General features: G+C 49.1%; 1 protein-coding gene and 1 long non-coding RNA gene across 4 annotated transcripts; one reads left to right on the top strand and one right to left on the bottom strand.

The window, feature by feature from the left end:
• Positions 1–48,648: 48,648 nt before the first annotated feature.
• LOC132382899 (uncharacterized) lies at positions 48,649–68,466 on the bottom strand. The gene is made up of 3 exons (XR_009508495.1): positions 68,208–68,466; positions 55,383–55,509; positions 48,649–49,477 (listed from the first exon to the last, which is right to left on the bottom strand). It is a non-coding gene; the product is annotated as an uncharacterized LOC132382899 (long non-coding RNA).
• A 4,038-nt stretch (positions 68,467–72,504) lies between these two features.
• Positions 72,505–134,447, top strand: LOC132382897 (caspase recruitment domain-containing protein 11-like). Of its 3 annotated transcripts, none has more exons than XM_059953435.1 (22): positions 72,505–72,616; positions 81,718–81,935; positions 85,880–86,017; positions 89,704–90,029; positions 92,100–92,279; positions 92,500–92,649; positions 93,247–93,372; positions 96,073–96,282; positions 99,695–99,820; positions 103,970–104,009; positions 107,951–107,982; positions 108,600–108,718; positions 109,084–109,136; positions 110,787–110,904; positions 111,647–111,785; positions 115,305–115,419; positions 117,903–118,143; positions 122,038–122,110; positions 124,710–124,821; positions 128,642–128,797; positions 132,863–132,978; positions 134,100–134,447. In XM_059953435.1, exons 2-22 carry the CDS (start codon positions 81,731–81,733, stop codon positions 134,217–134,219), a joined length of 2,895 nt encoding a protein of 964 aa, XP_059809418.1. In that variant the 5' UTR covers positions 72,505–72,616; positions 81,718–81,730; the 3' UTR covers positions 134,220–134,447. The 3 variants fall into 3 exon arrangements, 2 of the variants coding, with proteins under 2 accessions (XP_059809418.1, XP_059809417.1); XM_059953434.1 differs by lacking the exon at positions 72,505–72,616 and adding an exon at positions 74,226–74,603; XR_009508489.1 differs by lacking the exons at positions 72,505–72,616; positions 132,863–132,978; positions 134,100–134,447 and adding an exon at positions 74,224–74,603 and having other exon boundaries at positions 117,903–118,015; positions 128,642–128,677.
• Positions 134,448–144,179: the final 9,732 nt, after the last annotated feature.

The following is a 144,179-nucleotide window of genomic DNA, read 5'->3' as shown; positions in this document are numbered from 1 at the left end:
GTAAAGTGTCGCGCTAACTGCGATGTGACAGTGCTAACGAAACTTGAGGTGATGCAAATAAGTGACAATATAAAATAAAGGATAAAAGGGTGCAGAAGCTGGCAGACACAAGGGCATGGTTACACAAAGTACTGGAAGTGCCAGGGATCTGGGAAATTCATTAATAAGGTGTACTCAATTTTGAGCATCCAGATATGGTGAGGTAGAGCTTTAAATCAGAGACTAATGCTGAATATTAACAAAACGTGGGTATGGCCTCGTCCAGAGTATTGCGTTCAATGCTAGCTTACACATTCCAGGAAGGATGTGGAGTTATAGAGGGGGTTCAGTGGAGACTCACCAGGATGTGGGGCGGGATAGTTACAAGGGGTCATTTCGAGAAGTTCCTTATGGTCATCATCGTCAGGGCTGATGTTGGGGTTATGCTCCCACTATTTGATCCTCCCACTACTTCATGCTCCCAACAGCGTGCCCCTCAGGTGGTCCCTGACAACCAGGTTCAGTTCCTGGCCTTCACGTGTGGCTCAGCTGCTAAGTCCGGCAGAACGTTTTCTACTGACAGGAGAAAGAACAAAGGCAGATTATTGGCTTCACACCAGTCGCTTCGAGCAGACGGGGCTCGTCAGACAGGGTCGGCAGCTCATCCAGGAGAAGGCAATCTCTGATCTCAAAGCTCCGCTGCTCTGTGGCCGTACCCACTCATGGGGAAGGCTTCAGGAGCAAATCTGGAGCTGGGCTCCCTAAGGCAGTTCAACTGCTGTGTGAGTCTCTTGGATTGCGAAGGGGAGCTGCTTGCTCTCCATACCGTACCATCCTGGCCTGTGTATCGCAGCTGGGCCACACCATCCATGATGGGCCCTGACCAATGGAGGGCCTCGTTTCAAGAGGGTGAGACTGTTTTCTTTGGAGAGGAGAAGATTGAGGGGAGATCCAATAGACGGATATAAAACAATTAGACATTCAACTAGTGTGCCATTCTCCTGCCTTCATGGGGCAGTGGAAGCCTGTTGCAATTGGTGGAGGGATCGGGGTCACAGGTAGAGAATTAAGAATGATATGACAGAAAAAATACTTCCCCAGAACTGTGTGATTGGAATTTGCAATCCGCAACCCACAGATATGTTGGAGATACTTTCAACCGTGGCCTTCAAGGGGACTTGGATAACAATTGTAAGGCTGCGATGACAATGCCATGGTGTAGGAGTCACAACTTGCTGTGGCAGGGGGCTGGCTTGGAGAGGATGGGCCAAATGGTTCTACATTGCAATGTGTTGTGGGGATGATGGGCTGCATTCTTGGCCTTTCCAGATTCAGATTGGGATTCAGATTTGTGACTACAGTGCAGTGAAATGCATTGTTTGAGTTAACACTCAAGGGTGTGCTGGGCAGGCAGTCTGGTGCCAACATAGCTTGCCCACCATGTTCACAGAACAACACAAGTAGCAACAGCACCAAACAAGCACCTGCCCCACCCCTCCTACCCTCCACCCAACATAGCACAAAGCTACCGCAACACGGAAGATGGGCGACAACTTATTGGTGGTTCACAAAGCAAGAAATACAACAGAATACCTTATTGATAACGCTGTTTCTGTAAAACGTTATGGCAAACAATCATCGTGAGCAATGACAGAGGTGAGACTGGGTCAAGGGGGCAAAGCGTACGGATGCAAGACAGAGTCGGGGGAAGGTTTGAGGAGGGGTCGGAGTAAGGTGAGGGCATAGTTGAGATGGAGTAGGAGCACTGTTGAGGTATGTTCAAGACTTGAGTTGGGTGTACGAAGCAGAGAACAGTTGGAGTGGAGGGAACCGGGAGGCTGTGGAATCGGGTCCGAGGTTCACACGTATCAAAGCGACAGGGTCCGGGTCTCAGACTGAGGAGTGACCCAGCGTTCGGATGATTTAAACACCAGGCCAAATGGATTGTAGTGGGAGGGTGGGGAAGACCCTAACATTATATGATTTTACATAGGGTGCTTTTTCCTTATTGTTATGAATTATATATTAGACATGATTGTTTTGCACTGTATAAATCTCCATTCTGTTGATGGATCTTTTTGTTGTTGTATTGTAGAAACTCATAAGGATATTAATAATAAAAAAAAAAGAAAAGGCTGGGTGTCAGGACCAGGGCGAGGGTCAATGAGACCCTCTCAGATATATCTCAAATTCTTTGGAAGAGGCATGTTAATTCTGCAAGGGCAAAGTTGTTAGACCAGCACCAGCAGGCTCCTCCCAGTTTCCATTCAGCTAATAAGAGTCACTTGCCACTCGTTTCCAACGCATCACCTGCAGCCTATTTAAACCCAGCTCTCATCCACAGTCCTTGTTCACTCATTGAACCAGCCAGCCTCAACCAGCTGCTCCTAGTTACCTTGTTGTGTCAAGCATCTGTTCTCGTTGGCTTTGTGGCCCCCTAATGGCTTGTTATTTTGCAGTTTATTAGTAGAATATCATGTACTGCTAAATTGATTATCTGAACAGCTGCAATGTGCCTTCATTGGGGTTTTGAGTGTGCCATTGGCCTACTTTGTTTTGTTCATTGGCCTCAAAGGAACAACTTTTCATTCAGCTGTAAATGTGTATATGGTTGCATAGTGATATACTTGAACTGAACTGAACAGAAGCTTGATGGGGCCCTTCTATTGTTGGCTGGTGACTCCTTCACAAGGCTGTGGTTTGCTGAGTCAGAGGACAGAACCTCTGAATAGAGGGTTGTCCATTTAGAACAGAAATGAGGAGAATTTTCTTTAGCCAGAGTGCAGTGGATCTGTGGAATTCATTCCCACGGACAGCTGTGGAGGTCAATTCATTGACTGTATCTAAAGTGGAGATTGAAAGGTTCTTGACTAGTCAGTGTGTCAAAGCTTATGGGGAGAAGGTAGGAGAATGGGATTGAGAAGGATAATATATCGGCCATGATGCCGAGCAGACTCAATGGATGAATGCCCTGCATGGTCTTGTGGAGCAATGGACATCAGGTGGCAGTGCAACTGTAAGTAATCGTCTCTGTCGCTTTTCTTGTGATCGCAAGACCCTGCTGAAGATTGTTGGTGTGGAATGCTGCAGGTCTGATTCACTGATGTATTGGTGGATGGCAGGGGGCGCGGGGTCGGGGAGCTGTGTGGCCTCGGTCGTGGCGAGGACTAGGCCTCAAGCCGTGCTGTCTCCTGTTTACAGCCAATCAGGAAAGAGCTGCCAGAGACGGTGTGCTCCACTGGGGGCAGCGTGGAGCAGCACCCACGCTGGAGTCGGTGCTGCCCTCCACTGTTTGCTCAGCAGAAGACGAGCTGTACTGTGTTTGACAGCAGACTGCTGCACCAGTCAGCGTCTTGGACTACATGTGTGACTGTATTTTACTGATATCTTGTATGTGCTCGCACTGTCCATGACTATTAGTACTGTGCTTTGCACCTTGGCACTGGAATAACACTTTCATTTCACTGTATTCATGTGTGGTCAAATGACAATTAAGCTTGAACTTCAACTCGAAGGAGCAGTTCTTCCAGTTTCAGCTGAACATTGAAATCTGAGATTGGAGAGATTTTTCATTCTCTCTCCCTGTGGCTATAGTATTAGGTATCAGGTGTTGACGGGGAGTGTCTGTGCTATGGCGGACTGTCGGTGAATTCAAGGGGGAATGGGTACTGTTCCAGCAGTGGCCACACTCATTCCAAAAAGAGCAGGAAGACTGGAGACTCCTCCTTGCTGCTGATACTTGGGTGGTTGTGACAGTCAGTGAACCAGGACCTGGCTGACTCCCACTCCATCTGCATCAGGGTCTGGAATATGCTCGTTAAATCAAATAGCTAATCAGCCAATCGTGTGGGAGCTTCTCAATGCATAAAAGCATGCAGACATGGTCAAGAGGTTCAGTTGTTGTTCAGACCAAACATCAGAATGGGAAAGAAACGTGATCCAAGTGACTTTGACTATGGAATGCTTGTGGTGTCAGATGGGGAGGTTTGAGTATCTCAAAAACTGCCGATCTCCTGGGATTTTCATGCACAACAGCCTCTGGAGTTTACAGAGAATGGTGCAAGAAGCAAAAAACATCCACTGAGCAGCAGCTGTGCGGGTGAAAACGCTTTGTTAATGAGAGAGGTCAGAGGAGAATGGCCAGACTGGTTCAAGCTGACAGGAAGGCGACAGTAACTCGAATAACCACAGGTTACAACAGTGATGTGCAGAAGAGCATCTCTGAATGCACAACCAATCAGACTTTGAAGTGGATGGGCTACAGCACACACACAGTGACCGCTTTAGTTACAAGAGGTACCTAATAAAGTGGCCACTGTGTGTAATCTTTTGTCTCCTGTCTTTGTTTAAATCCTATAAGCTGTCTAACTTTTCCCCATTGTGATGATTGGCAATTGACTTAAATTGTTAACTCTGTTTCCTTCAAGATAGCCTTTATTTCCAGAACCACTCTCCACCACACTTCCTTACATTCTCCCAAGCCAAAGAAAAATAATTAGTAAACTGGCTGCTCATTGTCACAAGTATTGAAGCCCAGCAGCTATCCTGGGCCTTGGTAAATTGTTGAATCAGAAGTCAAGATACATTGTCATTGATGCACCATCAATAACTCTCTCTGAGACGTGAAGGCGAGATGTCGGCTTTTATTAACTGGAAGTAAGAACAAGCAGTAGCTGACCACCATACTACATCCTGGAGACTGAGGGCCGGGCTCAAGCTTTATACCGGGGTCTGTGGGAGGAGCCACAGGAGCAGTCAGCGGGGGGGAGGGGTGTCCAGACAGGTGTATGTAGTTCACCACATTTACCCCCCCCCCCTTTGTTTTAAAAGAGAGTCCCCATGTGGCGAAGTTTCTTACAGGTTAAGTCTATCAGGTGGTCGAATCTGTCGCTGCGATCTATGTAGCACCGGCTGTGATTGCACAGGAGCCGGTGGTGGTGATTGCACAGGTGCCGGTGGTGGTGATTGCACAGGAGCCGGTGGTGGTGATTGCACAGGAGCCGGTGGTGATTGCACAGATGCCGGTGGTGGTGATTGCACAGGAGCCGGTGGTGATTGCACAGGTGCCGGTGGTGGTGATTGCACAGGTGCCGGTGGTGGTGATTGCACAGGTGCCGGTGGTGGTGATTGCACAGGAGCCGGTGGTGATTGCACAGATGCCGGTGGTGGTGATTGCACAGGTGCCGGTGGTGGTGATTGCACAGGTGCCGGTGGTGGTGATTGCACAGATGCCGGTGGTGGTGATTGCACAGGAGCCGCTGGTGGTGATTGCACAGGTGCCGGTGGTGGTGATTGCACAGGAGCCGGTGGTGGTGATTGCACAGATGCCGGTGGTGGTGATTGCACAGGAGCCGGTGGTGATTGCACAGGAGCCGGTGGTGGTGATTGCACAGGTGCCGGTGGTGGTGATTGCACAGATGCCGGTGGTGGTGATTGCACAGGAGCCGCTGGTGGTGATTGCACAGGAGCCGCTGGTGGTGATTGCACAGGAGCCGGTGGTGGTGATTGCACAGGTGCCGGTGGTGGTTGCCCCGGAGACCGAGGTTGTGCTGGTTCCGGCCTAACTGGAGGTGTCAGCCCACGAGGTGTCAGTGATCCCTCATGCGTGTGCGAGACGCCCGGTATATGCGTGTACGAGACGCCCGGTATATGAGTGTCGTGAGGGGTCAGTGTAGGGCTCGGTGTGCGCGGTGTCACCTCGGGTACAGGGTTCATAGTTACCGGGGAGTGTTTGGGGTAGTGGTCTGCTGCTCCTGCGGGCGCCAGGTCGTGGATGGAGACCGTGTCCTCCCGCCCATCAGGTAAGACCACGTAAGCATACTGGGGGTTCGCATGTAGAAGGTGAACCCTCTCGACCAGCGGGGAGTATTTATTGCTCCTCACATGTTTCCGGAGCAGCACTGGCCCTGGGGACGTCAGCCAAACTGGTAGGGTGGTCCCAGTGGCAGACTTCCTGGGAAAAGAGAATAGGCGCTCGTGAGGGATGGCATTGGTGGACGTGCATAACAGGGAACGGATAGAGTGGAGTGCCTCAGGGAGGACCTCTTGCCATCGAGAGACCGGCAACCCTTTTGACTTAAGGGCTAAAAGTGTGGCCTTCCACACTGTGGCATTCTCCCTCTCCACCTGTCCATATCCCCGGGGATTATAACTCGTGGTCCGACTCGTAGCAATGCCCCTAGCCAGCAGGTACCGGCGCAGCTCGTCACTCATAAAGGAGGACCCTCTATCACTGTGGATATAGCAGGGATATCCGAACAGAGTGAAGAGCTGGCGCAGGGCTTTTATGACGGAGGTGGTAGTGGTGTCGGGGCAGGGGATGGCAAAGGGGAACCGCGAGTACTCGTCGATAATGTTGAGAAAGTAGACATTGCGGTCGGTGGAGGGAAGGGGGCCCTTAAGGTCAACACTCAGTCGCTCAAAAGGGCAGGTGGCCTTGACAAGTTGCGCCTTTTCAGAACGGTAGAAGTGCAGTTTGCACTCAGCGCAGATTTGGCAGTCCCTGGTCATTGTCCTGATGTCCTCAAGGAAGTATGGCAGGTTCCAGGCTTTCACGAAATGGTAAAATCGGGTGACCCCCGGGTGGCAAAGATGTGCATGAAGGGTGTATAGCTGGTCGAGCTGTGCGCTGGCACATGCTCCCCAGGATAGGGCATCAGGGGGCTCATTGAGTCTGCCAGGCCGGTACAGGATATCATAGCTGTAGGTGGAGAGTTCTATTCTCCACCGCAAAATCTTATCATTTTTGATTTTGCCCCACTGTTGGTTGCTGAACATGAACGCAACTGAGTGCTGGTCGGTCAGCAAGGTGAACCTTTTGCCGGCGAGATAGTGCCTCCAGTGCCTAATAGCTTCCACTATGGCCTGGGCTTCTTTCTCCACCGCGGAGTGCCGAATTTCAGGGCCTTGGGGGGTACGAGAAAAGAATGCTACTGGCCTGCCTGCCTGATTGAGGGTAGTAGCAAGCGCGAAATCGGAGGCGTCACTCTCTACTTGGAAGGGAATGGTCTCGTCCACCGCATGCATCGTTGCTTTGGCAATGTCCCCTTTAATGCGGCTGAAGGCCCCGCAGGCCTCGGCAGAGAGGGGAAAGGTGGTAGACTTGACCAGGGGGCGGGCCTTGTCTGCGTAATGAGGGACCCATTGGGCGTAATAGGAAAAGAAGCCCAGGCACCGTCTGAGGGCTTTGAGGGTGGTGGGAAGAGGGAGTTCTAACGGGATCAGGGCCAATGACCCCATTCTCCACGACATACTCAAGGATAGCGAGTCGGGTGGTACCAAACACAATCATTTGTCCCTATTATAAGTAAGGTTCAGGGCTTTGGCCACTTGGAGAAATCGTTGGAGGTTGGCATTGTGATCCAGCCAGTCATGACCACAGATGGTGATATTATCCAGATAGGGAAATGTGGTCTTCAGTTGGCACTGGTCCACCATCCGGTCCATTTCCCTCTGGAAGACAGAGACACCATTTGTGACACCAAAGGGGATGCACAGGAAGTGATAGAGCCTGCCGCCCGCCTCGAAGGCGGTGTAGGGACGGTCCTCTGGGCGGATGGGGAGCTGTGATAAGCGTATTTCAGATCTATTGTCGAGTACACCTTGTACTGAGCTATCTGGTTGACCATATCCGCGATGCGAGGTAGGGGGTACGCGTCAAGCTGCGTGAACCTATTGATGGTTTGACTATAGTCCACCACCATCCTATTTTTCTGCCCTGTCCGAACAACGACCAACTGGGCCCTCCAAGGGCTTGTGCTTGGCTCAATGATCCCCTCCCTGAGCAGCCGCTGCACCTCTGACTGAATGAAGGCCCTGTCCCCCACGCTGTACCTCCTGCTTTTAGTTGCCACAGGTTTACAGTCGGGTGTTAGGCTGGCGAACAGCGGTGGGAGAGGAATCTTGAGGGTGGAGAGGCTGCAAGTGGTGTTGGTAGCGCAGCTGTCGGCATGGTGCTGGGTGGGATGTGTGGGTCGGTGTGTGTGTGGTCAGTAGCGGGGTATATGGCGAAGTCCCACAAAACTGAGAATTCCTGACAGTGAGTGGTGGGAGGGGCCCATCATATGCCATAGTCACACTTTCGAGGTGGCTCTGGAAGTCCAGCCCCAATAGCACAGGCGTGCACAGTTGAGGCATGACCAGTAGCGCAAAGTTCCGATATTCCGTGCCCTGCACCACCAATGTCGCTACACAACCCACCCGGATGTCTGTGGAATGCAACCCAGAAGCCAAGGTGACCCTCTGGCTTACCGGCCATGTCACGAGTCCACAGCATTGCAATGTGTCCGGGTGAATAAAACTCTCCGTGTTGCCCGTGTCAAACAGGCAGCTAGTCCTGTGCCCCTCCACCAGGATGTCCATCATTGACCTTGCAAGCTGGTGTGGGGCGCTTTGGTCGAGGGTTACAGTGGCCAGAGTTGAACCGTCTTGGTGCCCGGTAAACACCGGTGGGATGGGGCATGTTGGTGCCGACAAAGATGGCCGCCCCCAAGCGGGCATACAAGATGGTGGCCCCCATGTCTCGCACGCAGCGCTGCCCGACCCCGCTCGTGGTTTAGATTTACAGATTTTGGTGAAATGGTCCTTCTTCCTGCAGCTGGAGCAGGTCGCTTCTCAGGCCGGGCAGCGTTTTCGGGGGTGCTTCTCGAGTCCGCAGAAGTAACACTGTGTAGGCTTGTGACTGGCCGCAGCTGTGGTCGGGTTCGGGGAGTTCGTGGAATCACGACTGGCAGCGGCGTTGGCGAATTCGCTCATGGGAACCGGCGGCGGCGGGGTCTGAGATGTCCATGGAACCGGCGGGGGATCGCAGGGCTGGACAGCATCAATGTTGTGCAGAGCAGCCTCCAGCGTGTTGGCCATCTCAATCGCCGAGCGTAAGGTAAGATCGGCATTTTCCAGCAGTAGCTGGCGCACGTACACTGACCTGATTCTTGTAACAAAGGCGTCTCGTACTAGCAGCTCCGCATGTTGTTCCGCTGTGAGAGTTTTGCAGTCACAAGTTCGCACGAGTGTCCGTAGGGCTCAGAGAAACACAGTGCTCGACTTGTCGGGTCGCTGTCGCCGTGTCACTAAGCGATGTCTTGCGTAGACGGAACTTACCGGCCACAGGTACTGTCTTTTGAGGGCGTCCAGTGCCCCTTCGTAGGACGGCAGGCCTCTGATAAGTGAGTAAACTTTCGGTGTGACCCTCAAGAGGAGAATTCGGTGCATAACAGCGGGTTCAGTTGCACGAACCTCCTCCAAGTATGAGTGGAAGCATGCAAACCAGAGTTCAAAGGCAAGAGCTGCTTCAGGGTCTTGGGGGTCCAAATCCAATCTTTCCGGACGTAAAACGCTTTCCATGTTTTAAAACTTCCAGTCAATAAAATTGATGCACCATCAATAACTCACTCAGAGACGTGAAGGCGAGATATCGGCTTTTATTGGCTGGAAGAAAGGACAAGCAGTAGTTGACCACCATACTACATCCTGGAGACTGAGGGCCGGGCTCAGGCCTCGATTGCCTTTATACCGGGGTCTGTGGGAGGAGTCACAGGAGCAATCAGCGGGGGGACGTGTCCAGACAGGTATATGTAGTTCACCACAGTCATCTAACAACCAGCTACCACTAAAGAGTAGATCATTTGCAGTACCCAGTTTTGGGTTTGAACACAAGGCTTTGGCTACAGTACACAGCCAGTAGGCCCTGGTGTATTTAGGCACTGAGCATCAAATAACTGCAAGTTTTTAAAGATATACCATGGAGAGCATTTGACCTGGCTGCAGGGTGGGGGAAGCACTGCACAGGATTGAAATGAACTGCAGAAAGTTGTGAACTCAGACAGCTCCATCGTGGGCACTGGCCTCCCCGGCATCCAGGACATCTTCAAAAGGTGATGCCTCAAAGCCGGTGTCCAGCATCACCCAGGACAGGCCCTCTTCTCATTGCTACCACCAGGAAGGAGGTACAGGAGCTGGAAGCCACACACAATGATTCAGGAACAGCTTCTTCCCCTCTGCCATTCGATTTCTGAATGGACACTGAACCCATGAACACTACCTCGCTACTTTTTAAACTATTTAATATATTCAAAGTACATTTATTATCGAAGTATACAACCCCGAAATTTGCCTTCCCCACTGACAGTCACGAAACAAAGAAGCTGATTCGGTGTTGATAGAGTGAGGAATATTGGTTTGCGCACCACCCATACAGATCATTGTATCACTTTAGTGAACGTACTTGCCCAGGGGAAAATAATCACAGCATCAGAATCTGGTTTGTTATCACTGACATATGTCATGTTTTGCAGCAGGAGTATATTACAAAACATAAAAAATACTGTAAGTTACAATTAGAAATATTAAAAAGTAGTGCAAAAAGGGAGGGATATAGTGAGGTGGTGTTCATGGATTGATGGACTGTTCAGAATATTATGATAGAGGGAAGAGGAATAGAGGAGTTACAGGGAAAGGTGGCTGCAGGTATTCAGTAAGGTGGAAGGTCATAATGAGGTAGATTGTGAAGTCAAGAGTCCATTTTATCTGACCAAGGGTCAGTTCGGCAGCAGGACAGAAGCTGTCCTTGAGACCTTTCAGGCCTTTGTGTCTTCTTGCTGAGGGGAGAAGTGGGCAGAGTCTTTGATTATGTTGGATGGTTTAGCAAGATGTGTGGGCAGAGAAGTGGGAGTAGGCCATTTGACTCATCATGACTACTCTAAAGATGAAAGATCTTTACCTCAGTGCCTCTTTCCTGCACTATCTCCATATGCCTTTCCTCCCTGTAATCCTTACAGGTCTCTGCCTTGAACCTCAGCCTCTCAGGCAGAGAGTTCCACATGCCCTCCAATGTTCAAAGTCCAAAGTAATTATCAAAGTACATATTTATCACCATATACAACCCATTTTCTTGTGAGCATACTCAACAAATCTATGGACTAGTAACTATAACAGAATCAATGTAAGACCACCCAGCTGGGGCATTCAACCAGAGTGCAGAAGACAACAAACTGTGCAAATGCAAAGAGAAGAAACAATAAAATAAATAACTAAGCAATAGATATCAAGAACATGAGATGAAGAGTCCTTGAAAGTGAGACCATTGATTGTGGGAATGTTTCAATGATGGGGTGAGGAGTCCATTGATCATGGGAATGTTTCAATGATGGGATGCGGAGTCCATTGATCGTGGGAATGTTTCAATGATGGGGTGAGGAGTCCATTGATCATGGGAATGTTTCAATGATGGGATGCGGAGTCCATTGATCGTGGGAATGTTTCAATGATGGGATGCGGAGTCCATTGATCATGGGAATGTTTCAATGATGGGGTGCTGAGTCCATTGGTTGTGGGAATGTTTCAATGATGGGGAGCTGAGTCCATTGATCATGGGAATGTTTCAATGATGGGGTGCTGAGTCCATTGGTTGTGGGAATGTTTCAATGATGGGGAGCTGAGTCCATTGATCATGGGAATGTTTCAATGATGGGGTGCTGAGTCCATTGGTTGTGGGAATGTTTCAATGATGGGGTGCTGAGTCCATTGGTTGTGGGAATGTTTCAATGATGGGGTGCTGAGTCCATTGGTTGTGGGAATGTTTCAATGATGGGGTGCGGAGTCCATTGATCATGGGAATGTTTCAATGATGGGGTGCGGAGTCCATTGGTTGTGGGAATGTTTCAATGATGGGGTGCTGAGTCCATTGGTTGTGGGAATGTTTCAATGATGGGGTGCGGAGTCCATTGATCATGGGAATGTTTCAATGATGGGGTGCGGAGTCCATTGGTTGTGGGAATGTTTCAATGATGGGGAGCTGAGTCCATTGATCATGGGAATGTTTCAATGATGGGGTGCTGAGTCCATTGGTTGTGGGAATGTTTCAATGATGGGGAGCTGAGTCCATTGATCATGGGAATGTTTCAATGATGGGGTGCTGAGTCCATTGGTTGTGGGAATGTTTCAATGATGGGGTGCTGAGTCCATTGGTTGTGGGAATGTTTCAATGATGGGGTGCGGAGTCCATTGATCATGGGAATGTTTCAATGATGGGGTGCGGAGTCCATTGGTTGTGGGAATGTTTCAATGATGGGGTGCGGAGTCCATTGGTTGTGGGAATGTTTCAATGATGGGGTGCGGAGTCCATTGGTTGTGGGAATGTTTCAATGATGGTGTGCGGAGTCCATTGGTTGTGGGAATGTTTCAATGATGGGGTGCGGAGTCCATTGGTTGTGGGAATGTTTCAATGATGGGGAGCTGAGTCCATTGGTTGTGGGAATGTTTCAATGATGGGGTGCTGAGTCCATTGGTTGTGGGAATGTTTCAATGATGGGGTGCGGAGTCCATTGGTTGTGGGAATGTTTCAATGATGGGGTGCTGAGTCCATTGGTTGTGGGAATGTTTCAATGGTGGGGTGCTGAGTCCATTGATGGTGGGAATGTTTCAATGATGGGGTGCTGAGTCCATTGGTTGTGGGAATGTTTCAATGATGAGGAGCTGAGTCCATTGGTTGTGGGAATGTTTCAATGATGAGGAGCTGAGTCCATTGGTTGTGGGAATGTTTCAATGATGGGGTGCTGAGTCCATTGATCGTGGGAATGTTTCAATGATGGGGAGCTGAGTCCATTGGTCGTGGGAATGTTTCAATGATGGGGCGCTGAGTGAAGAAATTTCTTTCCACCTGCCTTGAACCCCTGACCTTCAGACTCAGAGGCAGTTGCCCGATCACCACTGATTCGTGAGACCGAGTCAGGGATAATCCGTGTCCAAATTATTTCAATATTTCAATATTTGGAAAGCCCTGCATGGCTGACCTTTCATTTTGAGACTGTTGCCTTTGTTCTTGACTCTGGAGTCAGGAGAAAGGTCAACCCTATATCTGCCTTGTCAATTCCCAGCAAAATTTTGGTGTTTCAATGAGATCGCTGTTTTCTCCAAGCGTAGGATTAATATCATGCAATGAAAGATATTTTGCACTCTTCCATCTGTGTGCTCCTGCAGCTATTTTAACACCCTACTCACGCTGATGTCTGAATGACTCACACGTCCTCCTTCACCCTGTCTTGTGACTGGCCTACCATATCTTCACTGAATGGTTGCCATGGTTGCTACAATATTTTGTGAGAGGCTTTGTATTCCCACTAGGTGTGGCAGGTGAAGGGCGTCTGTTTGTAGCTAACTTGTAATGACCAGCGTGTGCAAGAATCTTGTGCTGTGCAATCTTTTGCTCAGTGATAACATGTGTACTGAATAATTTCTTCAGTAAAACTAGTATAAATAAGCCAGTTCTAAAACCTGCAGACAAATCACTGCAAACTCCACCTTCCAAATCAGTAATCAGGAAAGGAAATGTGATTGTGTACAATTATGAAATATGCTTAACATCTCGACGAGGTAGAGGGTGACAAACTTTGGTGCACAGTTTAAATTCCTTTGTGCGCTCATAACAAAAGTTGTGTGTGCACGCACACAGGAGCACAGCTTAGAGGGAGTGTTGTTTGCAGCATATTTCAAAGACAAAAGAGATTCTGCTGATACTGGAAATCTGGAACAGCATGCACAAGATGCTGAAGGAACTCAGTCGGTTGAGCAGGGAATTGTAAAGACAACATCTTGGGCTTTCCTCAGGACTGGGAAGGATGAGGGCAGATGCCAGAATAGAAAGTTGAGGATTGGGAGGGAAGGGGGAAGAGCACAAGATGACCAGGTGGAAAGAGAGAATAACATGATACCTCCAAGAAGACCACAATCTAGTCGTGGTTTGGAGGTTTGCGTGCCTCAATGACCTGGAGAGCCATGTTGGCTGGAGTCAGGGCTTTGTGCTTTGACTCTTGGTTGGGTCACCCATGCCAAACAGGTCATAGGACCGAGGCCAGACTAAGAGTGATCCTCCAGTTTCTGAGGTTCAGCTCAGGATGAACAACCCTGACTGGTCAAACAAAACTGTTATGGAAGCAGCAATGAAGAATCCTTCTACATCTGAGTGTGACAGATGTCCCACCTGGGACTTGCACGGCTGACAGGTTTTTGTGAAAACCAAGAGGAAACAACCAGCACGATGAAGGAAGGGCTGGACACCAAGATCAAAACTGGGCCAAGGACAGAGAGAGATAGAGTCCTTCATTGCTGCCCTAAATGTCAGAGGTGTAGCAGGTTGTAAGCAAGTGGAAAGTGATGGGTGGAAGAAGGAAAGGGCTGACCTTTTTCAACTCTCCCTAAACCCTTATGGTGACAATCTTAATCACTGCTTACGTATATTTAACGATTTAATTCTCCAAAATGCACTTTTGTTACATTTTTGGCTGCTACTCAGTGATCAGCTTGATCCTGAACATTAAATTCCTTTTGAACTAAGCCCTCTTCTCATTGCTACCATCAAGGAGGAGGTTCAGGAGCCCGAAAATGACTGTGGAAGCCAAGTTATTGAGCATATTTAAAGCAGAGGTTGATAGGTTCTTGGTTAGTCAGGACGTCAAAAGCTACGGGGAGAAGCAGGGGAATGGGGTTGAGGGGGACAATAATTGGAATGGCGGAGCAGACTCGATGGGCCGAATGGCCTTATGATCTTATAGTCTTAAAACACACACTCAACGCTTCAGGAACTTCTTATCGCAATTTATAGTCTTTATCATCAATTGCAATGTACGGCTGCCGCAAAGCAACAAATTTCACAGCGTAGGCCCGTGATATTAAAAATGATTCTGATTTTGAACCCAAGCATCAGGGTTCAAGGGTCATGATGCATGTAAGGATCCCAGGTTTATACTCCCGAGCTTTGGTGACGATGTGTGTCACTGTACCCTCAGATCAGTAGTAGACTACACCTTCTTTAGAGGCTTAGGAGCAGGTTACCGGTACATTTTCCCTTTGGTGAGAAGTGGGGTCGTCAGGTGGAGAGTGCTGCTCATGATAAAATGGTTCAAAGTTCAAAGTTAAAAGTAAAGTTTTGTCAAAGTGCATACATGTTTGCACATATTGCCTTGAGGTTCATTTTCTTGCAGGCATTTACAAGAAAATGTTTGGTGTCTCTGGGCCTGAACTCCCTGGAGTTTAGAAGAATGAGGGCAGATCTCATTGAAACTTATTGAATATTGAAAGGCCTAGAAAGAGTGGATGTGTAGAGGATGTTTCATATAGTAGAGGAGTCTAGGACCAGAGAGCACAGCCTCAGAATGCAAGGAACAGAGATGAGGAGGAATTCCTTTATTCAGATGAGTGAATCTGTTGAATTCATTGACAGCTGTTAAGGCCAAGTCATTGGGTATAATTAAAGTGGAAATTGATGTAATCCTGATTAGTCAGGGTGCTGAAGGTTATGGGAGAGTCCTTGAACCAGTCTGGGAAATGATGATGGCCGCTGCTTTCTTGTGTCAGCAGTGGGAAGGGCTTTTTCTGTAATGGACTGGGCCGTATCCACCTGCAGCCTTTTCCGGTCCTGCCCACTGGTGGCTCCATTTCATACCGAGATGCAACCAGTTAGGATATTCTCCACTGCAGAGTTTTCACTATATCAGTATGTGTGGCAACAATAAAGCAATTTCAATGTCAAACCATTATACGACTGTTGAATGATGCCTCAGTAGGGAAACTGATATTTATTTATTTAGAGATACAGTACAGAACAGGCCCTTCAAGCTGTGCCACCAGTAACCCCCGGTTTAACCCTAGCCTATTCACAGGACAAGTTACAATGATCTACCTGGATGTCTTTGACTGTGGGAGGAAACTATAGGACCATGTAACGGGTGACAGATGTCACATAATATTGTTCAGGTTGAATTCCAAGCTCTGACACACTGAGCTCTGATAGCACTGTGCTAACCGCTGTACTACCATGGCTCCTGGCATGAAGGAAGGTTGGAGATGAGCCCCTCTCTAACCCCTCCCCCTCCCCTCCACCCTACCTCTCTCTCTGTCTGTCTCTCTCTCCCCCTCTCCCTCTTTCCCTCCTGCAAGAAGGTTTGATTGGTCTCTCTCTCTCTCTCTCTCTCTCTCCCCCTCTCCCTCCCTCTCCCTCATTACTCCCAGAGGAAAGTTTGATTGGTCTCTCCTCTTCACCCCCTCTCCCTCTCTTGTTACTCCCAAGGGAAGGTTTGATTGGTCGGTCTCTATCTCTCTCTCTCTCTTCCCCTCACCCCCTCTCCCTCTCTTGTTACTGCCAGAGGAAAGTTTGATTGGTCTCTCTCCCCCCCCCTCCCCCTCTCTCGTTACTCCCAGGGGAAAGTTTGATTGGTCGGTCTCTCCCCCTCTCTCCCTCTCTCATTACTCCCAGGGGTAGGTTTGATTGGTCGGTCTCTCTCTCTCTCCCCCTCACCCCCGTTCCCTCTCTCGTTACTCCCAGGGGAAAGTTTGATTGGTCGGTCTCTCTCTCTCTCCCCCTCACCCCCGTTCCCTCTCTCGTTACTCCCAGGGGAAAGTTTGATTGGTCGGTCTCTCCCCCTCTCTCCCTCTCTCGTTACTCCCAGGGGAAAGTTTGATTGGTCGGTCTCTCCCCCTCTCTCCCTCTCTCGTTACTCCCAGGGGAAAGTTTGATTGGTCGGTCTCTCTCTCTCTCTCTCTCTCTCTCACCCCCCCTCTCCCCCTCACCCCCGTTCCCTCTCTCGTTACTCCCAGGGGAAAGTTTGATTGGTCGGTCTCTCCCCCTCTCTCCCTCTCTCGTTACTCCCAGGGGAAAGTTTGATTGGTCGGTCTCTCCCCCTCTCTCCCTCTCTCGTTAGTCCCAGGGGTAGGTTTGATTGGTCGGTCTCTCTCTCTCTCTCACCCCCCCTCTCCCCCTATCACTTGTTGATGGAGGATGCTGCTGAAGTGTTGGGTCTTTGAGCAAGGTGTAATCGACGCGATTTGACTGTAGTTCACGAGATGTGCTCCTTTTTTTTGTTGCTACTTTGTGCGATTTTGATCGGAGCGGACTGGCTCTGCGGTAACACAACCCAAGACTGAACATTCCTGGACTGTTGTGCTGGAGAAGGCCCGGAGGTTCTTGGAAATTATTCCCGTCATTAAAGGGTTAATGAATGAGGAGTGTTTGCTGACTCTGGGCCTGTGCTTGCTGGAGTTTAGTAAAATGAGGAAGAGACCTCTCTGAAACCTACTAAATATTAAAAGCCTTATTAAAGAATATAACGCAGAGGATGTTGCAATAGTGTCTCAGGACACCCCTTTAGAACAGAAATGGTGAGGCATTTCTTCAGCGAGAGGGTGGTGAATCTGTGGAATTCATTGCCACAGACAGCTGAGGAGGCCGAGTCGCTGGAAATGCTTAAAACAGGTTGATAGATTCCTGATGAGTCAGGATGTCAAAGGTTGCGGGGAGAAGGCTAGAGAATGGGGTTGAGAGGGAGAATAAAGCGGCCATGATGGAATGGCAGAGCAGGCTCGATGGGCCGAATGGCTTAAGTCTGCTCTTTTGTTTAATGATCCTATGGTCGTTTTTACACCTGGGGTCGCCGACAAGTCGGTGGGAAGATGAGCTTCCTGGGGAAGAGGCAGCGTTGTACAGGGGGCGGAGGAAGACCGATTGCAGGGAGTGGTCTGATAACCTCGAAGTGGGCACAGTTCCCAGCGTGTCAGCCTTTTTACAGTAAAGTGCTCTCAGCAGGCCAACAGAATAGAACAGAAGCCAGTGAATGTTTCCTGACTGACTCATAGCTGAGCTGACGCAGCTGTTGTCGGAACAATCTGCCCGTCGTGTAAGCAGGCTGTGAGCATGGCTTGGATGTTTCCTGTAGTGGGGGAGTCTAGGACCAGAGGACACAGATAGAGTGGATGTGGAGAGGATGTTTCCTATAGTGGGGGAGTCTAGGACCAGAGGACACAGATAGAGTGCATGTGGAGAGGATGTTTCCTATAGTGGGGGAGTCTAGGACCAGAGGACACAGATAGAGTGGATGTGGAGAGGATGTTTCCTATAGTGGGGGAGTCTAGGACCAGAGGACACAGATAGAGTGGATGTGGAGAGGATGTTTCCTTATAGTGGGGGAGTCTAGGACCAGAGGACACAGATAGAGTGGATGTGGAGAGGATGTTTCCTGTAGTGGGGGAGTCTAGGACCAGAGGACACAGATAGAGTGGATGCAGAGAGGATGTTTCCTATAGTGGGGGGAGTCTAGGACCAGAGGACACAGATAGAGCGGATGCGGAAAGGACGTTTCCTATAGTGGGGGAGTCTCGGACCAGAGGACACAGATAGAGTGGATGTGGAGAGGATGTTTCCTGTAGTGGGGGAGTCTAGGACCAGAGGACACAGATAGAGTGGATGTGGAGAGGATGTTTCCTTATAGTGGGGGAGTCTAGGACCAGAGGACACAGAGTGGATGTGGAGAGGATGTTTCCTATAGTGCGGGAGTCTGGGACCAGAGGACACAGATAGAGTGGATGTGGAGAGGATGTTTCCTATAGTGGGGGAGTCTGGGACCAGAGGACACAGATAGAGTGGATGTGGAGAGGATGTTTCCTGTAGTGGGGGAGTCTGGGACCAGAAGACACAGATAGAGTGGATGTGGAGAGGATGTTTCCTATAGTGGGGGAGTCGAGGACCAGAGGACACAGATAGAGTGGATGTGGAGAGGATGTTTCCTATAGTGGGGGAGTCTAGGACCAGAGGGCACAGATAGAGTGGATGTGGAGAGGATGTTTCCTATAGTGGGGGAGTCTGGGACCACAGATAGAGTGGATGTGGAGAGGATGTTTCCTATAGTGGGGGAGTCTGGGACCACAGATAGAGTGGATGTGGAGAGGATGTTTCCTATAGTGGGGGAGTCTGGGACCAGAGGACACAGATAGAGTGGATGTGGAGAGGATGTTTCCTATAGTGGGGGAGTCTAGGACCAGAGGACACAGATAGAGTGGATGTGGAGAGGATGTTTCCTATAGTGGGGGAGTCTAGGACCAGCTTCAGAAGAGAAGGGGCATTACTTTAAAACAGAGGTGAGGAGGGATTTCTTTAGCCAGAGGGTGGTGAATCTGTGGAATTCAGGAATCAGAATCAGGTTTGGTATCACCAGCATATGTCGTAAAATTTGTTAATTTTGCGGCAGCAGAACAATGCAATGCATATAATAAGGAAGAAAAAATGTGAATTACAGTAAGAATATATATAGTTACATTAAATAAGTGATGCAAAAATAGAATAAAAGACTTCAATGTCCATGCGTAAATCGGATGGCAGAGGGGAAGAAGCTGTTTCTGAATTGCTGAGTGTGTGTCTTCAGGCCCCTGTACCTCCTCCCTGATGAGAACTGGGCATGACCTGGGTGCTGAGGGTCCTTAATGATGGTTGCCACTTTTTTTTTGAGGCATCACTCCTTGAGGGTGTCCTGGATACCATGAAAGCTGACCTAAGTTTATAACTCTCCGCAGCTTATTTCGATCCTGCGCAGAAGCCACCGCCCCCCCCCCCCACACCAGACGGTGATGCAGACAGTTAGGATGCTCTCCACGGTACACCTGTCGAAATTTGTGAGCATCTTTGGCCACAGGGGTTGATGGATTCTTGATTAGCAAGGCAATCAAAGGTTACAGGGAGAAACACACACAAAATGCTGGCGGAACGCAGCATCCATAGGGAGAGGCACTTCCGTCCTTTCGGGAAGAGACCCTTCGTCAGGGAGAAGGCAGGTCGAGAGGGATAATAAATCAGACAGGTGGTGCAGACTCAATGGGCTGAATGGCCTAAATCTTTTCCTATACCTCCTGGATGTTTTGGTCTAAGTTCCACAACAGGAATGGCTACTTTTCTACAACCTTCAGGTTCTTGATCCTACACAACCAGATCCCTGGTTCCATAACAGAACTCTAACAACAGCCCCTTACACCTGCCATAGACTTCTCTCTGATTACACCTTGGCTTTCGCACTAATGTCTTGTCTTGTACAATCATTTTTCTTGTCACCGCCTTGTGTAATTTATGATCTGTGTGTTATCTGCACCAAGGTGCCTGTGATGTTGCTTCAAGCAAGTTGCTCACCGTACCTGGGCACATGACAAGCAACTCAGACTTGACCTTGACCGCCCCTCCTCGGGCAGAGAATTTCCCCGCATCCCAGCCACGGTAGCGTAGCTGACGGCGTGACGCTATGGCAGCGCCGGAGGTCGGTCCCGGCGAATCTGTTTGCCTCCCCCGTGGAATATGTGGGGTTTCTTCGGGTGCCCCAGTTCCCTCCCACAGTCCATAGACGTACCGGTTCATAGCTTAATCGGTTGTTGTAAATTGTCCTGCAATCGGGTGAGGGTTAAATCAGGGTTGTTGGGATACTGCTCAAAAGGCTGGAAGAGCCCGTTCTGTGCGGTATCTCTCGAAAGATAAATAAATGGTCCAATCCTCTCATTCTCAAACTGTGACCCCTCTTCCTAGACCATGCTCTAGGGCAGCCAACGTATCGAGTATACTGGCTTCAACAAGATCTCTAACACCCCCTCCCCCCCACACAGGAAAGATGTCTATAAGATTGAACGAGTACAGAGAAGGACTTTCTCAGAACCTGAGTTACAGGAAAGGTTGGATAGGTTCGGACTTCGTTCCCTGGAGCGTAGGAGATTGAGTGGAGACTTGATAGAGGTGTACAAAATTATGAGGGGTATAGGTAGGGTAAATGCAGGCAGGCTTTTTCCCACTGAGGGTGAGTGGAACTACAACCAGAGGCCATGGGTTAAAGGTGGAAGGTGAAATGTTGAAGGGGAACGTGAAGTGGAATTCGGCCACTCAGAGAGTGGGATAGATGGGAGGGTTACAGTCCCACTGCAGGTTTGGGCAGAATAGGCTAGGTGGCCTGTTTCAGTGCTGGAGTGCATTATGACTCTAAACCCCAATGAGTCAACTCCACCTGGCCTGGCTCATCTCCAAAAATTAGTCCAGAAATTTCACTTTCTTTGCAAAGCAAGTAATTTACTCATCAAGAAAGTCCTCCTGATGTCAGATACCAGTTTAATATCACGAGCATATGTTGTGAATTCTTTTGTTATAAAGCAGCAGTACATTACAATAGACAACAACAAAATCTGAAAATTACTCTCAGTAGTGTGTGTGTGTGTGTATATATATACATATGTACATATATACACACACACGTGTATATATTATACTTACTGTAATTTGCAGATTTTATTGACCTGCACTACTTACATAATTTAACTTTATATATATATATATAAAAAGTTTTAAAAAATTAAGTGTGTACTGCAGATCAATGGGTCAAGACAGTTTAATAGTTTGGTATAGGCTAGATAGGCCGAAAGGTCTGTTTCTGTGCTGTAGTGTTCTATGACTCTATGAATCTAGAAAATAAATTCACTGCCTGGTATGGTGGTTGAGGCAAGTACATTTGAGGCTTTTAAGAGATGCCTAGATAGGCACATGAACGTGAGGAAGATGGAGGGATATGGGCATTGTGGAGGTAGGAGGGATCAGTTTTGGGGTTTTTAAAAGTTACTTTTTAGCCGGTCAGCACAGCATTGTTGGGCCGAAGGGCCTGTTCCTTTGTGGTACTGTTCTGTGTTCTACGTAAGGCTCGTCTTCTCAATCTCTCCTTAAACAGCAAAACGTTGTTCCTGGAAGAGGGTTGAGGACTCTAAGCTTTTTTTGTACCAAAACCCATATAAGGAGTGGGAAAACTAAAGCCGTTTCAGATGTTAGTCTTTATTTAGCAGAGCGTTTCAACACTCGGGCTTATCTCTCGGCCACCCAACTGAAATATCTCCCAAGCAGATGATGTGAAATTATAAACTGAGGACATCATGGACACTGGGGGGGGGGGGGGGTGTAGTGACAACAAGGGAAGCTCTCAAAGCTAGCAGCAGGATCTGAACTAGCTGGGAAAATGGGCCGAGAATAGGAGATGAAATGCAGTGCAGACAAGGGCGAGCTTTTGCACTTTGACAGGACAAACCCAGGTAGAATCTACACTGTGAACAGTAGGGCACTGGGGAATGCGGTGGGACAGAGGGATCTGGGAATACAGATCCGTAATTGCATGACAGTAGCGTCACAGGCTCATAATGAGAGCTTTGGGCACTTTGGCCTTAATAAGCCAGAGTATTGAGTACAGGGATTGAGACGTTAAGCTGATGATTTATCAGAAGTTGGTGAGGCCAGATTGGAGTCTTGGTCACCGAACTAAAGTAGCAATATCAATAAGATTGAAAAGCACAGAGAAAGTTTAACAAGGATGCTGCCGGGAATCGAGATAAAGGAAAAGGTTAGGATGACTTTCCCTTGAGTGCGGTAGAATGAGGGCAGATTTGGCAGCTACAGGCCAAGGGTGGAAGGTGAAATAGATAAGGAGAACTTGAGGGTGGAGCTTCCTCACACCGGACAGAGGCGGGAGTGTGGGAAGAGCTGCCGGAGGAGGTGGTGATCACAAAGTACGCTGCAGATGCTGGGGTCCAGTCATCACGTACGAACACGCTGGAGGAACTCAGCAGGTTGGGCAGCATCTGTGGAAACGGGCAGTCGACGTTCCGGGCCGAGTCCTGACGAAACGTTGGCTGCTCGTTTCAGCAGAAGTGGTGGATGTGGGTTCGATGGCAACCCTTAAGGGAAGTCTGGATAAGTGATTGGATGGGTGGGGTACGGAAGGTGTGGGTTGGTGGAACTCATCAGAATAATAGTGAAGTATGGAGTAGATGGACTGAAGGGCCTGCTTCTGTAATGTAGTGCTCCATGACTCTATGACTCCAAATTGAAAGCTGCTCAGAGGGACTGTGTATAGACGCTGAAAACTCTCTCAGAGGGTCAAAGTACCAACTCCTACTTTAAACAATGCCCCCCCCCCCCCAGTGGCAATAGACACTGTAAACCCCGCCCAGGGATAATGGACATTTCACAAGCCCTGGTTATGCGACCACTGACGCCAGGCAGGCAGTCTCTGAACGAGAATGCATAATGGCTGAGGTCACCCATCTTGTAAAGACACTGCCCAGAAGAAGGCAATGGCAAACCATTCTGAGTCCTATCAGAGAGTCTCGACCCGAAACATCGACTGTACTCTTTTCCCTAGGCGCTGCCTGGCCTGCTGAGTCCCTCCAGCTTTTATTGTGCGTTGCTTGGATTTCCAGCGTCTGCCGATTTTCTCTGCAGAAACATTTGCCAAGAACAATCATGGTCACGGAAAGATCGTGATTACCCACGTCATACAACACGGCGCATAATGGTGATGTCATACAACATGGCGCATACTGATGATGCTGCTTATTGTAATTTATAGTTTTTATTATTAGTTACTTCTGCTGCTTGTCAACAAATTTTACGACATGTGCCGGTGATATTAAACCTGATTCTGATTGTTGGTGAGATGCCGTGTTGAGACTAACAGCAACCTGTGTGGCCCAATTAAATTCCTATGTGACCGATCAACGTACTAACCTGTGCTTGTTTGTAAAGTGTGAGGAACCCAGAGGGACGCCATGCCCTCTCAGGGTAAACGTACAAACAGTCAGCGGCGGAACTGAAACCGGGCAGCTGGGGCGGTAATGGCGCTATTCGGGCCGCGAAGCTACTGCGCGGTGGTTACGGTCCAATTTGCCCCACATCACAGGAGCCGGCCTTCCCTGCCGCGGATTCTGCCTGTACCTCCCGTTGCCTCAGTGAAGAGGACAGCCCTCCCCAACCACACCAGACATTCTCTCTTCTTACCCTCTCCCATTCCACCTGGCTCAAGCAAAGCTTCTGCCCCGCCGTAGAAAATGCTCCCGAGTACGGTCAGATGGTCTCCTGGTCTCCTGATCTACCTCGCTGTGATCTTGCGCTTTATTGTTTCCTTGCACTGCCCTTTCCCTGCAGCTGTTACACTCTATTCTGCATCGATACTGGTCTCCCTTGACCGACCTCAGCGCTCTGTGTAATGACCTGATCTGTATGAACTCTGTGCAAGATGAGCTTTTCACCGAATCAGAATCAGGTTTAATATCTCCGGCATATGTTGTGAAACTTCTTGTTATGAGGCACCAGTACATTGCAAAACATATTAGTAAAAACTGTGAATATATATTTAAAAGTTAAATTAAATAATTAGTGCAAAAAAAGTAGTGAGGCAGTGTCCAAAGATTCAATGCCCATTTAGGAATCTGATGGTGGAGGGGAAGAAGCTGTTCCTGAACCGTTGAGTGTGGGTCTTCCTCCTCTTCCTCCTTCCTGACGGTAGCAATGGGAAGAGGGTGTGTCCTGGATGGCGGGGTCCTTAGTGGTGGGCGCTGCCTTTCTGAGGCATCGCTCCTTGAAGGTGTCCTAGACGCTGAGGAGGCTGGTGTCCATGGTGGGGCTGACAAGTTTACAACTTTCTGCAGCTTGTCTCGATCCTGTGCCCCTTGTACCAGTAGCGACAGGGACAGTCCTGCTGGCTCTGCCTTGGTCCAGGGGAACATTGCTTCATTTGGTGCTAGACAAGTGTATAGCTGACCGACAAGAAACGGGAACTGGAATGTACTCCTCAATTCGGAACTATACAGGAAGTCAGTAATACAAGTGGACCATGAGTAAGTGACTCAGCCCTTCGAATCTGCTCCACCGTCTAGTTTCAGAATCAGAATCGGGTTTATTATCACTGGAGTTTGTTGTTCATGATAGTCCAGAGCAACCTCCAGGACACCACAACCTTTTCGTTGGGTCTGGGGGCTTGCAAGTCTCATTGACCCAGAGAGCTACGTTGGCCGGAGTCGGGGCTTTACGCTTTGGCTCCTGGTAGGGTCACGAATGCCAAACAGGTCAAAGGGTAGAGGCCAAAATAATAATGGTCCACCAGTCCTCCAGGTTCAAAGACTGGGCTCAGGGCTAACTGACGGGACAAACATAAACTGTTACAGAATGAGCAGTGAAGAATCCATCTACATCAGAGTGTGACGGTATTCCCGAGTCTCCACCTGGGACACATAACTGCCAGTAGTGAAAACCGAGAGGAAGCTACTGACATGATGAAGGAAGCCCATCAGAGATGGGGGACCTTCACTGCTGCCCCAAACGCCAACGGTGCAACGGAGATAGAGAGTCCAATGCAAGGGAAAAACAAGCTGAAAAATACGATTAATTGCTCATCTGACCCTGATGTCAATTTCTGATAACTCTTCCCCTCTCACTTGCTAGGACTTCTGCCTTAAAGATCACCCACAGCCCTGTGAGCAGGAGAATCCCAATTACACAGATCATCTCAGTACCGTCTTAAGTTGGAAATCCCTGATATTAGAACAGTATCCTTAGTTCATGGTTCTCCCAGAACCGGAAACGTCCTCTTCACGTCCACCTTACCGAGGTCCTGAGGGTCTCACACATTTCAGTCACTCTGCCCATAAGTCAATGATCACCTTCATTTGGAATATAACATGTGACAGGAATTGACTGTGGCGTGAAGACACAACTTGCAACTAAAAACAACAATATCCCCCACCTCCACACCATTCACCGCAAGCAGGACTTCCCGTTGACCAAACAGTTTAATTTCAGTTCCCATTCCCGTTCCATGGCCCCCTCTTGTGCTACGATGAGGCCAGCCTCAGGGTCGAGGAGCGACACCTTATATTCCGTTTGGGTAGCCTCCAATCTGTTGGCGTGAACATCGAGTTCTCCTTCTGGTGAACAAATTTCACTCCCCCTTCCTCTCTTCTTCTCACCTGCCTATCGCCTCTCCCTGGCTCCCCTCCTCCTGCCCTTTCTCCTATGGCCCACTCTCCTCTCCTTTTAAATCCTGTCTTCTTCGGTCCCTCACCGTTCCCACCCATCTGGCCATACCTATCTCCTTTTAGCTAGCCTCCTTCCCCACCCCCCACTTTTTTATTTTGACATCCCCCCCCCCACTTCTCAGTGCTGGTAAAGGGTCTCGGCCCGAAATATCGACTGTTTACTCTTTTCCGTAGATGCTGCCTGACCTGCTGAGTTCCTCCGCCATTTCGTGTGTGTTGCTTTAGATTTCCAGTGTCTCAATATTTTCTCATATTGACATTCAACGATTATAAAGAAGAAAGAAACATATAAAAATAAAGTTAAAAGTACAGATATGGAATAAAATGTGCACAAATACTTAAAAACTAGAATGCATTTACAGTGTAAACAGCTTGATAAACAGTGGGTTGAAGTATTTACCGTGCAGTGTGGAGGGCTGACCGGATTGGTTGATCATATTAACTGTGTGGACAAAGATACTTTTAAGATGGTGTAACACATACAAAATGCTGGTGGAACACAGCAGGCCAGGCAGCATCTATAAGGAGAAGCACTGTCGACGTTTCGGGCCGAGACCCTTCATCTCGTTCCTCCAGCATTTTGTGTGTGTTGCTTGAATTTCCAGCATCTGCAGATTTCCTCGTGTTGGCTTTTAAGATGGTGTGAAGTTTTTGCTTTAACATCCTTCCAGTCTGCTCCGGGCTGCGAGCTTCATGACGTTTTGCTCCACTGTGTGATAACCTGAGGCTGCGGGCCTGCTCTGTCTGCTCCGGGCTGCGAGCTTCATGACGTTTTGCTCCACTGTGTGATAAACTGAGGCTGCGGGTCTGCTCTGTCTGCTCCGGGCTGCGAGCTTCATGACGTTTTGCTCCACTGTGTGATAAACTGAGGCTGCGGGTCTGCTCTGTCTGCTCCGGGCTGCGAGCTTCATGACGTTTTGCTCCACTGTGTGATAAACTGAGGCTGCGGGTCTGCTCTGTCTGCTCCGGGCTGCGAGCTTCATGACGTTTTGCTCCACTGTGTGATAACCTGAGGCTGCGGGCCTGCTCTGTCTGCTCCGGGCTGCGAGCTTCATGACGTTTTGCTCCACTGTGTGATAAACTGAGGCTGCGGGTCTGCTCTGTCTGCTCCGGGCTGCGAGCTTCATGACGTTTTGCTCCACTGTGTGATAAACTGAGGCTGCGGGTCTGCTCTGTCTGCTCCGGGCTGCGAGCTTCATGACGTTTTGCTCCACTGTGTGATAAACTGAGGCTGCGGGTCTGCTCTGTCTGCTCCGGGCTGCGAGCTTCATGACGTTTTGCTCCATTGTGTGATAACCTGAGGCTGCGGGCCTGCTCTGTCTGCTCCGGGCTGCGAGCTTCATGACGTTTTGCTCCACTGTGTGATAAACTGAGGCTGCGGGTCTGCTCTGTCTGCTCCGGGCTGCGAGCTTCATGACGTTTTGCTCCACTGTGTGATAAACTGAGGCTGCGGGTCTGCTCTGTCTGCTCCGGGCTGCGAGCTTCATGACGTTTTGCTCCACTGTGTGATAAACTGAGGCTGCGGGTCTGCTCTGTCTGCTCCGGGCTGCGAGCTTCATGACGTTTTGCTCCACTGTGTGATAAACTGAGGCTGCGGGCCTGCTCTGTCTGCTCCGGGCTTTGGTCAACGGACGCACTGTCGTTCTGAATGTCGGTGCTTACGCTTTGTTCGCACGGTTTGTCTTTTTATTCTCCCTCTCTGCACATCGGCTGTTTGTTGGTTTTTTTGGATGGGTTCTTGTTCTGTGGCTGCCTGTGTGGAGACAAATCTCAAGGGTGTATAATTTATACAGACTTTGATAATAAATTGAACTCTGAAGTAGTACTTTCCAGAAGGGAAGTTTTGAAAAATCCGGTTTGCTGGGAGGTTAATGTCTGCAGTGACTCGTCCTGCCTGTCTCCCTGTTACCAGACTGAACTGGTACCAGCTTCACTTGCTTCCAAAATCTGCAGATCTCTGGCAACAAAGACCAAGGACTATACATGCCCCAGCCTGTGAGGAGGAGCCCACTTTAACAGCTTAACCTAACCAACTTGTTCAACCAGTTCTAAAACACACAAAACGCTGGAGGAACGTTGGCCGCCTCTGTGAAGAGAAATAAACAGTCGAAGTTTCAGGCCGAGAGCCTTCACCAGGCCTAGTTTTTAACCGGTTGTACACAGTCAGCTAACATGGGGTGAATGAATTACAGGGGGAAGTAGTGGGGGTAGCATTGGTTCAATAGGATGAATGGCCTCTTCTACGTCATTAGGAAATTAACTTATATTTCAAAAATATTCCTAACTGATAAAATTATGCACAGGAAGTGCAATCGGTACACGTCTTCCACTGCAGAGTGCAGAAAAGATTGCCTTGGATTTCCGGCATCTGCAGAATCTCTTGTTTTGATGGTTTGCTGCTCCTCTGCAAAGTCTCTTTGAGGGTCGGCTACCCTGAAGAAGTTTAAATCTTCTCTTCGATGGGAGTTCAGTGAGACCCTCCCCCTCTGTGATCTCCGCTGCCCTCTGACTCTTTGACCATGTGACCTGGCTTCACCTATCACATTCTAGCTAGCCTCTTTCTTCTCTTCCCACCTTTTTTTAATTCTGCCATCTTTCCCCCTTCCTCCTCAAGCTTGATGAAAGGTCTTGGCCCAAAACGTTGACTGTTGACTCTTTCCCATAGACGCTGCCTGACCTGCTGAGTTCCTCCAGCATTTTGTGTGTGTTGCTCTGGATTTCCAGCATCTCACGTATAGAACTTTATTCCTTGGAGTGCAGGAGGGGCATAGATAGGGTTAATGCACCTAGATTTTTCTCCCCAGGGTTGAGGAATCAAGAATCAGAGGGCACAGGTTGAAGGTGAGAGGGGAAAGGTTTACTTACTGCCTGTTATGCAGCTGATGTTTCGGGCAACATTGAAGGTCCTCCATCTCTGACAGTGTTCAGGGTTTCCTTCATCATGTCAGTTTTCACTAATGCCAGCCGCCCGAATCCCGGGTGGAGACTCAGGAATGCCATCACACTCAGATGTAGAAGGATTCTTTACTGATGTTTCTGTAACTGTTTTATTTTATATGTCAGGGTTGTGAGCCCTGAGCTGAACTCCTGAACCTGGAGGACAACTCTTAGTCTGGCCTCTACCCTTTGACCTCTTGACATGGGGACCCCACCAATAGCCAAAGCATAGAGCCCTGCCTCCAGCCAACAAAGCTCTCCAGGTCTTTCAGGCACTTGGGCCTCCAAACCCTAGGATATGGTCATGTCCCTCTTGGAGGAATAGAACCTGAGGGACAATGTGTTGGCAAGAGCAAGCCCACTACGGTCTGTAGCTGAACACAATCCAGCTTATGGTCCACTCAGCAAACACCGGAGAGTAGCACAGATGCCAGAATGGAGGCCGCCCAACACCGACCCTGACACCATGGCTCAAGGCCTAGTTCTCGCTTCAACCGAGGCCACGCAGCTTCCCCGCCATCAGTTCCCCCAACAAACCAATGAAACGCAGCATTCCACATCACCATTGTCCACCACGGTCTTGCGATCATGAGAGAAAGGACTAAGACAATCGCTCGTGGCTAGGCTGCACTCTGCCTTTGTGCGCCAACTCCAACACCTCCCTGTAGCAGGCAGCAACAAGTCCGGCTCCTCCGCCTACGGGCGACTCACTGATGGGTAGACCTGCAGTACTTGTAGTTCTTAATTGAAGGCTATGGATGTACATTGTCCCGATAGTAATATCTACAACTGGTATCATCCCAAAGGCACAATAGCATTAAACAATTACACCTACAAAGCAACGTTTATCTAAATCTTCAGAAAGCCACGATACAAAACACCACTAGAATAGTCCAGACGTTTCTAGCAATTGAGAAATGAGTGTGCTTGGCTCTGCCCCTACCTCAGGTTTTACCAGATTAAGCTGAGAAAAAAATAAAAACAACAATAATAAATAAATAAGCAATAAGTATCAAGAAGCGTTTTTGACAGTGAGTCTCTCAGTCGTGAGAACAGTTCAGTACTGGGGCGAGTGAAGTTGAGTGAAGCTATCCCCTCTGGTTCAAGAGCCTGATGGTGGAGATGAGACAGCTCCGTTCAGAATCAGAATCACTGGCGTATGTTGTGAAATTTGTTACCGTTAATACATCGAAGTAGTAGAAGGGAGAAGCAATTATAGAAAGCAGAGGGTCTCTCCGTTACAGTTACAGGGGGAGCATCTCAGGGACCCTTACAAAGGCAGACCCTTGGATCATACATCATGGATATAGATTACAGCGTATAAATATAATTGCAAAGAAAGCACAACGGCACCTCTGTTTCCTCAGGAGTCCATGGAGATTCAGCCCAACGTCAAAAACTTTGATAAGCTTCTACATTGGGAGTGTGATGGAAAGTGTGCTGACTGGCTACATTGCAGCCTAGTATAGGAACACGGATGCCTTTGAGCAGAAAATCTTACAAAGGTAGTGGATTTGGCCCAGTACATCAGGGGTAAAGACCTCCCAACCACTGAGCACATCTACATGAAACATTGCCATCGAAAAGCAGCATCCATCATCAGAGATCCCCACCACCCAGGCCAGGCTCTCTTCTCACTGCTGCCATCAGATAGAAGGTACAGGAGCCTCAGGACTCGCAGCACCAGGTTCAGGAACAGTTACTACCCCTCAGCCGTCAGCCTCTTGAACAAGGGGGGATAATTAGACTCCTCTATTGAGATGTTCCCACAACCAATGATCTCACTTTATGGACTGTTTGTCTTGCTATTTTATTATTATTTATATTTGCACTTCAACAGTTTGTCGTCTTCCATGCTCCACTTGCTCTTTTATTGATCCTGTTTACAGTTGTTATTCTATCGATTTGCTGAGTACGTCCACAGGAAAACGGATGTCAGGTGGAGTGTGTGCACTCTGTAATAAGTTTTACTTTGGACCTTGTTGATGTGGTTCTTTCCTGAATGTGTGGCTGGGACTTGGGGAAGGTGCTGGTCCAACAGCGACCTCTACAGGTCCAGCTCCGAACTGCGCCGGCTGGAGGCTCTTGTACATGATTAGCTTTACTTAAACTTCAAGTTCAGGTTTGTCATCCGACTGTACAGGTATACAACCAAACGTTCCTCCAGACCACGGCGCACCAGAAAATCATATATCATACAGAGCACGTAAAACAAAATGTTCCCACAAATAAGTTAATGAACTATAATTCATACATAGTCCATATAGTGGGCAGCTCACTGTCCTAACAGCGAAACCACGGTAGTGGCAGGGTATTCATTAGTCTCCCAGCCTGAGGAAGAAGCTGTTACCCAGTCTGGCAGTCCCAGTCCTGATACTCCTGTCCTTCCTTCCTGACGGTAGTGGGTCAAAGAGATTGTGGGGTGGATGATGGGGATCCTCAACAATGCTTCAGGCCCTTCGTCTGCAATTCTGCTGGAAAATGTCATAAGTAGCAGAGGGAGAGACCTGGTGATCCTCATGGCTGTTTTTGCTACCCTCTGTAGGGTTTTGAGCTTCTGTACCACACAATGATGCAGCCAGGCAGGACACTGTCAATGGTGCTCCTCTAGAAGGTTGTTTGAATAGACTCTTCAGTCTCCTCCGCAGGTGTCGATGCTGTGCCTTCCTGGGTAGTGAGGAGTCATTCTGGACCCAGGTTAGATTGTTCGTTATGTGCACACCAAGGAACTTTGTTCTCTTACTCTCTTCACTCTCCCCGCAGTAAATTTTACTATCAGAGTACATGCACGTCACCAGATACAACCCTGAGATTAATTTTCCTGCGGGCATACTCAGCAAATCTACGGAACAGTAACTATAACAGGATCAATGAGAGATCAAATAGAGCATAGGAGACAACAAACTGTACAAATCCCACTATTCAGGACATTTACAGAGACAGGTGTGTAAAAAAGGGCCCAAAGAATCATTGGGGACCCAAGTCACCCCAACCACAAACTGTTCCAGCTGCTACCATCTGGGAAACGGTACCACAGCATAAAAGCCAGGACCACCAGGCTCCGGGACAGCTTCTTCCACCAGGTCATCGGACTGATTAATTCACGCTGATACAATTGTGTTTCTAAGTTATATTGACTGTCCTGTTGTATATCTTACTGTACATACTATTTATTACAAATTACTATGATTCCACATTCAGACAGAGACGTAACGTAAAGATTTTTACTCCTCATTTATGTGAAGGATGTAAGAAAGAAAGTCAATTCAATTCAAACACAAATACATATAAATAGCTATAAATAACAAGAGCATAAAATAGCAAGATGAAGGGTCCTTAAAGTGAGATCATTGGTTGTGAGAACATCCCAATAGATGAGTATAGTTATCCTTTTTAGTAACTGTTCCTGAACCTGGTGGTGTGAGTCCTGAGGCTCTTGTACCTTCTCCCTGATGGCAGCAGCGAGAAGAGAGCCTGGCCTGGGTGGAGGGGATCTCTGACGATGGATGCTGCTTTCCTATGACAATGTTTCATGTAGATGTGTTCAGGGGTTGTGAGGGCTTTACCTGTGATGTACTGGGCCGAATCCACGACCTTTTGTAGGTTTTTCATTCAGGCATTGGTGTTCCCATACCAGGCCGTGATGCAGCCAGTCAGTACACTCTACACTACACATCTATAGAAGTTTGTCAAAGTTTTTGATATCCTGCTAAATATCTGTAGACTCCTGAGGAAGTAGAGGTGCTTTCTATGCAATATCCTCCTCTGAGACAGTGACACACAGGAATTTAAAGTCTCTGACCCTCTCCACCTCTGATCCTCCGATGAGGACTGGCTCGTGGACGTCTGCTTTCCCTCCCCTGAAGTCGACAATCAGTTCTTTTGTCTTGCTGACATTGGTTATTGTTATGACACCACTTGGCTAAATTTGTAATCTCCTTCCTGCGTGCTGGCTTATCACACCTTTGGCACAGCCCACGGCAGTGGTGTCATCTGCAAACTCGTACAGGGTGTTGGAGGTGTGTAAAGCGAGCCGAGCGGGGGCTAAGCACATGTCCCTGCGGTGCTCCTGTTCCGATGGAGACTGTGGAGGAGATGTTGCTGCCAATCTGAACTAACTGGGGTCTACAAGTGAATAAGTCCAGGATCCAGGAGGAGGTATTGAGGCCCAGGTCTTGGAGTTTACTGATTAAACTCCCTGAACAATGTTAATGCACAACTTTACAATATTTCAATTACGTGACAGGTGGTCAAATATATACAAGTGGCCTAAATTTTATTTGGACTTATTTATTTACTTATTTAGAAATACAGTGAGGAACAGACCCTTCGGCCCAATGAGACACGCCACCTTGGCAACACACTGATTTTAACCTTGGGGCAGTTTACAGTGACTAGTTAATCTACTAACCAGTATGGCTTTTAAGTGCGGGGAAGATTCTGAGCGCCCGGCGGAAACCCACGTACACATAGGACTGAGCGTACAAACTTGCTTACAGAGGAGGGCGGAATTGAACTCTGAACTCCGACAGTGAGCTGTACCAGCATTGCGCTAACCTCCGTGCTACCATGGTGCCCCAAAGAAAGTGAAGAAATCTTCCCTACACCTGGTCTCTGCTGTTGACCCAAGTAAGACTCAAGGCTTGTGTTTGGAGCAAACCATAAAGACAAGAAATTGTACAAAATACTGGAGGAGCTCTGCAGGTCAAGACTGTGGTATTATAGGTTACTACAGAACATAACAGCGCAATACAGGCCCTTTGGCCCATCATGTGGTGCTGACCTTTCAACCTACTCTGAGATCAAGCTAACCCTTCCCTCCTACGTAGCTTTCTTAGAGCTTCCAAGGGCAATAATCACAGGAAGATTCAGAGACCTGCGCAGGTGAGGCTTGCATTCATTCTCCAAACTCACCTCCAGCATCTGCTGCTCTTGAAGTGGCCTCCTCTACGCTGGTGAGACCAGACTCAGGCAAGGTGACCATTTTACCAAAAGCCTGTGCTCCGTCCGCCGTGGTCAGCTGGAGTACCCAGTTACCAGCCGTTCTAATACCCCTCCTACTCTGACCTGTCTGTCCTTGGCTTCCTCCATTACCAGCGTAACGCCAAACAGAAGTTAAAGGGAATGGCCCCCCCCATATTCCCCCCTACAACCCGATGGGATGAAAATTTAGTTCTCACTTTCCCTTTTGCCCCTTTCTCTCTCCTTCTGATCTACACAGGTCCTGTCGCTCAATGTCAAACCACACCCCCTCCCACTCCACACCTACACACGCTGTGTGTCTCGGAGTGGAGGAGATCCCTCGCACTGTGTGAGCAGAGGGTGCACGAGAAGCCATGAGAACGATCTTTGGCCTCCGACAAGCATGAAAGATCCAAGAGGTCTCCAGTCCCCAAGGGGTTAATCTGTGGTGCTTTTCTCTGTGGTTTTCTGCTTTTGGCTGTGGGTGTTGTTTTTCCTCTCCCACTGCAGTTTGCTACGTGCTCTTGCTTTCTCGTTCATCTTGCTGAATTCTCACAAGCCAGTAGGGCTCCATCAGTTACTGGGAAATAAGTTGGGCGTCAAAGACAAGGTCAAAGTTCAGCATCAGAAACAGATATAATATCATTGGTATATCTTGTGAAGTTTATTGTCTTTGCGGCAGCGGTACATTACAATGCATAATAATAGCGAAAAACCAAATTACTGTAAGTATATGTATAGTAAATGGTTACACTAAATAAGTATTGCAAAAATAGAAATGAAAAACGTAGTGAGATAGTGTACATGGGTTCAATGTCCATTCAGAAATCTGATGGTGGAGGGGAAGAAGCTGTTCCTGAATCATTGAGTGGGTGCCTTTAGGCTCCTGTACCTCCTCCCTGATGGTAGCGATGAGAAGAGGGCATGTCCTGGGTGATGGAGGCCCTTAATGATGGACGCTGCCTTTCTGAGGCGTTGCTCCTTGAAGATGTCCTGGACACTCAGGAGGCCAGTGCCCATGATGGAGCTGACTCAGTTTACAACTCTCTGCAGCTTGTTTGAGTCCTGTGCCCTCCCCCTCCCCATCCCCCCCATACCAGGTGGCGATGCAGCCGGTTAGAATCCTCCCCACAGTGCATCTGTAGAGTTTTGCAAGTGTCTTTGGTGACGTGCCAAATCTCTGAAGTACAGCCACTGTTGTGCCTTCATTGTAACTGCATCGATATGTTGGGTCCAGGACAGATCCTCAGAGATATTGACCCAGGAGCTTGAAGCTGCTCACTCTTCTCAGTTCTAATTCCTCATTGAGGACTGGTGTGTGTTGTTTCCTCCTGCCCTTTCTGAAGTTCTCTAGTCTGACCAGCTGAGTTTATACGTACAAGTGCCCTACGTGGACAGGTTTGTACAAGGACCACTACCACACCATCTTATAAGCACAAATTAAACCTAAGTTGTACAGAATTATACAAGAAAGAACACAATTAGAGCAAAAAAAAAACCATCAAAAATAACACAATCAAGGTGCTGGAGGAACTCAGCTGGTCAGGCAGCATCTTTGAAAGTGAATAAATGGTCAATGTTTCTTCAGCACTGGAAAGGAAGGGGGAAGATGCCAGGTTAACAAGTTGGTGGAGGGGGGGGGGGGGAGGAGGACAAGCTAGAAGGTGATTGGTGAAGCCAGGTGGGTGAGGGAGGGGGGATGAAGTAACAAGCTGTGAGATGATAGGAGGAAAAGGCAAAGGGCTGGAGAAGAAGGAATCTGATAAGAGAGGAGAGTGGACCATGGGGGAAAGGGAAGGAGGAGGAACATTAGGAGGAGGTGATGAGCAGGCGAGAAGAGGCAAAAGGTCAGAATGGAGATTATAAGAAGTGGGAAGAGAAGGAAGAACAAAAGAGAAAATAATTACCAGAAGGAGAAATCAGTGTTCATGCCATCAGATTGGAGGCTACCCAGACATATTATCAGGTGTTTGAAAAGCATTGAAGTTCATTGTAATGTAAAGTTGTCAAAGTGGCCATTTTGTTGCTATACTGAGATAATGGTTGGGTTTGTGCAGGTTGGTTCAGGAAGTGAATCACTGAAAGGAAGCAGCCAGTGGTGTGAGAATGCGGGTTTCCGTACCCCCTGCCTGGTGGTAGGCGTAAGAACGTGACGTGGCCCGGACGGGTTTTTGAGGAAGCACATCAGGTCAGATCTCTCGGTAGGAGCGTGTCCAAGTATCTCGACTGTGACCATTACATCTTCTTACGTTCCTGATCACTTGTTGTTTACACGTGCTAAAGGCACTATGAGGTAAGGTGACGAACCTTGACAGATTTCTATAGATGTGTAGTGGAGACTACACTGACTTGGCCTGGTACAGAAGCACGAATGGCTTTGAGTGGAAAACTCTACAAAAGGCAGTGGATATGGCCCAGTCCATCACGGGTAAAGCCCTCCCACCATTGAGCACACCTACATAAAACTCTGCCGGAGGAAAGCAGCATCCATCATCAGGGATCCCCACCATTCAGGCCATGCTTCCTTCCTGCTACCACTATCAGGTAGAAGGTACAAGAGCCTCAGGACCCACACCACCAGGTTCAGGAACAGTTACTACCCCTCAACCATCAGGCTCCTGAACAAAAAGAGATAACAACACTCACTTGCCCATCCACAGCCAATGATCTCACTTTAAGGACTCTTTATCTCATTATCTCATGTTCTCGTTATTTATTGCTATTTATTTATATTTGCACTTGCACAGTTTGTTGTCTTCTGCACTCTGGTTGATCTTTCATTGATCCTGTTGTAGTTTCTACTCTACAGATCTGCTGAGTTTGCCCGCAGGAAAATTAATCTCGGGGTTGTATGTGGTGACATATACATACTTTATAATGAAATTTCCTTTTAACTTCGAACTTTGAGGTGTGCTTTGTGACACTTTCTTCTGAAATTCAGTTCCACCAAATAGTAACTCCAGAGGGCCAGACTAATGGTGTAGAGCTGAATTCAAATCCCATCTACTGCGAAGCAATCAGATTTAAATAATCTGGAGTTCTTTAAGATTTAGTCTCATTAAAGAAGTCTTATTGAATAATTCCTTGTAACAGCAACTGCGCTGCCCATGAAACTGCGGAGAGTTGTGATCACAGATCAGACAGAAAGCAGTCACCCCTCTGTCTGCACTCCCACTGTTTCAGAAGACCCCTCTACCCCAGGCGTTCTCTCTTCCCCCCAACCCCACTGGAGATGATACCAGAGTCTGAAAACAAGCACCACCAGGCTCAAGGACAGCGTCTACCCCGCTGTCGTGTGAATCCTGAAAGTGCAAGACGAACTCTCGGCCTGACAATCGCCCTCATTATGATCTTGTACATTACTGTCGACCTGCACTGCTCTTTCCCTGGAAGGTCGGGTACAAGGGGAAACGTGGCAGCAGGGACCAGGCCCAGAGCGTATCAACGCAAGAAGACACGGGTCTCAGAGCAAGGAACGACCCGATGTTCGGACGATTTAAACGCCGGGCCAGAAGGGTTGGAAGGATACGGTCTTGGGACCAGAGGCAATGATCGGGCTGGTTCTCCTCGTTGATCTGTATTGAACTGAGGCCGAGGCTGTGGCCTGCTCTGTCTGCTCCAGGCTTCACGTCTGAGGACTCACTTTCATTCTAAATGCTATTTGCTACCTTTCATTGTTTGTATGATCTGGGGTTTTGAGGTCCTGTCGGTACTTCTGGTGTCTTTGCACATGCTTATAAGGAGAAGAATCTTAAGGTTGTATAATGTATACATACTTTGATCATAAACGTACTTTGAACTTTGAGATTAAATAAGTCGTGCAAAAAAGAGCGAAAGTACTGAAATAGTGTTCATGGGTCCGTTCAGAAATTGGATGGCAGAGGGGAAGAAGCTGTTCCTGAAATGTTGAATCTGTGCCTTCAGGCTTCTGTACCTCCTCCCAGATGGTGGCAATGAGGAGAGGGCATGTCCTGGGTGATGGGGGACCTTAGTGATGGATGCTGCCCTTTTGAGGCATCACCTTTTGAAGGTGTCCTCGATGATGGAGCTGGCAAGGTGCTGTGCAATGAACAGTATGCGAGATAAGATTCTCCCGGTACCTCAGTGCATGCGACAATAATTGAAGTGATTTAATTTCCAATTCCGGTGGTCAGCCTGGAATGTTATTCAACCCTGTAGAAGAAAGACATGGAGACTGTTGTTCGTGCAGATGGTCAAAACCATAGAGAATGACTCATCACCAAAACTCACAGGCAAAGAGCAAAACCTCACTTGGCTGGCAATGAAAGAGGCGCTCCCTGTCAGATCGTTGCTGTACTGTCAGAGACCCATTTGCAAAACATGCCAGATCAAGACCATGATGAGAGTTGTGCCTCTGTGAAGGAGGCCAGCAAAAGGAAACCAGAGCGCTCGCTGGTCAAGGGTCATGCCAAGCAGCGACATAACAGAAGACTTGCTAATCTGCCAGCAATCGTATCAAAGTAATAAAGGAAAAAAGATTAGCTTTATTTATCACTTGTCCAGCACGGTTCAGCAGCATTCTACTTTGCAAAAATTCAGCACATCACCTGAAACTTTGACAGATCTCTTTAGATGCTCACTAGAGAGTATCATGACTGATATGGAAACACCAATAACCTTTCATTCTGATGGCTGTGAATTATCGGTGGATCAAAGTCAGAATCAGAGTCACGTTTAATATCACTAGCATATGTCATGAAATTAGTTGTTTTGCAGCAGCAGTACATTGTAATTCGCAATAATGGAAAAGATAATTAAAATGAGTATGAGGCCCCCATTGTTCAGTGCAGAACGATATGGGGAGCAAGTTGTTCCCCTTGCAGCCGGAAGCCCCTCTCTACACAGCCAATGAATCCAAAGAAACGGCAGTGACCGATACAGTTTGGCACCAGCAGCATCACTGTTGAACTCAACTCCCTGAGGGACTCCAGCTCCAGATTTTACTTTGAGATTTACTTCTGAAGCACCCCCCCCCCCCCCCACCCCATTAGCGGGTGTAGCCACAAGGCTGCAGAGGCTTGAGGTCAGAGATTTCCTTTCTCCTTGATGAGCTGCCAACCAGCTGTCCAAAACTGATTTTAAGGCACCAGAAATCTGCCTTTGCCCCTTCTCCTGTTAGTAGAAACAGTATATATAAATTTAAGTTAAATAGTGCAAAAATAGAGGAGAAAAATAGCAAGGTAGTATTCATGGGTTCATTGTCCAGAAATCTGCTGGCAGAGGGTAAGATGCTGTTCCTGAATTGTAAAGTGTGTTTCTTCGACCTCCTGTTGACCTCCATCTTCTCCATGATGGTAGCAAAGAGAAATGTCGCAGCCTTGGATTCAGCAACTGCGCTCGTGAATGTGCACGTGTCAGCTAATTATTATTTCACTGTGATACTATTTAACTCCATTCATTCTATCATAGCTTTTGTCACAACTTGGACACAGCAACACTTTGCTTCTCGCGTTCCACCTCGCCTGAGAAATTGGACTGTTGAGTCAACTGACTCTGAAGACTTGCAGTCTTCGCTTAATCCTTAGATACTCCTTTCGGCCGCAGTGTCGGCTTCGTTTTCCATTTGAGGGTTTTAGTTAGTGGCCCAGTTTGGCCTGGCATTCATTGTTTTCTTTCCCTTTAACACCGTTCGCACTAAAGTCTGTGACCTATCGACCCTGCTTCAGTGTCCTTCACTCTGCACTTGGGCCATATTCGAACCCGGGTGACAAGAACTGTCCTCGGTGGTGGGGGTCCATAAAAACGATTGCTGCCTTTTTGAGGCATTGCCTTTTGAAGATGTTCTTGATACTGGGGCAACTAGTGCCCATGACAAAGGTGACTGAGCTTGCACCTTCCTGCAGCTTTGCCCAATATTGTGCTAGCACCCCCCCCAATACCAGACCGTGGTGCAACCAGTTGGAATGCTCTCCACGGGACAGCTGTTGAAATTTGTGAGTGTCTTCAGTGACATATCAAATCTCCTCAAACTCCCAATGAAATATAGCCGGCATCATGCCTTCTTTGTAACACAATCAATATCAGTATAGATCTTCAGGGATGTTGACGGCAGGAACTTGTGACTCATTCTTCCCACTGCTGACCCCTTGATGAAGATGGACGTGTGCTCCATCAACTTCCCCTTTCTAAAGTCTACAATCATTCCTTGGTCTTACTAACATTGAGTGCAAGGTTGTTGTTATCATTTACTCAAACAGCTGATCTATCTCACTCCTGTACATCTCCTCGTCAGCATCTGAAATTCTGCCAACAATAGTTTTGCCTTTGGCAAATTTATAGATGGCGTTTGAGCTGTGCCTGGTCACACAATCATGGGTGTAGAGAGAGTGGAGCAGAGGGCTGAGCACACATCCATGGGGTGAGCCGGTATTGATCGTCAGTGAGGAAAGATGTTATTTCCCATCCGCACAGACTATTGCCTCCCGATGAGCAGGTCAGAGACGTAGTTGAAGAAGGAGGTACAGAGACCCATGTTTTGGAGCTTGTTGATCAGGACTGAGGGTATGATTGTGTTGAATGCTGAGCTGTGATCAATAGACAGCAGCCTGGAGGTATCACAATTGTCCGGGAGACTGGAGAGCCGGTGACGGTGCCTCTGCTGTGGGTTTATTGAGGCGATAGACAGATTGCAGCAGGTCCAGCTCCCTGCTCAGGCAGGAGACGATTCTGGCCATGACCAACCTCTCAAAGCACTTCATCACAGTAGATGTGAGTGCTGCTGGACGATGGTCTTTGAGGCAGCTGTCCTTGGGCACTGGTATGACTGTCAGCATATTGAAGCAGGTGGGAAACTCCGACTGCAGCAGTGAGGGATTGACGATGTCCTTGGACACTCCACCAGTTGGTTGGCACAGGTTTTCAGATCCCTACCAGGTACACCATCAGGCTTGATGCCATGCAAGGGTTCGCCCTCTTGAAAGACGTTCCAACGTCCAACTCCGAGACAGATATCACAGGGTCACCAGATGCTGCAGGGATTAACATAGGTTATATTCCTCCTTTCAAAGCATAAAAGACATTGAGTTCATCTGAGACTGAAACATCACAGTCATTCATGACGTTGGGTTTTGTGTTGTGATTTTTATTTAGAGATACAGTAGGACCTTCAGCTCCCTCGAGCCACGCTTCCCCAACAGGCCAACAACCCTAACCCAATCATGGGATATTTTACGATGACCAATTAACCTACCCAGTACGTCTGGACTGTGGGAGGAAACCAGAGCCCCCGGAGGAAACCTATGCAATCCACACTACTGTATCGCCCCACCTTGTGGGAAGTAATGGCCTGCAGACTCTGCCAGAGCTGATGTGCAACCAGTTTCCTGGAGGCAATTGAGCTGTTCCTAGCCATCCGGTCATGGGTGTAGAGAGAGTCTGGTCTCCTCTAGGTGACGAGGTGTGTTGGAAATCTACCCAGTGAGTAATTGAGCAGTGTTGAACGATGATGGACACAGGACTTCATGCTTGATATAACTGATACTTTCTTTGCAGTGAGTCACCATTACACCACCTGTTCCCTTTCTGTCCATCACTGGGTCCATCTAACAGAGACGCCAAACTGAATATAACACTTGCCCACACTGAAGTGCGTCTGATTTTCTCTCTAACCTCAATCGAGGGGAGTCTGTGCCAGTCTCTGCCCCTCTCTCGGTGACTGGGTGTGTCGGGTATTTACCCAGTGAGTAATCGAGAATGGTTGAATGATGAGGAAAGTGTCTCCAACAAAATCTTTCTATGACAAAGGATTCAGCATTTGATATAGTTGGTATTTCATCTGTAGTGAGTCACTATCTGTCCATTTGTTCCTCTTTAAATTTCCGTTCGAGAGGTGTCTGGATTTGTGGGGAATTACCATCATGTTCCAGATGACTGACAACAGCTTTTCAAATGCCATGCAGACTGATGTGAACTCAGAAATTCCAAGCTCAGGTGGACCTGTTTCTTAGCGTTCCAACGCCAGACAACCGACGGGCAAGTTGTGACCGCTCTCCATCCTGCGGCCAGAACATGGTTTTGTTGGAGGTGCTTCCCTCGTTATTCAACCCTTCCTGATTACTCACCGGGTAGATATCTGACACACCCAGTCACCGAGAGGAGACCGGGGACTCTTGTCCCGGCAGACCGGCTTGTACAGACTTTGCTCGATTGAGGTTAGAGGCAACGCACATCAGCTCTGGCAGAGTCTGCAAGCCATTACTTCCTACACATAGGGGTGCCACGGTCAAACGCAACGCGTGGGTTTCCTCCAGTTGCACTGTCCAAAGGCGTCACGGTTAATCAGGTTGTGGGCATGGCTCGAAGGACCTATTCTGTACCGAATCTCTAAATAAAAATCTCAGCACAAAACCCAGCATCATGAATGGCTGTGATGTTTCACTCCCAGATGAGCTTAATGTCTTTTATGCTTTGAACAGGAGAATAAAACTACACCTGTGTTAATCCCTGCAGCATCTGGTGACCCTGGGTTATCTGTCTCCAGAGGCAGCATTGGAATGTCTTCAAGATGGTGAACACTTGCAAGATATCAGACCCTGATGGTGTACCTGGTAGGGCTCTGAAAACCTGCGCCAACCAACTGGTGGGAATGTGCAAAGTCACCTTCAATCTCTCACCGCTGTAGTCAGAGATTCCCACCCATTTCAAAAGGGCAATTATCGTACCAGTGCCCAAGAAGGTCAGGGTGAGCTGCCTCGAAGACTATCGTCCAGCGGCACTCACATCTACTGTGATGAAGTTCTTTGAGAGGTTGGTCACAGCCAAAGTCAACTCCTGCATCAGCGGGTAAATACCCAACACACCCAGTCACCGAGAGAGGGGCAGAGACTGGCAAAGACTCCCCTCGATTGAGGTTAGAGAGAAAATCAGACGCACTTCAGTGTGGGCAAGTGTTATATTCAGTTTGGCGTCTCTGTTAGATGGACCCAGTGATGGACAGAAAGGGAACAGGTGATGTAATGGTGACTCACTGCAAAGAAAGTATCAGTTATATCAAGCATGAAGTCCTGTGTCCATCATCGTTCAACACTGCTCAATTACTCACTGGGTAGATTTCCAACACACCTCGTCACCTAGAGGAGACCAGACTCTCTCTACACCCATGACCGGATGGCTAGGAACAGCTCAATTGCCACCAGGAAACTGGCTGCACATCAGCTCTGGCAGAGTCTGCAGGCCATTACTTCCCACAAGGTGGGGCGATACAGTAGTGTGGATTGCATAGGTTTCCTCCGGGGGCTCTGGTTTCCTCCCACAGTCCAGACGTACTGGGTAGGTTAATTGGTCATCGTAAAATATCCCATGATTGGGTTAGGGTTGTTGGCCTGTTGGGGAAGCGTGGCTCAAGGGAGCTGAAGGTCCTAATATATCTCTAAATAAAAATCACAACACAAAACCCAACGTCATGAATGACTGTGATGTTTCAGTCTCAGATGAACTCAATGTCTTTTATGCTTTGAAAGGAGGAATATAACCTATGTTAATCCCTGCAGCATCTGGTGACCCTGTGATATCTGTCTCGGAGGTGGACGTTGGAACGTCTCTCAAGAGGGCGAACCCTTGCATGGCATCAAGCCTGATAGTGTACCTGGTAGGGATCTGAAAACCTGTGCCAACCAACTGGTGGAGTGTCCAAGGACATCGTCAATCCCTCACTGCTGCAGTCGGAGTTTCCCACCTGCTTCAATATGCTGACAGTCATACCAGTGCCCAAGGACAGCTGCCTCAAAGACCATCGTCCAGCAGCACTCACATCTACTGTGATGAAGTGCTTTGAGAGGTTGGTCATGGCCAGAATTGTCTCCTGCCTGAGCAGGGAGCTGGACCTGCTGCAATCTGCCTATCGCCTCAATAAACCCACAGCAGAGGCACCGTCACTGGCTCTCCAGTCTCCCGGACAATTGTGATACCTCCAGGCTGCTGTCTATTAATCACAGCTCAGCGTTCAACACAATCATACCCTCAGTCCTGATCAACAAGCTCCAAAACATGGGTCTCTGTACCTCCTTCTTCAACTACGTCTCTGACCTGCTCATCGGGAGGCAATAGTCTGTGCGGATGGGAAATAACATCTTTCCTCACTGACGATCAATACCGGCTCACCCCATGGATGTGTGCTCAGCCCTCTGCTCCACTCTCTCTACACCCATGATTGTGTGACCAGGCACAGCTCAAACGCCATCTATAAATTTGCCAAAGGCAAAACTATTGTTGGCAGAATTTCAGATGCTGACGAGGAGATGTACAGGAGTGAGATAGATCAGCTGTTTGAATGAAATGATAACAACAACTCAAGGAATGATTGTAGACTTTAGAAAGGAGAAGTTGATGGAGGACACATCCATCAACAAGTCTAAATACCACCTTTGTTGAGGATACAACTGTTATTAACAGAATCTCAAGAGGTGACGAGGAGGCATACAGGAGCGAGTTAGATCAGCTGGTTGAGTGGTATTACAACAACAACCTTGCACTCAACATCAGCAAGACCCGTACTGTATGTAAAGTCCTGGTTCAGGTTTCTGTTGCTATGCTGTGAGGCTTTTCATTTTAGCAGTTTTCTGCAACAGCACTATGTCTTGTGGTAGGTTACGCTTTGGTTACAGCTAAAGATAAGGGCCCACGTTGTTCAAATTGTGTCAGCCATCAGGTGGTGGAATTGGGAGAAGGTTCCACAAATAACCGGGCGGAGAGAGATTTATGATGGACAGAGGTCGGGTTCGTGGTCTTTTGGCGGGAAGTGCGGAGAGGAGAGGAATCAGAAGGATGCCCCGGAGGATCCGATCCAAAGGGGAGACCCTAATGCAAGGATTGCTTTGCAAGAAGGGATGTTCTACCTGTGACTGGTGATGAGAATTCAGCACCGTGAGTGAAGCCACAACATGAGCTCCAACGTTGTGAGCATGTTCAGACTGGTTTAATTGTTTTACTTCTTCTCTTCTTTTTCCTGTTAACTGTTTGATAAAGCTGAAAGTGGTAAATATGCTTTCTTTCTAATTTTATACGGTGTACTATCTGTTATTTCTTGCCGATCGTTTATCATGTGTGGGCAGTACTTGATCAGCATTCCCAAAGTTTCTGTTTGGTTAAACCCTGAATCGTACTGTCTGAATACTGTTTACAAAATATGCTCTTCTCACTGCTAAGTTACGTGGCTGCTCACAGATCTGTATATGGGCCCGGTGAGAGGATTGCACAAACAACAATTGTTTGGATGAAAATGTACAAGTCATGGGTATCAAATTTGCAAATGACACCAAAGTGACACAGTGAAGATGATTATTAGGGTTTATAGAGGGATCTTGATCAGTCGGGCAAGTGGGCCAAGGAGTGGCAAATGGAGTTTAGTTCAGTGTTGCATTGTGGGAAGACAAACAAGTGTAAGACTTTCACAGTGAACAGTCGGCCCCTGTGGAGTGCTGTAAAACAGAGGGACTGAGGCACATAGGTAGAATATTCCCTGGAAGTTGCTGTGAAGGTGGGTGGTGGTGAAGAAGGCTTTTGACACACTGGCCTTCATCACGCCAAACACTGAGTACGGAAGTTGAAATGTTACAGTGTGCAGTGGAAGACATTGGTGAGGCCGCGTCTGGAATCCTGGTCACCCTGCTATTGTGCACTGGTGTAGCGGTTAGCGAGGCACTATCACGGTTCGGTGCGTTCTGGAGTTCGGAGTGCAATTCCAGCACCATTCTGTAAGGAGTTTGTACGTTCTCCCCATGACCACATTTATAATTGAAAGGGCGTGATAACGTAACAGGGAGTTCAATCCCGGCGTCAACTGCCGGAAGTCTCAGTATGTCCTCCCCATGGAAATCATGGGTTTTCCCTGGAGCTCCGGTTTTCTCCTGCAGTCCAAAGAGGTACTGGTCATTTAAAATTGTCCCTTGATTAGCACATAAACAGGGAACACCTACAGCACAATACAGGCCCTTCAGCCCACAATGCTGTGCCAAACACGTACTTACTTTACAAATTACCTAGGGTTACCCATAGCCCTCTATTTTTCTAAGTTCCTTGTATCTATCCAGGAGTCTCTTAAACGACCCTATTGTTTCCGCCTCCACCACCATTACCGGCAGCCCATTCCACGCACTCACCACTCTGCATAAAGAACTTACCCCTGACATCTCCTCTGTACCTACTCCCCAGCACCTTAAAACTGTGCCCTCTTGTGATAGCCATTTCAGCCCTGGGAAAAAGCCTCTGACTATCCACACAATCAATGCCTCCCATCATCTTATACACTTAGGTTAGGGTTATTTGGGGCTGTGGGGTTGCTGAGGTGCCGTGGCTCGAGGGTCTGAAGGGCCTATGCTGTTCTGTACTTCCTGCTTATTGCCCATTACACCTCTGGTGTCTAGGGCAGCGATATAGGTTCCTCCATCTGTGTCTGACCGTACTCACACTCGGACGGAGAAGGATTCTTCATTGCTGCTTCCGTAACAATTTTGTTCTGCCAGTCAGGAGTGTTAGCCCTGAAGCTGGAGCACTGGCGGCCTCTACCCTTTGAACTGTTTGGCACGGGTGACGCTCGCGCAAGGCCCTGACTCTCGGCAGCAAAGCTCTCCGGGTCGTTGAGGTTGTGGTTCTCTTGAAGGAGTCTGCATCGCATCGTTAAGAAAAATAAATTAAGCTGCAAGATGTGCTGAAAGATTTACGGGGCTGCAATGAGACGTTTATGATGAGAGATTGGGCAGGCTGCAACTTGACAGGAGGTTAGGAAACTGACGAGTTATCTCGTAGCAGAGTACAAAATTTTCAGGGGCTCAGACAGGATGAGTTCACACTGTCTCTCCCCCAGGGCTGGGGAATCAAGAACTAGAGGGCTCAGGTTTAAGGTGAGAGGGGAGAGATTTAATATGAACCAGAGAGGCTACATTTTTCACACAGAAGATGGTGTGTGACTGGAACGAGCTGCAAAACAATCTGGTTAAGGCAAGAACAATGACAACATTTGAAAAACATTTGGACAGATACATGGATGGGAAATGGGCCAAGTGCAGGAAAATGAGACCAGCTCAGGCAGGGCCTGCATGCATGCTGTGTTATATTGTGACTCTAACCCTGACCCCACACTGTTCGACCCCAGTGATGGAGGGCAGTCACAGGCCCTCCGCCCCACACCCTGGGGTCCAGCTGTGGGAACAAGCCATTGGGTTGCCAAGAAACAGGCCCAAGAGAGGCTGCGGACAATGTAGAACCGGAGCAGCCGCACAAAATACTGGAGGAATTCTTCAGCTCAGTCAGCACTGACAGAGGGAAATGGACAGTCAGTGTTCTCTGGCCCAAACCCTCAGCTGCTCACTTCTGACCATAACTGTCACCTCACCTGCTGAGCATTGTAACCGTGGGCAGAGTCACCCGAGAGAACTGAAGCTGGTGGATATAGAATCCTTTATTCTAACAAAACGAGTTTACATGCATCGACCTACGGTAGGTTGAAGATCAACGGTAACAGCAGGACGATTCTATAGTTACAGTGTATCTACAATGCTTCCTTTGAATTATGTACAATTTCACACCGCCTTCTTCGCACCCACACCCCAGACACCCAGAACGAATGTTAGCCCCCGCTCATTCTGGACCGCGTTCATGCGTATACAGGCAGCTGAGATCTAAGTGGATGCTTCTTTGTTTGTGATTGACCCCAGCCTGCAGCTCCAGGAAGCCTATTGTTCCACCTGCAATCCACGTTCAAATCTGAAGAATAGTGGCTGCCGAGGTTAGTATTCGTTGTCTACCCTGACCCCAGAATACGCCCTAACACTGAGTTCCTTCTGCATTTGCTGTGCGTGTGTGACTTCCCGAGTTTACATCTGCCTGCTGGGAATTGAAAGCCAGCTGCCGATCATCCGGAACGTGATGGAACTTCCCAACAAATCCAGGCGCCTCTGGGTCCGAAGCTGAGAGAGATGGAGTCCAGGGGATATGATAGTGAGTCACTGCAGAGAAAGGCTACATCAAACGTTAAACCATCATTTAGCCCTTCTTGTTACTCCCCAGGTCGATAGCTGACACGAGCACGATGCTGGAAATCCAAAGCAATACACACACAAAATGGTGGAGGGATTCTCCAGGTCAGACATGGAAAAGAGTAAACAGTCAACGTTTCAGGCTGAGACCCTTCTTCAGAACTGAGAAGGTAGGGGCAAGATGCCTGAATAAGGGGGGGGGGGGGGGGAAGAGTCTGACTGGAAGGTGATAAGGCTGATTTATACTTCTGTGCCAAATGAACACCGTAGGTACGGCGTAGCTGCGTACCCTACGCCCTACCCTACACCTTAGCCTGACACACACAACTCTCCAAAGAGGTAACTGCGTGTCGCAGCAACGCAGACCACAACAACTGTGATTGGTCCGCTCGGTAGCATCGCATTTCCTCCTGACTGTGCGTACGCTGATGCGAAATAAACGGTCGGAGACGGTGAACTAAATCGTCAAGTCTACCTGCCAACATCCAAAAATATTTGAAATGCGTTTCCTCGCCCGTGTCTCTCAGTGGCCGGACAAGGTCAGAAAATTCACCCTCCTTCTGCCTCAATCCGTCCAGTGGTCGTACACGCCATCTCCTCCGACGGCTTCTCTCTTTTCCGCGTTGCAGTAACTTCAATAGAAGTAGCCCTTGTTAACATTTATTAGCTCCGACTCCAACATGGTGCACTCAGTCGCCATTGTACACGAAGAAACTCCACACAGTAGCATAGAAACCCCACTGCCAACTAGCGTCTCGGTGGTGAATTGCAGACCAACGCAGATACACCAGCGCACAGGTATAAACGCCCACAACGGCGCAGGCCGCTTACGAAGGCTGCGGCGTAGGCTACTACGCAGAAATATAAATCGGCACATAGCTGAAACCAGGTGGGTGGGAAAGGTCGAGGACTGGGAAAGAAAGAATCTAATGGGAGGGGAGAGAAGTCGGTTGGAGACTACCCAGACGGTGTTGCTCCTCCACCCTGAGGGTGGCCTTTTGGCACAAGAGGAGGCCATGGATTGACATGTTGGAATGGGAAGAGGAATTAAAATTAAAATGTTCAGCCACTGGGAAGTCCCTCTTGTGACGGTCGATGAAATGGCACACCCCACCCCCCGCAGTTTACGACAGGTCTATCAATGTAGAAGAGGCCGCATCGGGAGCAGCGGACACAACGGGCCTGCAGGTGAAGTGTGGCCTCATTGGAAGGACTGTTTGGGGCTCTGAATGGAGGTGAGGGAGGAAGTGATAGGACAGGTGTAGTACTTCAGCTGCTTGCAGGGATAGGTACCAGGAGGGATGAATGGACAACGGAATTGTGGAGGGAGGGATCCCTGAGGAAAACGGAGAGATGGGGATGTAGATATGATATCTAAGATTTCAGTCACCCTGCAAACGCCGAAGGCTCTTCTCTCAGCAGACCAAATGGCACAGGGATCGTTCCACCAGCAAAGCCCAGGATGTGGCCATTCAGCCCCTCAAACCTGTTCCATCTTCAGTAAAATTGAGTCTGAGCATTTGGCGGCAACAAGCGTACACAGATTAGTTGCTTGTGCAGTAACATATCGTCCTCAGGACAGTCATGCAGTGTCTCACCAGGGTAACTAACATTAATGGTCACAGCACTGTATCAGTTTTCCACCAAACTACGGCATTAAATCTCCCTAGAATTGTAACCGAGCCGGCTCCAAGTAACAACCAACTGCAGCAGCTGTCACAGTGTGGCATGGCCACCATCTTTGTCCAAGCAAGAAAGTGACGGACATTGTCGTAATGAGGGGCTTGGACATTTATGTATTTATGACTGAATGGGCCATGGCGATTTTGGAACTGAGGACTCTCTGCAGCTGTCTGCCAGTCTCCACCTGGCCAAATTGCAACAGCTTGGATACGAGAGACTCTGCAGATGCTGGAAATCCAGATCAACACAAACCAAAAGCTGGAGGAACTCAGCAGGTCAGGTAGCATCTGTGAAAAGGAATAAACGGTCGATATTTCAGGCTGAAACCCTTTCAGTCTCTAAGAAGGAGCTTGGTCAGTATTTCTCTGTTTCTCACACCCCCTTCCTCCCCCAGTTCCACCCCTGTTTCTCTCCCTTTTTCTCCCCTTATTCTGCCACCTGTTTCTCCCCCATTTCCCCTGTTCCGGCCCCCATTTCTCCCACTGTTTATCCTGCGATGGTTCATCTACTAAGAGGCAGGATTATGAACATCTGGAGAGGTATAATATGATTAGGAATAGTCAGCACGGCTTTGTCAAAGGGCCTTATGAGCCTGATTGAATTTTTTGAGGATGTGACTACACACCTTGATGAAGAGCAGTAGATGCAGTGTATATGGATTTCAGCAAGCCATTTGATAAGGTTCCCCATGCAAGGCTTATTGAGAAAGTAAGGAGGCATGGGATCCAAGGGGACATGGCTTTGTGGATCCAGAACTGGCTTGCCCACAGAAGGCAAAGTAGACGGGTCATATTCTGCACCAGTGGGGTGCCTCAGGGATCTGTTCTGGGACCGTTACTCTTTGTGATTTTTATAAATGACCTGGATGAGGAAGTGGAGGGATGGGTTAGTAAGTTTGCTGATGACTCAAAGGTTGGAAGTGTTGTGGATAGTGTGGAGGGCTGTCAGAGGTTACAACAGAACATTGATAGGATGCAAAACCTGGCTGAGAAGTGGCAGATGGAGTTCAACCCAGATAAGTGTGAAATGGTTCATTTTGGTAGGTCAAATATGATGACAGAATATGTTATTAATGGTAAGATTCTTGGCAGTGTGGAAGATCAGAGGGATGTTGGGTTCTGAGTCCATAGGACACTCAAAGCAGTTGCGCAGGTTGACTCTGTGGTTAAGAAGGCAAACCGTGTACAGTATTGGCCTTCATCAATCATGGAATTGAAATTAGGAGCCGAGAGGTAACTTTGCATCTATATAGGACCCTGGTCAGACCCCACTTGGAGTACTGTGCTCAGTTGTGGTCACCTCACTACAGGAAGGATGTGGAAACCATAGAAAAGGTGCAGAGAAGATTTACAAGGATGTTGCCTGGATTGGGGAGCATGCCTTATGAGAATAGGTTGAGTGAACTCGGCCTTTTCTCCTTGGAGCGATGGAGGATGAGAGGTGACCTGACAGAGGTGTATAAGATACTGAGAGGCATTGATCGTGTGGATAGTCAGAGGCTTTTTCCCAGGGCTGAAATGGTTGCCACAAGAGGACACAGGTTAAGGTGCTGGGGAGTAGGTACAGAGGAGATGTCAGGAGTAAGCTTTTTACTCAGAGAGTGGTGACTGCGTGGAATGGGCTGCCGGCAACGGTGGTGGAGGCAGATACGATAGGGGCTTTTAAGAGACCCCTGGACAGGTACATGGAGCTTAGAAAACTAGAGGGCTATGGGTAAGCCCAGTAATTTATAAGGTAGGGACATGTTCAGCAAAACTTTGTGGGCCAAAGGGCCTGTATTGTGCTGTAGGTTTTCTATGTTTCCCCGTTTCTCCACTCCCATATCCCCCCCACCCCACTTTCAATGTCAATGTCAAACCCATTGTATGGTTAGTGTTATATCCAGTATGGTCATAGCTATTCCCAGTGTGGTCATTGTCAGACCCAACGTGGTCAGTGTCGGACCCGGCGTGGTCAGTGTTATACCCGGCGTGGTCAGTGTCGGACCCGGCGTGGTCAGTGTCGGACCCGGCGTGGTCAGTGTTATACCCGGCGTGGTCAGTGTCGGACCCGGTGTGGTCAGTGTCGGTCCCGGCGTGGTCAGTGTCGGACCCGGCGTGGTCAGTGTCATACCCGGCGTGGTCAGTGTCATACCCGGCGTGGTCAGTGTTATACCCGGCGTGGTCAGTGTTATACCCGGCGTGGTCAGTGTCGGACCCGGTGTGGTCAGTGTCGGACCCGGTGTGGTCAGTGTCGGACCCGGCGTGGTCAGTGTTATACCCGGCGTGGTCAGTGTTATACCCGGCGTGGTCAGTGTCGGACCCGGCGTGGTCAGTGTCATACCCGACGTGGTCAGTGTCAGACCCAGCGTGGTCAGTGTCGGACCCGGCGTGGTCAGTGTCGGACCCGGCGTGGTCAGTGTCGGACCCGGCGTGGTCAGTGTCGGACCCGGCGTGGTCAGTGTTATACCCGGCGTGGTCAGTGTCGGACCCGGTGTGGTCAGTGTCGGTCCCGGCGTGGTCAGTGTCGGACCCGGCGTGGTCAGTGTCATACCCGGCGTGGTCAGTGTCATACCCGGCGTGGTCAGTGTTATACCCGGCGTGGTCAGTGTCGGACCCGGTGTGGTCAGTGTCGGACCCGGTGTGGTCAGTGTCGGACCCGGCGTGGTCAGTGTTATACCCGGCGTGGTCAGTGTTATACCCGGCGTGGTTAGTGTCGGACCCGGCGTGGTCAGTGTTATACCCGGCGTGGTCAGTGTCATACCCGGCGTGGTCAGTGTCATACCCGGCGTGGTCAGTGTCGGACCCGGCGTGGTCAGTGTCGGACCCGGCGTGGTCAGTGTCATACCCGACGTGGTCAGTGTCAGACCCAGCGTGGTCAGTGTCGGACCCGGCGTGGTCAGTGTCGGACCCGGCGTGGTCAGTGTTATACCCGGCGTGGTCAGTGTCGGACCCGGCGTGGTCAGTGTCATACCCGGCGTGGTCAGTGGCGGACCCGGCGTGGTCAGTGTCGGACCCGGCGTGGTCAGTGTTATACCCGACGTGGTCAGTGTCGGACCCGGCGTGGTCAGTGTCGGACCCGGCGTGGTCAGTGTCGGACCCGGCGTGGTCAGTGTCGGGCCCGGCGTGGTCAGTGTTATACCCGGCGTGGTCAGTGTCGGACCCGGCGTGGTCAGTGTCGGACCCGGCGTGGTCAGTGTCGGACCCGGCGTGGTCAGTGTCGGACCCGGCGTGGTCAGTGTTATACCCGGCGTGGTCAGTGTTATACCCGGCGTGGTCAGTGTCGGACCCGGCGTGGTCAGTGTCGGACCCGGCGTGGTCAGTGTCATACCCGGCGTGGTCAGTGTCGGACCCGGCGTGGTCAGTGTTATACCCGACGTGGTCAGTGTCAGACCCAGCGTGGTCAGTGTCGGACCCGGCGTGGTCAGTGTTATACCCGACGTGGTCAGTGTCAGACCCAGCGTGGTCAGTGTCGGACCCGGCGTGGTCAGTGTTATACCCGGCGTGGTCAGTGTCGGACCCGGCGTGGTCAGTGTCGGACCCGGCGTGGTCAGTGTTATACCCGGCGTGGTCAGTGTCGGACCTGGCGTGGTCAGTGTTATACCCGGCGTGGTCAGTGTTATACCCGGCGTGGTCAGTGTTATACCCGGTGTGGTCAGTGTCGGACCCGGCGTGGTCAGTGTTATACCCGGCGTGGTCAGTGTCGGACCCGGCGTGGTCAGTGTCATACCCGGCGTGGTCAGTGTTATACCCGGCGTGGTCAGTGTCGGACCCGGCGTGGTCAGTGATATACCCGGCGTGGTCAGTGTCATACCCGGCGTGGTCAGTGTCGGACCCGGCGTGGTCAGTGTCGGACCCGGCGTGGTCAGTGTCGGACCCGGCGTGGTCAGTGTTATACCCGGCGTGGTCAGTGTTATACCCGGTGTGGTCAGTGTCGGACCCGGCGTGGTCAGTGTCATACCCGGCGTGGTCAGTGTCAGACCCGGCGTGGTCAGTGTTATACCCGGCGTGGTCAGTGTCGGACCCGGCGTGGTCAGTGTCGGACCCGGCGTGGTCAGTGTCGGACCCGGCGTGGTCAGTGTTATACCCGGCGTGGTCAGTGTCGGACCCGGCGTGGTCAGTGTTATACCCGGCGTGGTCAGTGTCGGACCCGGCGTGGTCAGTGTCATACCCGGCGTGGTCAGTGTCATACCCGGCGTGGTCAGTGTCGGACCCGGCGTGGTCAGTGTCGGACCCGGCGTGGTCAGTGTCGGACCCGGCGTGGTCAGTGTTATACCCGGCGTGGTCAGTGTCGGACCCGGCGTGGTCAGTGTTATACCCGGCGTGGTCAGTGTTATACCCGGCGTGGTCAGTGTCGGACCCGGCGTGGTCAGTGTCGGACCCGGCGTGGTCAGTGTCGGACCCGGCGTGGTCAGTGTCGGACCCGGCGTGGTCAGTGTTATACCCGGCGTGGTCAGTGTTATACCCGGTGTGGTCAGTGTCGGACCCGGCGTGGTCAGTGTCATACCCGGCGTGGTCAGTGTCGGACCCGGCGTGGTCAGTGTTATACCCGGCGTGGTCAGTGTCGGACCCGGCGTGGTCAGTGTCGGACCCGGCGTGGTCAGTGTTATACCCGGCGTGGTCAGTGATATACCCGGCGTGGTCAGTGTCGGACCCGGCGTGGTCAGTGTCGGACCCGGCGTGGTCAGTGTCGGACCCGGCGTGGTCAGTGTTATACCCGGCGTGGTCAGTGTCGGACCCGGCGTGGTCAGTGTCATACCCGGCGTGGTCAGTGTCATACCCGGCGTGGTCAGTGTCGGACCCGGCGTGGTCAGTGTCGGACCCGGCGTGGTCAGTGTCGGACCCGGCGTGGTCAGTGTTATACCCGGCGTGGTCAGTGTCGGACCCGGCGTGGTCAGTGTTATACCCGGCGTGGTCAGTGTTATACCCGGCGTGGTCAGTGTCGGACCCGGCGTGGTCAGTGTCGGACCCGGCGTGGTCAGTGTCGGACCCGGCGTGGTCAGTGATATACCCGGCGTGGTCAGTGTTATACCCGGCGTGGTCAGTGTCGGACCCGGCGTGGTCAGTGTCGGACCCGGCGTGGTCAGTGTCGGACCCGGCGTGGTCAGTGTCGGACCCGGCGTGGTCAGTGTCGGACCCGGCGTGGTCAGTGTTATACCCGGCGTGGTCAGTGTCGGACCCGGCGTGGTCAGTGTCGGACCCGGCGTGGTCAGTGTCGGACCCGGCGTGGTCAGTGTCGGACCCGGCGTGGTCAGTGTTATACCCGGCGTGGTCAGTGTTGGACCCGGCGTGGTCAGTGTTATACCCGGCGTGGTCAGTGTCATACCCGGCGTGGTCAGTGTCGGACCCGGCGTGGTCAGTGTCATACCCGGCGTGGTCAGTGTCATACCCGGCGTGGTCAGTGTCGGACCCGGCGTGGTCAGTGTCGGACCCGGCGTGGTCAGTGTCGGACCCGGCGTGGTCAGTGTCATACCCGGCGTGGTCAGTGTCGGACCCGGCGTGGTCAGTGTCGGACCCGGCGTGGTCAGCGGTATACCTGGCGTGGTCAGTGTTACACCAAACGTGATCTGTTTGTTAGTGCCTGGCCTTGTCCAAATCCTCTGTGCCACATTAGGGAGATACCTAATCCACCGGCCAGATATCTCCCTGACACCGGAGGTAATCAATAATCCTGGACTTCTCTCTGTGACTGTGGATATTAGGGACAGAAGAACCAGGATCTTTTCAGTTCCAGACCGTGATGGGAAGTCAATCCAGTGTGAATGTGGAGCTGGCTGATGAGAAGAGTGAAGAACATGAGGTGTGGAATGGGGAGTGTGGGGAGCTGAGGTCCGGGAGACGAGAGGTGATTTAGGAAGGTAGCCTGTCAGATTTATGTCTAACCATATATGTACTTTGATAATAAATTCACTTTGAACTGTGAGTGGGTGCTTTTAAGGAGAGCTATGAGGAATGGAGGGGACCCGAGGGAAGGGGCGAAGAGGACGAGCAAGGCCACATGGGATGGGAGAGATGAGAGAGAACCAGCAGGAATCTGGATCACAGTTAATAATTAACAAAGGGCCAGCGAGGCAGACAGCCAGCTGCGGCGGGTGACAGTGACATTAACCAGATCGGAATGGTTTCTCTGCTGGCCACTCCCTGCAGGCGAAACCCAATTTACAGTGAATGCAGTCGACCTGAAAATTCAGACTGTGTTAGCCCTGAAGTGTACCTTGCAACATCACAGCCGGGGAAACGCAGGACATCTGCTCTGACTCAAGGAAATGACTGGTATCACTTCTCAGGCCATGATCTCGACAGCCTCCTGCAGCCTGGTCGAGATTGCTTACTGGCATTTCCTGTGTACAAGTGTAAGGAGAGGGAAATAATTGTTACTCTGGATCCAAAGTAACACAATAATAACAAAAAACATAATAAATATAAATAGATAAAACAGCTTCTATACATAGATTGACTGTGTGTCCATAAAGTACATAAGATGACTTACGAGAAATAATGAAGTAGTGGTGGAGTTAGTGGGTGGATCAGCCTCTCTGTTTGGGGAGAGGGACTGTGCTTGACCCTAGTGGTCCTGGGGTGGATGCTACATAGCCTCCTCCCTGATGGGGGTGGGACAAACAGTCCATGAGCAGTGTTGCTCAGGAGGAACACAGCTGAACTTGAAATGCGCCACATTGTTTGTGGCCATCAAGGGAAAACATGAATCGGTTTTATTTTGCTTGATCTATTTTTTCATTCTCTCATTTGGAGACACAACACGGAACAAGACCATCTGGCCCTTTGAGACACACCGCTCAGCATCCCCCCCAGTTTAATCCTAGCCTAATCACAGGGCAATTTACAACGACCGCCTCACATACCAACCATTACGTCTTTGGACTGTGGGAGGATAACAGAGAATACGAAGGAACCGCACGGGAAAAACATACAAACTATCTTTCCGAGGAAGCCAGAATTGAACTGCAATCGCCAACGCCCTGAGCCGTAATAGTGTCGCACTGACCGCTACGCTCCCACGGTGTTGCAGTCCTGAGAACAATCCAAGCATCTTCCACAGAGAGTTTCCTTACTCTGAGAACACAGAGTACAAGAGAGAAACAGGCCACTTGGCCCACAATGTTGTGCTGAATGAATTAAGTGAATGGCATCTAATGGCTTCTGTCTGCACTTGACCCATGTCCTTCAAGCCCTGTTCATCCTGAGCCTCTTAAACACCCCTGTGGTACCTCCCGCCACCACCATTCCTGGCAGCACCCGCCACTCTCTGTGAGAAAAAATTATCCTGCCCACGACCTTAACTCTCCCTTAAATGTACCACTCCACTTTCCAACATTTCAAACTTTGAATGAAGGTACCTAAGCCTCTTGTAATCTTATAAACTTCAGTCTATCAAGTTCCTCAACCCAGCAAATTGTTTCTCTCTATTGAAATTCATCTTCATTTTAAATCATTTCTAAACTTGTGGTGATAAAAACTGGAACAGACGCTCAGTGAAGACGGTTTGGTTGATCATTGTCAAATCAGGTTCCAGTTCCAGTTATTGTCATTCAGCACGTGTAGCACCAAACGAAACAATGTTCCTCCAGATCAAGGTGCAGAACACAGTACACAACACACAAAGTAATATTCACACACATAAATTATCAGATAATAAGCTGCATTGACGACACAAGTTAAAAAGCTCTTCATACATGATGAGAGGGGCTGGTGGCAGGGAGTTCGGTTGTCTCACGGCCTGGGGGAAGAAGCTGTTCCCCATCCTGACCGTTCTTGTCCCGAAGATACGGTGCCTCCTGGGGGTCAAAGTGATTGATGGACGGATGGGAGGGATCAGTGATGCCCCTTCCGTATGCAGCTCTTCTGATAAATGTCTCTAACGGGTGGAAGAGAGACCTTGATGATCCTCTTGGTCACATATACCAAGAAAAGCTTTCCTTGCGTATTACTTATTTCTTATATAGAGATACTACTTGGGTGCCAGGACTTGAGTTATAGGGAAAGGTTGGCTAGGTTAGGACTGGAGCATAGGAGGATGAGGGGAGATTTGATAGAGGTATAAAAGTTCTGATGATATCGATAGCATAAATGCAAGCAGGTATTTTCCACTGAGGTTGGGTGAGATTAGATCTTGAGGTCATAGGTTAAGTGTAAAAAGTGAAATGTACACGAGGGGGAGCTTCTTCATCCAAAACGTGGGATGAGCTGCCAGCGGAAGTGGTGGATACAGGTTCAATTTCAACACTGTAGAGAAGTTTGGATGCCAGGGGTATGGAGGGCTATGGTCCCGGTGCAGGTTGAAGGGACTGGACAGGATAACAGCCTGGCATGGACTAGAGGGGCCAAGGGGCCTGTTTCTGCTCTGTAGTGCTCTGTGACTCTATGAATCAAACCCTGGAGCCACTGGGAATGGTTGGCTGGCCACAAATGTGAGGCAAGTGGGGTGTGGATTCACGAAGCCTTTAAGAATACAATCAGTAGCCCCTGGATCTGCCCAGGAGACGGTATTGACAGGGTGTGCGTGTGTCTCCATGGAGTCCGGGTCTGTCTCTGTGTAATACACCACATCCTGTGTTAAAGATTTCAGCGGCCAGCGCACTGGTCCTGGGAAACACAAGTCAAGTTTGATTGGCTTGGTTACTGTCTGTGATTGCTGGGGAGATGAGAAACACATCTTCATGATAAATCCAAATTCCAGGCACAAATGATAGAATGAACATTGATTTCCATAACTCCCTGTTCTCTCGTTTCCTATTCCCAACTCTGGCTTCCCTCTTGCCCCTTCTCCTCACCTGCCTATCACTTTCCTCTGGTGTCTTTCTCCCTTGGACCACTCTCCTCTCCTATCAGGTCCCTCCTTCTCAGCCCTTTGCCCTTTCCACCTATCACCTCCCAGCTTCTTACTTCACCCCCACTTCCCCCTCACCTGACCTCACCTATCACCTCCCAGCTTGTACTCCTTCCCCTCCCCCACCTTCTTGTCCAGGGTCTCGGCCTGAAATGTTGGCAGTTTTATCCCCTCCATAGATAGCTTCTTGTTCAGACTTTCCACCTACACCTCCCAGTTTCTCACTTCATCCTTCCCTCTCCCACCCACCCATCCACCTTCCCCCTCACCTGGCCTCACTTAACTCCCGCTTGCCCTCCCCCACCTTCCTGTCCTGGCCTCTTCCCAAATGACATTAGGAATGGAAAGAGTCTTTGAAATGCATCTCTTTTTCTTTTCGGATAATGTTTTTGCTGTGACTAAAGTTGAATTTGGAAATACAAGCCCTGCGTGTTTGCGAGGCTGGAGGGATGTACCCTCTGGCTGCCGTCGGTCGTCTGGCACGTGGGGACTCGGTTACCTTCTGCCTTTGTGACCTTTGAACTCCAGCAGTTCACAGGAAGGGACCCTAATGCGGCAGACATTTAAGGGTCGGGGTACGCTGAGTGGGATCTCTCCAGGGTTCACTGAACTGTCCTGGAGGGAGGTAAAGAGTGAGATCGGGAATAACAGTCTGGCATGTGCCGTGAAATTTGTTGTCTTAGTGGCAGCAGGACATAACAACAGAGAAAAAAACTGAATTGCAGTCAATATACATAGAATAAATTAATTAAATAAGAGGTGCAAAAATAAAAGTAACCATAAATAAGCGGTAAGGTAGTGTTCGTGGGTATTATATATATGCATACACATACACACACATACATACATACACCCCATGTCTATCAAAAGTATTCACTACCACCAGGAAGTTTTCATGTTTTATTGTTTTACAACATTGAATCACAGTAGGTTTAATTTGACTTTTTTGACACTGATTAACAGAAAAAGACACTTTTGTGTCAAAGTGAAAACAGATCTCTATAAAGTGATCTAAATTAATTATAAATATAAAACACAAGATAACTGATTGTGTTAAGTATTCACCCTCTTCAAGTCAGTATTTAGTAGATGCACCTTTGGCAGCAATTACAGCCTTGAGTCTGTGTGGATGGGTCTCTATCAGCTTTGCACATCTGGACACTGCAACTTTCCCCCATTCTCCTTTATGAAAGTAAAGCTGTGGCAGGGGACCGTGAGTGAAGAGCCTTTTTCAATTCCGGGTAAAATTCTCAATTGGATTGAGGTCTGGACTCTGACTTGGCCACTCCAGGACATTAACTTTGATGTTTTTAAGCCAGTCCTGTGTAGCTTTGGCTTTATACTTGGGGTCATTGTCTTGCTGGAAACAAATCTTCTCCCAAGTTGCAGTTCTCTTGCAAACTGCATCAGGTTCCCCTCCAGGATTTCCCTGTATTTTGCTGCATTCATTTTACCCTCTACCTTCACAAGCCCTCCAGGGCCTGCTGCAGTGAAACACCCCCACAGCACAATGCAGCCACTGCCATGCTCCACAATAGGGATGGTGTGTTTTTGATGATGTGCTGTGTTTGAGTCAAACATAGCGTTTAGTCTGATGGCCAAACAGCTCAATTTTGGTTTCATCAGACCATAGAAATTTCTTCCAGCTGAATTCAGAGTCTCCCACACGCCACCTGGCAAATTCTAGCTGAGATTTCATGAGAGTTTTTGTCGACAGTGGCTTTCTCTTTGCCACTTTCCCATAAAGCTGCGACTGCAGAATCACCCGGGCGACTTGTTGTTTGTGCAGTCTCTTCCATCTCAGCCACGGAAGCTTGTGACTCCTCCAGAGTTGTCATAGGTGTCTTGGTGGCCTCTCTCACTAGTCCCCTTCTTGCACGGTCACTCAGTTTCTGAGGACGGCCTGCTCTGGGCAGATTTACAGCTGCGCCATATTCTTTCCATTTCTTGATGATCGACTTAACTGTACTCCAAGGGTTATTCAGTGACTTGGAAATGTTCTTGTATCCATCTCCTGACTTGCTTGGAGTGTCCTTTTGTCTTCATGGTGTCGTTTTTGCCAGGATACTGACTCACCAGCAGTGGGACCTTCCAGATGCTGGTATAATTATGTGACTTCTGAAAACAATTGGCTGCGCCAGTGATGATTTGATGTGTCATATTAAAGTATCTTATATTTGTAATTAATTTAGATAACTTTGTAGAAATCTGTTTGAGTCATTTTCTGTTCACAGGCTTTATTATTGTATTGCAATTTACAGCTGCTGCAAAACATTAAATTTCACAACATATGCTGATGATAGTTAATCTGATCCTGATTCTGGTCCAAATTCAATGTTCAAAAGACGTTTAAATAGCTACACAGCTATGAGAGGTTCAAAGGGACATGGGCCAAATGCTGCAAAATAGAATTAGCTCAATAGGCATCTTGGCTGGAATTGACTAGATGGGCCAAATGGCCTGTTTCTGTGCTGTATAATTCTATGAATCTGTGTATGAATCCGTAGTTTAGAAACTAGCCATTCAGTCCATCACGCCTTCACAAGCCACTGGGCTGACATCCATATTAATCCCATCTTCCAACACTTGGCCCATAGTGTTTTACCTCTGCTCATCTGGATAATGATGTTGTCGACTCTGTCTCCACCACTCTCTCTAGCAGTGGAATAAGAATCAAGTTTAATATCATCGCCAGATGCCATGAAATTTGCTGTATTTGCAGCAGCAGTAGAATGTAATATATAATAATGGGAAAAATGTGAATTAGAACATAGAACATAGAATAGTACAGCACAGTACAGGCCCTTCGGCCCACAATGTTGTGCTGACCCTTAAACCCTGCCTCCCATATAACCTCCTCACCTTAAATTCCTCCATATACCTGTTAGTTTATGTCTTATGTCTATAATTAAATAAACAGTGCAAAAATAGAAATAAAAAAGTAGTGAGGTTGTGTTCATTCAGGCATTGGATGGCAGAGGTGACGAAGCTGCTCCTGAATCACTGAGTGTGTGTCTTCAGGCTCCTGCAACTCCTCCCTGATGGCAGCAATGATGACAGGACATGATCTGCTTGATAGGAGTTCCTAATGATACGTTCCTTCTGTCTGAGGTGTCGCTGTTCATCACCACGGAGACCAATGGCCATGAGGGAGCTGACTAAGCATCATCATGGTGCTCACCACCGTCTGGTGAAGAAAAATCCCCTCAGGTTCTCCTCTGATTGTTTTCGCCCCTTAATCTCGATCTATGTCCTCTAGTTTATTTGCCCTTGATATGGAACACTTCCACTAATGGACTGTTTCCACCCAATTCCATATGAAGCACAAGGTAAGGCACCTTGAACAGATCTAATGCACTAACACTCTGCAAGCAACGATAAGCTAGGTATGCCAAAGGACCAGGCACATACCACACACTGAGAATATTATTGAAGATCATAGCGAAAGGTCACCTGAGGGGGGATTTTGGAAGGTTTAATGTCGTGTCACACAGCACAAGACACATACAGCACATAGAAGTTATCAGTAAAATACAGCCTTGCAAAGAAAAGCCCAAGGCTCTGAGTCCACAGCAGCCTGTAGAAGAACACAATACAGCTTTATTTGTGCCGAGTGAACCCTTGGGGGACAGCACCAACACTTAGACACCATACTGCACCGCACCGCCCCTGGTGGAGTGCAATGACGCCGACGCCTCTCTCCTGGGCGGCTGCAGCAGGCGACACCACGGCTTGAGGCCTAGTTGTCAATATGACCGAGGCCACGCAGCTCCCCCGCCACCTGTCAATACATCAGTGAATCAGACTTGCAACGTTCCAACATGTCCAGCAGGGTCTGGGAATCACAAGAAAAGCCACTAATGCGATCACTTGCTGTTAAGCTGAGCACCGCCTTCACGCAGCGACTCCTCTGACGCAGGACGCAGCAGCAAGATTCCCAGCAAGTCCAGCTCCTTCGCCTACGAGCAACTCGCTGATGGCATCGACCTGGAATACTTTAGTTCCCAATCTTCAGCAGGGTCTTAGGATCATTAAAAAATATGTTTAAGAAGGACAATAATACCTTGGGTTGACCCCGTAGAAGCCGCTGCAGTCAAACGTACCGCCATCTTACCAGAAGGACTAATGAGTTGCGGGCTGCTATGTTAGTGCCACAGGTGTGGCGATACTTGCAGGCTGCGCCCAGCACAATCCTTGCTCCAGACGACGCATTTCCCTGTGTGTTTCAATGTTTTGGTGCACAGGTGACAAGTAAAGCTCACCTTTCATCTTTCAAGGAACTGGTTTGCTGTCACAGGGCCAGTGAGATGCGAGCGGGAACAATTTTGCGTGCCGGAGGCTTACGCCTTGAGCAGTGTAAAACACATTTAGAGCATAGTACAGCTCGGGAACAGGCTTGTGGGGAGTATGAAGTTTAGCCCAGAACGATTGGGCTGAAGGGAGTCTTGATCTGAAATGTCAATCGTCTATTTCTCTCCACAGATTCTGCCTGACCTGCTGAGTTCCTCCAGAAGGTTGTTTATAGGTGTTGGGACGAGTGTCCAGTTCTGCTGTGGGCGTGGAGCAGCAAAGAGATAAAGCACAGAAACAGCCCCTTCGGCCCTTCAGGTCTGTGTTGACCATCAACAACCCATTTTACTTTAATCCTGCACTAATCCCACTTTTCCATATTCTCCTGACATTGCACCCACCCCAAAACTCATCTCAGTTACACACCAGGGGGTAACCTACAGCAGCCAGTCAACCTATCAATACGCACGACCTTGCAATGTGGGTGGAAACTGGAGCCCTCAGATGAAACCCATATGGACACAGGGAGAACGTATGGATTCCACACCGAGACCATCGGAGGTCGGAATTGGACCCAGTACAGGAGGACACGTGGACTGTACACCATCAGCAGACAGAATTGGACCCAGTACGGGAGAACACGTGGACTGTACACCGAGACCATCAGTGGACAGAATTGGACCCAGTACGGGAGGACACGTGGACTGTACACCGAGACCATCAGTGGACAGAATTGGACCCAGTACGGGAGAACACGTGGACCGTACACCGAGACCATCAGTGGACAGAATTGGACCCAGTACGGGAGGACATGTGGACCGTACACCGAGACCATCAGTGGACAGAATTGGACCCAGTACGGGAGGACATGTGGACCGTACACCGAGACCATCGGAGGTCGGAATTGGACCCAGTACGGGAGGACATGTGGACCGTACACCGAGACCATCGGAGGACAGAATTGGATGCAGTACGGGAGGACATGTGGACCGTACACCGAGACCATCAGTGGGCAGAATTGGACGCAGTACGGGAGGACATGTGGACCGTACACCGAGACCATCAGTGGGCAGAATTGGACGCAGTACGGGAGGACATGTGGACCGTACACCGAGACCATCGGAGGACAGAATTGGACCCAGTACGGGAGGACATGTGGACCGTACACCAAGACCATCAGTGGACAGAATTGGACCCAGTACGGGAGGACATGTGGACCGTACACCGAGACCATCGGAGGACAGAATTGGACCCAGTACGGGAGGACATGTGGACCGTACACCGAGACCATCGGAGGTCGGAATTGGACCCAGTACGGGAGGACATGTGGACCGTACACCAAGACCATCGGAGGACAGAATTGGACGCAGTACGGGAGGACATGTGGACCGTACACCGAGACCATCAGTGGGCAGAATTGGACCCAGTACGGGAGGACATGTGGACCGTACACCGAGACCATCGGAGGTCGGAATTGGACCCAGTACGGGAGGACATGTGGACCGTACACCGAGACCATCAGTGGGCAGAATTGGACGCAGTACGGGAGGACATGTGGACCGTACACCGAGACCATCAGTGGGCAGAATTGGACCCAGTACGGGAGGACATGTGGACCGTACACCAAGACCATCAGCAGACAGAATTGGACGCAGTACGGGAGGACACGTGGACCGTACACCGAGACCATCAGTGGACAGAATTGGACCCAGTACAGGAGGACATGTGGACCGTACACCGAGACCATCAGTGGACAGAATTGGACCCAGTACGGGAGGACATGTGGACCGTACACCGAGACCATCGGAGGTCGGAATTGGACCCAGTACGGGAGGACATGTGGACCGTACACCGAGACCATCGGAGGTCAGAATTGGATGCAGTACGGGAGGACATGTGGACCGTACACCAAGACCATCGGAGGTTGGAATTGGACCCAGTACGGGAGGACATGTGGACCATACACCGAGACCATCGGAGGTCAGAATTGGACGCAGTACGGGAGGACATGTGGACCGTACACCGAGACCATCAGTGGGCAGAATTGGACCCAGTACGGGAGGACATGTGGACCGTACACCGAGACCATCAGTGGACAGAATTGGACCAAGTACGGGAGGACATGTGGACCGTACACCGAGACCATCAGTGGACAGAATTGGACCCAGTACGGGAGGACATGTGGACCGTACACCGAGACCATCAGTGGACAGAATTGGACCCAGTACGGGAGGACATGTGGACCGTACACCGAGACCATCGGAGGACAGAATTGGATGCAGTACGGGAGGACATGTGGACCGTACACCGAGACCATCGGAGGTCGGAATTGGATGCAGTACGGGAGGACATGTGGACCGTACACCGAGACCATCGGAGGTTGGAATTGGACCCAGTACGGGAGGACATGTGGACCGTACACCGAGACCATCGGAGGTTGGAATTGGATGCAGTACGGGAGGACATGTGGACCGTACACCGAGACCATCAGTGGGCAGAATTGGACGCAGTACGGGAGGACATGTGGACCGTACACCGAGACCATCAGTGGGCAGAATTGGACGCAGTACGGGAGGACATGTGGACCGTACACCGAGACCATCAGTGGGCAGAATTGGACGCAGTACGGGAGGACATGTGGACCGTACACCGAGACCATCGGAGGTCGGAATTGGACCCAGTACGGGAGGACATGTGGACCGTACACCGAGACCATCAGTGGGCAGAATTGGACGCAGTACGGGAGGACATGTGGACCGTACACCGAGACCATCAGTGGGCAGAATTGGACCCAGTACAGGAGGACATGTGGACCGTACACCGAGACCATCAGTGGGCAGAATTGGACGCAGTACGGGAGGACATGTGGACCGTACACCGAGACCATCAGTGGGCAGAATTGGACGCAGTACGGGAGGACATGTGGACCGTACACCGAGACCATCGGAGGACAGAATTGGACCCAGTACAGGAGGACATGTGGACCGTACACCGAGACCATCGGAGGACAGAATTGGACCCAGTACGGGAGGACATGTGGACCGTACACCGAGACCATCAGTGGGCAGAATTGGACGCAGTACGGGAGGACATGTGGACCGTACACCGAGACCATCAGTGGGCAGAATTGGATGCAGTACGGGAGGACATGTGGACCGTACACCGAGACCATCAGTGGGCAGAATTGGACCCAGTACAGGAGGACATGTGGACCGTACACCGAGACCATCAGTGGGCAGAATTGGACGCAGTACGGGAGGACATGTGGACCGTACACCGAGACCATCAGTGGGCAGAATTGGACCCAGTACGGGAGGACATGTGGACCGTACACCGAGACCATCGGAGGACAGAATTGGACGCAGTACGGGAGGACATGTGGACCGTACACCGAGACCATCAGTGGGCAGAATTGGACCCAGTACAGGAGGACATGTGGACCGTACACCGAGACCATCAGTGGGCAGAATTGGACCCAGTACGGGAGGACATGTGGACCGTACACCGAGACCATCAGTGGGCAGAATTGGACGCAGTACGGGAGGACATGTGGACCGTACACCGAGACCATCAGTGGACAGAATTGGACCCAGTACGGGAGGACATGTGGACCGTACACCGAGATCATCGGAGGTCGGAATTGGACGCAGTACGGGAGGACATGTGGACCGTACACCGAGACCATCAGTGGACAGAATTGGACCCAGTACGGGAGGACATGTGGACCGTACACCGAGACCATCAGTGGGCAGAATTGGACGCAGTACGGGAGGACATGTGGACCGTACACCGAGACCATCGGAGGTCGGAATTGGACGCAGTACGGGAGGACATGTGGACCGTACACCAAGACCATCAGTGGGCAGAATTGGACGCAGTACGGGAGGACATGTGGACCGTACACCGAGACCATCGGAGGTCGGAATTGGACGCAGTACGGGAGGACATGTGGACCGTACACCAAGACCATCAGTGGGCAGAATTGGACCCAGTACGGGAGGACATGTGGACCGTACACCGAGACCATCGGAGGTCGGAATTGGACCCAGTACGGGAGGACATGTGGACCGTACACCGAGACCATCGGAGGTCGGAATTGGACCCAGTACGGGAGGACATGTGGACCGTACACCGAGACCATCGGAGGTCGGAATTGGACGCAGTACGGGAGGACATGTGGACCGTACACCGAGACCATCAGTGGACAGAATTGGACGCAGTACGGGAGGACATGTGGACCGTACACCGAGACCATCAGTGGGCAGAATTGGACGCAGTACGGGAGGACATGTGGACCGTACACCGAGACCATCGGAGGACAGAATTGGACGCAGTACAGGAGGACATGTGGACCGTACACCGAGACCATCGGAGGACAGAATTGGACCCAGTACGGGAGGACATGTGGACCGTACACCGAGACCATCAGTGGGCAGAATTGGACGCAGTACGGGAGGACATGTGGACCGTACACCGAGACCATCAGTGGGCAGAATTGGACGCAGTACGGGAGGACATGTGGACCGTACACCGAGACCATCGGAGGACAGAATTGGACCCAGTACAGGAGGACATGTGGACCGTACACCGAGACCATCAGTGGGCAGAATTGGACCCAGTACAGGAGGACATGTGGACCGTACACCGAGACCATCAGTGGGCAGAATTGGACGCAGTACGGGAGGACATGTGGACCGTACACCGAGACCATCGGAGGACAGAATTGGACGCAGTACGGGAGGACATGTGGACCGTACACCGAGACCATCAGTGGGCAGAATTGGACCCAGTACGGAAGGACATGTGGACCGTACACCGAGACCATCAGAGGACAGAATTGGACGCAGTACGGGAGGACATGTGGACCGTACACCGAGACCATCAGTGGGCAGAATTGGACCCAGTACAGGAGGACATGTGGACCGTACACCGAGACCATCAGTGGGCAGAATTGGACCCAGTACGGGAGGACATGTGGATCGTACACCGAGACCATCAGTGGGCAGAATTGGACGCAGTACGGGAGGACATGTGGACCGTACACCGAGACCATCAGTGGACAGAATTGGACGCAGTATGGGAGGACATGTGGACCGTACACCGAGACCATCAGTGGACAGAATTGGACCCAGTACAGGAGGACATGTGGACCGTACACCGAGACCATCAGTGGGCAGAATTGGACGCAGTACGGGAGGACATGTGGACCGTACACCGAGACCATCAGTGGACAGAATTGGACCCAGTACAGGAGAACACGTGGACCGTACACCGAGACCATCAGTGGGCAGAATTGGACGCAGTACGGGAGGACATGTGGACCGTACACCGAGACCATCAGTGGGCAGAATTGGACGCAGTACGGGAGGACATGTGGACCGTACACCGAGACCATCAGTGGACAGAATTGGACCCAGTACGGGAGGACATGTGGACCGTACACCGAGACCATCGGAGGTCAGAATTGGACCCAGTACGGGAGGACATGTGGACCGTACACCAAGACCATCGGAGGTCGGAATTGGATGCAGTACGGGAGGACATGTGGACCGTACACCGAGACCATCAGTGGACAGAATTGGACGCAGTACGGGAGGACATGTGGACCATACACCAAGACCATCGGAGGTCGGAATTGGATGCAGTACGGGAGGACATGTGGACCGTACACCGAGACCATCGGAGGACAGAATTGGAACGGTAAAGCAACCTTGCCAGCATGCTGTCATTTTCTTCCCACTGGGACCTGGCATGTGCCTGACCTCACTACTCCCAGGAGTTAGAATCATAGAGCCAGGGAGCATAAAGAAGGCCCTTTGGCCCATCTAGTCTGTGCCGAACAGTTATTTTGCAGGTCCCATTGACCCGCACCCCCATACAATGCCCCATCCATGTACTTACCCAAACTTCTGTTAAATGCTGCACTTCGTTCTACGTGTACAACGTGTGCTGACAGTTCGTTCCACTCTCCGAGTGAAAAAGATCCCCTCAGGTTTCCCTTAAACATTTCACCTTTCACCCACAACCTATGAACTGCAGTTCTAGTCTCACCCAACCTCAGTGAAAAAAGTCCATTTGCATTCATTTTGTACACGTCTTTCAAAACCTCCTCTCATTCTCCATGGAAATTCAGCCTTTTCCTGTAGTTCAGTAATCCTGTAATGGCAACATTCTTGGAAGCTTTTTCTGTGCTCTTTCAATCTTAATGATGTTTTTCCTGTAGTTAGGTGACCAAAACTGCACACAATATTCCAATTTCAACCTCGCCAGTATCAATTTCAACATAACATTCCATCTCCTGTACTCAGTAATATGATTTATGAAGGCCAATGTGCCAAAGTCTTTCTTTATGGCCCTATCCACCTGTTAATGCCACCTTCGAGGAATTATTTCTCTGTATATCCTGATCCCACTTTTCTACCACAGTCCTCAGTGCCCTACCATTCACTATATAAGACCGACCCTAGCTGAACCTCCCAAAGTGCAGCACCTCACACTAAATTCCACCTCCCATCTTTCCAGCCCATTTCTCCAGCCGATATGTTCAGATCCCGCTGTAAGTTTTGATAGCCTCCCTTGTTGCCATGGTTCTGACAAGCCTTATAAATGGCATTTGCACTGTGGTAACCTCACAGCTCAGGTTTAGAGAGAGCAGAGCAGCACGCTAAGCACACACCCTTGTTGATTCTCAATGAGGAGGAAGCGTTACCTCTAATCCACACTAAATGGTCTCCCATTGAGGAAGCCCTTTTGTAGAGGAACAAATGCTGTTTCAATTGTTCAATTTAATATCAGAGAATATACAACCTGAAACTCTTACTGTTCACAAACATCCACAAAACCGAAAACCGCAAAAAACGAATGACAGAGAAAGCCTTTCCCATGCTCAAGCATCATCAACCACCCCCTCCCCTTCCCCACACATGCTCCATCAACCCCCCCCTCCCCTTCCCCACACGTGCTCCATCAACACCCCCTCCCCTTCCCCACACGTGCTCCATCAACCCCCCTCCCCTTCCCCACACGTGCTCCATCAACCCCCCTCCCCTTCCCCACACGTGCTCCATCAACCCCCCTCCCCTTCCCCACACGTGCTCCATCAACCCCCCTCCCCTTCCCCATACGTGCTCCATCAACCCCCCTCCCCTTCCCCACACGTGCTCCATCAACCCCTCCTCCCCTTCCCCACACGTGCTCCATCAACACCCCCTCCCCTTCCCCACACGTGCTCCATCAACCACCCCCTCCCCTTCCCCACACGTGCTCCATCAACCCCCCCCTCCCCTTCCCCACACGTGCTCCATCAACACCCCCTCCCCTTCCCCACACGTGCTCCATCAACCCCCCTCCCCTTCCCCACACGTGCTCCATCAACCCCCCCCTCCCCTTCCCCACACGTGCTCCATCAACACCCCCTCCCCTTCCCCACACGTGCTCCATCAACACCCCCTCCCCTTCCCCACACGTGCTCCATCAACACCCCCTCCCCTTCCCCACACGTGCTCCATCAACACCCCCTCCCCTTCCCCACACGTGCTCCATCAACCCCCCCTCCCCTTCCCCACACGTGCTCCATCAACCCCCCCTCCCCTTCCCCACACGTGCTCCATCAACCACCCCCTCCCCTTCCCCACACGTGCTCCAACACCCCCTCCCCTTCCCCACACGTGCTCCATCAACCACCCCCTCCCCTTCCCCACACGTGCTCCATCAACCCCCCCTCCCCTTCCCCACACGTGCTCCATCAACACCCCCTCCCCTTCCCCACACGTGCTCCATCAACACCCCCTCCCCTTCCCCACACGTGCTCCATCAACACCCCCTCCCCTTCCCCACACGTGCTCCATCAACACCCCCTCCCCTTCCCCACACGTGCTCCATCAACCCCCCCTCCCCTTCCCCACACGTGCTCCATCAACCCCCCCTCCCCTTCCCCACACGTGCTCCATCAACCACCCCCTCCCCTTCCCCACACGTGCTCCATCAACCCCCCCTCCCCTTCCCCACACGTGCTCCATCAACACCCCCTCCCCTTCCCCACATGTGCTCCATCAACCCCCCCTCCCCTTCCCCACACGTGCTCCATCAACCCCCCCTCCCCTTCCCCACACGTGCTCCATCAACCCCCCCTCCCCTTCCCCACACGTGCTCCATCAACCACCCCCTCCCCTTCCCCACACGTGCTCCATCAACCACCCCTCCCCTTCCCCACACGTGCTCCATCAACACCCCCTCCCCTTCCCCACATGTGCTCCATCAACACCCCCTCCCCTTCCCCACATGTGCTCCAACCCCCCCTTCCCCACACGTGCTCCATCAACCACCCCTCCCCTTCCCCACACGTGCTCCATCAACCACCCCCTCCCCTTCCCCACACGTGCTCCATCAACCACCCCCTCCCCTTCCCCACACGTGCTCCATCAACCCCCCCCTTCCCCACACGTGCTCCATCAACCCCCCCTCCCCTTCCCCACACGTGCTCCATCAACCCCCCCTTCCCCACACGTGCTCCATCAACCACCCCTCCCCTTCCCCACACGTACTCCATCAACCCCCCTCCCCTTCCCCACATGTGCTCCATCAACCCCCCTCCCCTTCCCCACACGTGCTCCATCAACACCCCCTCCCCTTCCCCACATGTGCTCCATCAACCACCCCCTCCCCTTCCCCACACATGCTCCATCAACCACCCCCTCCCCTTCCCCACACGTGCTCCATCAACCCCCCCTCCCCTTCCCCATACGTGCTCCATCAACCCCCCTCCCCTTCCCCACATGTGCTCCATCAACCCCCCTCCCCTTCCTCACACGTGCTCAATCAACCCCCCTCCCCTTCCCCACACGTGCTCCATCAACCCCCCCTCCCCTTCCCCACACGTGCTCCGTCAACCCCCCTGCAAGCAACAGCAAAGCCCCAGGACCATCAAAAACCCCCATCCATGCCAACACCGACATCTCAGACAGACTCTGACGAGAGGGGGAGAGAGAGAGCGAGAGAGAGATCCTCCTGCACCAGTGAGAGCGGAGACCACAATCTGCAGCGTCACCTATTCGAATTCAACATCCTTATAAACGATCTGGATTTAACAGTAAGCCTAAAACCTTGGGTTATAGTGAATACAGAACAGGCTCTTCAGCTCATAACCACTGTGCCTGACTCAATGCCAAATGAAATTAAATCTGTTCTGCCTAAACACGATTCATCTCACTCCATTCCCTGAAGATTCATCTCTCTCTCCCTCTCTCTCTCTCCCTCTCCCTCTCTCTCCCCTCTCTCTCTCCTCTCTCCCTCCTCTCCCTCCTTCTCTCCCTCCCTCTCTCTCTCCCTCTCTCTCTCCCCCTCCCTCTCTCTCTCCCTCTCTCTCTCCCTCCCTCTCTCTCCCTCTCTCCCTCTCTCTCTCCCCTTCTCTCTCTCTCCCTCTCTCCCTCTCTCACCCTCTCTCCCACACACTCTCCCTCTTTCTCTTCCTCTCTCTCTCCCACACACTCTCCCTCTCTCTCCCTCTCTCTCTCTCCCTCTCTCTCCCCCTCTCTCTCACTCTCTCTCTCTCGATCCCTCTGTCTCTTTCTCTCCCTCTCTCTATTGTCACATCTCCTTTAAACTTCCCCCTCTCACCTTAAGAGCATATGCTTGAATATTTGACATTTTTACCACAGGAAGAGGATTGTGATTGCCAACCCTCTCATAATTAGCTCAATCTATTTATTGAATAGGCCCTTCCTGTCCTTCGAACTGCGCCGCACAGCAGCCCTGGCCTAATCATGGGGCAATGTACAATGACCCACTAATCTAGTATCTGGTAGATCTTTGGACGGTGGGAGGAAACCCATGCACTCCATGGGGAAGGCATACAGATTATCTTCAGGTGACATCAGAATTTAACTCTGACCTCCAACTATTAAGGTGTTGGGCTAACTGCTACACTATTAAAATTGCTCTGAGGAAACCAGGTGTAATTCAGAGTGTGGGGGCCTACGTTACTCTCCCTCCCCCTGGTCTACCTCACCGTGATTGGTATTCCTGGGGACAGACCGACATCATTTCCAACCTGCAGTCAGACTATGACCCTGATAGCTTTACACCACCCGCTCGCTCTGTTCGCTGGATGTGGGAGGCATTCACCTCTCAGTGAGTTCCGGGAGTGGCTAGCACACACCTCCAGCTTCTCTTGAATACCTGCCTTGCATAGTTAGTCAGCAGCTTGCCAGCCGTCCGCAGGCTGCCTGCCCAGGCACGCTTGCCAACAACAGCAAAAGGGAAAAGGAGTCCGGTGATCCGGAGACCTGCTCAAAGCCGGCTCCACACAGCAGGTAAGCTGGCTGACTTCTCACCGAGATGGGGCTCGGAAAAGCCGGCTGTTTATTCTCTCCAGAGATGCTGCCGAGTTCCTCCAGTCTTTCTCTGCATGCGCTACTAAAGCACCTTGCTCTGCGTTTCTGGTGAGTCAAGCCGATGATCGTTGGCAGGGAGGATGTAAAATGTGTAGGTCTCTGTTCCGGCCGTGGGCTTGGAACTCTGAGAGTTGAAGGAGAGGTTTCTCAGGCCTTGTGCTGGGTGGAGGGGAGCAGTCAGTTCTCACTGGGTGGAAGAGACTAACGGAAACGTGCGAGATTCCGCAGAGCAACGCCGGAAGGATTCGGCGGGTCAGGAGAGGAATAGACAGGCGATGCTCCAGACTGGGACCCTTCGTCAGGAAGAGGCAAAAAGTCAGAACAGGAAGGTAGGTGGAGGGAAAGCTAGTAGGTGATAGGCGAGAGCAGATGAGGCGGAAGGTGGGTGGGTGCAGGACCATCTCCCCCTGGATACCCACCTCCTTCCCTTTCTTCCCCTCCTCTCCTATCAGATTCAAAGTACGGAGTCAAATATATTATCAGAGTACATACCCTGAGATTCTTTTACTGGCTACTTCTTCAGCCTTTTGCCTCTTCCACCTATCACCTGCCATCTTTTTACTTTATCCTTCCCTCACCTTTCCACCCACCTGGCTTCACCCTCCACCTGCCAGCTTGTAATCTCCTCCCTCCCCTCCATCTCCTTACTCAAACCTTCTGCCCCCCCCCCCACTTCCTTTCCACCCTGATGGAGGGTCGGGGCCCAAGACGTCGACTGCTGCCTGACCGGCTGAGTCCCTCCGGTGTTTTGTGTGAGAGCTGGTCTCTCCTGATACGTTGGTCTTGGGAGCGAGTACATCAGCACACTTCTACTTAAATAGCGGCACATTTTGGATGCGTAGGAACACAGAGCTCGTCTGAGAGAAGGACAAGCTGGCCTGGGCATGACACCCAGAGGCCCGTTATTAGGTCACGAAACGTAGGCCGAGTCTGCTCCATCAATCCACCGTGGCTGATTTATTAAAATAAAAGCATTGTTGAAAGATAGGAAGGGTGTTGGGGCTCTGGAGAGGGGGCAGAAGAGGTTTACCAGGATGCTGCCTGGTTTAGGGGGCTTGTCCCACCACGAGAGGCTGGATAAATTGGAGTTGTTTTCTCTGGAGTGACGGAGGCCGAGGGGAGAGGCATGGATAGAGGAGACAGGGAGTGTCTTTTTCCCAGGGTAGAGATGTCTAACACCAGAGGGCATGCTTTGATGGTGAGAGGGGGTAGGTTCAAAGGGGATGTGAGGGGTAAGTTTTTTACTCAGAGAGAGGTGGATGCCCGGTACGATGGCAGAGGCAAATACATTAGAGGCTTTTAAGAGACGTTTAGACAGACACGTGGATGTGAGAAGGAAGGAGGCATGTGGACATTGCCAGGTAGGAGGGATTAGTGTTTGGCTGGTTTTGATTTGCTTTTTCGCATAGTGGGCCGAATGGCCTTTCCTGTGCTGTACTCTTCTTGTTCAGCGGGAATGATGACCAAAGGCTCGCTCACGCCACGCGCCCCTCAAAGGAGAAGAACGCAGGGAGGTTCGAGGAAAGAGGTGCAGACGTGGGGTGTGGACAGCTAAATGCACGGCCTCCGATGACATCGTGATCAAACTCTAGATGAGTGAAAGCTAAGCAGTGCCTCTCAAAGGCTTGTATTGATCAGACTATGTGTGGTCGGTAAATATTAACCCACAGAATTTACATTTTAATTCGTAAACACAAGAGATTCGCTGACGCTGGAGGGCCAGAGCAGCACATTCAAAACGCTGGAGGAACTCAGCGGGTGAGGCAGCATCTGCGGAGGGGAATAAACAATCGACATTTCGGGCTGAAACCCTTCATCGGGACTGGAGAAGAAGTGGGAAGAAGCCGGAATGAGAAGATTTGGGAGAAGGAGTACTAACTAGGTGGTCGCTGATGGGTGAAACCAGGTGAGAGGGATGGTGGGTGGGTGGGGGAATGGGATGAAGTAAGAAGCTGGCAGATGATAGGTGGAAGAGGTAAAGGGCTGAAGAAGAAGGAATCTGATAGGAGAGGAGAGTCGACCATGGGGGAAAGGGGAGGAGGAGGGGCACCAGCGGGAGCTGACAGGCAGGTGAGGAGAATCAAAGAGGCTCAGAGAGGGGAGTCAGAATGGGGAATGGGAAAAGAGAGAAGGGCGAGTGGGGGAAGATTATACCAGAGATTCGAGAAATTGATGTTCATGCCACCAAGTTGAGGCTAGCCAGGATGGAATAGGCACCGTTACTCTACCAGCCCAAGAGCGGCCTCATCGTGGCAGTAGAGGAGACCATGGACGGACGTGTCCGAACGGGAACGGGAAGTTGAATCAAAATCGGTAGCCACCAGGAAATCCTGCCTTTTGTGGCCGACTGAGTGAAATGGATCCATGAACCATTTTTTACCGAGTCTCGCCGACATAGAAGCGGTCACACCAGGAGTACCGGACATGGTAGATGACCCCGACATATTGGCAGTGTTGCCTCACCCGGATTGCCTCAGGGGTGTTGCATGGGGCTTCCAGAAGACAGCGAAGACACAAGATCTACCTGCCCGGACATTGGACGACATGGATCGGAGGTCAGATGATAAACAATGGCAAGTTTTAAATCGTCATTAGGACTATATTGCTTTCGCAATGTGGATATACAATGCTATACAGTGAGTTATAAACATCTACTCAAAAATAACCTAAGACAGAAGTTTCCTTCGGGATTTTTAACGAGATCTTACTTGTAAAAAGGTATTATTGCTCCTGAGGATCGAGGTCGGTGCCTTTCAAAGTGAAATCCAAATGAACTCACACAGAAACGTACAGGAAATGATACTCATAATAAACAAAGTCACGTAGCAGTTAACGTAGCTCAGGGCGTCGAAGCTCGGAGTTCAGTTCTGGTGTCCTCTGTAAGGAGCTTATACAATCCTTCCCGTGTCCGCGTGGGTTTCCTCCGGGTGCTCCGGTCTCCTCCCACGGTCCAAAGACGTACTGGTTGGCAGATTAACTGGTCATGTTAAATTGCCCCGTGATTAGGCTGGAGTTAAATCGGTGGGTTGTTGGCACAGTTCAAAGGGCTCGAAGGGCCTGTTCCACACTTTATCTCTAGAAAAAACTGTATACAAAATGAACTGTGCTTCTGGATGCCAGACAGAATGTGGATGCATTCTTTCTACTAACTCCAGATTCACGGGGTTCGAAGACTGATGCACACTTGACTAAAGTTTCTTCGTCACTGGATGTAAGGGATTCTTCCGCATCCTTGTTAAAACCAGAAATTCTCCGGAACTGAGCTGGGCAAAGGTAAAAGGCACAGAGACAGAGGAATTGTGCCAAAACCTAAAACAGCAAGGCAGAAGAGGCAGGAGGAGGAACGAGGGCCTGTCAGTCAGCAAACCCAGAGTTCGGGGTCCCGTCATCAGCTAGTCTGGGTGTCAATACCACAGACTGAAGCACAAAGCTCAATCCGAAGTCTAGAGATCAGAGCTTAATGGCCGAAGGCTGGAGACTGGAGGCCCGGAAGCCTGTCCTGGAGTTGGAGGCCTCTCGGTGTTTGTGGGAGGGAGGAACAGCAGCTTGTTTTGCTCTTGTTGCTGGTTGTGCTCTGTGTTGTTCTGCTGAGCATCGTGGGAATGCTACATTGGCACTGGAACGTGAGACAGCACGTGCCGCTGCCCGTGCACAGCCATAGCTACGTCGGCTGCGAACGCAAACAGACTTCACTGTGCGTTTCCACCTACGTATGATAGATAAATCTGAAATCTGATTGTAAAGCTGAAGTGCTGCCGTCTGGGGAGCCACTCTGGGTCAAAGAGCACGAAGCGTTTTCCCAGGGTAGAGGAGTCTAAATCTGGAGGGCATTGATTTAAGGTGAGGGCTGAGGATGATTTAAAAGAGATCTGAGCGGCAATTTTTTTTCACACAGAGTAGTGGAGGGTGGGTGAAACAAGCTGCCAAGAGGGGGTATAATTACAGCATTTAGGAAAGGTACATGGAGAGAACAGACCTAGAGGGATATAGGCTGAGACCAGCACACGTACACATACACTCAGTGGCCATTTCACTAAGTGGAGGAGTGGCCCCAGTGCTGCTGTAGCCCGTCCATTTTGAGCTTCAACGTATTGTGCTGTTATTTGAGTTCCTGTCAGCTTGAACCAGTCCGGCCATTCTCCTCTGACCTCTCTCATCAACAGGTCATCTTTGCCCGCAGACTCACTGGATATTTATTTCGTTTTTCACACCACTCTCTCTGAACTCCAGAGACTCATGTAAATAAAAAAAATCCCAGGAGGTCAGCAGTTCCTGAGGTATTCTGCCACTGGCAATTATTCTACGGTCATAGTGACTTTGATCACGTTTCTTCCCCTTTCTGATGTTTGGCCTGAACAACAACTGAACCTTGTGACCACGACTAGATATTTCCATTAACAAGCAGGTGGACCTAATGAAGTGGCCACCGAGTGGAAGACCATAAGACATAGGATCTGAATAAAGCCATTCAGCCCATTCAGCTGATCTACTATCCCTTTGAACCCATTTCTCTACCTTCCCCCACTAACCTTCAACACCCTAATTCAGAACCTGTCCTGGTTGGCATGGATGCGTTGGGCTGAAAGGCCTGTTTCTGTGCCTGAAGGATGCTCGTGACTTGTCAGAGACAGAATGGTTCCTTCTGCTGCAAGTAGGCAAGGACCTCCACCCATACGTTGTACCCGTACCGCAGCGCACTTATGCAAGTGACGATCAAGCTGACTTAACGTTCTGTGTAGTGTCTTCGAATCAGGTTTAAGATCACCGGTGTACACTGTGAAAGCTGCCGTTTAGTGGCCGCTGCACAGTGCAGTACCGAAGTGTTACGATTTGTCAGCTCAGACATTAAACTGATTCAAAGGTCTAACTTCGCGTTTACTTTAAACGAGGTGTACACGTATGGCATGATAGCGTGATGATGTAGGCAATTAATGTATTTTTATATATAAGCCATAATTAATTACTCAAATGAACAAGAATGCTTAATCAAATAAGGTATATACAAGATTACTCAAATATTACTTACGTATTAAACAGACAATAATAATAAAAATTATAAATTACAATACGTATATATACTGTATACACACACATATATATTTTGATATAGATAGATATACACCTATAAGAATATAAAATTAAATAAATACTGCAAAAAGAGAGGAAGAATATGTGTCCTGATAATGGAGGGGAAGAATCTGTTACTGAAATGTTGAATGTGTGCCTTCAGGCTCCTGACGGTGGTAATGAGAATAGGACATGCCCTGGGTAATGGGGGTCTGTAGTGACGGCATTGCCCTACCCAGGCAGCATCCATCCAGCTGTGTTCACACACACAGCGAGGCAGCTGAGTAGTGTGTTGACACTGTGAATATTTTGTGTTGAATGCTGTGCTTTGGAGACCGCTTTAGCATTTCCCCACCCCACCCTGAATCCTAGGGTGCCAGGTTTAATGTCTCTCTTTTGAAAACACAAGAGATTCTGCAGATACTGGAAATCTTGAGCAATACCTTCAATATGCTGGAGTCAGGCACCGCACACGGAGAGGAGTAAACAGTCCACATTCCAAGCTGAGACTAGGACCCACATTCCTCTAGCCTCCTTGGCCATGGCTTGTACGTAGATGGACCAGGTCGAAAGGTTTTAGGGCTGCCTTGTCCTGCATCATCAGAGCTCCCTCAGAACGTCCTCCCCCACTGTGACCCTTCCCAGTGTTTGCATTTTAAAGGTTTCCTTCACCGTGTCGCTCTGACCCAGTTCGCACGAGCACTGCAGAAGCTAACAGCAGTGAGAAGTGACACACCGCTTTGCACAGACCTCCAACAAACACAAGTCCTGACTTGCCTTCAGTTTGCAGCTATGGTGAAACTATTTCCCAGATCCCTCCTGCCCCGCAAACATCGTGAACCACCAGAGATGGCATCACTCTCCTGGACTCTGAACTGATTCCATAACCTACAGGCCCACATTCAAGGACTCTACATGTTCTCAGTATGATTTATAAAGGAACATGGTAGCGTTGCGGTTAGCACGATGCTTTACAGTACAGGCAACCTGAGTTAATTCCCGCTGCTGTCCTTAAGGAGTTTGCATGTTTGCCCCGTGACCGCGTGGGTTTCCTCTGGGTGCTCTGGTTTCCTCCCACAGTCCAAAGACGAGCCAGTTGGTAGGTTAATTGGTCATTGTAAATATCCTGGGATTATGTTAGGGTTAAATCAGGGGATCACAGGGGGTGCAGTTCCAAGGGCCGGAAGGGCCTGTTCTACACTGTACCTCTACAAATAACTTTTTAAAAAATTATTGGCATGATCCGTCTTCTTTTGCCAATTGGTTCTTTGTCACACAGCATTTCCGTGTAGTTTTTCATACATTCTGTTATATTCCTTTATTTTCCTATAAAAGCCTGCAAGAAAATTAAGCTCGGAGTAGTATACGATGACATATATGCACTTTGATAATTACTTTGACCTCAGCAGATCAATAAATTGTTCGTATTTAACAAACACGAATTGTGAGCAGTTCAAAGAAAGTTTATTAAATTCACACCTGGAATGGATTATGAGGATGGGTTGGACAGGCTGAGCTTGTCTTCACTGAAGAACAGAAGAGTAGTAGGCGAAGATTGGAATGTTTAAGATCTTGAGGTGTTTGACAGGGAGGGTCAGGAAGGACTTTTCTTCTTGTGTGAAAATGTAGAACTGGGCACGATTGATTAAAACGTAGAACCATACAGCTCAGGAACAGGCCCTTCAGCCAAGATGTTGTGCCAAACCAATTGTATCAATAATCCAATGGCCAACTCAACTAATCCACTCTGTATACCCAACGTCCATCTCCTTCCATTTCCTTCACATTCATGTGCCTATCTTTACTGCTTCTGCCTCTACCACTCCCACGGGCAGTCCATTCCAGGCACCTGGCCTTCTCTGTGTAAGAAAGAGAACACCTTTCACATCTCCTTTGAACCCACCTCCTCTCGCCTTCAATGTATGCCCTCTGGTATTAGACATTTCAACCCTGGGAAACAGATAGTCTGTCTACTCTACCTGTACTTCTCATAATCTCTATCACATCTCCCCTCAGTCCCCACCACTCCCAAACCCAGCTTTGTCCAATCTCTCATTATAGCTCTGCTTTACTCTCCTGCTTGTTGTGCCAATGGCGTTTCGTAGCAATGATCATCTCTGGCGGTGTTCATCGTGTCAGTAGCTTCCTCAAGGAATCAGCTTCAAGTACAAGGAAGCTCTCCAATCTGAGGAGACTTCAAGCTATTTCCAAAGCGACGGAGACTGTTCTTGGAGACTTCCTCTTTGCTGATGACTGCGCCCTGTATGCCGTCTCGGAGCTGGAGATGCCAGTCAATATGGACAAATTCTCCAGGGCTTGTGACAACTTCGGACTCACCATCAACATCAAAATGACCAAAGTCATGCACCAGCCTGCTCCTCGTGCACTGCACACAGAACCGGAAATCACAATCCAAGGCCAGAAACTACAGGCAGTGGACCAGCTTACTTACCGTGGCAGCACCCTCTCCCGAGCAGAGGTTAACGGCAGAATAGCAAAGGCACGTTCTGCTTTCGGTCGACTGCGCTTGAAGGCTCAACCATTTCCACATGACTGTCTTTGCAGAATATCAGGCCTCGGGTGGCAGGACACGGAAGTTCAGCCTAGAGCAAGTCTCCCATCAGTCCACACACTGCTGATGAGAGTGGGCAGGTCATGCCATCCCCATGCCGGACGAGCGCGTACACAAGCAGCTCCTCTTTGGGGAACTCTCTGCTGGAAGACGCTCACATGGAGGCAGAAGAAACGTTACAAAGACTCACCGAAGGCCTCCCTGAATCCGTTTAACATAGACACGACCTCCTGGGAAACGCTGGCACAAAACCGCCCTACCTGGCGCGGACTCATCCACGAGGGCTGTCGCGCTCACGAAGCGAGGCGCACGGCACAAGCGCAAGCTGCGCAATGACTGCAGTGCCCACACACGTCTGCCCGGCACGTGCCAGGACGTTCCTGACCAGTCATCTCCGGACACGCCGCGGCCAGTCTCAAAGTGACGACGATGGGGTCGGGGGCCTCCGTCTGCAGGTTGAATATTCTGTGACTCCGAGGACGCCGGTCAAACCTCAGGCTGGAGCTGCATCCAGAGGCAGCGCCGTGCTTCCTGCGACGAGATCGTCACCTTTGGGTGCGAGAGTCCCGTGGTGTCAGCGTGGCCATCGGATATGACGTAGTGCTTCTCCGAGGATCATCACCTGGTTGTGGCGGGGAGGTCTGGGAGATCCTGAGGTCTTGAGGCTTGGCTCCTGGTAGGGCCGTCCGAGATGGTGAGGTCGAGGTTCAGGCAAAGAGCCATCTAAACAAGGCCTCAGTGGTGGAGCTGCCAGAAGGTGCCACCCATCTCAAAGTCAGTAAAAGCAGTGGAAGGCTGCAGCAGTGAGGGGTCCCCAGTCATCTTGCACTCCGTGCCACTGGGCCGAGTGGTGTCCGCCTTCTCACGCCCAGGCATTCTCATTTCACTCACCTTTACATCTTTCTGTTAATTATTATTGAAGATTAACGAAAAAGCTACATTAAGTCAATATGTCATTATGTACAATAAGGAATTAAATTAGCAAATAACTGATTAACAAAGCTAAGCAATATATCAATAATAAGAAGAGAAAATAAAGTGTTAAGAATTTTTTTTTGAAAAAAAATGAAAGAAAAAAAAAGAACCCCTACTAAAAAACCCCTACCGGCATTCTCCATTAAGGGAATAACCCCTGGGGAGGACATCACACTGTCAGCATGACCCAGTGTCCCAGCCTCGACATAGTTTTGGTTGTGGTCACATTACAGATGATGGGATCTTGCTGTGCACTCGCGCTGGCTGCACAGGAACACTGCACGCTGGGTGTAAAGCACCTTTGTCTGTGATGAATAGATGCATGTCTCTCCTTTCCACGGCAGGTGCTTGATTTGTGGGCTCTGGCTGTGCCTCACTGACCCCATGGTTCTGTTCTCTCTTGCAGTGCAGCGGGGGCGATGGACTGCGACCCAGGCCTCGGCCCGGAGGAGGCGGAGCAGGAGAAGCTGTGGGAGAAGATCGAAAGCAAGCGTCACATCCTGACCAAGACCATCAACCCCAGCAAGCTGACCGCCTACCTCCGCCAGTGCAGAGTCATCGACGAGGAGGATGAGGATGAGATCCTGCACTCACATCTGCTGACCTCCCGCAGGACTCGTGCAAGTTAGTCACTCGCTCGCTCACCGGTTGCCTTTTCCGGAAGTTTCCCAGAAACCCCTCCCCATGTTTGGGCAGAACCAATCTGAGCCCCTGAGGTACTTGTGCGCCATTGCCCAAGGGTAGAGTGATAATCCGCCCCACTACTTCAATGTCTGGCTAGGACAAGCAGGATGGGCAGAATGTTCTCCTCATAGAGCCATTGTGTCCTTCCCTGCTGTCCATCATGATCCTGCTGGCTAGCAAAGCTCCCATCTGTACTAATCCTGCTTCTCAGCACTTGATCCACATCCTTCGCTGCCTCAGTAGATCAAGTGCTTAGTGAAAGAATCAGGCCCTACCACCAGACTCATCCAAGCTGCCAATCTGAGCGAGTCCCAGCGACTAGCCCGGGTCCTAGTGCGAGGGACAGCTTAGAGGATTTAAACGCCAGGCCAGGTGGACTGAAAAAACAGGGTGATCTGACCGGAGGCGCAGGTTGGGCCGGTTCCGCACACTGCTCCACTCTCTGCTCCACTGAGGCCGAGACTGTGGCCTGTTCCGGCTGCTCTGGGATGCATACCTGCCAGCTCCACAGCGATTTGCCCCATTGCGTGGTGAACTGAGGCCGAGGCTGCGGCCTGTTCCAGCTGCTCTGGGATGCATACCTGCCAGCTCCACAGCGATTTGCCCCATTGCGTGGCGAACTGAGGCCGAGGCTGCGGCCTGTTCCAGCTGCTCTGGGATGCATACCTGCCAGCTCCATAGCGATTTGCCCCGTTGCGTGGTGAACTGAGGCCGAGGCTGCGGCCTGTTCCAGCTGCTCTGGGATGCATACCTGCCAGCTCCACAGCGATTTGCCCCGTTGCGTGGCGAACTGAGGCCGAGGCTGCGGCCTGTTCCAGCTGCTCTGGGATGCATACCTGCCAGCTCCATAGCGATTTGCCCCATTGCGTGGCGAACTGAGGCCGAGGCTGCGGCCTGTTCCAGCTGCTCTGGGCTTTGTGACTATGGGCTCACTTTCATTCTGAATGCTGCAGCTTGCTCTTATCATTTGCACAAAGTGTGTGTTCATTCCCCTCTCTGTGCATTGGGAGTTTGTTGGTCTTTTTTAAATGGGTTATTTCAGGTTTCTTGTTCTGTGGCTGCCTGTAAGGAGATGAATCTCAAGATTATATAATTTATACATACTTTGTTGATAAATGTATTTTGCACTTTGAACTTTGAACCTTTTGCTCATGATAGGCTCATATTCCTCCACACTTTCCTATCCATGTCCCCATCTATCACTTCCTCTGGCAGCTCATTCCATACACAGACCTCTCACCTCTCCTGGAAGTTCTGGGAGTCTGCTGCATATTAATAGCGGCTCCCTGACACCCGCAAATTATATAAAATGATTTTTTTGAGAGCGAGCGAGAGGGGGAAAGAGAGGAGACGGACAGAGCGAGTGACAGACATAGTGAGAGAGTGACGGAGAGAGCATCCTGATTGGTCTCTCTTCGTGCTAAGTAGACCTATCAGTTTTCTCTGTGGGCGGGCTTTACAGTCGACCTCTCTCTCTCTCTCTTTCATTGTCCATCAGTTCAGTTTAGTGTCCTGCAGCGTCATGGCAGAGTGTTCCAAAAAAAAGAAAATGTACTTCACCCCAGACTACACTAAAGTGTACCCCTGCCTAATAGGGGTCAAAAATAACGACAGTGTTGCTCGCTGCACTGTTTGCAACAGTGACTTTTCTATCACCCACGGTAGGTTACAATGTAAAAGACATGTTGAGGTGAGTTTAACAGGTGTCATTCATTCATTAGCATAGCGAACGTTGTTTAAACTGGCTGTCCAGCTGCTGAGGAGCTACTCTGTTGATGTCCTATGTGATGAGGCCAAACTCCCTGTAGACTTGCTTAAAGTTCTAATAGAATTAAAAAATGACTCCATGATAACATAATATAATATAATTGTGAATCTTGTGAATCTGCTGTCTTGCAAAATTAACAAATTCATTGACACAGAATGCTATGAGGTTGAGACTTCTGGGAAAATGCTCAGATCTGCCAAGCCAACCACATCACAGTACAAGGAAGGTTTGCAAAAGAAATAGAAAAGCTATTTGCATCAGCATTTAGCTATTAGCATTGAGACTGCCAACAAAATACTCAACAAGGTATATGTATGTCTGTGTGTGTGTGTGTGTGTGTGTGTGTGTGTGTGTGTGTGTGTGTGTGTGTGTAAATAGTTTCAATATGTGATCAAATAAATTGTTGTGTTCTTTCATAATCAAACGTCCTGTATACATACACCCTTGGTGGTCGATTGGGGGGGAATATGGGGTTGTGGGGGGGGGGGGGGGTGGTGGTGCTATCTACCTGATACGAGTTTTTGTCGGGTGGGATGTCTGTATACACCCACCATCCTCTGTGTGAAAAACTTGTCCGTCACCTCCTCTTCAAATATATCCCCTCTCAAGTTAAACCTATGCCTCCTAGGGTTAGATTACCCACCATGGAAAGAGACTGCTACCGTTCGCTTATCTTGGCCTGTTTCAGGAGTGTTAGCAAACAGAGCGGGATATGGAACAGCTTAATAATACTCAATATTGGTTCACAGGGTGGGGCTTCGAGAGGGCGTAGAGGAGAAACACAAATATTTTGGCAGAGCGGTTTAAACTCTGGTTAGCACATCTGGAATACGGGTTTCAGTTCTGGTTGCCCCATTATAGGACGAATGTGAGAGAGGGCACGGAAGAGGTTCTCTAAGGCGCTTCTTGGATTAGAGGCCTTGAGCTATAATGAGAAGTTAGACAGAATCAGGTCAATTTCTCTGGAGTGACAGAGGCTGAGGAGAAATCTGACAGAGATTTAGAATGTTATGAGAGGCTAGATGGAGTAGACAGCAGGAATAATACTAAGAGGCGTGCATTTATGATGTGGCGGGTGAGCTCAAGGGGGATGAGGGGGAATCCAAGGCTATAGGCAGTCACATGAAGGGCCTGATCCTGAGCTCGGTGACACTGTGAGGGGTGCAGAGTAGTGGGCGTCTGAAATGCACTGGCGGGGGTGGTGGTGGTGGCAGAGACATTGAAGAGGCTCTAAGTCGCACGAGTGGGCAGAGAATGGGCGTTGTGTGGCAGAAGTGGGCAGAAGTGATCGGTTAAGCTAGTTGCTTAACTATGTTTAATCGGTCCAGCACAGATTGTGGGCTGAATGGCCTGTGCCTGAGCTGAAGTGTTCTGTGTTTTATATTTTGTCATTTTGACTGTCCGCTTGATAACCACGCCCATTCGGAATGCAGTATCTGTTCTGGAAGTCTAGTGTTAGCAGCCTCAATGACGTGACTGACCACTGAGGGAGCTGAGACCTCACGGTTGAGAATGTTGGCCTGAGGAAAGACACCGACGTTGCTTTGCAGATCCAGCCACTGAACTTAATCCAACCTAATGGCATAAATATCAATTTTTCCCTCTCCCTCCCCTCTTCTTCAATTCCTCACTCTATCCTTTACCTCACCTGGGTCCCCTCCTCTTTCCCTCTCTCCCATGGTCCACTCTCCTCTCCTATCAGATTCCTCCTTCTCCAGCCCTTGACCTTTCCCACCCACCTGGCTTCACCCACCACCTTCCAGCTATCCTCCCCCCCCACTTTTTATTCGTGGGTCTTCCCCCTTCCTTCTCGGTTCTGAAGAAGGTTCTCAGCCTGAACTGTCAACTGTTTATGCATTTCCGTAGCTGCTGCTTGACCCGCTGAGTTCCTCCTGCATTGTGTGTGTGTTGCTCAGGATTCCCAGCACCTGCGGAGTTTCTTTGTGTTTGTGATATTCTACATTCTGTTACTGCCTTTCAAACACTTATGCTTTTGAAATGATCTGTAAGGGCGGTTTGCAAGACGAAGCTTTTCTCTGTATTTCTGTGAAAATAATTAACCAATTACATTTACCAAGGCCATTCCATCATAAACAAGTCTTTCTCCTCTCTTCAGGCCGTCTGCTGGACATCTTGCGTTCCCGTGGTAAACGTGGTCACCAAGCCTTCCTCGACTGCCTGGAACTTTACTACGCTGAACTGTACAAGTTAATCACAGGCAAGGAGCCAACCAGAAGTTGTTCGGTGCTAGTTGGTAAGTTATCAACTGTTTACCGTTAAACGATCATCACTGTCTAGTGAGAAGGTTATTACAGTTACACTGAAGCACATTTGTTCAGACGGGTGACATTTGTACAGTTATTGATCTTCCCCTGGACTGATGTTTGCTCAGCTCGATCCATGGAGGGAAATTGGACATGACCTTGTTCTGTGTTGTGGAAAATGGGCAATTTGTGATGAAAGAGATCAGCTTTCTTTTTCACATTTGCATCAGAGATTGCTTGCTTCAAATTGAGTCAGTGAGGATTGTGCTGGGTGGCCCATTAGTGTCGCCATGCACTCGGCACGAGCGTAGCGTGTCCTCAACTCACTAGCCCTAACCGTACGTCTTTGGAACGTTGGAGGAAACCAGAGCACCCAGAGGAAACCCATGCAGACATGGAGAGAACATATATACCCCTTGCAGGCATTGAACTCTGACTGGTCATTGCTGGCGCTAGAAAGCAATGCGCTGTTGGATCCCGGTTTATCTTCTGATCCTTAGGATTATTTCAGAGTCAGGAATGATGAGCATCTTAATTCTAATGATTGTTTATTTTAGAGTACAAACACGCAAGTACTAAGGAAACTAAATAAAGAGTTGAGAAAGCTAAGAGATAAATGAACAACAAAGAATACAAAGACATAAAGAATAAAGGTGGCATCTCTGAAAAATCCATCACCTTTATCGTTGAGATAAGAAATTCTTTGAATAGAAATAAACTAGTTAATAGGTTACATAATTAAATCAATTACATCAGTGGGTGCTGTGTTAATAATTAGCCAATGAAAATTGAGTAAGGTGATAAACCGCTAGTTTAGCTGCTATACCACTTTCTGCCAGTGAGTGGGGATGAATCACCGCAAACAGTGAAAAATACATGAGTTTGTTAAAAAGTAGAAAGCTTATAAAAAGTGAAAAAGGCACCGGTGCTTTTGCAGTGTATATGACAAATAAATGCTTCTCGGGCTTCTAGCTGGGTATAAGCATCGATTATAACCGAGGTTTTGATGACAAACTCTGCCAGCTTCTTCAGGGATGATGCTTCAGCATGTCTAGTGTGGTGGTATTTATACCCTGGTAGTCCGTCCCTCCTGATTGGTTAGTCCTCATCCAATCAGGCGGCAAAACTACTGTGCCGTGCCAATGGCTTTTGGGACCATCTGGTAAAGGAAGCCATTGAAATAAAACTCTTTAGAATTTTTACAATGACAAAGGTCTCGTAAGCAAGGTAGGAGAGCAGAAACCTGATTGGATGAGAACTACCGGGTTATAAATGCCATCAGACTAGACATGCCCTAGGCGGCAGAGATCTCCATTGCAACATCAGGTAGAATTAATACTTGTACCTGGCTGGAAGCCCAAAAAGAGTTTATTTGCCCTTATAAAAAATATTATTAAAAAAAAACAGCAGCTGTCAACAGCACTAATCACTATGCTATCGTGCCACCAGCATGTTCTTTATAGAAATATTAAAAAACGCAGCAAAAACTGAGCTTGTGAAGTCACGTTTGTCCAATCAGAAACCTAGTTGAAGTTTCGTATAGAATAGTTTCAATTAGCTTAGTAAGTGTAGGTGGAAGGATTTCAGCCAGAAACATCGACTGTACTCTTTTCCATAGATGCTGCCTGGCCTGCTGAGTTCCTCAGACATCTTGTGTGCGTTGCGCTGGATCTCCAGCATCTGCAGATTTTCTCTTGTTTGTGTCCAGATTACTACTGATGGCTGACAAGGGAGAGCATGATGATTGGAGGAAAATAACCACCAAGTAGACTGCAACCTTGTCATAGGGTTTGAAGGATCACATGCCTCGATGATCCAGACAGCCATATTGGCCGGAGTCAGGGCCTTGTGCTTTGGCTCTTGGTAGGGTCACCATGCCAACCAGGTCAGAGGGTAGAGGCCAGACAAAGAGAGTGGCATTTGTTGTCTTTGGCGCGGCAGTACAGTGCAATACATATTCACGGGAAAAAATATGAATTACGTAGAACAATACAGCGCAGTACAGGCCCTTCGGCCCACAATGTTGTGCCAACCCTTAAACCCTGCCTCCCATATAACCCCCCACCTTGAATTCCTCCATATACCTGTCTAGTAGTCTCTTAAATTTCACTAATGTATCTGCCTCCACCACTGACTCAGGCAGTGCATTCCACGCACCACCACTTTCTGAGTGAAAAACCTTCCTCTAATATCCCCCTTGAACTTCCCACCCCTTACCTTAAAACCATGTCCTCTTGTACTGGGGAAGAGGCGCTGGCTGTCCACTCTGTCTATTACCCTAAGTATATTCCTATTAAATAGTTAAATAAATAGTGCAAAAACAGAAATAAAGAAGTAGTGAGGTAGTGGTTATGGGTGTTAACGATGACGAGAGGGTATGTCCTGGGTGATGGGGGCCCGTTATGATGGATGCCACCTTTCTGAGGCATCGCTCCTTGAAGATGTCCTGGATTCGACGGAGGCCAGTGTCCGTGATGGAGTTGGCTAAGTTTACAACTCTCTGCAGCTTGTTTCAGTCCTGTGCAGTGCCCCCACCACCCCCTCCCCATCCCCGACGGTGATGCAGAATGCTAGAATGCTCTCCGTGGAACATCTGTAGATATTTGCGAGTGTCATTAGTGATATACCAAGTCTCCTAATGAAATATCGTCACAGTCCTGCCTTCTTTGTAGCTGGGTCCAGGATAGATCCTCAGAGATATTGACACCCAGGAACTTGAAGCTGTTCACTCTTGTTATGGACGCAGCAATGAAGAGTCCTTTTATATCTGAGTGGGGTGGTACAGAGAGGGAGGGCCTTCATTGCTGCCCTAAATGCCAGCGGTGTAACGGACAGAAAGTAAGGAAGAAGTATTGTGGAAAATCTCTTACATAGATTGATGGGTGTGTGGAACATTCTGCCTCCACAGATGCTGCCCGGCCCCAAGTCCCTGTCAGTAAAGCGAACGGGGTGGCTTGGTTTAACGCGTGTTGAATCGAGTTGACTTTATTACTTACATCCTTCATGTACACGAGGAGTAAGAATCTTTACGTTACCATGCACATCGAAACATACAGAAAAATGCGTTGTTTGCATCAAATCAAATCAGTGAGCACCATGTTTGGCGGCCCACAAGAATCGCCAAGCTACCAGCACCCACATAGCACGCCCGCAGCTCACAACCCACTAACCCTCACCCGTGCGTCTTCGGAAAGCGGGAGGAAACCGGAGCCATGGAGAAAACCGACCGGGTCACGTGGAGCACGTACAAACTCGTTACAGACAGCAGCGGGGATCGAACCCCCGATCTCACACCTGGCTGCTGTAATAGCGGTATGCTAGCCACTACCCTACCGTGCCGTCCTTGCGTGGCGGGGAAACACGGCAGCATAACACTACTACAGCGCCAGCCACCCGGGTCCTAATCCTGCTGTTCTCGAAAAAGAGTTGGTACGTTCTCCCCGCGACGGCTTGCGTTTTCTCCAGGTTCCTCCCACGTTCCAAAGGTGTACGAGTCGTTGGTGACATGAGTGCGACTGGGTGGCGCTGTCTCGCTGGGCCGGAAGGGCCTGTAACTGTGCTGTGTCTCTGAAATTAAAAATTAAAATTCAGCCTAAGCACTGCATGCCACAATCTTCAGTAAAGGTGTAACATTACTGAATGAATGGTGCTCGTCTCCTGTGTTCTCTGCTTGCAGTGGAGGAGGGTTATGAGGGATTGACTCAGTTCCTGATGTGTGAGGCCGTGAAGGTTCAGAAGCAACTGAGGGACCGCGACATGGAGATCCACAAGCTCCAGAGCAAGTGTGAGGAGGTGCAGGAGGCCAACAAGCAGCTCGGCCAGCAGGCCCAGGCGCTGAGGGGCTTCCAGGAGCGCTACCACAAGCTGAAGGAAGAGTTCAAGGTCTTCAACAACCAACTCAACAAGCTGAGGGAGGACAGCTTCGTGCTGGCGATGAAGCACGCCCAGCTCCACGAGGAGAAGAACATGGTGGCGATGAGGAACCGAGACCTGCAGCTCGAGGTGAGGAACCAGGCTGCCGAGGGAGGGGCTTGAGAGTTTGACCCACTCTCCCAACATGCACTTCAGTAATACCTGTCTGCGTGTGAATCAGTCTGTGTCTGTGAGTGTGTCTGTCTGTTTCTGTGTGTGAGTGTAAGTGTGTGTGTGTCTGTGTGTGTGTGTTTGTCTGTCTGTCTCTGTGTGTGAGTGTAAGTGTGTGTGTGTGTCTGTTTGTGTGTGTTTGTCTGTCTGTCTCTGTGTGTGAGTGTGAGTGTGTGTGTGTGTGTCTGTGTGTGTGTGTTTGTTTGTCTGTCTCTGTGTGTGAGTGTGAGTGTGTGTGTGTGTGTGTGTCTGTGTCTGTGTGTGAATCTGTGAGTGTGTCTGTGTCTGTCTCTGTGTCTGTCTCTGTGTGTGAGAGTGTGTGTGTGTGTGTCTGTGTCTGTGTGTGAGTCTGTGAGTGTGTCTGTGTCTGTCTCTGTGTCTGTGTGTGAGTCTGTGAGTGTGTGTGTGTGAGTGTATCTGTGTCTGTCTCTGTGTGTGAGTGTGTGTGTGTGAGTGTGTCTGTGTCTGTCTCTGTGTGTGAGTGTGTGTGTGTGTGTGTGTCTGTCTCTGTGTCTGTGTGTGTGAGTCTGTGAGTGTGTCTGTGTCTGTGAGTCTGTGAGTGTGTGTGTGTGAGTCTGTGAGTGTGTCTGTGTCTGTCTCTGTGTGTGTGTGGGTGTGTCTGTGTGGGTTATATCTATGTATATTAGTGTGTGTCTGTGTGTGTGTGTGTGTGAATGTGAGAGTGTGAAGTTCAAGTTTAATCGTCATTCCACCATACACGAATACCCATGAATTCAGCCAAACGAAGGCATGTTGTTCCGGGGCCAAGGTGAAATACGCAGTCCCAACAGTCACTCGGCACACGGCACACAGAGCCTAGAAAACCTACAGCACAATACAGGCCCTTCGGCCCACAAAGTTGTGCCCAACATGTCGATATTGGATAGCAGTAAACATACAGTCACAAGACAAGCAGGTGTCAGCTGCCGCAGACAGACGTACATGCGCGCACGCAGTCCAGCTTACCTCCTCCCGAGCGAACGCTGATGGTAGGCCCTGCCCCCGGTCCAGCATGGGTGCCATGCCACACCGCCTCAGGTGTCTCCCCTCCAACATGTCTGCAGCAGAGAACGCCACGGCACAGCTCCCTCACAATAAACCAGTGAACCGGGCTCGCAGTATGTTACATCACCAATGTCCAACAGGGCCTTGCAATCACCAGAAAAACAGCCAAGGGTATCACTCACTGTCAGACTGCACACCAACTCAGATACCTTCCAGTAGCACAGCCTGCACCAGATCCAGCTCCCCCGCCAATGAGCAGCATGACCTGCAGTAGCTGAAGTTCTCTATGTCCAGCAATACCTTGTAATTGTAGAAAAGACAAAACCACGTTTGGTTGACCCCAGAGAGGCCACTGTGTCCGAGTCACTGTCAGCTTACTCTGTGCGAGTGGATTAACTTTGCAGCTCATAGTACGTTTCATGCATTGTTCTGTACTGCTGATGTAAAGCATACGTATATCAGTGATAACAAACCTGACTCTGATTCTGTTGTTTCAAATTCCGATTGTAATTGCGGTTCTGATTCCAATTCCCATTCCGATTCCGATTCCGATTCCGATTCTGATTCCAATTCCGATTGCGATTCCGATTCCAATTCCGATTCCCATTCCGATTCCAATTCCCATTCCGATTCCAATTCCACTTCCCATTCCCATTCCAATTCCCATTCCGATTCCGATTCCAATTCCGATTCCCATTCCCATTCCGATTCTGATTCTGATTCTGATTCCGATTCTGATTGCAATTCTGATTCCAATTCCGATTCCGATTCCAATTCCGATTCCCATTCCCATTCCGATTCCGATTCTGATTGCAATTCTGATTCCAATTCCGATTCCCATTCCCATTCCGATTCCGATTCCGATTCTGATTCCAATTCCGATTGCGATTCCGATCCTGTTCCGATTACATTGCTTGTGTCAGATTGAGAGCCAGGGCAGGTTGCACGAGATCAGCTTCTCGGTAACAACGGGCTGTCTTGCAGAACGACCAGATGAGGTGCAAGCTGGCGGGGATGGAGGAGGAGTGCCTGCTGGCCCGGAGGCTCTCCAGCAGGCTGCAAGAGGACATGGAGAGCATGCCCAGCAAGCAGAGCGTCAGCAAGCTGCAGCTCGACAACCAGCAGCTGCGCTCCACCATCCAGGAGCTGCAGCACATCCTGCAGGTAAACCGCTTGGGCGCACGGCACGGGTGGGCAGGGAGACTCGCCCTTCCTCGCAGTGCACAGCCGTAACGTGTGTGTGTGTGTGTGTGGGGGGGGGGGGGGAGGGGGCTGTTTCCTATAACATTCCTGATAAATGATTCCCTCATACATCCGTCAGTTCCTCAATTCTCCTGCTGTTCACTCAGACTGGGATGATTCACATTTTACTTCCTCCTGACAGACAAGGAACAATTTTCCCAGCATGGACAAGGCCTTCCTGGACATCATGGACCACGACCGGAGGGAAGCCCTCGAAGAGAGGCAGGCGTTGGTAGAGAAGATCCACAATATTAGCCTGGAGCTCCAGCAAGCTGAGAACCTCCGGGACAAGGTTGGTAGGCCTGGTCCGGATACTCAATAGATTCCCCCTCCGTTCCCTCGCGTTGGCTGTGGCTGGTTTCCGCGTCCACAGGGAGAGTCTGGTTCCACCCTATCGTCAACAGTATCTCAGTCGCCTGAGCCAGTGGGGGTATGAGCGGGGTGGGAATGATGAATTGACTGGGACCAGGGACCTGTTACCCTAGCAACACACACAACATGCCAGAGGAATTTAGCACGTCAAGCAATGTCTATGTAAATGAATAAACAGTTAGTGGTTCAGGCCAAGGACCTTCATGAGGACTGGAAAGAAAGGGGGAAGAAGCCAGAATGAAGGGGGGGGGGGGGTAGGAGGACAAGCTAGAAGATGGTAGGAGAAGCCAGGAGGGTGGGAAAGAGGGATGAAGTGCAAAACTGGGAGGTGACAGGTGGAAAAGGTAAAGGGCTGGAGAAAAGGGAATCTGATAAGAGAGATTGACACCACCTCACAGTGAGACCAGTTTTCTGAAGAGCCACTGTTTAGCGATACTGTGGCACCTAAAGACCAGCCACAGGTTACCTTCCCTAACTGAAGTCTGCGCAACACTAAAGGAATCTTATTTTGATCTAGCTCCTGAGGGAGAAGGAAGACCGGGGCCTCCAGTTCACACTGCTCACAAAGGAATGTCAAATGCAAAAACGGAGGCTTGAAACTGTTCTGCAGCAAATCGAAGAGGTTGAGAAGGAACGGGACCAGGTACAGTTCAAAGCCAGCAGCACAGGCCCTGAACCAGGGCAGATTCACTTTATTCACTCCTCTGTGAGCTTCCAGTGCACGTCCTTGAGGTTCCTAACACCCTCGTGTTCCTTGTTGTCTCCCAGACTCCTTGCGGGTCCTCAGACCTAAACGATCAGCTTCCTTCACTCACCACAACACTGAACTGATTCCACAACCTATTGACTCACTTTCAGGGACTCTACACCTCATGTTCTCTGTATTATTTATTTATTTATTTGTTTACTTGTTTATTACTTGGGTTTCTTTGTGTATTTTCAAAGTCTTTCTTCTCTTGCACATTAGGTCCCCAGTTTTTTCAGTGACTCTTTGTATCTACTGTGAATGCCCACAAGAAAATGAATCTCAGGGTTGTATATGGCGACCATAAGGCCATAAGATATAGGAGCAGAATTAGGCCATTCGGCCCATTGAGTGCGCTCTGCCATTTCAACATGGCTGATCCAATTGTCCTCTCAGCCCCAGTCTCCTGCCTTCTCCCCATATCCCTTCATGCTCAATAGGTTCAAAGGTACATTTAATGTCAGAGAATTGTATACAATATACATCCCGAAATGCTTTTTCTTTGCAAACATCCACAAAAACAGAGGAGTGCCCACAAAGAATGAATGGCAGTCAAATGTTAGAATGCCAAAGCCCCCCCCATCTCCCCCCTCCCATGCGTAACCAGCAGCAAAGCTACAACTCCCCCTCCCCACCAAAAAAAGCATCAGCAGCCCCCACCGAGCACTTGAGCGTGCAGCAAAGCGTCAGTAAAGACACAGACTTGCAGTACCCCAAAGACTGTTCGTTCACCCAGTATTCGACACACCACAGGCTCTCTCTCTTTAGGGGAAAAAGAGGTGGCCTCGTTTCACAGCGAGAGCGGAGACATAACAAACAATTCGCTGATTTATGGTGTTATAAGGCGGTTGCGTGGCTTTTTCCGAGCCCCGTGCCCAAAGAGCTGGGGTCTCCGGACACACGGCCGGCAGCCGGTTTGCTGCGCTGACGTTCCGCCTCCCACAACGCATCGGGCAATGGCGGCACCGGCCTCAAACCCAGAGCCTTGAAGATCCGGCACTGCTCTTCCTCGGCATATCGAAAAGCGGCCGGTCGTGAGGCTCCAAAAGTGGGTCCCATTTCCGCAAAGAACCAAAGTCTGCGTTTAACTGCAGCTCAGGGTTCAAAAGAAACTTGAAAAGGATGAGAAGAGATACCAAAGATAGAAATAGAGCTGTTTCCAAAGACGGAAGCAAAGGAATCGCCGTTGGGCGCCATTGTCCCCCTAAGCTCCTGACCAATCAAGTATCTAACGGCCTCGGCCTTAAATGTACTCAATGACTGGGCCCCCACAGGTGCCTGTGGCAGTGAATCACTCTCTGGCTAAAGAAATTTCTCCTCATCTCCACTCTAAAAGCCCCTCTATTCTGAGGCCGTGTTCTCTGGTTTTAGACTCTTCCACCATAGGAAACATGCTCTCCACATCCACTCGGACAAAGCCTTTCAACACTTAATAGGTCTCAATCTTCTAAATTCCAGTTAGAGACTCAGAGCCATTAAATGCTCCTCTATGACAAGCCCTTCAATCTCAGAATCATTTTCATGAACCTTCTTTGAACCCTCTCTAATGTCAGCACCTCCTTTCAAAGAAAAGGGGACAAAACTGCTCACAATGCTCCAAGTGGGACCTCACCAGTGATTTATAAAGCCTCCTTGCTTTTACAACTTACAGTCATTTCGAGATGTTTGAGCCATACTGCAGCCACCAAGCAACAAATTTTATGCCACATTCAAGATTCACAATTGTTTAATATCATTTCCTGTACACAGATGTAACGAGAACAAAATAATTGTTACTCCGTAACCGATGCAATACAAAAAAAATTGCAAGGAATACAATAATTTAAAAAGATTACAAAAAATATAAATACGTAAGATAGTTTACATACATAGATTGATTGTGTGTCCATAAACTGACGCTAGGCCGTACATAACATGACCAACAGGAAATAATAAAGTTATGGTGGAGTTAGGGTTAATCACTTGGGGAAGGGAATTGTGTATTGGAAATGAGTTAAACAAGAGAATAAAATAATTGTTACTCCGTATCCGATGCAACACAAAAAAAACACAGAAGACAAAGAGCACAACAATAATGATAAACACAAATACATAAGATAGTTTCTACAATTTTCTGCATTATATGTTTCTATGTAAAATGAATCCCAAGGTAGTACGTGGTTTCATATGCGTATTTTGGTAATAAACTCTACTTCGACATGATGCCACGGCTAGCCGACTATTGTGGCTCGGAGTGTGGGAATCTGGGGTATAATCCTGCTGTCTCGGCAAGGAGTTTGTACATCTTTTCCATGGAATGCGCGGTTTTTCCGCGGGTCCAACGGGTCATTGTAAATTATCCTGTGGTTGGGCTAGGGTTGTCGGGGTTGCTCGGCAGCGTGGCTGAAGGGGCCACTGAACTAATCTGTGTTGTGCCTCTAAATAAATAAACAGACTGTATGTCCACAAAGTGATGCTGGATTGTACATAAGGTGACTGGCAGGAAATAATCAAGTGCTGGTGGAGGTGTTGCTTGGGGAAAGGAACTGTTTTTGAGTGAAAATAAATATAATTCTGAATCTGAAGCCTTTCTCACTTGTGCAATGTCTCTGCCAACAGGCGTATAAAGCTCGGGACGAGGTGCACTCTGTCAACGCCCAGCTCCTGCTGGACAACAGCAGGTATCGGCGGGAGATCTGGGGAATGGAGGAGAAGTATGACCGGCTGCAGATGGAGCTGACCAGGAAGGAGGGAGAGGTGTTGGTCTTACAGTACCGGCTGATGGAGCAGAGATCAACCAGCGCCAGCCTGGACCTTCCAGACCTCTGTGTAATACCTTTACCTCAGTCCTTTAAAGACCAGAGGACAGCGGGTCATAATTAGGCCATTAAGTGTAAATAAGGGTGAAAGAATAAAGAGAAAATTTACGAAGATGTTGCTGGGTCTGGCGGACCTGAGTTATAAGGAAAGATCGAATAGGTTAGGACTTTATTCCTTGGAGCATAGAAGATTGAGAGGAGATTTGATAGAGGGATACAAAATTCTGTAAGTATAGATAGGGAAAATGCAAGCAGGCTTTTCCCACTGAGGTTGCGTTGGACTATAACTAGAGGTCATGGGTTAAGGGTGAAAGGTGCAAAGTTTAAGTTGAATGTGAAGGGAAAGCTCTTCTCTCAGAAGGTGGTGAGAGTGTGGAACAAGCTGCCAGCACAAGTGGTGCACATGAGCTCGATTTCAACATTTAAGAGAAGTTTGGATAGGTACATGGATGGTAGGGCGATGGTCCCGGTGCAGGTCAATGGGAGTAGGCAGTTTAAATGGTTCAGCATGGTCTAGATGGGCCAAAGGGCCTATTTCTGTGCTGTACTTTTCTATGACTCTTTGACTCTAAGCTGCTTTTCCCAGACAGCAGTGAATCTGTGGAATTCTCTGCCCTGGGAAGCAGTAGAGGTAGCCTCACTAAATATATTTAAGACACAGTGCGATAGATTTTCGCAGAGCAGGGGAATGAAGGGTGATGGGAAAAAGGTCGAGGGGCTGGTCAGCCTTGATATTATCGAATGATGGGGCAGGCTCAACAGGCAAGATGGCTGACTCCTGTTTCCATCTCTTGTGATCAAAACAAAAGAGATATACAATATGGGAGGCCATACAGTCAGTGGTGTCTGTGTGGACCTATTATTCCCAGCTCTACACTGGGCCCCCACTCCCCTCCCCTCCCATCACCACTCTCAGTCCCGATGTAAGGTCTTCACCAGAAACATTTCCTCCAGAGATTCGGTTCAAGCCGCTGAGTTCCGCCAGCAGTTTGGCTGTTATGCCAGATTCCAGCTGAGAAGGGGTCATCTTTCTCCCTGGAAAACCTGCCAAGTGCAGCCTGAAGCAATCTGTGATGTGAAAAACGATCTAGTGCTTTCCCAGCACTTAGGATGAATAAATTCTTCTCTGGCTTCCATCCGGGTACAGGTATCAATGTTAGCTGACTTTTCGATGTCAAACTCCGCCATCTCCATCGCTGATGAAGAATTTTCCGCTCAGGTTCCCCCTAAACAGTTCAGCTTTCACCCCAGACCCATGACCTACTGATGCACCATCAATAACTCTCGGAGACGGGAGGTGAACGATAGGCTTTTATTAGCAGCAAAAGGGAGCACGGCATCTCGGAGACTGAGGGAGGAGTCTTTATACAGGGGTCAGTGGGAGGAGCCATAGGAGCAGTCAGCAGTGTCCAGACAGGTATACATAGTTCACCACACCTCTCGTTCTAGTCTCGCCCAGCTCAGTGGAAAATCAGGTGTAGTGTAATCCTGCTGAAGGGTCTCGGCCCAGTGCTCTTTTCCGTAGATGCTGCCTGGCCTGCTGAGCTCCTCCAGGATTTTGTGTGTGTTGCTGAGTGGGAATTGTATTTACCCTCTCTATACCCCTCATGTGCATGTGCCTGATGTAAACTGTACCAGTTTACGGTTACTATTCTATAGATTTGTTGAGTATGCGTGCAGAAAAAGAAACTCAGGGTTGTGTGTGATGACCTGTATGTACTCTGATGAATTTTACTTTCAACTTTGTACCTCCATCAAATCTCCACTCATTCTCCTGCGCTCCAGGGAATGAAGTCCGAACCATTCACTATAACTCAGTCCTCAAGTCCCAGCAACGTCATTGTGAATTTTCTCTGTATTCTTTCGCTCTCATTATGTGACTAGAACTGCACATAGTACTCCACCTTCGGCCTCGCCTGTCCTCTGCCGGTGCTCTGCCTGTTCAATTTCAAAATATCCGCGGCTGGTGCATCGGTAATGAAATATCTGACTGGCCTGGGACAGGACGGTTAGATTCCAGAGGCGGGTTTTAATTGGGGGTGGGGGGGGGGATGGCTCGCCAAACCACAGAGGCTGGAAGATTGGCTTTGCACAGCAGAACCACTGGACAAGGGTTCGGAGGCCTGGCGTCCCACACCACCAGGTTCAGGAACAGCCACTTCCCTTCAACCATTTTGTTTTTGAGCAAACTGGCAAAGTTCAAAGTACATTTATTATCAATGAGTATATACTATATACAGTGCTGATTTGTTTCCCCGCAAGCAGACACAAAAGAACTAGAAACTCAATACAATCCATCAACAAAACCTCACACAACAAAGACCATCAAACACAAATTGCGGAAACAATAAAAAATAAACAAATATCACACAGAACACGAAGAACAGAGTCTGCAAAAGTGAGCCCACAGCCGGGGAGCTAGTTCAGTGTCACAGCAGGTCCTGGGGCCCGCTGGCTGTAGGCCAGAGCCTCAGTACTAGTTCAGTGTCACAGCCAGTCCTGGGGCCCGTTGGATGTAGGCCACAGCCGGGGAGCTAGTTCAGTGTCACAGACAGTCCTGGGGCCCGTTGGCTGTAGGCCAGAGCCTCAGTATTAGTCAGTGTCACAGCCAGTCCTGGGGCCCGTTGGATGTAGGCCACAGCCGGGGAGCTAGTTCAGTGTTACAGCCAGTCCTGGGGCCCGTTGGCTGTAGGCCAGAACCTCAGTATTAGTCAGTGTCACAGACAGTCCTGGGGCCTGTTGGCTGTAGGCCAGAGCCTCAGTACTAGTTCAGTGTCACAGCCAGTCCTGGGGCCCGTTGGCTGTAGGCCAGAGCCGGGGAGCTAGTTCAGTGTCACAGCCAGTCCTGGGGCTCGTTGGCTGCAGGCCAGAGCCGGGGAGCTAGTTCAGTGTCACAGCCAGTCCTGGGGCCCGTTGGCTGTAGGCCAGAGCCGGGGAGCTAGTTCAGTGTCACAGCCAGTCCAGAAGCCTGATGTCTGCAGGCCACAGCCATGGAGACAGTTCAGCTCGGAGGTGAATGAAGCCACAGTGTAGCAACTCTTTGATCGCGTTGCACCAAAATCCTTTTGTTGTGTTTGCATTGTAGAAGTGTGTACAATTTCTGGTTTTCTTGTAAATGCAGCTTATCTGATGCAGCTGCAAGAAAGTTTTTCATTGCACCTGTGCATACGTGGACTTGTGCTTTGGCAATAACTTTCACATTGATGGTGTTTCACACCCCCCCAACAGTACTGAGCTACTCTGGGAATGGGCGGGGGGGGGTGGAGAGGGGGCATGAGCCCTGCTGGATCTGTTCAAAGTTCTAAGTGAATTTTATTAACAAAGTACATATATGCCACCATATACAACCCTGAGTTTCATTTTCTTGTGGGCATACTCAGCAAATCTATAGAATAGTGACTGTAACGGTTCTCTCCATCCAGCTAACGCCCGGTCCGACGAGCAGCAGTCTCGAGCCCACCGGCTTTGCCGAGGAATGGAGCAGCGTGGATCCTAAAGAAGGCAGGAGCCTCCCCGCATCCAACCTCAGCAGGCGGAATTGCGTCAAGGTACGGAGTTACCGAGTGTGGGAAGGGGGGGGGGGATCCATTACCTCTCGACCTCGAGTCATCCGTCCCTTCGCAGTATCAGCTCTCTACACAACGAGCGTCCAGACGCTCTCTTCCCAATCGCAGGGGACTTCAATCATCAACTTTTACCCAAGTTCCACCACAAGTCACCACAGCCATTAGGGGATAAACGGACTGGGCTCACACTCAACGTTTTAGGAATGGCTTCTTCTCCTCCGCCATTAGATTTCTGAATGGACAATGAACCCGTGAACGGTACTGTACCTCAGTAATTCTTTTGGTCTCATTTTGCACTACTCAGTTGCTTTAATTCTCTTCTGCACATATATTATAATTTATCTCGCGACTGCCCGTTCAGTGCTGGTGCTTAGAGCAGCAGTGAAGTTACGAAGGTCCTCCAGCTCTGACGGCGTTCTGGTGTTCCTTCATCCTGTCACTAGCTCGGTTTCACTGCTGTCCGTCACGTAAGTCCCGGGTCGAGACTTACCTGTTTGACCTGTTTGGCACGGGTGACCCCACCAAGAGCCAGAGCATAAAGCCCTGAATCCAGCCAACATGGCTCTTCGGGTCACGGAGGCACGCAAACCTCCAAACCCTACAATGAGGCAGTGGTCCTCTTGGAGGTGATACAATTTACACATTTTTTATCAGTACTTTGCAGTTTATAGTTTTATTCTGCATTGCGATGTACCACTGATATAGAGCAACAAATTTCACAGCATATCAGAGACATTAATTCTGATTCTGATCATATTTATGTGAACAGACACATTGCTTGCCAAAGCCACCCCACGCCCACATGGTGACCTCGCCACCCCACGCCCTCATCTTGACCTCGCCACCCCATGCCCCCATCTTGACCTCGCCACCCCACGCCCTCATGGTGACCTCGCCACCCCACGCCCTCATGGTGACCTCGCCACCCCACGCCCTCATCTTGACCTCGCCACCCCACGCCCTCATGGTGACCTCGTCACCCCACGCCCTCATCTTGACCTCGCCACCCCATGCCCCCATCTTGACCTCGCCACCCCACGCCCTCATGGTGACCTCGCCACCCCACACCCTCATGGTGACCTCGCCACCCCACGCCCTCATGGTGACCTCACCACCCCACACCCTCATGGTGACCTCGCCACCCCACGCCCTCATGGTGACCTCGTCACCCCACGCCCTCATCTTGACCTCGTCACCCCACGCCCTCATGGTGACCTCGTCACCCCACGCCCTTATCTTGACCTCGCCACCCCATGCCCCCATCGTGACCTCTTCACCCCACGCCCCCATCATGACCACGTCACCCCATGTCCTCATGGTGACCTCACCACCCCACGTCCTCATGGTGACCTCGCCACCCCACGCCCTCATGGTGACCTCGCCACCCCACGCCCTCATGGTGACCTCACCACCCCACGCCCTCATGGTGACCTCGCCACCCCACACCCTTATCTTGACCTCGCCACCCCACGCCCTTATCTTGACCTCGCCACCCCACGCCCTCATGGTGACCTCGCCACCCCACACCCCCACCTTGACCTCACTGACCACAATGTTAATCCCAGCATGAAGACATCTGCTGAAAATGTCAGTCATTTCCCTGGAGTCATAGAAAGATAGAAAATTACAGCACAGAAACAGAAGCCCTTCAGCCCATCTAGTCCTTGGCCTGCACTGGGACCATGCCCTCCATAACCCTCCCACACACATACCTATCCAAACTTCTATTAAATGTTGAAATCGAGCTGGCAGCTCATTCCACACTCACACGGCCCTCTGAGAAGATGGTAATCTTGAACTTCCTTCGTATTCAGGAGATCCATTGATCCTCTCTCTGTTGGTTCCGTGTCTGTCGTACCTCTGGGGTACAGTTCCGAATATTTGTAGTCCTCCGCATTTGGAGATCTCTCTGCATCTCAGTCCTTCCCTCCCCCTCACCCATGGCTGCTCCTCGGCATGGTAGCATAACGCTTTAGAGTGCAAACGATTGGGTTTCAATCCCTCCCGGTCTGTCAGGAGTTCGCATGTTCCCCCTGTGGGTTTCCCTCCAAGTTTCCTCCCACACTCCAAAGGTGTCCATTTGTGGGCGTGGTATGTTGGCACCAGAAATATGGTGGAATGTGTGAGCTACCCCCGGCATATCCCTGGACTATGTTGGCCTTTGACACAAAACACATATTTCACTGTGTATTCGATAAATAAAGCTAATATTTTTACTGTATATCCCTGTCTCCCTCCAGTCCTCCTCCCCACTCCATCTCCAGATCTCACAGTTTCTTTCTCACTCAAGGGATCTAACGATTCCCCCCTCCACAGGGAAGAGTGTCTGTATTCCCTCTAGGGTGCCATTCCAAAGATTCACAGCCATCCCCGTGAGGAAATTTCTCCACATCTCAGTCCTCACTGGCCCATCAGTGCTGGGAGTGAGACCTGTGAGGGCTGGACTTCCCAGAAATGGCCAGGCCCACTCAGATCCCCAGTGAAGGACAGAGACTCTCTCCTGTGGAGTGTTACGCTGGCTGCTGTACTACTCTGCAGCCATGTTAATGAGGGACCTTCTCACAGGCTCTTGCCATGGATTATAGTGAACACAAGTAACAGGTACTTAGAGTTGTAAAGGCAACTTTTGGCACATTGGCCTTCAAAGATCGAAGTACTGAGTACAGGAGACGGGATGCTGGAATTGTATAAGACATTGGTGAGGCCTAATTTGGAGTATTGTGTGCTCTTTTGAAAGAGTACGGAGAAAATGTACCAGGATGTTGCCGGGTCTGAAGGACCCAAGTTATCAGGGAAGATTGAACAGGTTAGGACTTTATTCCTTGGAACGTAGCAGGTTGAGAGGAGATTTGACAGAGGTATACAAAATTATGAGGGGTATAGATAGGGTAAATGCAAGGAGGTTTTTTTCCACTGAGGTTGGGTGGGACTAGAGGTCATGAGTTAAGGGTGAAAGGTGAAAAGTTTAAGGGGAACATGAGGGGAAACTTCTTCACTCTGAGGGCTGTGAGAGTGCAGAATGAACAGCCAGCACAAGTGGTGCTTGCGAGCTCGATTTCAATGTTTAATAGAAGTTTGGATAGGTAACTGAATAGGAGGAGTATGGCGGGCCCTGGTGGTGGTGCAGGTCAACAGGAGTAGGCAGTTTAAACGGTTCAGCATGCACTAGATGGGCCAAAGGGCCTGTTCTGTACTTTTCTATGACAAGCTGCCAGAGAATTGTGAAACTTGCCGGCTGAAGGAGACAGAGTTGAGAAGATGCAGCAGAAATCCTAGACTTGGAACTTTGTCGTCACTGATTAACTGCCAACGTACACTCTTTCCTCAGCCGCACTTTATTTACTCGTGCACAGGGAGGACAGCCTGGCCCCTGTTCTGAAGTCTGAACAAAGAAGTGCCATTCTTACACAGAAATTGACCAGTTGTACACGGATACTGACCAATTGGTAACCCGGGTCCCTGCCACCAAACCTTTCTGAAGTTTGAACAAAGAAATGTAATTTTTATACAGAAATTGTACATGAAAACTGATCCAGTGGAAACTTTGTGCACTTCTGAATCGCCACTGTTTGCATGTTTAAATCACAGTGCATATTGCTGCTGTTAATAACTAATTAAATCTGCATGTCGAAGGTCAATAATACTCGAGAATTATAGGATTATCCCTTAGTTTGCAACTTTATCTTGCCTTGATCTGCTCGGTAACCGTGGTTCCCAGGCCGTACAGAAAGGCTGTACAAGAATTAGGCTTTGGAGGGCAAAGTTCAGCCTGGATGACTGTACTCCGTCAGCACTCTGTGTTTGTCAGCTTATCATCTTACCTGTTGCTTCTGTGACTTTGCAATCAGAGGCAGGCCGGCCAAAGCATTGGCACTCTGTCCCGTTAGCACCCCATTTTGACCGCAGTCTCCATAATTACAGTGCGGCAGCCGGCAGGGGACGGGGCTGCAGGCGGACCGCGGTCAGGAGCCTGACCCGCTGAAGTAGGATAGGTGTGTCCAACTGGGTTCACTGAAGAGGACACAACTAGGAGTGGGTTCACCTACCCGACTGCCGGCCCACGTGGGTGGTGAGGAACATCGGAACATTTGACCATCCCTCTGTCTAATCCTGCCCTTCCTTTCCTTCCAGAGACAGGAATTCTCGTCAGTCCAAATGCCGGAGTTTCCAGGTGAGTCTTTGATCGTCAGCGGCCACACGATGTGGTGCGTTTGCGTTAGGACTGAATCGCTGTCAATACACTATCTATTCAATATCGGTACATCTCATTATACTAAGATGAACAGGGATTGTCAGTAAAACTAATCCAAAGTGTCACAGACAGAATGCGGAGGAGCTCAGCAGCTCAGGCAGCGTCTGTGGAAATGAACAGAGTCCTGATGCGGCCTCCTCAATGTCAGTTACTTCCGTCGTAAATTGGGGGACCATCTCATCAAGCTCCTCCATTCAATCCAACACAAACGGGAATTCCCTGCGGCTAAACAGCTTAATTCCCATTCCCATTCCTGTTCTGTCATGTCAGCCCATTGCCTCCATTTGTACCAAGATGAGGCCGTCTTCACCGTGGAAGAGCCACAACTTAATCCCACCAGGGCAACCTCCAACCTGATCGCATGAATATCGATTTCTCCTTCCAGAAAACAAATCCCCCCCCCCACCTCCTCTATTCACCACTCTGACCTTTTACCTCTTCTCACCTGCCTATCACTTCACCCTGGGTTCCCTCCTCCTTCCCTTTCTCCCACAGTCCACTCTCCTCTCCTATCAGATTCTTTCTTCCCCGGCTCTTGACCTTTCCCACCCACCTTCCAGCCAGCCTCCTTCTCCTCCCCCCACTTTTCTATTCTGGCATCTTCCCCCTTCCTTCTCAGTCCCCGATGAAGAGTCTCGGCCCGAAACATCGACTGCTTATTCATTACCATAGATGCTGCCCGACTTGCTGAGTTCCTCCAGAATTCTGTGTGTTTCTCTGAATTTCCAGCAACTGCAGACTTTATAATACACAATGTGACTTTGAAGCGGTAATTGTTGTAATGAGATAATGTTGCAACTCCACGAAACTGTGGTCAGACCACATTTGGAATATTGTGTTCAGTTCCGGTCATCCCGTTATAGGAAGGATGTGGAGCTTTAGAGAGGGTGCAGTGGAGATTTACTGGGATGCTGCCTGGATTAGAGAGCTTTCCTTCAAGTCAAGGTCAAAGTAAAGTTTATTTTCTAAGTATGTACGTATGTGTGTCATGTGCCACCTGGAGTTTCATTTTCGGAAGGAATTTACAAGAAAATAAAGAAATACAATAGAATTTATGGATATTATACTTCTACATCAACAATGACAGACAAGCAATCAATGTGCAAAAGAAGACAAAATTGTGCAAATAAAGTAATAAATAACACTGAGAACATGGGATGCAGGGTCCTTGAAAGTTCAGAGTTTTATTGCTGAGCTACAGATCGAAGTTTCAGCCCTTAGAGCTGCACCACCCAGCAATTCCCAATTCAATCCCAGCCAGGACGATTCACGATGATTAATTAACCTACCAACCGGTACGTCTTTGGACTGTGGGAGGAGACCGGAACACCCGGAGGAAACCCATGCGGTCACAGGGAGAACATACAAACTCCTTACAGGCAGTGACGGGAATTGAACTGGAGTCGTCTGTGCTGACCGCTGCACTACCATGCCGCCCTGCAGTGAGTGAAGTTATCCGCACTGGTTCGGGAGCCTGATGGTTGTAGGATTCCTGGATCTGGGGAGCCTTATGAAAATAGGTTGAATATTTTCCTGCACGAATTGAAAGCTCTCTCGTAACAACTTCACCTTAGAAGAGGTAGCGTGGTTTTACCGTGTTGTTGTCTATTTTCCTATCGAGAACCATCAGTGAATGTTCGAAATGCTCAGCCCAGACAGGCATATCCTCTGAATTTTCTTTCAAAGTTTTCCCCTTTCCAGTGCTGGATTCAGGAAGCTGCTTTCCACTTCTTAAGGATTGTGACATAATAACAACTATTTCCCTCTAAGATCCGACAAATAAAAGTAAAAAATTCAAATTTTAAACTGGGGAGAAGGAAGAATTAATCGCAGCCACACAAAATGAGTGTCACTCCATTGGGCAGTAGGCGGAGACTTTTTCCCAGGGCAGAAATGGCTAATATAAGGGGGCATCATGCTAAGGTGATTGGAAAGAAGTATAGATGGGTTGTTGGTGAGTGTGTGGAACGCACTGCCAGGGAGTGGGGTAGAGGCAGACACATTACTGGCAGTTAAGAAACTCTTGGATGGGCACATGGACGAAAGAAAAATGGAGGACTGTGCAGGAGGGAAGGGTTAAATTGATCTCAGAGTAGGTAAAAAGGTCAGCAAAAGATCCTGGGCTGAAGGGCCTGTATTCTTCTATTTTCGATGAATGAGCCCAGTCATTGATGTGACGAGACATTAAGGCACAATCTGTGATTTAAAGAAAGCCTTGCATTTCTGTATCACCACCCACATCCATTTTCAGAGGCCCTTTTATTTACAGAAATTTACATATGTTTATTCACTAATGAAATACATACGATAAATCAGGGGTTCACTAAACTATTTGCAACTGCAAATTAAAATTTGATTTCTATTATCTACAAAGCATACAAGCCCCTGTGGTGGCCCACTGTTCTTGGAATTCCTTCATAGACACTGCGTGCTCCTTCTCCAAGGGCACTCAGGCACAGACGTAGCCCCGGAGGAGGGGCAGGCAGTCTGCTTGGGCAAAGCCCTCAATCGCCCGGCACCTGCACCCGTGATTTGTTCCAGAGGCCCCTTGCCACAACTGGAAACGCAGCAGTCAAATTGTGCATGGCAAGATCCCACACAGTGTTGCGAGAGTGATCAGGTATCTTGGAACTACGAAAGAGGGGCAAATACTTTTCCAATATTGTCTCAACGTCTTTTGTACCTTCCTGAGATATCCCCAACCTTCCCTCCACTGCCCCCCTTGCGATACAAGATCCCCACAGACAGGTTTGAGCCCACAACCCCACAGATTCAAAGGTCATAATGAGCTACACCAGGAAATTGACACATTGCATGCAACTCCCACCTGAGTGAAGTCTCCATCGAGGTCAGTGGTGTCGTTTTAAGAGGGAAACACAACTAGCGTTCCTTCAGCTCTGACGGGGGTTTTGGATTAAGTGTGATCCCGTGTTTGCCTGGACCCTGACAGGCTGGAAAGCTATTTCGAGTTTCCACAGAAATCCCGAGAATCTAGAGAAATTCCGTAGGAGGGTCAACTCAGAGAAAGCTGGTCTTACTGAAACCACAGCATGGGCCAACAGAGCTAACTCAGGCTGGAACAGAACGTTGTGCAGCAGATAAAGCAAGTTAGTGATGCAGAGGGCAGCTTGGGCTGAAAATCACACTGGCTACAGGAAAGCAGGTTCCATCACCAAGACACTCACCACCCACGCCACGCTCACTTCTCACAGCTGTCATCAGGAAGTGCGTAGAGAAACCTTCAGTACCATACCATCATGTTGAAGAACAGTTTTACCCTTCAACCGTCAGGCGTGGAAAATTTCACTCACTCCCACAGTGAACTGATTCCACAATCTATGGACTTGTTCTTAAGGACTCCTCAACTCTGTTCTTCATAATCTTTGTTTTTTTTTCCCCCTTTTTTTGCATTTACAGTTTGATGTCTTTTGCACGTTGGTTGTTTCCCAGTCTGTGTAGTTTTTCATTGATTCCATTGTGGTTCTTTGTATCTATTGTGAATGCCCACAAGAAAATGAATCTCGGGGTAGTGTATGATGACATATATGTACTTTGGTAATAAACCTATTTTGAACTTTGAACATTTTAGAGTTCCTGTTCACGTAGAAAATGCTGGAGGAACTCGACAGGTCAGTCAGCATCTACAGAGAGGTATAAACACTCAATTTTTGGACCAAGTTCCTTCATCATGTTTATTCCCCTCCATAGATGCTGCCTGACCTGCTGGGTTTTCCCAGCAATTTGTGTGTGTTGCTCTGGATTTCCAGTAGCTGCAGAATCGTGTGTGTTTATGAACTGCTGTTCACTGAGCAGGCTAATTGCATTGCCACAGCAGTGATTTCTGTTGTTCTGATTCACAGAGAGTGAATGTGGTGAAGAAACGCCTGCGATGGTATGTCTCTTCTGATTTTAGCATGCAACCGCTTTGCGGGTTCACCTTTGCCACTTCATCTTGACTTCCTCCTTAATACTTGCCGTTGCCCTCCCTCCTCATTGTCTACCTGCACTTCATGTTTTCCTGTAACTAGTGGACAAAGCACTGGGGAGGGTCACCTCACTCTGGTGTTTCTCCTTCACTCTCCTCTCCTATCAGATCCCTTCTTCTTCAGCCTTTTATCTCTTCCACCTATCACCTCCCAGCTTCTCACTTCATCCCACCTACCCACCTTCCCCCTCACCTGGCTTCACCTATCCCCTGCCAGCTTGAACACCTTCCCCTCCTCCCCACCTTCTTATTCCGGCTTCCTTGCCCTTTCCTTTCCAGACTCAGAACAAAACATGGACTGTTAATTCATCTCCATAGATGCTGCGTGACCTGCTGTGTTCCTTTAGCATTTTGTGTGTGACCCATTTGTGCTTTTATTAATAACTCCGGACTCCTGGGATCCAGGAGAGGCGGGCAGAACCCTTTCCTTCACTTCTCTAACTCCAGATAACCAAATTGCCATTTAAAGTGGACATGGTAGAATGGGCTTACACTGTTTGTCCCTTCTCCATTCTCTGTTGCAGGAAGTCCTCTGGCTAGACATCGAAAATGAGCAGAACATCAACAGGTTCTCGATGATTCCCTTCCCACCTTGCAAGTCCTCTTTGATGCGACGCGTTAGAGACGAGGAACTCAGCAGCAGGTGACGCAGTAACTGCGACGTGGCAAACGTACAGTCAAAGCTCGTCCGCATCGGAGGCGCAGGTCCCAGCTCAGGTCAACCCCCAGACTCTTGATACAGATGCCACCCCGCTCCCCAAATCTAAGGGTCCTTCGGTATTCATTGGGCCACAGCCTGGGATCTCTGTGTTGAGTTTGCTTGAGTTGAGTAAATTCACCAATCCAGTTTAGATATGGTGTCAAAGGGCTTGGCTTTTTCATTGGTTGGACTCAGTTAGTAGGTCATGATAATAGTCTCTTCATTAAAAGTTCAAAGTTTTGCCCCACGTTCTTCATCCAGCTTTCCCAATGAGATCTTGTTCACCGTCCGCTTTTCTTTTCACCCAGGTTTGAATTCGGGCCCCTCCGGAGTTCAAAGGATTTTGGCAACAGTTGTCCAGGTACCTGCCTGCAGAAATGTCTGAACATCCCAGGGGGGTGGGTGGGGTGGAGAGGGTAGGGAACTGCGAACTCTGGAGTAGGAGCTGAAAATCCTCATCAACTGCCCTCGTTCTGCACCTACCACCGTTCCCTTTGGGGTTGATTTCAGCCTGAAACCCCGTGAAGGTGATGAACAACTGCCGTACCTCCCATTTCAGTGCCATTGTTCCGTTATCATAATCATATCTATTATCACTCATTTATAAAGCGTCACGGTAGTGTAGTGGTTAGCACAACGCGTTGCTGTACCAGCGACCCGGGTTCAATTTCCACCGCTGCCTGTAAGGAGTTCGTACATTCTCCCTGTGACTGCGTGGGTTTCCTCTCAAAGTCCAAAGATGTAGGTTAATTGGTCATTGTAATGGTCGTGTGATCAGACTGGGGTTAAATCAGGGGATGCTGGGCGGTGCAGATCGAAAGACTGGAAGGGCTTTTATATATATCTATATCTACCTTGAAATGTATTGGTTTGTGGCAGTGGTCGAGAAGCAGAATCTCTCTTTTTCCATTCACTATCTGGTTCCTCTCTTAACCCTTCTCTTGTCTGCACCTGTTCATCACCTCCCTCTGGGTCCCCTCCTCGTTCCCTTTCTCCGATGGTCCACTTTCCTCTCCTATCAGACTCCTCCTTCTCCAGCCCTTTTCCTCTCCCACCTCCCACCTCCCAACATCTCACTTTATCCCTCTCTCCCCCACCCACCCACCTGGTCTCACCTGTCAACTTACACTTGGTACTCCCCTCCGCACTCTCGTTCTGGCTTCTCCCCCACCCTCCTTCCCAGCCTGAAATATCGACTGTCACTCCTCTCCATCGATGCTATCTGACCTGCTGAGTTCCTCCAGCGTTGTCAGTGTGGTACACAGGAGATGCATCTGTCTGTGGTAACCCCTTCACTCTCCACCTTTGCTTCAAACCCATCACCTCCTCCATTATTTTGCCTCCTGTAATTGTCCTGACGAAGGGTCTCGGCCTGAAACGTCGACAGTGCTTCTCCCTATAGATGCTGCCTGGCCTGCTGTGTTCCACCAGCATTCTGTGTGTGTTGTTTGAATTTCCAGCATCTGCAGATTTCTTCGTCATCTTTTTCTCCTTCTTTCACATTTATCAGTGAAGTCAGCAGCGTGTGGCCTTTGCCCAGGCTCTCCCTTCTTTACAGCCTATCCTTTGGTCACCTTCCCTAAAGAGCTTTCCTCTGGGCCACCCCGGGATGGGCAGCACTGTGGCGCAGCGGGTAGAGTGACGTCCCCCAGTTCGATCCTGGTGTGTGAGTGTGTGTCTGTGTGTGTGTGTGTTTGTGTGTTTGTGTGTGTGTGTGAGAGTGTGTGTGTGTTTGTGTGTGTCTGTGTGTGTGTGTGTGTGTGTGTGTGTGTGTGTGTTTGTGTGTGTGTGTGTGACTGTGTGTGTGTGTGTGTGTGTGTGACTGTGTGTGTGTGTGTTTGTGTGTGTCTGTGTGTGTGTGTGTGTGTGTGTGTGTGTGTGTGTTTGTGTGTGTGTGTGTGAGATAGAGTGAGTGAGTGAGTGCGTGTATATATAGTTTGCCAAATATCATGAGGAAATGCTTCAAGTGTGTTCATTGGCACAATGAAAGCCTGAGCTGTTTTGTCTGCAGATCAAATTCAAAACCTGTGCTTATCGTTCACTGCTGGCTCAGAGAGGAATCCCTTGTCCCCATGTTCGACATTACTGGCCAGCGATTCGAACAGCGTCAGAGCCGACACTGACAGGAGGTAACTCACAGACTCCGATCCAGCCTTCGCACGCCCTCAGCCTCACCAATACTGCGCACTCCCCCTCTGTCCTTCACTTCGACCATCATCCTCTTCACCCCTCCATCCTCCAGCCCTCAAACACCTTCCATTCCTCCATCCATCACCCATCCCTCTACCTGTCACCATCACCCTCTGCCCCTCCATCAGTCCACAGCTCACCCACTTCCACCAAACAGCCCTCCTGCTCCAAGCCTAACCCTAACCCTCTGCCCAACTCTCTAGCCCCTCCACTGATCAACCACCTTCATGACATTCCTCAACTCACCTGAACCTCAATGACTCCCTCCAATCCTCCACACCTCTAACCTTCAACCACCTCCTCCAGCCATCTGCCCTTCATCCTCCAACCTCTCTACCTGTCACTGTCACCCCTCACCCTCTACCCCTCCTCCCCTCACCCTCCACCCCTCACCCTCTACCCCTCCTCCCCTCACCCTCCAACCCTCACCTACCCCTCCGCCCATCACCCCTCACCCTCTACCCCTCCACCCATTATGCCTCACCCGCTACCCCTCCGCCCATCACCCCTCACCCGCTACCCCTCCGCCCATCACCCCTCACCCGCTACCCCTCCGCCCATCATCCCTCACCCGCTACCCCTCCGCCCATCACCCCTCACCCGCTACCCCTCCGCCCATCACCCCTCACCCTCTACCCCTCCGCCCATTACGCCTGGTTACAGGCTTTGCTCTTGGTGCAGGACACAGTCTCTGTCGTTGTCTTTGCCGGACCTCAGCAACGTCAAGCATGAGCGTGATCGCGTCCTCAGGGAGCTCGAGGGTGATGCAGCCACCATCTTGGACAGCCCTGAGCCGGAGCAGCACTACAAACTACTGGGGGTGAGTCAGATCTTCAGGGTTCTGATGTTTCAACAAGTCGAGAAGGAGGCGCAAAACGTGCTGCTTCATGATCATTGACAGAAAAAGGGACTGAAAGTGCTAGAGTGCTAACTGCGAAGGGAAAGCTGAGATTCAAATTTCGCCTGGCAGAGAGCAACTATACTTATACCACACAGGTGAGGAAAATTTCATTCAAATTTATAAATAAACATTAACCAATTGGAAAAGTAGCAAGTTAAGACCATAAGATAGAGGAGCAGAATGAGGCCATTTGGCCCATCGAGTCTGCTCCACCATTTCATCATGGCTGATCCATTTCCCTCTTGGCCCCAATCTCCTGCCTTCACCCCGTATCCCTTCATGCCCTGACTAATCAAGAATCTATCAACCTATGTTTTGAATGTACCCAAAGACTTGGCCTCCACAGCTGCTTGCAGAAACAAATTCCACAGATTAACTACTCCCTGGCTAAAGAAATCCCTCCTCATCACCTTCCTAAATGGATGTCGCCCTATTCTGAGGCTGTGAGCTCTGGTCCTAGATGCCCCTACTTCGTATAGGAAATATCCTCTCCACATCCACTTTATCGAGGCCTTTCAACATTCAATAGGTTTCAATGAGATCCCCCTCGTTCTTCTAAACTCCAGCAAGTAGCCATCAACCACTCCTCATATGACGAGACTTTCAACCCCAAAATCATTTTCGTGAGCCTCCTTTGAACCCTCTCCAATGTCAGCACATCCTTTCTTAGATAAGGGGCCAATGAGAAAACACTTATTCAAGTGATGCAGAACAAAGAGCTTCCAGAGTTTTCCAGAATTATACTTTGCTTAGCCACCAGGGGCATATTAAAACTGTTATACATATAAGAACTACTTAAAATACAAGCAGATAATTAATTGTAAAGCTGCAAAGAAAATAACAATTAAACAGTCGAATATAAGAATTAAATAGTCAGATTCAACAGTGCCAGGGTCTCAGTGCCCATCTGTCCCTATGTTGGTCAACTATACCCGAGCCTCTACTTGTTAGTGTTGGACAATAAATGCTAGTGTTGCCAGTGTCTCCCAGGTAATGATGACAATAATGATAATGATTGACTTTATTTTTCACAAGAATATCTACACATCCACCAATAACAGGACTGGAACTGCCCAATCATCCACCAATGACAGGACTGGCACTGCCCAATCATCCACCAATGACAGGACTGGCTCTGCCCAATCATCCACCAATGACAGGACTGGCTCTGCCCAATCATCCACCAATGACAGGACTGGCACTGCCCAATCATCCACCAATGACAGGACTGGAACTGCCCAATCATCCACCAATGACAGGACTGGCTCTGCCCAATCATCCACCAATGACAGGACTGGAACTGTCTAATCATCCACCAATGACAGGACTGGCTCTGCCCAATCATCCACCAATGACAGGACTGGCTCTGCCCAATCATCCACCAATGACAGGACTGGAACTGTCTAATCATCCACCAATGACAGGACTGGCTCTGCCCAATCATCCACCAATGACAGGACTGGAACTGTCTAATCATCCACCAATGACAGGACTGGAACTGTCTAATCATCCACCAATGACAGGACTGGCACTGTCTAATCATCCACCAATGACAGGACTGGAACTGTCTAATCTTCCACCAATGACAGGACTGGAACTGCCCAATCATCCACCAATGACAGGACTGGAACTGTCTAATCATCCACCAATGACAGGACTGGAACTGTCTAATTATCCACCAATGACAGGACTGGAACTGTCTAATCATCCACCAATGACAGGACTGGAACTGTCTAATCATCCACCAATGACAGGACTGGCTCTGCCCAATCATCCACCTCACAGCACACTTTCAACCCCTGATATCTGTGGGCATGTCTCAGCATTGTAAAGAAGAAAGATTAACTTTATCACATGGGCGTCAGAGTATCGAAACATATGTTTGTGTCAACAACCAGCACAGTCCGAGGATGAGCTAGGGCAGCCCACGTGTCACCATGCTACTGGCACCAACATAGCACGCCCAAGGTTTACTACCCTAACCCGTATGTCTTCGCACTGCGGAGAAATCCGGGGCACTCGGAGAAACTTCATGCAGTCGCGGGGAAATCGTACAAACAGCGGTGGCAATTGCACCCCGATTTTCTGATCCCTGGTGCTGTATAAAGTGTTACGCTAACCGCCAGGGTTCTGTGCCACATCACCTGCTACTGTGCCACCCAACACACAGATTCTGAGCTTAAACCTGTCCCAGGATATAAGAGACTGAAAATGTTGGAACAGAATATAGAACATTAAAGAGGACAGGACAATGTTGTGTCGGATTTTTAACCTATTCTAAGACCAATCTAAACCTTCCTGCATACATAACACTCGATTTTACTCTCACCCATCAAACTGTCCCTTAAATGCCCCTAATATATCTGTCTCTACCACCACCCCTGCAATTCTGAGCAACACACAAGATGCTGGAGAAACTCAGTGGGTCAGACAACATCTATGGCAGGAAAAGCCCCCAGTGGCTGCCAGGAGCAGATGATAAAGTTCTGGAGGGACCTGATCCTGTACTCAGTCAGGGCTTTCTAACCAGTGGCAGTTGTCCTTCATGGCACCAGATGCCCAGGTCTGATGGTGTCTGTGCGGAGTTGGCATGTGTGAATTTCATTCAAGTGCGCCAGTTTTCTTCCCAATGACGTGCGGGTCAGAAATCGGAACAAGATAGGAGAGTAGCTTAGCTCATGGTGGAGTGGCGGAGCAGACTCGATGGGCCGAGTGGCCTACTTGGTGGATTTGGCCTACTTGGCCCAATTGGTGGATGAATTGAGCGCCTTGGTAGCGTAGCAATTAGCGCGACACTATTACAGCTCAGGGCGTCGGAGTTCAGAGTTCAATCCATCGTCCTCTGTAAGGAGTCTGTCCTCTACGTGGAATGCGTAGTTTTCTCCGAGTGCTCCAGTTTTCTCCCGCAGTCTAAGGACATGCCGGTTAGTAGATTAATTGCCCTGTGCTTCGTTTATCGGGGGTTGCTGGGCAGCACGGCTCGAAGGGCAGAAGGGCCTGCTCCAGACTATATCTCTAAAATGAACTGAATAAATAAATGGCTGCGAGGTAAAGGTTGTCCCAGCCACCTGGGTGAGTGGTGTAACCCAGGGGAGGTGTGGGGAGGGTAACATCGATCAAGGTAGGAGTGGTGTAACCCAGGGGAGGTGTGGGGAGGGTAACATCGATCAAGGTAGGAGTGGTGTAACCCAGGGGAGGTGTGGGGAGGGTAACATCGATCAAGGTAGGAGTGGTGTAACCCAGGGGAGGTGTGGGGAGGGTAACATCGATCAAGGTAGGAGTGGTGTAACCCAGGGGAGGTGTGGGGAGGGTAACATCGATCAAGGTAGGAGTGGTGTAACTGTACCCAATGGGCCAAGAAGATGCATCCCATCAGGCGTAGCTGGGCTGAATGTGGACAAACTTTTGGACTCATCCTGTGTTTGAACGTTTCCACAGCTGGACAAGGAAAACAAGCAGAGGACCACGCTGCCAAACTGCGCTGGGAAGAGAGCCTTCTGGACCGTGCATCCGTGTGCTTTGCCGGATCCCCTTCAGTTCCAGCCAAGCAGGGGTAAGTGGGTCAGGAGTGTGCTGCAACCTGTCAGTTGTTTCCTCCTGGAAGCCGTCTTTGGTTGGTCCTCTCGCCGTTGGCAACTGTGCCTTTGGTACGTAAATCCTCTCCAAATATTGTTTCATCACAAGGTGCCTCACCTGAAAACAGATGGTTACCAAAACCTACCTCTGACCAGCCTGTTGTCTTTATGCTCCCATGTGGCTTAGTCTGGGACTCAGAGTCACGCTGTGTGAAAACACTGATCCATACCAACCAAAATTCCGAGTCAAAATAGCCCAATTTTCCTGTATTTGGACAATTTCCCTCGATACCTTTCCTATTCATGTACCTGTCCAAGTCCCTATTGAATATTAATCACGTACCTGCCTCAAACACTTCCTCTGGCAGATTATTCCACATACTAATTCTAACTGGCCGTATCACCAGCTGGTATGGAGGATCGAACCAAGCTGTAGAGAGTTATAAATTAATCAGCTCCATCACGGCCATTAGCCTCTGTAGTATCCAGGATATTTTCAAGGAGCGATGCCTCAAAACAACAGTGTCCATCATTAAGGAACCCCATCACCAATGCCCTCTTCCCATCGCTACCTTCATGAAGCAGATAGAGAAGTCTGAACTCTCAATATTTCAGGGACAGCTTCTTCTGAATGGACATTGAACCCATGAACACTACCTCCTGGGTTTTATTTTTATTTTTGCAATACTTAATTAATTTAACTAGATATATTATAATTCACATTCTGTTCACTATTATTATGTATTACATTGAACTATCACTGCAAATTCGACAGTTTTCATGACATATGCCAACGATATTAAACCTGATTCTGGTTCTGCCACTGACCACCCTCCGGTTGAATCACTCCACCTCAGCTCCTCTCACCGTTAGGACTCTGTCCTCTCACCGTAAACCTGTGCCCTCTAGTTCTTGATTCGCTGAAGAAGACAGTGTACATTCATCATATCAATGCTCCTTGCACCTCTGTGAGATCATCCCTTATTCTTCTATACTCCAATGGATAAAGTTTTAACCTGCTCAGCCCCCCTCCCTAAGTCACTCCCTTGAATTCCGGCAACAACTTTGTAAATTGTCTCTGTACTCTCTCCAGCTTAATGGCATCCCTCTTATGACAGGGGTGATCAAATGCCCCAATATTCACAAATATTCCAAATGCAGCCTCAGCTACAATTGCAACACTGAATGCAATGCCCTGGCTGAACATCTGCTTGCTCTTGCTTGGGCATGGAAGAGTTAAGCCCAGGAACCAGCCCTCCGGCCCTCAATGTTGTGTCAAACCAGCTGAAAAAGAAAATCAAAAAATCCCCAAAACAATTCTCTCCTCCCTTCACTACGTCCATATCCCTCCATATTCCTCACATCCATGTGCCTCTCAAAAGCCTCTAATGTATGTGCCTCTACCACCAGACCAGGCATCCACCCCTCTGAGTGAAAAACTTACCCCTCACATCCCCCTTCAATATACCCCCTCTCACCTTCAATGCATGCCCTTACTGGTGTTAGACATTTCAACCCCGGGAAATGGATACTCCCTGTCTATCCTGTCTGTCTTTCATATTTCTGTTGGTCTTTTAATGCATTTCTACAAACCAACTACAAAGAAAAGAAACCCAACAGCAAAATAAAAATACAGCACAAAATAAACATATCAAAAGTATAATTCATAACAATAAGAAAACAGCACCCAGAATAAAATCATATAAAGTTAGTATCCTCTCCTCCCACCCACTAGAAACCTCCAGGACAATCATTACATTATGTAAAAAAATAAGGAGAGCATTCAACCCTCCCCCCCAAAACTGTAAATATAGTTAAAAAAAGAATAATAAGGCCTACTACAAAAACTATAATGTAATTTCCATCAAAAAGAAACCATAAGACTTAGAGGGGAAAAAAGCTGAAAGTAAGAATAAGCTTAATCTAAAGAGGAGTTATGAAAATAATCAAGAAAAGGCCCCCCACACCTTTTGAAATCGTCTCTCATATTCTTATAAACCTCTGTCAGATCTCCCCTCGGCCTCCGACACTCCAGAAAAAACAGCCCCAGTTTGTCCAGCGTCTCGTGATAGCACATGCCCTCTAAACCGGGCAGCACCTCACAAACCTTTTCTGCACCCTCTACAGAGCTTCAACGTTCATCCTATAGAGGGGCAACCAGAACTGGAGACAATACTCCAGATGGGGCCTAACCAGAGTCTATAATGTCGTGACTTTTGAACTCAATGTTCTGACTAATAAAGCAAAAATTCTGCAAGCCTCTTACCCATCTTATCGATCTGTGTAGCCACTTTCAAGGAGCTATGAACTTGAATCCCAGGATCTCTCTGCTAGTGACACTGTATATGGACAATGTTGGGTGAACGGTGCACACACGCACCAACGGGCTGGTGGCCGATTCACCCTCCTCAGTCACTGTCTGCTCTGTGCAAGGCACCAGTAATAATTTGTGGATGTCTAGCCTACAGGACGCTTCAGAGTGTGCGGCAGGACAGCGAGCGGCTGAATGAAGACTCCTTCTACATCCGAGTGAACCTCAATATTCTGGGACAGGTCGACAACTGCTCCTTGCAGGTGAAGTGTGATGAGATTTTGAACGTGTTGGACACCGAGTGCCACTCGGGCAGCGAGTGGCTCTGTGCTCGTGTGGACCCAGTCACTAAGCAGGACCTAGAGCAAGGAACCATTCCCAGCTATAACAGGTACAGTGGTGTGGGGGACTTGCAAGATTTATCAGCAACATCACGTCAGTGTCTATGACCTGCAGGTACTTTATTCAAAGGGGTGTTGTTGTGGGGGGAATCAGAAGCTACCGCAACTTCTCCCAATAGTGGGAGGTTGGTTTGTCCAGAAACAAAAGCGCAGAAAGTGGAGCCATCGTATCGGGTCAGAGGCTTTCCTCAGAGTGAGGGGCGGGCCGGGAGGGGTTATGTGGTGCCATGGGGAGGAGTGAGGTGTGTGGCCAAGGATGACAGGTTATAACAGGTCAGGAGATAACTCCATGTAAATTCTGTGCCACAAAATGGTTGAAAAGATTAATCGACAGGATTCTACTTTCCTGCGACAGCGCCTACTAACCTAATCATTCCTGGAACGTGGGAGGAAACTAGAGAGGAAAACACGGGGAAAACGTACAAAATCCTTACAGAGGGCAGCGGAATTGAATCTGGTTCACTTGCACTGTAATGGTGTTACACTAACCAGTACGCTATCGTGCTGACATGACTCCTCAAGGGTAATTAGGGGCGGATTACTAAATGCTGGCTCAGCCCACATCCCTCCAAGAGGACAACCTTGTCGAGGTTTGGAGGCTGGCGTGCCTCAGTGACCCAGAGAGCGATGTTGGCTTTATGCCTTGGTTCTCATTGGGGTCACCCATGCCAAGCAGGTCAAAGGGTAGCGGCCAGACTAAGAGTGGTCTACTGGTCCTCTGGGTTCGGGGGTTCAGCTCAGGGCTAACAACCCTGACTGGTGAAAAAAACGGTTGTTATAGAAACAGCAATGAAGAATCCTTCTACGTCTGAATGGCAAAGGATATACAGAGGTGGAGGACCTTCATTTCTGCCCTAAGTAGCACCAAGTGACATAGGCAGTAAGTTAGCCCACATGACTTGACCAAACGGAGTACAGATGAATCACAGAGACTGAAATCAGAAATGCTGGGATGAACTCAGGCAGTCGGTATCTGTGGAAGGAGAATTCAGACAACGTATCGGGTCAGAGCCCGTTCCTCAGAATGACAGGTGGGTTGTGTGGGGGTTGCCATGAGACAGACAGACAGACATACTTTATTGATCCCGAGGGAAATTGGGTTTTGTCACAGCCGCACCAACCAAGAATAGTGTAGAAATATAGCAATATAAAACCATAAATAATTAAATAATGATGAGTAAGTTATTCCAAGTGGAAATGAGTCCAGGACCAGCATATTGGCTCAGGGTGTCTAACACTCTGAGGGAGGAGTTGTAAAGTTTGATGGCCACAGGCAGGAATGACTTCCTATGACACTCATTGTTACCTCTCGGTGGAATGAGCCTCTGGCTGAATGTACTCCTGTGTCTAACCAGTACATTATGGAGTGGATGGGAGACATTGTCCAAGATGGCATGCAACTTGGACAGCATCCTCTTTTCAGACACCGCCGTCAGAGAGTCCAGTTCCACCCCCACAACATCACTGGCCTTACGAATGAGTTTGTTGATTCTGTTGGTGTCCAGAGGAGTGAGGTGTATGGCCAAGGATGACAGGTTATAACAGGTAAGGAGATAAGGAGCATAGGTACTGACCTTCAGAAGACAGGTGCTAGAAATAAGGTGAAATAAGACCACAAGATACAGAAGCAGAATTAGGCCATTCAGCGCATCGAGTCTGCTCTGCCATTTCTTCATGTCTGATGCATTTTCCCTCTCAGTCCCAATCTTCTGCTTTCTCTCCAAATCTCTTCATGCCCTGACAAATCAAGAATCTATCAACCTCTGCCTTAAATATACCCAATGACTTGCCTTCCACAGCCACCTGTGGCAACAAATACCATGGATTCACCACCCTCTGGCTAAAGAAATTCCTCCTCATCTCCATTCTAGAAGGAGACACCCCTCTATTCTGAGGCTGTATCCTCTGGTCTTAGACTCACTCACCAGAGGAAATAGCCTCTCCATATTCACTCTAACGAGGCCTTTCAACATTCAATAGGTTTCGATTCTCATTCTTCTCATTCTTCTGAATTTCAGTGAGTAGAAGTCCTGAGCCATCAAACACTTCTCATATGATCAGCCTTGCAATCCCGGAATCATTTCTGTGAAAATGAAAAAGGACAAAGTCAGAGAGCAGTTACCTGAATTTGGAAAATATCAGTATTGATTGCATGATAGGATATTATGTTATTTTCTCGTACTGATGAAAGTTCTTGGCCTAAAACATTATCTGTCCATTTCCCTCCATAATTGCAGCCTGACCATCCAAGTTCCTCCAGTGTCTTTGTGTGCTTCTCAAGGCACTATTCCTCCAGTCCTCTCTATGGCCGTGGAGAGATAGGTCAGAATGGGATTGAGAATTACAGTGGCAGGCAATGGGGTTCTCAGGACCCTCCTTGGGGACTGATAGCAGTTGCTCCACAAAGTGGTTTGCCCAGTGCAGAGGAGGTGACATTGCAGCACGGTAGGTTGGAAGGAGTGTGAGAAGTCCAGACAAAGTCCGTAGAGGAGATGTAGTGAAGGGTGGATGGGAAGAAACGGCATGCAGTATACTCTGCCACCATGATGATCGATATCTCTCCACCTTTGGCGGCTCTGAAACTGATGCACAATTGGTCACAGAGCAAAGGTTCCTGAAGCTGCACATGGTAACAGGGGTTAGTTGACCCATCCAGCCAACACACTTTTTGTCCCTCTTCCCTCCGGGAGATGGTTCAGGAGCTTGAAGATTCATACGGCCAGATTTGGGAACAGCTTCTTTCCAACTGTGATAGGACTGCTGAACGGATCCTGACCCGGATCTGGGCCTTACCTTCCAAATATTCGGACCTGACTTGCACCGTCTTACTTTCCCTTTTCAGTTTTCTAATTAAGATTTATAATTTCAATTTTTATTACATTTACTTTGATTTGTACTTCAGGGAGCGCGAAGCACAGAATCAGATATTGCTGTGATGATTGTATCCTCTAGTATCAGTTGTTTGGTGACTATTAAGTAAAGTAGTGTGACACTAGGGAAATGGGTCACCATGGTAACTTAGAGATTAGTGTGACACTAGCGAAATGGGTCACCATAGTAACATAGGGGTTAGTGTGACACTAGCGAAATGGGTCACCATAGTAACATAGGGGTTAGTGTGACACTAGCGAAATGGGTCACCATAGTAACATAGGGGTTAGTGTGACGCTAGGGAAATGGGTCACCATGGTAACTTAGAGATTAGTGTGACACTAGCGAAATGGGTCACCATGGTAACTTAGAGATTAGTGTGACACTAGCGAAATGGGTCACCATAGTAACATAGGGGTTAGTGTGACACTAGCGAAATGGGTCACCATAGTAACATAGGGGTTAGTGTGACACTAGGGAAATGGGTCACCATGGTAACTTAGAGATTAGTGTGACACTAGCGAAATGGGTCACCATAGTAACATAGGGGTTAGTGTGACACTAGCGAAATGGGTCAGCATAGTAACATAGGGGTTAGTGTGACACTAGCGAAATGGGTCACCATAGTAACATAGGAGTTAGTGTGACACTAGGGAAATGGGTCACCATAGTAACATAGGGGTTCGTGTGACACTAGGGAAATGGGTCACCATGGTAACTTAGTAATTAATGTGACACTATTACAGCTTGGAGTGTCAGAATTTAGATTTCAATACCGGTGTCCTCTGTCAGTTTGTACATCCTCCCCATAAAATGCATGGGATTTCTCCAGGCGATCCAGTTTCCTCCCACTGTCTATGATGTACCCGTTAGTAGGCTAATTGGTCGTTGCAAAATAGACCCGTTATTAGGCCAGGGTTAAATCGGGGGTTGCTGGTGACGCAGGTCATTTGGCCGGAACGGCCTATTCCACACTGTATATCTAAATAAGTAAATAAGTCTATTTGTTTCAGAGCTCATCAGCTACTCATGGTAAAAATTCACGCACTGATTGGAAACTTCCAGAAGAACGGAAGAGCGAAAAAGGTATTTTGTCAGAAAGTTGTTGCTAAGGTGCATGAACTGTGTTGCTACACCTCAGGTCAAATGGAGGCTTGCTCAGAGAACATAGATCAACACAGCCCATGTGTTGAGCTAATTAACCAATCAGTATCAGGTTTAATATATTATTAAGTTTTGCAGAAGCAGTACATTGCAATACATAATAAAAACTATAAACTATAAACTACAAGAAAAAATAGATTTGAAACTTAAGTTAAGTAACTAGTGCAAAAAGCCTGACGACACACACTCAGTGATTCAGGAACAGCTTCGTCCCCTCTGCCATCGGGGAGGGGGTACAGGAGCCTGAAGGCACACACTCAGCGATTCAGGAGCAGCTTCGTCCCCTCTGCCATCGGGGAGGGGGTACAGGAGCCTGAAGACACACACTCGGTGATTCAGGAACAGCTTCGTCCCCTCCGCCATCGGGGAGGAGGTACAGGAGCCTGAAGGCACACACTCAGCGATTCAGGAGCAGCTTCGTCCCCTCTGCCATCAGGGAGGAGGTACAGGAGCCTGAAGACACACACTCAACGATTCAGGAACAGCTTCTTCCCCTCTGCTGTCAGGGAGGGGGTACAGGAGCCTGAAGGCACACACTCAGCGATTCAGGAACAGCTTCGTCCCCTCTGCTGTCAGGGAGGGGGTACAGGAGCCTGAAGACACACACTCAGTGATTCAGGAACAGCTTCGTCCCCTCTGCCATCAGGGAGGGGGTACAGGAGCCTGAAGACACACACTCAATGATTCAGGAACAGCTTCGTCCCCTCCGCCATCGGGGAGGAGGTACAGGAGCCTGAAGGCACACACTCAATGATTCAGGAACAGCTTCGTCCCCTCTGCCATCAGGGAGGGGGTATAGGAGCCTGAAGACACACACTCAATGATTCAGGAACAGCTTCGTCCCCTCTGCTGTCAGGGAGGGGGTACAGGAGCCTGAAGACACACACTCAATGATTCAGGAACAGCTTCGTCCCCTCTGCCATCGGGGAGGAGGTACAGGAGCCTGAAGACACACACTCAGTGATTCAGGAACAGCTTCGTCCCCTCTGCTGTCAGGGAGGGGGTACAGGAGCCTGAAGACACACACTCAGTGATTCAGGAACAGCTTCGTCCCCTCTGCCATCGGGGAGGAGGTACAGGAGCCTGAAGACACACACTCAGTGATTCAGGAACAGCTTCGTCCCCTCTGCTGTCAGGGAGGGGGTACAGGAGCCTGAAGACACACACTCAGTGATTCAGGAACAGCTTCGTCCCCTCTGCCATCAGGGAGGGGGTATAGGAGCCTGAAGACACACACTTAATGATTCAGGAGCAGCTTCGTCCCCTCTGCCATCAGGGAGGGGGTACAGGAGCCTGAAGACACACACTCAGTGATTCAGGAACAGCTTCGTCCCCTCTGCCATCCAAAGTCTGAATGGACACTGAAATCATTAACACTGTCTGACTATTTATTATTTCAATCTTTGCACTGCATATTTAATTTAAATATTTTATATATGTATTCACTATCATTCACAGCTTTTCTCTATTATTACGTATTGCATTGTGCTGCTACCGCAAAGACAACAAATTTCATGACGTATGCCAGTGATGTTAACCCTGATTCTGATTGAATGGAATGAGTCGGTTATGTAGGAAAGAACACCCCAGCTCTCCAGTTGGTCCAGAATTATTTTGGGAAGAGCACAAACAAAAGGTACCTCCATAAGAAGAGACTGAAGGCAACTGAAATAGATCTGTTGTACTAAATAATATGGAGTGGGCCAAGCACCTTAAGAATGCTGAGCCTTGTAAGGGTCTAGATGTGGTCAGGGTTTCTGCCCCACCACCCAGTGGGTCCCAGTCCACTATCACCAAAGCTTTAGAATAGACAGCTGCTGTTCGAAAGGGCCCCAAACAGAAACTCTCCCTTTAACGTGTCACCAAAGTCAATTTTTCAGCCAAGCATCTGGTCCCAGCAATGATCTCATCGTCACTGAACGGGCAATGGATGGCGCCAGGCTTCGGGTTCAGAGTTCAGTTCCGGCGTCCTCTGTAAAGAGGCTCTACATTCTCAGCATGGGATGTGCGGGTTCCCTCCCACCGGCCAAAGACGTACCAGTTAATAGGGTAATTGATCATTGTAAATTGCCCCGTGATTAGTTTAGGGTTAAACTGGGGGCTGTTGGGTGGTGTGGCTCAAAGGGCAGGAAGGGCCTATTCTGCTCTGTATCTCTAAATAAATAAAAATAAATATAGTCAGCACGACATTGTGGGCCGAGGGTCTGTATGTTGTATTCTATGTGCTATAAAAGGATATCATCACTGGGGTTTTTAAGCATCTTCCCACCCTCCCACCCAATTCTAGAGTCTCAAACCCCTACCACTGTCCCGCTGGAAAAAATGCTATCTAAAACATTCCCCCCACCCCAATGTTTTGATAAATTGTGGTAACTCTAAGACCTCACCTCGTGGCATCTCTGCTGGGCCACATGCTGTCAAGTGGAGCTCTCTCCCTGGCAGGCAAGAGTCCAAGTCTGCTGCATTGGCACGAGAGCTACAAGATTATTTTTCAGTTTCTCTCTCTTTGTGTTTCATGAAGAATCACAATAAGCTGAAGATGCTGGGTGGAGACCGAGTGAGGATTGTGGCAGCGAGGATTTCCGGGAGCCCCTCCGGCACCTGTAGTCCTTCCTTCAGCTTCTCCCTTGAAGGTGAGTCAGTCCTGGAGATTATGGAAGCAATTTCAGATGAAGGAATTATAGTTAAACCAATCCTCTTCAAAAGGTTCTCAAAATAAAAATCCCTCTTTGCTTTGCTCTGTTCTGAAGGCTTTTAGTTAACTAAAAACTGCTTATAAAGAGGCAAAGTCACATGATTTAAGAGATTCTGCGGACGTTGGAAATCTAGAGCAAACACACGAGCATGCTGGAGGAATTCAGCAGGCCAGGCAGCATCTATGGAGGGAAATAGGCATTTCAGGATGAAAGCCTTTATCGGGACTGGAAGGGGAGGGGGCAGAAGCTACGGAAGAAGTCAGGTGACAAGGGGGGAGGACCCTCCAGTCAGTTTTTCCGTGCAACTGCAATGCCCACCTGACTAAGTCCCATTTGCCAGTGCTTGCCCCATTTCCCTCTCACCCCTTCCTATCAACGTACCTGTCCAGCTGCCTGTTAAATGTTGTTATTGCACCACTTCCTCCAAAACTTGTTCCAAGTACACACCACCCTCTATCTGAAGGAGTTGCTCCTCAGGTCTCTTTTAAATCTTTCCCCTCACACCTTAAATCTATGCCCTGGGCCTCCAAACCCAGTGACCTGGGCCCTCGGGGCTCCTCGGGACCCTTGTGACTCGGTCAGAACACAACCTGTGGTCTTCAACCATCAGGTTTTCCCTCCAAACCTCACTGGGTTTGATCTTCAGGCCTCTGTTTCCGGACTCTCATGGGCTCGCACTGGAGTTCACGTCCATTTTAACTCTTTCTAGAAGAATGAGGGAGGATCTCATTGAAAGCTGTTAAATATTGAAAGACCTGGATAGAGTGGACATGGAGACCGTGTTTTCTGTAGTGGGGGAGTCATGGACCAGAGACACTACCTCAGAGTAGAAGGACATCCCTTTTGAACGGAGACGAGGAGGAAATTCTTGAGCCAGAGGATGGCGAATCTGTGGAATTCATTGCCACAGATGGCTGTGGAGGCCAAGCCACTGGGTGTATTTACAGCGGAGGTTGATTAGTAAATAAATCTTGATTAGTAAATGTGTCGAAGGTTATGGGAATGGTGGAACAGACCAGATGGGCCAAATAGCCTCACTCTTATGATTCCCTCCACTTTTCCATTCTCCCACAGTCTACTCTCCTCTCCTGTTAGATTCCTTCTCCTTCAGCCCTACCCTTCCCACCCACCTGGCTTCTCCCTTCCTCTCCCTCACCTTTTTATTCCAGCATCATCTTCCTTCCTTTCCAGTCCTGAAGAATGGTCCCGACCCGAAATAACTGCTTATCCATTTTCATTGCTGCTGCCTGATCTGCTGAGTTCCTCCATCATTGTGTGTCTGAGTGCGTGTCTGTGTCTGAGTGTGTTGCTCTGGATTTCCAGCATCAGTGTATTTATTTCCAGTGGTTTGTTTAATAAATGTTTTAAGCTCCCCCAGTATTGTGCTGGGATCTAAATACCCATCTAGATCACTGGCCCAGTCATGTTCGCAGCCAGCTCCCCTTCCTAAGTGCTGGAAGAATCGGATTCCACAGCTATTCAGTCAGCTGATTCCCAAAGGCACTATGACATTTCTTGTTGGATTATTCCAAAATTGAACTGTGACTTCTGATTCCTGGTCTCTGTCATGGTAAACCAAGTTACAAAGTGTAGAGTCACAGAGTTCTGGAATTCTAGAACCACACACTAACAAGCCTTGCAGCCCATCATCTTCATGCAGGCCCTCTTGCCCAACTACACTCCTCATTAGGCCTGTCTCTCCTATGCCCTGCCTTTATAAGTGATAGATGGTTCGACCCATGGGGAAAATATACTGGCTTTCTACTCTGTCTAAGCCTCCCATAATTTTTTAACTCTATTGTGTCTCCCCTCAGCCTCCAACACCCCAAAGGTGACAGCCCAAGTTTGCTCAACCCCTTCTTATGATACATACTCTTCAATCCAGAAACCACGCCGGTAAACTTCTTCTGAACCCTCTGCAAAGACTTCACTTCCTTCCTGTAATGGGGCGTCCAGACCTGAATGCAATTCTCCAGAACTGCAATATAACTTCCTAAAAGAGCAGGCAGGTGTTACACTTCCTGTTCTTGCTTCTTCTTTTTAAAGAAGGGGAACCACATGTTCATGGGGGAGGGCACGAACCCCGATCGCTGATCGCTGGCGTTTAGTTGGATTTCACTGTAGGTTTGTTTATTTATTGATTGAGATACAGCATGGAGCAGACCCTCCTGGTCCTTTGAGTGCTCCGCACAGAAGCCCAGTTTACAATTAGCCCAACATCTGGTAGGTCTTTGGACTGTGGGAGGAAACCCACACAGATATACAAACTCCTTACAGGCAGCGGTGGGAATTGAACCCGGGTCGCCAGTACTGTAAGGCATTGTGCTAACCACTACACTACCGTACCGCCCCGTTGCCCAGAGCTGACTTTGCATGGGCAAGTCCCAATCTCACCAGGGTACGAGGCCCGCCGGCTATGCTCACCCAGTTCAGGCCGTCTCTCGAAATGGTGCTGACCCATGCAAACGGCTACTTGGAGCCACAGGTCAAGCTGAGTGTCTGGTGAGGACCAAAAGTGAGTGAGCTGCCCCAGAATGGGCACAACGAGCCCCTCCTTGGGCATCCCATGTTTCATATAGATATCTTTACATCTGACAGACATTTACTCAGTACATACAATGGTGTTAATACTATTTTAATACACTGTTGCACCACTCCCACTCTGGGAAGATACACCTTTTCATTGTTTGAGCAGATCCTCACTAGACTCAAACCCTCCATGACCTGTAGCGGGAGAAGCCTAGACTGCGTTACCTTGCTAACAGTAAAAAGAACAATGTGCACTTTAAAGGTTAAAAGAACTAAAGATTAGTTTTATTTGTCGCATGGGCATTGCAACTGCAGAATATTCAGTGAAATGTGTCATCTGTATCAATGTCCGACACAGCCTGGGGACAGTGCTGGCCACAGGCCACAAATGGCACCAGGTTTCCGGCGCCAACATGACGTGCCTAGCTCACACCTCTGTGGAATGTGGGAGGTAAGTGGAGCGCCTGGAGGGACTCACGCTGTCACAGGGAGCTCCTACAAACCGCTTACAGGCAGCGGCAGGAATTGACCGCCAGTCGAGATTGTTGTATCACATGAACCGCCGCGTTCCTGTGTCACCTGTTTGTCAAACTGGTACCTTTGTTTATTAATCAAAGGAAGGGCCGCACTGGGTTAAGTTAAGCCCCGTTGCTGTATCCTGACCGTGATTCATGGCTGACCACAGATGAGTCTAGTTTGCAAAGATGTTGCCAGGACTTGAGGGCCTGAGTTATGGGGAAAGGCGCAGTCTTTATTCTCTGGAGCGTAGGAGACTGAGGGGAGATTTGATAAGAGATATACCAAATTATGAGGGATAAATGCAAGCAGGCTTTTTCCACTGAGGTTAGGTGAAACCAGAACCGGAAGTCATGGGTTCAGGATGAAAGGTGAAGTATTTAAGGGGAACCTGAAGGGGGGTGTTTCTCCACACATAGAGTGTGGAATGGGCTGCCAGCCGGTTCGATTCCAACATTTAAGAGAAATACGGATAGGTACATGGATTGGAGGCTCTGAGGGGCAGGTTGATGGGGCTCAGCAGATTAATAGTTCAGCACAGACTAGATGGGCCAAAGGGCCTGTTTCTGTGCTGTAGCGTTCTATGAGTCTGACTCTAGTTAAACTCGACTCTCATGTAGAGAATGGGTCTTTGGCCTGCCAGAGGAAGGGTTTTGGGGAATGAGTGAGACCAGGAATTGTATTAAAGCTGTGATGCCTTCTTGAATTGCAGCTAAGAATAAGAAGGTTACGCCTTACAGCCTCGTTCAGCCCGTCAGTGTGCACCAGAGGAGACCGGTGCTGATCATGCCGACCGTCTTAGCCAAGCCCCTGATCCAACGCATCCTCCAGTTACCGGCCGCCTCAGAGTTTGACATTGTGCAGCCAGGTAGGAATGTCAAGTTCAATTTGTAGTTCAAGTTTATTGCCTTTCAACTGTACACATGTACGCCACCAAATGAGACAATATTCCTCTGGACCGAGGTGAACGATACAGTACATATAACTCACGCACATATAACTATATAACAATTACAGCACGGAAGCAGGCCATCTCGGCCCTTCTAGTCCGTGCCGACCGCTTACTCTCACCTAGTCCCACCAACCTGCACTCAGCCCATAACCCTCCATTCCTTTCCTGTCCATATACCTATCCAATTTTACTTAAAATGACAAAATCGAACCTGCCTCTACCACTTCTACCAGAAGCTCATTCCACTCAGCTACCACTCTCTGAGTAAAGAAGTTCCCCCTCGTGTTACCCCTAAACTTTTGCCCCCTAACTCTCAACTCATGTCCTTTTGTTTGAATCTCGCCTACTCTCAATGGAAAAAGCCTATCCATGTCAACTCCATCTATCCCCCTCATAATTTTAAATACCTCTATCAAGTTCCCCCTCAACCTTCTATGCTCCAAAGAATAAAGACCTAACTTCTTCAACCTTTCCCTGTAACTTAGGTGCTGAAACCCAGGTAACATTCTAGTAAATCTTCTCTGTACTCTCTCTATTTTGTTGATATCTTTCCTATAATTCGATGACCAGAACTGTACACAATACTCCAAATTCGGCCTTACTGCTGCCTTGTACAATTTTAACATTACATCCCAACTCCCATACTCAATCCCCTGATTTATAAAGGCCAGCATACCAAAAGCTTTCTTCACCACCCTATCCACATGAGATTCCACCTTCGGGGAACTATGCCCCATTATTCCTAGATCTCAGAACTCATGAAATGAGTGAGTGAGGCATCCGCTGGCAGGGTCAGCCCTGGACGTTGGACCTGCCTATCTAGAGATGCAAGCCAGCGCTGTACAATACGGAGAGTTTCATGTAGAAGGGTCCCAGTCTCCATTTATCTGATTCACGCAAAGGATCGGCAAGGCAGTTCGATACCAGCAGCATGGCGGGAGTTGCCCGTCAGTGTTGAACTCAACGTAGGGCTGCCTTAGGGACTCCTGCTCCAGACTTTTCCCTCGGGATTTACTCCAAAAGTCTTCCCAATGCAAGGCAGCGGAGGTTTGGGATCAGAGTTTTCTTTGCCCTAGGTAGGCCGCCAACCACGGCTGACAAGCCCCATCTGCCCAAAGAGGCTGGTTTTAATGTGCCAGTAACCCACTCCTGTCAGAAGAAGCTGTTCCACCGGGCTTCATGAAGGCCAGGAGCTGGGCTTGGTTGTCAGACCCTATTTGAGACTCACACCATCGGGAACATTTAATAGGTAGTACGAGCTTATCCCCACTGCCACCCCCAGGTATAACAGCTGTAAGGAACACATAAATTAATACTCCCACAAATAAATTAACACATAATAAGGAACACATAAGACACAAGCCGAAAAGTAAACAGTATAACACTACACGATGAGCCCTGGATGGTTCAACGGCCCGGGGGAAGAAGCTGTTTCTCATCCTAACAGTTCTTATCCTAATGCTACGGTACCTCCTGCCTGATGATAGGGGGTCAGGGATAGAGGTCACTGACAAAGCTAAGGGCCCTGCACTCCTGATAAATATCTCCAACATACGGAAGAGAGACCTGATAATTCTCCTCGCTCAGGAAGGACACACGAGGAGACCAGTCACTCTGGCTCGAGGGACGGGTTCATAATTCGAATTGTCCATTCCCAAAACCGGCCCTTCTGTCTCTCCCATCCATGCTGACTCTGAAGCTAATACCATTCACCCACATTGGGACCAGAACCTTCCATGCCTGTTAAACAGTGTACTTTTCCCAGTGTTAACCCTCCTCTGGCAGCTTTGACACTCGGATTTCTTCCAGCGGTATGTTTCTTGTCTCCGGGATTCTGGATCACACCTTGCCAGGTGGTGGAATCCAAGGCAACACACTATGCGCTGGTAATACGTGTTCTTTAACAATAATACTCTCGGGAAATGTAGCGGAGCCTTGATCCAAACGCAAAGCAGATTTAGCGGTGAGCAATAACTTTCATAAAAAAACTCCAAAATAACAAGCCATGGGGGGGGGGGGGGCCACAAAACAAGAGGAAAGGGTTACTAAACACAACAAGGCAATGTGGTGACTGAAGACCAGGAGTAACTAGTTGAGACTGGCCGGTTCAATGGGTGAACAAAGATTGTGGATGAGAGCTGGGTTTAAATAGGCTGCAGGTGATGAGCTGGAAATGAGCGTCAGCTGACTTCTATTAGCTGGGTGGAAACGGTGCAGTCCTGTCAAACACATTTTTTAAAATTTTGAACAACCATCTCTTATGCTATGTTGGCACCCGAATAGGTGGCCAAACTTGTAGGCTGCCTCCAGCACACCCTTGGCATTGTTGACGCAAATGATGCATTTCACTGTATATTTCGATGTACACGTGATAAATAAGATTCAGTCTTAAGCCTTCTGTTGGACTTTATTGGTCTCTTAAAAATCCAGCTATACTACCTCATCTGTTTCCATTTCAATGTTGTACCAGCTAGAACCTCAAAAGCACCAGTAGGTCTGTTAAGCATGATTTCCCTTTTCATGAAACAGCCCTGAATGTATTTAATTCCACTGCTAGTTTCTGAGTTCACATTTACTGCTAACATTAGGCGATTGTGCTGGCCTTGGAACGGGTCCAGGGGAGGATCATCAGAATGATCCCGGGCATGAAAGGGTTAATGCCTGGGGGGCGTTTGATGGCTCAGGGCCTGCACTCACTGGTGTTTAGAAGAATGGTATAAAAAGTGGTTTTATTGTGGAATGAGCTGCCAGAGGAAGTGGCTGGGAACGGTATAATAGCAACTTTTAAAAGAAAGGTACACGATTTAAAAGGTTTGAAAGGTTATGAATAAACGCTGGCAAATAGGATTAGGTTGGATGGGGCATCCTGGTCAGCATTGGCCAGTTGGGCCGAAGGGCCTGTTCCTGTGCTGTATCTTCAGCTAGCTACGGATAAAGTGCAGTGCAGGTCAACAATAAATTGTAAGGTCATAACGAGGTAGTGAGTGTAAAAATAACGAGTGAAACTACAGGGAGCAGCTTCAGGCAGCATCTGAATCAGAGTCAAGTTGAATATCACCGGAATATGCAGTGGAATCTGTTACCCTTGCAGCAGCAGTGCATTGCAATGCATAATAATAGAGAAAAAGGTGAATTACAGGAAATACATATAAATAATAGTTCAATTAAATAAGTAGCGCAAAAACAGAAATAAAAAAGTTGTGTGGTAGTGTCCGTGGGTTCATGAGGCATCACTCCTTGAAGATTTCCTGGATACTACATCTTTTGCAGCCTGGGATATACAATGCGAGTAAGCAGTGGAGGCAGAGACTCCCACAACATTTAAAAATTACATAGATGAGCACTTGAATCACCAAGGCAAAGAAAGGTAATTTCTTCACCTTTCCCCCCCCCCCCCCCCCCGGTCCAATGTCCTCTCCTATCAGATTCCTCCTTCTTCAGCCCTTTACTTTTTCCACCAATCACCTCCCAGCTTCTCAATATCATCCCCCTTCCCTCTCACCTGGTCTCACCTATCAGCTGCCACCTGTACTCTTTCCCCTATCCCTATTTCTATCTTTTCCTTTCCAGTCTTGAAGGAGGGTCTTGGCCCCAAACATGGACTGTTTACTCATTTCCATGGATGCTGCCTGACCTGCTGAGTTCTTCCAACATTTTGTGTGACTTGCAATAGACCAGGTGCTTGTAGATGGGATCAGTGGGAAGGGTCAACGTAGACATTTTGGGTCAAAGGGCGTGAGAACTCCAGCACTCTACTTCCAAGTCGAGCTACACAGGAACAGCTGGAAACCCAGCCAGAGGAGGTGTGACACCTCCTCAGTTATCACTGGAGTCTCAGCTTCCCTCGAGGAGGGCAGGAATGGTTACTTGAACAAAGGATCTTCTGGCAGAGTAAAACCTGACACCAGTGTTCACTGTAAAAGGTGCTGATGGCAGCTTCTTTTCTCCGCTGAATAGAATGTTTATGGCTTTCCTTTCTAGAGGTTCTTACCAAAGAGGAACTGAAGACCAAAGTGCGGTTCTCCTTCCAAAGGATCCTGAACCAGGACAAGTATGAAAGCATCACGCTCGAAGCCATCAGAGACGTCATAGCTAAGGTATGATTTGCCCAGAAGAGTTGAGTCATTGGTGCCAGGAGGATGACTGTGGCTCTGTGTCGATCTCTGCATTGTTCGGAACCTTATGGCATGAATTTGTGGATTGAAACATGAATTGTAAAGACTATCCAGCGTAGGGGAGTCCAAAACTAAAGGGCTGTAGTTTAAAAGTTTCCAGCCTGACAGCATGAGCATTGTTTTCTCCAACTTTTGGTAAGTTCTCCTGCCCCCCCGAACATTTTTCTAATTCTTGCTTCCCTCTTACCCCTTATCTTCTCACCTGCCCATAACATCCTCTGCTCACCCTCCTCCTTCCCTTTCTCTCATGGTCCACTCCTATCAAATTCCTTCTTCTTCAGCTCTTTAACTTTTCCACCTATCACCTCCCAGTTTCTCACTTCTCCCCCCTCGCACACCCAACCACCTTCCCGCTCACCTAGCTTCACCTATCACCTGCTAGCTTGTCCTCCTTCCCCTCCCCCTTCCTTCATCGCCTCTTGCTCTAGCTTCTTCCCCTGTCCTTTCCAGTCCTGATGAATGTTGACTCTTTATTCCTCGCTATCAATGCTGCCTAACCGGTAGTTCTTCCAGCCTTTTGTGAAACCTCACATCCTCCCCTCAGCCATTCAGATCACCTAAACATCAAAATAATTGTATTATCAAAGTAAGTGTGTGTCGCCATATACAACCCTGAGATTCATTTTCTGGTGGGCATTCACAGTAGAATAAAGAAATACAATAGAATCGATGATACACAAACAACCAATCTGCAAAGGAAGACAAACCCTGCAAACACAAAAAAACAAAGAATAATCAGTTAATCACACTGAGAACACAAGTTGTAGAGTATTTGAAAGTGATTCTATAGGTTGTGGAATCAGTTCAGTGTTGAGGTGAGTGAAGTTATCCTCACCAGTTCGGGAACCTGATTGTTGAAGGGTAATCACTGCTCCTGATCCAGGTAGTGTGGGAACCAAGGCTCCTGTACCTCCTTCCTGATGGCAGCATGGCCTGGATGGTGGGGGTCGTTGATGAATGGGGCTGCAAATTCATAGACGAGCTCGACGGTGGGGGAGGGGGCTACTCCTCGAGATCGTAATCACCAAAATTCTCCTTTTCAGAACAAGCATGGTTTACTTCCTTTGGGAGTGCACACTGTGAAGGACTTAATCAGCAAGGATATCTACACCATCATCATTCACATCAAAGTTTCTCCAAAAAACATTAAGAAACTGAGGTAACTTACTGCGGCGTGATGACAGTGAGCGTTGGGGCAGGCCTGAGGAGTTGAGAGTGTACTGCTGGAGTTGTATCAATGGAGGGGAGTGGGAAGAGATGGGATACTGCGGGCTGTGTTGGGCAGGTGAGGTGATCACTTAGTGATTGAGAACACTTCCTGCTCGGGTCCTGGTCTCTTACATCAGGGCAGGTGCCTAGAATGTACCCCGGTCCAATCCCTGAATTCCAACTGATCAGATAACTTTATCATGCTGTTAATGGCTTTGAGACTTTCCATGTGAACAATACACAAAACATGGAGGAACGCAGTTTGGGTGATACGATCGCGTAGTGCCCAGCGTGACACCATTACAGCGCTGGTGAATTGGGAGCATCATTGGCCATGTAGCTCATTGGGCTAGAAAGGGCCTGTTCCCATGCTTTATCTCTAAATAAAAATAATTACCCTACTTCCCGGCACATCTTTGGAAACCGAAGCACCCGTAGGAAACCCATGAGGTCACGGGAAGTACATACAAACTCCTTACAGGCAGCGGCAGGAATTGAACATGGGTCACTGTTGCTATTATAACATAATGCTAATTGCAACGTCACAGTACCACCCATGTTAATTGGTCACATGGGTGTAGTTGGGCGGAGCGGAGCCAGAAGGGACCTGTTATGTGCTGTATCTCTAAATTAAAATAAAACTCAGTGGGTCAGGCAGCATCTGTGGAAGGAATTGGACAGTCAACGCTTCAGGTCAAGGAATGAAGAAGCTTAACTTTTGGCTGGCACAGTAGCACAGCTAATAGAATCACAACTTCACCTCCCCAGAGAGACAGGTTCAATCAAACAGGTCTACGACAAACTCCACCCCCCAGCGACACAGGTTCAATGACAACCTACACCTCTACAGAGAAAGAGGTTCAATCACAACCTCGCTTCTCCAAAGAGACAGGTTCAATCATAAACACACCTCTCCAGAGAGACAGGTTTAATCACAACCTCACCTCTCCATAGAGACAGGTTCAATCACAATCTCGCCTCTCCAGAGAGACAGGTTCAATTACAACCTCGCCTCTCCAGGCAGACAGGTTCAATCACAACCACAACTCTCCAGAGAGACAGGTTCAATCAAACCCTCGCCTCTCCAGGCAGACAGGTTCAATCACAACCTCACCTCTCCAGTGAGACAGGTTCAATCACAACCACAACTCTCCAGAGAGACAGGTTCAATCAAACCCTCGCCTCTCCGGGCAGACAGGTTCAATCACAACCTCATCACTCCAGAAAGACAGGTTCAATCACAACCTCATCTCTCCAGAATGACAGGTTCAATCATAAACTCAGCTCTCCAGAGACAGAGTTTCAATCATAAGCTCACCTCTCCAGAGAGACAGGTTGAATCACAACCTCAAATCTCCAGAGAACCAGGATCAAACACAATCTCACCACTCCACAGAGACAGGTTGAATCACAACCTCTCCTCTACAGGGACACAGGTTCAATCACAAACTCGCCTCTCCAGAGAGACAGGTTCAATCACAACCTCACCTCTGCTGAGAGACAGGTTCAAGCACAACCTCACCTCTCCAGAGAGACAGTTGCAATCACCACCCGGCCTCTCCAGAAAGACAGTTTGAATCATAAACTCGCCTCTACAGAGAGACAGGTTGAATCACAACCTCAGTTCTCCAGAGAGACAGGTTCAGTCATAACCTCGTTTCTACAGTGAGACAGGTTCAATCACAACCTCGATTCTCCAGAGAGACAGGTTCAATCACAACATCACCTCTCCAGAGAGGCAGGTTCAATCACAAACTGTCCTCTCCTGAGAGACAGGTTCAATCACAACCTCACCTCTCCATAGAGACAGGTTCAATCACAACCTCACCTCTCCATAGAGTCAGGTTCAATCACAACCTCGCCTCTCCAGAGAAACAGGTTCAATCATAAACTCACCTCTCCCGAGAGACAGGTTCAATCATAAACTCCCCTCTCCAGAGAGACAGGTTCAATCATAAACTCGCCTCTACAGAGAGACAGGTTCAATCACAACCTCATGTCTCCAGAGAGACAGGTTCAATCACACCCCTTGCCTCTCCAGAGAGACAGGTTCAATCACAACCTAACCTCTCCAGAGACAGTTCAATCATAAACTCACCTATTCAGGCAGACACGTTTGATCACAACCTCTCAACTCCAGAGAGACAGGTTCAATCACAACCTCATGTCTCCAGAGAGACAGGTTCAATCACAACCTAACCTCTCCAGAGAGACAGGTTCAATCACAACCTCATGTCTCCATAGAGACAGGTTCAATCACAACCTCACCTCTCCAGAGAGACAGGTTTAATCACAACCTCACCTCTCCAGTCAGACAGGTTCAATCACAACCTCACCTCTCCAGAGAGACAGGTTCAATCATAAACTCACCTCTCCCGGGAGACAGGTTCAATCATAAACTCGCCTCTAAAGAGAGACTGGTTCAATCACAAACTCACGTCTCCAGAGAGACAGGTTCAATCATAAACTCACCTATTCAGGCAGACACGTTTGATCACAACCTCTCAACTCCAGTGAGAAAGGTTCAATCACATCCTTACCTCTCCAGAGAGACAGGTTCAATCACAACCACAAATCTCCAGAGAACCAGGATCAAACACAACCTCACTTCTCCACAGAGACAGGTTCAATCACAACCTCTCCTCTACAGAGACAAAGGTTCAATCACAATCTCACCTCTCCAGAGAGACAGGTTCATTGACACAGCTCCAACACAAACTTCTCCCTCGACACAGTTCAATCATAACCTCGTTTCTACAGAGAGACATGTCGAATCACAACCTCAGCACTCCAGAGAGACAGGTTCAATCACAACCTTGCCTCTCCAGAGAGACAGGTTCAATCATAAAATCACATCTCCAGAGAGAAAGGTTCCATCCCAAAAGCGACTCTACAGAGAGACAGGTTTAATCCGAACCTCACCTCTCCGGAGATACAGTTTCAATCAACTCCTCGCCTCTGCAGAGAGACATGATCAATGACAACCTCATCTCTCCAGAGTGACAGGTTCAATCACAACCTCATGTCTCCAGAGAGACAGGTTCAATCACAACCTAACCTCTCCAGAGAGACAGGGTCAATCATAAACTCAAATCTCCAGAGAACAAGGATCAATCACACCCTTGTCTCTCCAGAGAGACAGGTTCAATCACAACCTAACCTCTCCAGAGAGACAGGTTCAATCACACCCTCATGTCTCCAGAGAGACAGGTTCAATCACAACCTCATGTCTCCAGAGAGACAGGTTCAATCACAACCTCATGTCTCCAGAGAGACAGGTTCAATCATAACCTCGCCTCTCCAGAGAGACAGGTTCAATCACAACCTCATGTCTCCAGACAGACAGGTTCAATCACAACCTCATGTCTCCAGAGAGACAGGTTCAATCACAACCTCATGTCTCCTGAGAGACAGGTTCAATCATAACCTCGCCTCTCCAGAGAGACAGGTTCAATCACAACCTCATGTCTCCAGAGAGACAGGTTCAATCACAACCTAACCTCTCCAGAGAGACAGGTTCAATCACAACCTCATGTCTCCATAGAGACAGGTTCAATCACAACCTCACCTCTCCAGAGAGACAGGTTTAATCACAACCTCACCTCTCCAGTCATACAGGTTCAATCACAACCTCGCCTCTCCAGAGAGACAGGTTCAATCATAAACTCAAATCTCCAGAGAACAAGGATCAATCACACCCTTGTCTCTCCAGAGAGACAGGTTCAATCACAACCTAACCTCTCCAGAGAGACAGGTTCAATCACACCCTCATGTCTCCAGAGTGACAGGTTCAATCACATGCTCACCTCTCCAGAGAGACAGGTTCAATCATAAACTCAAATCTCCAGAGAACAAGGATCAATCACACCCTTGTCTCTCCAGAGAGACAGGTTCAATCACAACCTAACCTCTCCAGAGAGACAGGTTCAATCACACCCTCATGTCTCCAGAGAGACAGGTTCAATCACAACCTCATGTCTCCAGAGAGACAGGTTCAATCACAACCTCATGTCTCCAGAGAGACAGGTTCAATCATAACCTCGCCTCTCCAGAGAGACAGGTTCAATCACAACCTCATGTCTCCAGAGAGACAGGTTCAATCACAACCTAACCTCTCCAGAGAGACAGGTTCAATCACAACCTCATGTCTCCATAGAGACAGGTTCAATCACAACCTCACCTCTCCAGAGAGACAGGTTTAATCACAACCTCACCTCTCCAGTCATACAGGTTCAATCACAACCTCGCCTCTCCAGAGAGACAGGTTCAATCATAAACTCACCTCTCCCGAGAGACAGGTTCAATCATAACCTATCCTCTCCAGAGAGACAGGTTCAATCATAAACTCGCCTCTACAGAGAGACTGGTTCAATCACAACCTCACCTCTCCAGAGAGACAGGTTCAATCAGAACCTGACAACTCCAGAGAGACAGGTTCAATCACAACCTCAAATCTCCAGAGAACCAGGATCAAACACAACCTCACTTCTCCACAGAGACAGGTTCAATCACAACCTCTCCTCTACAGAGACAAAGGTTCAAACACAATCTCACCTCTCCAGAGAGACAGGTTCATTGACACAGCTCCAACACAAACTTCTCCCTAGACACAGTTCAATCATAACCTCGTTTCTACAGAGAGACATGTCGAATCACAACCTCAGCACTCCAGAGAGACAGGTTCAATCACAACCTTGCCTCTCCAGAGAGACAGGTTCAATCACAACCTTGCCTCTCCAGAGAGACAGGTTCAATGACAACCTCATCTCTCCAGAGAGACAGGTTCAATCACAACCTCTCCTCTCCAGAGAGACAGGTACAATCACAACCTCTCCTCTCCAGGCAGACAGGTTCAATCATAAAATCAAATCTCCAGAGAGACAGGTTCCATCCCAAAAGCGACTCTACGGAGAGACAGGTTTAATCTGAACCTCACCTCTCCGGAGATACAGTTTCAATCAACACCTCGCCTTTGCAGAGAGACATGTTCAATCACAACCTCACCTCTACAGAGAGACAGGTTCACTCACAAACTCGCCTCTCCAGAGAGACAGGTTCAATCATCAAATCAGCTCTCCAGAGAGACCGATTCAATCCCAAAAGACAGGTGTAATCCGAACCTCACCTCTCCGGAGATACAGTTTCAATCAACTCCTCGCCTCTGCAGAGAGACATGATCAATGACAACCTCATCTCTCCAGAGAGACAGGTTCAATCACAACCTCTCCTCTCCAGAGAGACAGGTACAATCACAACCTCGCCTCTCCAGGCAGACAGGTTCAATCATAAAATCACATCTCCAGAGAGACAGGTTCCATCCCAAAAGCGACTCTACAGAGAGACAGGTTTAATGCGAACCTCACCTCTCCGGAGATACAGTTTCAATCACAACCTCATCTCTCGAGAGAGACTGGTTCATTGACACAGCTCCTGCACAAACATCTCCCTAGACACAGGTTAAATCATAACCTCATTTCCACAGAGAGACAGGTTCAATCACAAACTCCCCTCTCCAGAGAGACAGGTTCAATCACAATCTCACCTCTCCAGAGAGACAGGTTCAATCACAACCTCACCTCTCCAGAGAGACAGGTTCAATCACAAACTCCCCTCTCCAGAGAGACAGGTTCAATCACAACCTCACCTCTCCAGAGAGACAGGCTCAATCACAACCTCACCTCTCCAGAGAGACAGGTTTAATCACAACCTCACCTCTCCAGAGAGACAGGTTCAATCACAACCTCGCCTCTCCAGAGAGAGAGGTTCAATCAAACCCTCGCCTCTCCAGGCAAACAGGTTCAATCACAACCTCACCTCTCCAGAGAGACAGGTTCCATCCCAAAAGCGACTCTACAGAGAGACAGGTTTAATCCGAACCTCACCTCTCCGGAGATACAGTTTCAATCAACTCCTCGCCTCTGCAGAGAAACATGTTCAATGACAACCTCATCTCTCCGGAGATACAGTTTCAATCACAACCTCATCTCTCGAGAGAGACTGGTTCATTGACACAGCTCCAGCACAAACATCTCCCGAGACACAGGTTAAATCATAACCTCATTTCCACAGAGAGACAGGTTCAATCACAATCTCACCTCTCCAGAGAGACAGGCTCAATCACAATCTCACCTCTCCAGAATGACAGGTTCAATCATAAACTCCCCTCTCCAGAGAGACAGGTTCAATCATAAACTCGCCTCTACAGAGAGACAGGTTCAATCACAACCTCATGTCTCCAGAGAGACAGGTTCAATCACACCCCTTGCCTCTCCAGAGAGACAGGTTCAATCACAACCTAACCTCTCCAGAGACAGTTCAATCATAAACTCACCTATTCAGGCAGACACGTTTGATCACAACCTCTCAACTCCAGAGAGACAGGTTCAATCACAACCTCATGTCTCCAGAGAGACAGGTTCAATCACAACCTAACCTCTCCAGAGAGACAGGTTCAATCACAACCTCATGTCTCCATAGAGACAGGTTCAATCACAACCTCACCTCTCCAGAGAGACAGGTTTAATCACAACCTCACCTCTCCAGTCAGACAGGTTCAATCACAACCTCACCTCTCCAGAGAGACAGGTTCAATCATAAACTCACCTCTCCCGGGAGACAGGTTCAATCATAAACTCGCCTCTAAAGAGAGACTGGTTCAATCACAAACTCACGTCTCCAGAGAGACAGGTTCAATCATAAACTCACCTATTCAGGCAGACACGTTTGATCACAACCTCTCAACTCCAGTGAGAAAGGTTCAATCACATCCTTACCTCTCCAGAGAGACAGGTTCAATCACAACCACAAATCTCCAGAGAACCAGGATCAAACACAACCTCACTTCTCCACAGAGACAGGTTCAATCACAACCTCTCCTCTACAGAGACAAAGGTTCAATCACAATCTCACCTCTCCAGAGAGACAGGTTCATTGACACAGCTCCAACACAAACTTCTCCCTCGACACAGTTCAATCATAACCTCGTTTCTACAGAGAGACATGTCGAATCACAACCTCAGCACTCCAGAGAGACAGGTTCAATCACAACCTTGCCTCTCCAGAGAGACAGGTTCAATCATAAAATCACATCTCCAGAGAGAAAGGTTCCATCCCAAAAGCGACTCTACAGAGAGACAGGTTTAATCCGAACCTCACCTCTCCGGAGATACAGTTTCAATCAACTCCTCGCCTCTGCAGAGAGACATGATCAATGACAACCTCATCTCTCCAGAGTGACAGGTTCAATCACAACCTCATGTCTCCAGAGAGACAGGTTCAATCACAACCTAACCTCTCCAGAGAGACAGGGTCAATCATAAACTCAAATCTCCAGAGAACAAGGATCAATCACACCCTTGTCTCTCCAGAGAGACAGGTTCAATCACAACCTAACCTCTCCAGAGAGACAGGTTCAATCACACCCTCATGTCTCCAGAGAGACAGGTTCAATCACAACCTCATGTCTCCAGAGAGACAGGTTCAATCACAACCTCATGTCTCCAGAGAGACAGGTTCAATCATAACCTCGCCTCTCCAGAGAGACAGGTTCAATCACAACCTCATGTCTCCAGACAGACAGGTTCAATCACAACCTCATGTCTCCAGAGAGACAGGTTCAATCACAACCTCATGTCTCCTGAGAGACAGGTTCAATCATAACCTCGCCTCTCCAGAGAGACAGGTTCAATCACAACCTCATGTCTCCAGAGAGACAGGTTCAATCACAACCTAACCTCTCCAGAGAGACAGGTTCAATCACAACCTCATGTCTCCATAGAGACAGGTTCAATCACAACCTCACCTCTCCAGAGAGACAGGTTTAATCACAACCTCACCTCTCCAGTCATACAGGTTCAATCACAACCTCGCCTCTCCAGAGAGACAGGTTCAATCATAAACTCAAATCTCCAGAGAACAAGGATCAATCACACCCTTGTCTCTCCAGAGAGACAGGTTCAATCACAACCTAACCTCTCCAGAGAGACAGGTTCAATCACACCCTCATGTCTCCAGAGTGACAGGTTCAATCACATGCTCACCTCTCCAGAGAGACAGGTTCAATCATAAACTCAAATCTCCAGAGAACAAGGATCAATCACACCCTTGTCTCTCCAGAGAGACAGGTTCAATCACAACCTAACCTCTCCAGAGAGACAGGTTCAATCACACCCTCATGTCTCCAGAGAGACAGGTTCAATCACAACCTCATGTCTCCAGAGAGACAGGTTCAATCACAACCTCATGTCTCCAGAGAGACAGGTTCAATCATAACCTCGCCTCTCCAGAGAGACAGGTTCAATCACAACCTCATGTCTCCAGAGAGACAGGTTCAATCACAACCTAACCTCTCCAGAGAGACAGGTTCAATCACAACCTCATGTCTCCATAGAGACAGGTTCAATCACAACCTCACCTCTCCAGAGAGACAGGTTTAATCACAACCTCACCTCTCCAGTCATACAGGTTCAATCACAACCTCGCCTCTCCAGAGAGACAGGTTCAATCATAAACTCACCTCTCCCGAGAGACAGGTTCAATCATAACCTATCCTCTCCAGAGAGACAGGTTCAATCATAAACTCGCCTCTACAGAGAGACTGGTTCAATCACAACCTCACCTCTCCAGAGAGACAGGTTCAATCAGAACCTGACAACTCCAGAGAGACAGGTTCAATCACAACCTCAAATCTCCAGAGAACCAGGATCAAACACAACCTCACTTCTCCACAGAGACAGGTTCAATCACAACCTCTCCTCTACAGAGACAAAGGTTCAAACACAATCTCACCTCTCCAGAGAGACAGGTTCATTGACACAGCTCCAACACAAACTTCTCCCTAGACACAGTTCAATCATAACCTCGTTTCTACAGAGAGACATGTCGAATCACAACCTCAGCACTCCAGAGAGACAGGTTCAATCACAACCTTGCCTCTCCAGAGAGACAGGTTCAATCACAACCTCATGTCTCCAGAGAGACAGGTTCAATCACACCCCTTGCCTCTCCAGAGAGACAGGTTCAATCACAACCTAACCTCTCCAGAGACAGTTCAATCATAAACTCACCTATTCAGGCAGACACGTTTGATCACAACCTCTCAACTCCAGAGAGACAGGTTCAATCACAACCTCATGTCTCCAGAGAGACAGGTTCAATCACAACCTAACCTCTCCAGAGAGACAGGTTCAATCACAACCTCATGTCTCCATAGAGACAGGTTCAATCACAACCTCACCTCTCCAGAGAGACAGGTTTAATCACAACCTCACCTCTCCAGTCAGACAGGTTCAATCACAACCTCACCTCTCCAGAGAGACAGGTTCAATCATAAACTCACCTCTCCCGGGAGACAGGTTCAATCATAAACTCGCCTCTAAAGAGAGACTGGTTCAATCACAAACTCACGTCTCCAGAGAGACAGGTTCAATCATAAACTCACCTATTCAGGCAGACACGTTTGATCACAACCTCTCAACTCCAGTGAGAAAGGTTCAATCACATCCTTACCTCTCCAGAGAGACAGGTTCAATCACAACCACAAATCTCCAGAGAACCAGGATCAAACACAACCTCACTTCTCCACAGAGACAGGTTCAATCACAACCTCTCCTCTACAGAGACAAAGGTTCAATCACAATCTCACCTCTCCAGAGAGACAGGTTCATTGACACAGCTCCAACACAAACTTCTCCCTCGACACAGTTCAATCATAACCTCGTTTCTACAGAGAGACATGTCGAATCACAACCTCAGCACTCCAGAGAGACAGGTTCAATCACAACCTTGCCTCTCCAGAGAGACAGGTTCAATCATAAAATCACATCTCCAGAGAGAAAGGTTCCATCCCAAAAGCGACTCTACAGAGAGACAGGTTTAATCCGAACCTCACCTCTCCGGAGATACAGTTTCAATCA

The sequence above is a fragment of the Hypanus sabinus genome, chromosome 29 (genome assembly GCF_030144855.1).
Source record: "Hypanus sabinus isolate sHypSab1 chromosome 29, sHypSab1.hap1, whole genome shotgun sequence".
Taxonomy (NCBI): Eukaryota; Metazoa; Chordata; class Chondrichthyes; order Myliobatiformes; family Dasyatidae; genus Hypanus; species Hypanus sabinus.
Note: the sequence above shows the minus strand (reverse complement) of the source record. Positions and strands in the feature narration are given on the sequence as shown.

Coding starts and splice junctions, on each gene's coding strand:
- LOC132382897 (XM_059953434.1), top strand. Junction 108,719..109,083: donor GACGAGGAACTCAGCAGCAG/GTGACGCAGTAA, acceptor CTTTTCACCCAG/GTTTGAATTCGGGCCCCTCC. Junction 115,420..117,902: donor TCAGTTCCAGCCAAGCAGGG/GTAAGTGGGTCA, acceptor GTGGATGTCTAG/CCTACAGGACGCTTCAGAGT.